Consider the following 132,919-nt stretch of genomic DNA (forward strand, 5'->3'; position numbering starts at 1 on the left):
ATACGGTTATGAAAATCTGTGTGCGTCAGGGGCAAGGGAGTGGGTGAATTCATGAATAAGTAAGGGAATGCTCATGGCTCCTTACAGCAAACCCGTCACAGGTATTATTACCACAGTGTTTTCAAGTGAGGAAACTGAGGCTCAGAGAGGTGAGCAAATGAATATGTGAATGAATGAGTGTGTAAGTGGGTGAGAGAATAAGAGGGTAGGTGGTGGGTGGGTGTGTTTCCCCCGGTGGGTTTCCAGCGTGACCAGCACTCACACTGCCCTGGGTTCTTGGAGATGGGGTTCCCTCTGGGGCACCCAGCCCCTGCCCACCCCCATCAAGGAGCATGGGGCCAGGCCACCAAAGCTGCTGAATATTTATTTGGCCCCAGGAGCAGGGCAGGGATCAGGCTGTGTGGGGACAGTGGCTTTGGAAGTGAAGGGGATAGTAAACTGGGAACACTGATTGTCAGAGCAGAGGACAGGACCCTGGGGCAGCGGGAACCAGACTGCTTCCCCTCCCCCAACCAGGGGTCCCTGGGGCTTCTGGGTATGTGCATGGGAGGTGTTGTTAGAAAGTTGTCAAGATTGGCACAATAGGGGGTGAGAAGGCAGGAAAGGATCAGATGGTTGGGGACTGGGGAGGGGCTAGCGGGCAGAGAAGCCTTCAGGGTAGCACTGGGCTTGGCTTTGGCCGGTGTCAGGAGTCTGGGGTCAGCAGCCGGCGTCCGGGCTTGGCCAGGAGCGTGGGGTGAGGATCAGGGCGCAGGCAGCAGCCTCACTCGGTCAGGGGGCCGCAGCGAGTGCCACTGGGCAATGGGCCGCCGGGGGTTGGCCAGCATGTCTGCCCAGTGCCGCAGGCCAGCCCCGCCAGCTGCTGCCCCTACGGCCACTCTCCCGATGGCCTCGTTCTTGCCCAGCTTGTCGTAGTCCAGCACGGTCAACTCCACCTGGACTTTCTGGAGTGGCGAGAAAGGTAGAGGACACAGGACGGTGAGGAAATAAGGCTCCGGGAGGGGGTCAAGTGTCAGCTGTCATTGCTAAGGACATCCTCTCTCTGCAGCCTGAGCGCCAAGGGCCTTGCTAGAGGAGCTGGGGACCAGGGTGGGGGATGGGGATGGAAGGGACAGGGCCTGGGTGAGAAGGGTGCTCTGGGACCTTTCTTCCTTCGCAAGCAGCTTTCCAAGGAAATGAGCCTTCAGGACCTGTTTGCTAAGGGCTTGTTAGGAGCCTCCTTAGGGAACAGGCCCCTAAGAGGGGGCTTCATAACCCTGACATGGGTTGGGGGCCAAGCCAGAGGCCTGGCCAGGCCCTGTCCCTAAAGGGGCGTCAGGAGGTTTCTTCTCAGTAACCGTGTTCTGGGGGGCGGGGCACCCCATCTTGCTTAGTGGGCGGGGCATCCCGGTCTTGTTGGGGCAGACAGGATGCCCATGCCCAATTTCAAGGGGACTCCTCCTTGAGCGGGTGGGACTTCCTGGTCCTCATAGGAGGAAACTGAGACTGAGAACATAGTCTCGGCCCCCTCCCTGGTTTCTACGGGGATGTTAAAAAGTCTCCCCTCCCCTCGCAACAGGAGTTTCTAAGGGTCCGGGGTTCTCGGGGCAGGGCTGTTCTGGCAGAGGCGACGGCAGGTCTCACCTGGACTTGGTCACAGGGCACCTCGAAACTGAAAGCCTCGTTGTAATAGGGGTTCAGGGTGTTCTTCTTGATGGTAGTTTTCTTCTTCCGCACCTTTTTGCCGCCCTGCAGCAGGTGGACCTTGACGTACGGATCTGGGGGGAGGGAGGAGGAGCCCTATAGCCCCTGCTGCTGAGTTCTCCGACCAACGTAGGGACAGACAGCGCATACCCCCACCCCCCGTCTCCTCTCTGTGCCCAAATCGGTGCCTCCCATGGCAGCCTGGGTCTCCCTCTCCCTCAGGAGACCCCCAGCGCCCAGAAACTGTCAGAACCGGAGAACCCACCCCCACACACCCATTTCCTGGCTTCCCACACACCCGACAGTCCTCCTACGTCCATCTTCTTCAGGTTTTTAGCCTCAAGGACGATGACGGTGAGCTTCCCAGCCGTGGGGACATAGCGGAGGGAGAAGCAGATGTCTCCTAGTTTCTCTTGCTGAAAGAAGTTGAGAGAGACCCATCACCAGAGTCCGAGCTCCACATCCATCCCCTCTCCGATCTTTCTTTCCTCCCCCACACCTTGGGATGGAGTGGTCCAGAGTTAAGAACCCAGTGGTACAATCCTAGGAGGCGGATGCATCAGTCTATCCCTCTGGAGCAGGGGAAAGACGGTCGCCGGAGGGTCCGGGAGGCCAGTGACTGGCCCAGGGTAGGGGTGGGCGGTGCCTGGCCTGGGGGCGTGGCCGCACGTGCTCACCTCCTCCCTCGGAGCTGCCTGCAGCTGCCGCCAGGCCTGCACCGGCCGCCCCAAGTCCACCGAGCTCATGGGGACCCGCACCTCCCCGATGGCATCATTGCGGGAGAAGCGGTCGAAGTCATACACCGCCATGACCAGCACCCTGCCTCCCAGCTCCACGTAGGGTACCTGAGTGTGTGGGGGACACGGAGAGAACACAGGAGAGTAGGATGTCAGCAAGAGAGGAAGTGGGGTACAGCACATCCAGGCGGTAGACGTTGAGTGGGGCTGCGAGGGGCCAAGGGGACAATTGGGTGAGGGGGTCTACGGAACCCAAATGGGGAGGTCCAGCGAGCCATGGGGGAAAACAAATCACTGGTCAATGGAACCCAAAAGGGACAGCCCAAAGACCAAGGCAACAGCCCAGGGTTCAGTAGTGACCCAAGGGGATAACCCTGGGGCCAGTGGGATAGGCCCCCAGAGCTGGTAGCTGCCACTTGAGCTGTGGCTGCCTCCAGGAAAAGCCGAAGGGGTGAGTTCCCAGGGCTCCAGGGACTAGGGGCAGGCTGTGGAGCATGGGACATTGAAGGCAGGAGCTCACCTTGAAGGCAAAAGTCTCCCCAAAGTGTGGGTTCAGTGTCTGCCGATGCACCTTGGTTTCGTGCCGCCTCCGCTTGTCCGGCAGCAGGTAGACCCGCACATAGGGGTCTGAGGAGCCACCCAGGTCCAAGGCTGCCAATCCCTCTGCTTGCAGGATGCCCACCAGCAGCTGCAGGTACCCAGGCATGGGGTGGGGGGAGGCACCCTAGTCTTAGCCTCCCTTCCAGGGCTTCCTCTTGGAAGGGGCTGGAACCCTCCCTTCCAAAGCATCCCCTTCCTCCACACCCACCTGGCCACTCTGGAAGTCATAATCCAGTGAGTACTGCAGTCGTCCTAGCTCATGCTTGTCTGTCACCTGCTGCCCTGGCCCGGATGGTGCTGGCTCCAGCTCCTCCACTTCTGGCTGCACCTTAGGGAGCCAGGGGCAAGGGCAGGTGAAGTCTTCCCCTGATAGCAGTATCCTTCAGGCTCAGAAGCCAAGGGAGGCTCACAGACCCCTTGAGCTATACCTGAGCCCTGGCAGGCAAGTAGAATCAGTGTTTGATTAGTGATGTCTGCGATGGATGGGGAATAGACATGAGAATGTACATACAGTATGTTTGTCATGCCTAGACTAAGACCACAAGTGCTGATAGTGTCTCATTGCCCACAGGAATGATGCAGATTTTATTTCACATGCTAATGGATGTATTGGGGTGGTAGTCCAAATGGCCATGTTGATTGGTGATCTTGTCACAGCAAAACGTGAAGGAGAAATGGAATATTTACTGTGCACTTGTAATTATAAAGTAGAACAACAAAAGCAGAAAGTATCTCCCTAACCCAGGCTGGCAATTCTCAAAATTCAGTGTGAGTCAGAATTCCCCTGAGGGAATGGCAAAATGCCTGAAGTCACCTCTTTAGGGACTCTGATAGTGTAGCTCAGGTGCTAGATCCATGATTTGCATTTCAACAAGGACTTGAGGTGATTTTCATACAGATGGTCTTTGAACAACAGTGGCCTAAGGGATACAGATGGGGGCTGGGTACCAGGACCCTAAATGACATCCCTAATGGATAGTAATTATAACAACTATTTATTGAAAAGGAAGGAGGGAAATACTAAGTTAGTGACCATGACCTTGAAGCTCAGAGAAGGACAGTGAATTTCCCAAGGTCACACAGCTGGGAAATGGTCTCTCTGGGTTGGAAACCTAGGGCTGCCTGGCTCCCGGGCAAGCATTCCCCTCTGCACTTAGAGGCTTAATGTTCAGTTCCTGCAGCAGCCTTTTATTTTTCACTCCAATGGCCTCTTCCAAGGCATATGTCTCTCATCCTCTCTGTCCTCCACGCAGGCTCCCGAGGATTCATCCTAACGCCCATTTGACCCTGTCCCTCTCCAGCTCAGAACGTATCTGTAGCTCTCAATCACCCTCCGTACATGTTGAGTTCTCCAGACACTTTGCTCCAGAGCACAGTATACCTGTACTCTATGCCCCAGCTATGGTGAAAAATGACTCTCTGTTCTCCAAGTATGCCTCAGAATCTGGATGTCGGGCCTCATCACACACTCTTCCTTTGACTAGAATATCCTCTCTGCTCTCGGTTAACTGTCCCTTGGGTCTCAGCACAGAAGTCACCTCCACCAGGAAGCTTCTGTCTGACTCTCTGCTCTGGGCTGCCCAGTGCTTTCTCTGCACTCCTATATGACCCTGTTCTGCCCTGAATATGACACATATCAGCCTGTATTGTAAGTGTTTGTGTCAGTGTCTGACTCCTTCACCAGACTGAGAAGTTTTTGTCAACAGCGACTAGATATGACCCATTTCCAGGCCCCCAGAGTCCGGTTGAGGGCTAGACACACATCTTATTAGTAGATGAGCCAATAAGGGGGGTTTAGGAGAGAAGGGAGCAGGGACTGAGGCCAGCTGGACCCTTGAGAGGTGCAGGGTGCAGGAAGGGGTAGACTTGAGGGGCTGGGCCGGGCCACACCTTGTCTATGTAACTCTGGCCCAACTCCTTCACTTCCTGAAAGTGGACCTGGGCTTGGGCCTGGCTCTTCTTGCCCATCCGCCTCCGACAGCGCTTTCGGTAGAGACAGAAACAGCAACTGAAGACGAGGAGGCCTGAGACCAGCACGATGGTGGCCAGAGCCCAGGGGGGCACTGCAAGCGGGTGGAGACAACACACATTGAGGCCCTGGGAAGCAGGCTGGCTGACTCAGTCCCCACTACAAATGGAAGCTGGAATCCCGGCCTCGTTTTCCCTCCAGCCATTTCCATTCCATTTTCCCCGTTTTTCCCTCCCACTGATTTTGCCTATAAAGAGATATGAGGCCCTAACCCAGGCTGACACCATCCAGATTTGCTTGCTTATTGTTCCGCCTTTCCTCCCCCCGCCCCCCAATTTCTGCTCACGCCCTGATGCTTTTAGGAGAAGCCCTGCTCCTCCCTGGCATCAGTTTCCTTATCTGTAAAAGAAGGGTGAGGTGGACCTTCCAATTCTAAGATCCCTTCCACGCCACACCCCTCGATCCGGTTCTGGTTTTTCTTGCAAACCTGTTCGTTCTCCCCGCCCCCATCTCATTCACGTTCCCGTCCAGGTCGCCACCCTAGAATGCCAGCCGGATTTTCCATTCCACTAGCCCGAGTTCGCCCGTCCGAGTCCCGCCCCTGCAGATCCAGGCCGGGCTTTCCGTCCGCTCTGCGCCCGGGTCCCGCTCACCTGGGCCGTGGCTGATGCGGCTGGAGTCCGGCGGCGCGTCGGACGCTGGAGGCCCGGGGGTCGGAGGCTCCGGGAACATGGCAGCGAGATCCGACGGTCCTTTCTGCGGAGGCACTCAAACGCCCTAGCTCCCCAATCCCACCCCACACGTCCATTGACTGCTTACACAGCAGAGAACTCCAACTCCCATCGGCCCCCGCGCGGCCGCCATGCCCGGACCGGCCAGAGCCGTGAAGCATGCTGGGAGCGGTAGCTTTAGCCTCCCCGCGACAGAGGCGGGTGCTTGGGGGGGCGGGGAGGGTCCAGGACCTGGACCGGAAGTGGGCGAAGGCCGGCGTGGGAAATAGCGGACCGCGTTGCCCAGAGCGACTGCCCGGCTGTGCTTGGGCGGGGTGGGAGCAAAGCTGGTTGCCCGGGAAACGGCCTGTTGCCAGGACAACGGGCGGGGCTGACGCACAGACCCTGAGTCCCCGCGGGGCAGGCTCCCTCGCCGCGAGGTCGGCGCCTGGGACCCCCTGGCCCGGATCCAGGGGTCCAGCGAGGGCGTGGAGGGGGCAGCCTGTGGTCCGCACGACCACAGCCGGCTCCTCCCTCCGCATCCGGCCCCTGGAGCGGAGGCGCAGGTTCCCTCTTCCCTCTCCCCATCCTTGCTGGGGGGTGGGTGGGGGTGCCTCTGCTGGGCCCCCGCATCCTTCCCGGCCTGTGGGTCTCTGCCGCGCGTCCCGAGCTCTATCTTCACACCTGTTCTCTTGTCCGCCTGTCTCCTCCTGTCGCCCAACCCGAAATAGGCGTCTCCCCTATTTCTGTCTCCCCAGGGGGACTGTCTGGCCTCTGTCTCCCAGGGTCTCTCCCCGTCCTCTCCGCCTGCGCGCCCTCCCTCCCCTCTTTGTCTTCTCTTTGTCTTCCCCACACCTAGCTCGAGTCTCCCCCAGGCTCCACGTTTCAGGCTCCAGCCCTCCCACTGCCTCTGCTGGTCTCTCCCGGGGTCCCCCCCACACCCACACTCACACCCACACCCACACCCCGTCCTTCTAGGGATCAGAATGAGGATGGGGCTTAGGGAGGGGGTCCCCGCAGCTCCTACCTGCTCCCCGGCTGAACAGGACCTCCCGAGACACCTCGGCGCCCGCCCCGCCCGCACGTGGGCGGTGGCGCTGTCCCGGGTGCTGATCGCGGAGCTCGGCGTGGCGGGGGCGCGGCCGAGCGGAGCGGGTCCTAGCCTGGGGTGTGTGTGTGTGTGTGAGAGAGAGAGAGAGAGAGAGAGAGAGACAGAGAGACAGAGAGAGAGTGTGCGCCCCTGTTCGGTCCTGGGTAGGCGGAAAGCCCCGCCCTACCCCTCGTCCCGCCCCCACCCCCGAACCATGGTGGCGCCCACGGATGTTTATCCTGATGCCTCAGAATTTTCTGCCTTCTGATCCAGCCGTCGGCCATCCACACCGCTCCCCGTGCCCCAACACACACACAAAACACACACCCCGTGCAGCTCAAAAACTGGGTGCCATGATAGCTAGTCCTGGGACCCAGGAGACCCATCTGGAGACCCAAGTATTCAGATGATATTCAGCATAACAGTCCCCAGACATCACCCTCCCGGTTCCCCTAACGCCAAGCCCAGGAGGCAGCCCCCACGCCTCCAGCTCCAGCGAACCCCACCCATACTGTCCAGACCCTGGATACGGACATCTGGACCCCGCCATCTCTGAGAGACGTAACCATCCAAACCTATATTAACGTGCAAAATCGTGGGTCCCTCTAGTCCCCTACCTGGGACGTTTGCCTCTGTACCTAGACGTCAGAAACTCATCCCCACTCCCACCCCAGTATCATTTCCAGACCCATAAATCCACAGGAGCAACTGTTTCTGAGAACAATGATTTAATAAATTATGGGATAGATGGGAAAATATATGCAGATGGGAGGTGAAGGGAGACCTCAGGCAGAGGAACTCCCTCCAACCCCAGGTCATAGAAGACTGATTCCTTTTCTTTTCTTTTTTTTTCAGTAGAGACGGGGTCTCGCTCTTGCTCAGGCTGGTCTCGAACTCCTGAGCTCAAATGATCCGCCCACCTTGGCCTTCCAGAGTGCTAGGATTACAGGCGGGAGCCACACAGCACTTGGCCTTGATTTCTTTTCTTTTCTTTCTTTCTTCTTCTTTTCTTTCTTTCTTTTTTTTCTTTTCTTTTCTTTTTTTTTTTTTGAGACAGAATCTCACTGTATTGCCCAGGCTAGAGTGCCATGGCGTCAGCTTGATTTGTTTTCTGATGTAAAAGCGGGGCAGGATCCTGCCTGCTTTTGCTCTTTGGGTAGCCAGAATTCCAGACCCCAACTTCTTCCTCCCTCAGAATCCAGATTCCAGCCTGGGTTCTTGCTGCATCCCTCTCCCCCAGCTTCCTTCTCCCTCCCTTCTCAAAGAACAGGAAAATCCAAGCTACCACCTTCTCCTACAAGCAGCCAGGTGTCCAGGCCCCCAGCTCCCACAGGATTCATGAGTGGAAGCAGACCCCTCTCCCCTGGAGAAACCACAGTTCAGGCTCCCAGCCCCCTCCTCCCATAGGGCCCAGGAGTCTGGGACCCCAGTCCTCCACTCCTCCAGGAATCTGGGCTCCAGTGGGGACCCAGAGCTTGAGTGCAGCTGGGCTGCCTGCTCAGCCCTCTCATAGCTTATGCCTCCACCTCCTGGACCTGGGTGGCGGCCATGTTCTCGTAGATGAGGTTTGCCGTGTTCTCATACATCACCTCCTCTGGGGCTGAGTCTGACTGTTGGAGGAACCGCAGGATGCACTGGTGCAGGAATATGTACTGGGCCTGGAGAGGAGGCATGGAGAATGAGCGGCACCCTCCCCAAGCCTGGGCTGCTCTGAGCCGCAGGGTCCCACATCCTGCCCCCCACCTTCACCCTGTGTCCCTCAGGGGCTCCATCACCTCCGTCTGCACCATCAACGGCCGACTTTCTCTCATCTTCTTCACAAAGCTGAAGGGCCCTACGAGGCCATCACACTCCAGCTGCCGAAGCAGGACATCCAGGGCAATGAGGGTGCCAGTGCGGCCCACGCCAGCACTAGTGGGACAAGGAGAGAGGGTCAGACCATGGGGGAGGGCGGAGTCTGGAGCCCTGGCTGATTAGAGGGTCTGCTTTTGGAGGAATGACAACAACTATGCCTAGAGTTCTTTGTGTCCATCAGACCCTGTTCTAAGTGTCTTATGTGCCCTTTTCTCTCCTCTCAAGTCTAAGAAGTAAGATCTATTAATATCAGCACACCCATTTTACAGATGGGGAAATGAAGGCTGAGTAAAGTGAAGTGTCACATCACAGGTTACTTGGCTGATAAGTGACAGAGTTGGGATTCAAACACAGGAAGATGAACCCCTGAGGTAACAATTTTTAAATTCCTTTAAACATAAAATTAACCATTTTATTTATTTTTTAGAGACAGGGTCTCACTCTGTCACCCGTGCTGGAGTGCAGTGGTGCAGTCATAGCTCACTGCGGTCTCAAACTCCTGGACTCAAGAGATCCTTGCACCTGAGCCTCCAAAATAGGTATGACTACAGGCATGGGACACTGCTCCTGGATGATTTTTTTTTTTTTTGAGACAGAGTCTCCCTCTGCCACCCCTCTAGAGTGCAGTGGCATCATCTTAGCCCACTTCAACCTCAAACTCCTGGCCTCAAGCAATCCTCCCCCCTCAGCCTCCCAAAGTGCTAGGATTACAGGTGTGAGCCACCGTGCTTGGCCCAATTCTTAAAAAGTTTTTTGTAGAGACAGGGTGTGGCTATGTTGCCCAGACTGGTCACGAACTTTTGACCTGAAGCAATACTCCAGCCTCGGCCTCTCAAAGTGCTGGGATTACAGGCATGAGCCACTACACCTGGCCAAAAATTAACCATTTTAATATGAACAATCCAGTGGCATTTAGCACTCACAATGTTGTGCAACCACTGCCTCTATCTACTTGCAGAACACTCTCATCACCTCAAAATGAGGCCCCATGCCCATTAAGCAGTCACTCCCCATTTCCCCCTCTCCCTTCAGCCCCTGGAAACCACTAATCTGTTTCTGTCTCGGTTCATTTACCTCTTCTGGATAGTTCATATTAATGGAATCATGGAATGATATCAGCTCAGCTCTAAAATGGGGAGGGGTGGTGGCTCCCGCCTGTCATCCCAGCCCCTTGGGAGGTCAAGGCGGGAAGCTTGCTTGAGGCCACGAGTTTGAGACCAGCCTGGGCAACATGGTGGGACCCTGTCTCTACCCAAAGACAAATAAATAAGTAAAATGGGGAGGAAACTCTTTTGTCATGCGGGTTGTCCTGAGGATGAGAGAGATGGTGGCTGTTCAATGTTCCACGATGTCAACTGTCACTGAAACCAGAGCCCTAGTTTCAGAGGCAGTCACCCTGGGCAGAGCAAGCTTCCCTCCTCGTGCCCCTAGTGTTTGCATTTAGGTGAAACCTGACCTAAGGGGCTTCAGCCTATCAGGAGAGCAGTTGATGGGTGCAGCCCAGCAATTGAGCACCAGGGGGCGTATTTCAACTGTTTCTCAAACTCTCTGGCTGCGTCCTGCTCCTGCTCCCCCTCCTCTTCCTCATTCATACCTTCTCTTCCTTTCCCCTTTCATCTTTCGTTCCCGTCTTTTCATCCTTACCTTCCTTCTCTCCCACCCCCTCTACAAGCCCCCCGGGACCACCTAACAACACACCACTGTCTGATCCCGAGGTTCTCCCCGGGCAAGGGGGTTCCGGTCCCCACCTGCAATGCACAATAGGCGGGCCTCCCTCCACCGCCTGGTCCAGCCACCACCGGAGCACCTTCCAGAAGGCCAGCAAGGGGTCTGGGGAGTGGGGGACACCGTGATCCGGCCAGGCCAGGTAGTGGAACTGACGCACAGATAGGGTCTTCTGCTCCTCCAGCTGGATGGGGCGAGGGAGAGCGTGTTGGTTCCGGAGACGGGAGACGTGCGTGGGGAGGGCTGTGGGGGTGGTGCGGGATTTACCTGCAAGACCTGTAGATCCCGCACCGCCCAGGTCTCTGTCACCTCCTCACCCACCAGGGTCACCTGCAGGTGCCCATAGGTGCAGGGCTGATCGTCCAGGGGCCAATAATGCTCACACTTCACCTGGGGGAGGATGGGGGTCAGAAAACAGGAGGCGCTTCTGCCTCGTGGCTCTTCTCCCTGGCAGGACCCAGGGGCCACTGGTGCAGATCCGGCCAGGAGGACCCCTCCACCCCAAGGTTAGCGGGATCCCCTTCAGGCCTCATGTGTGGAGCAGCCGATGGCCTCGGGGCGGGAGGGGCCACATTGAAGATGGTTGCAGTCACACTGGAGCAACCAGTGCGGTCTCCACCGGGTCTCCATTGGACCAGCGTCCGGGGCAGGGCCGTGGCTTGGAGCTCAGAGGTCAGCACCCAGGACTGTCCTCTCACCCGGCCAGACTCCATGCAGTTGGTCAGCATGACCAGGGTATGGCTCTGCTGTTCCCACACCAGGCGCCAGAAGTCGCCCACAGTGTGCGGCAGGGGGCCCTGGGCTGCAATGAACTCCAGCGGGCTGTGGAGACCCTGGGTGAGGAAAGCAGGCATGTCAAGGGGGGCTGTGGATGGCCCCTCTGGCCCTTACAGCTCCAGCCTCGCCGAGCACCCTCCGCTCCCAACCACAACCTTACAGGCATGAAGCTGGCGTTGATGTAGTCAGAGCCTGGTTCCCCACGGAAGGGCTTCAGGGACACCCGGGACCAGTCATCTAGAAAGGGGCAGCGTGAGCGATGCAGAGAGACCAGTGAGAGACAGAGAGGCAGAGACAAGTCAGGGACCCAGGGACAGAGGTGGTGCCGAGATGCAGACACTGGGAGCCATGCAGGGACTGAGAGGGGCTGAGGGACCTCGGCTGGGGGAGGCAGGAAGACTCTGAAGGGACTCACGGGGGACGAGTCTCCCACAGGGGGTAAGGGAAGGGGACCGGGTTGGGGTGTGGACCAGGTCGGGGCTGAGGAAGAACGCAGCCGGAGCCTGAGACTCACATGGCAGCACGTTTCTGTAGCGGTTCTTGGCATGGTTCTCTGGAGCTGAGGCCACCATCTGAGAGTGGCCGTGGTCCTCCAGGGCCAATTGCTGGGGGTGGAGGCAGAGGGGGGTTCATGGTGATGGGTTTTCTCTACCTCTCCTGGAGGAGACCCCCAGAACCGCCCTTGCCTTCTCTAGCATCACCCCTTGTTTATTCCTTGCACCCTGGGATTCTATAGCACCCACAAAAACAGAACATAGGTGTGCCACCCACCCTGGGGGCATCTGGGAGGATTTAGGGAGCCATGGGGACTTCTTCACATAGGTGAGAGAGCAGGTGTGGGGAAAACAGACCCTCACCAGGGTTGAAGGGAGTTACTTTAGCATTGACTCATCATTATTTTAAGATTTCAAGGAGTTGAAAGATAACCACACCCGAGAATTTCTGCACCATGGAACAAGACATGCGTTGCTGCCTTTGCTTAAACCCAAAGGGTGCGGGAAGGTCTAGGGTGGGTCTGGGCCACGCGCAGCTGAGCTCAGCCCCTGCATCCCCACCCACCTGGTACTCCTCTGCAAAGCCCCAGTTGCCGTCCTTCTCATTCCTCCTGACGTAGTCAGCGAAATCCTTGGCCAGGATGTCCCCTGGGAAGCTGTGGGTTGAGGGGGAGAGGAGAAAAGATTTTAACCTTTAATCCTGTGCTCTTGGGATAAAAGAAAAGGTGTTTTTGATCTATCTGTGCCACTCCTGGGTATATGCCCAGAAGAAATGAGAGCGAGGACTGGAAGAATTTGCACACCCATATTCACAGCGACATTATTCATAATGGCCTAAAGGTGGAGCAACCTAAGCATCCACAATGGATGAAAGGAAAACAAAACGTGGTCTCCACGTACAATGGAATATCACTCAGCCTTAAAAAGGAAGGAAATTCTGACACCTGCTACAACACAGATGAACCTTGAGGACATTATGCTAAGTGAAATAAGCCAGGCACAAAAAGATGAATACTGCATGACTCCACTCACGTGAGGTCCCTGGAGTAGTCAGATTCAGAGAGACAGAGAGTAGAACGGTGGGTGCCGGGGCTGGGGGCAGAGGAACGAGGGGTTGTTGTTTAATGGGTGCAGAGTTTCAGTTCTGCAACATGAAAAGAGTTCTGGAGGTGGATGGTGGTGATGGTTGCACAATACTCAATACTGAAGAGCTGTATGCTTAAAAATGGTTAAAATGGTAAATTTTTTTTTTTTTTTTGGACAGAGTCTCGCTCTGTCACCTGGGCTACAGTGCCATGGCATCAGCCTAGCTCACTGCAACCTCAAACTACTGGGCTTAAGCGATCCTCCTGCCTCAGCCTCCCGAGTAGCTGAGACTACAGGCACGTGCCACCATGCCCGGCTAATTTTTTCTGTTTTTGGTAGAGACAGGGTCTTGCTCTTGTTCAGGCTGGTCAACCTCAAACTCCTGGGCTCAAGCAGTCCTCCTGCCTCGGCCTTCCAGAGTGCTAGGATTACAGGCATGAGCCACCACACCTGGCCAGTAAATTTTATATTATGTGTATTTTATCACAATTAAATTTTTTTTTAAGTTTTACAAAGTTTTTAAAAGGAAAAGGTGTTTCTTCTCCCATTTGGGGCCACTCCCTTCTGGGCTCTGAGTCCACATCCCTCCCACCTTCTCAGGGGCTTCCAGTGGCCTTTCTTCCCTCCGTTCTATATCGATACCGTCTCCTTTTTCCCTTTAGCTTGTAAATGTGCTGATCTCTCTTCTGTATTTAAAAAAAAAAAAAAGTCCTTTGACCTCATATAGCTGCAGCTCTTTCTCACTTTCCCCCTGATAATGTAGTTTTATAAATGCTGTCCCAACCCAGTTTCGAGGCTGACCAACGGCTGGTCAGTTCCCCTTCTTGAGTGGCCGGTTGAATCCACACCCCAACCCCCACCCCCAATGGGCTCTCACACTGGGGGCTACTGTCCACCTGCCAGCCTCACACCAGGACCACATGCCTGGCAACCCGGCATCGCCCTGTGCCCCAGAGCCCGTGAAATTATTCACACCAGCCGACCCTAAGCCCATTGCCCCTGCCTCACCCGTTCCCTCCCAAGGAAACCACACTAGGGGCTCCCACCCGCAGTTCTCCCTCTCTCCCTCTGCCTCCTGGCCAGCCCTGGTGCTTCCCAGGCAACCCCTCGTGGTGGGACCTGTGAGTATAAAAAGCCCTTTTCGGTGGCAGTCATCTCTCCATCTGTCAGCCTTGCCATACCTAAACGATAAGAAAACCTGTGAAGCCTGTAATCCTAGCACTCTGGGAGGCCGAGGAGGGTGGATCGTTGGAGCTCAGAAGTTTGAGATCAGCCTGAGCAAGAGTGAGACCCCCGTCTCTACTAAAAAATATAGAAAGAAATTAGCTGGACAACTAAATATAAATATAAATATAAATACATATATTTATATATCATATATATGAAAAAAAAAAATATATATATATATAAATTAGCCAGGCATGGTGGCACATGCCTGTAGTCCCAGCTACTCGGTAGGCTGAGGCAGGAGGATCGCTTGAGCCAGGAAGCTGAGGTTGCTGTGAGCGAGGCTGATGCCACAGCACTCCAGCCCGGGCAACAGAATGAGACTTTATTTCAAAAAAAAAAAAAAAGAAAACCTATGAGGACATCCCTTTATGTTCAAACTTCTCATGTGGACCAGTTTTCTCCCCTTCCTTTCACTATGTCACCACGGTCTGGAGTCTATCCCCACTCCTCAGGGAACATCTTTTCCCAGAGTCATCACTGGCCTCCCCATCTTGACGGTCACATCTCAGCCCACACCCCCTTGACGGCCCAGCAGTCCCGGCTGTGCCTTCCGGGTCTTCCCGGCTCTGCCCTCTCCCTGAACACCCTCTCCTGGTTTGGCCCCCACCTCGCCGGCTGCTGCCTGTCCAAAGCCTGGGAGGGCTTCTCTTCCTCTGTCCATCCTGAAAGGGAAGTGTTCCCCAGAGTCCAACCCCAAGCCTGGTTTCTCGCCGGACACACACTTCTTACAGGGTTTTGTCCACTCCTGTGGTTTCACTTTCCATGTATACGTATTGTGATCTCCGAATCTCTCCCTCCAATTCCTCCTTGTGGCTCTCCTGAGCTTCATAGCTATTTCCCACCTAACTCCTGGACGTGTCCACCTGGATGGCCCAGAGGGCTCTCACGCCAGGACACCCAGGAATACGAATTGGGGGTTGCTGGTCGCAAAGTGCCCAACATGTAGACAGGGCCAGACTTCGAATAGAATCAATGCAGCAACACTAGTCAGGCATTGTGGCGCGTGCCTGCAGTCCCAGCTATTTGGGAGGCTGAGGCAGGACGATCTCTTGAGCCCAGAAGTTCGAGGCCACGGTGAGCTATGATGAGGCCACTGCACTCTACCCTGGGTGACAGAGCAAGATTCTATTTCTAAATAAAATAAATAAGCAAAATACATCTAGATTCTGACCACCTGTTACCATCTTCTGGTCTAAGATATAATCATTATATTATATATATTATATATATAATATATATATATAATTATATATATTATATATATTATATTATATTATATTATATTATATTATATTTAATGAGTCATTAAAAATCTCTTCCTGGTTCCCCCACTTCTGCCTTTGCTTCTTAAACATGTTAGATTGTGTCAATCATTGGTCTATCCAAAAGCTCCCATCTCAAAATAAACCAAAGTCCTTACCTTCATCTACAAGGTTCTGTCTGATCTGGTCCCACCTGATACCTCTCTGACCTCATTTCTGACCACCCTCCCCCACATTCATGCTGCTCAGTCTCAGACATGTGCAATGCCCTCCAAATCTCCAGGTGTGCTACTGCCTCCGGGCCTTTGCACTTGCTGGTCCCTCTGCCTGGAATGCCTTTCTCCAGGCATGGGCATGGCCCTTTCTCCCCCTTCCTTTAGGTCTGTACTCAATGACTTCCTGTTAGTCATCTTCTTAGCAAGGTTTTTCCTGGACACCCTATCTAAAATCTCCTCTAATTTTAACACCCAAGCTAAAATACTTCTCTGCTTTTCCTATCCCCCACTCTTGCTTTGCCTCTAAGTGTGTGTCATATTCTTTATTTTCTTATTTGTTAATGTCTTCTTGTGCTAGAATATAAACTCCATGAGGGCAAGAATCATGGTTTAATTTACTGTTTCTTTGGTACCTAGAGCAGTGCCTGATACATAGTAGGTGCTCAGTTAGCATTTGTTGAATGATTGAATGAATGAATGTCCTGGAGCTGAGACAGAATTGAATTCAAAGTCCCTGGCCCAGGCTGCCCAGGGAGCAAGTCGCAATTAAAGGCGCGTGGTCCCTGCTGCTGAGGGCATTAGTCCCTCCTGAGACCTATGTGGGTAGATTCACTGATCCTGCCCTCTGACCCCTCCAGCAAACACCAGCAAACACTCTGACTTGACCAGACAGCGATTCTGCCAGTTGCTCCCCCAAACCGTCTGCTCACCTGAGTACCAGATCCTCGGGGGGTGCTTTCTCTTGGCTCCTCCTATTCCTGGGGAAAGGACATGGGGATGAAAGGCTCAGGGAGCGAGGCTGGAACCAGAGATCCTCCTCCTCCTGCCCCCGCCTCCACCTCCAGGAAGTCAGTCCTGTGCTGAGTCTCACCTCCTCTTCAGGAAGAACACTAGCAGGCCCACCAGGATGAGAAACAGGAGGACGCCCACGATGGCTCCAGCAATGACCCCTGCGGGGAGGAGGCATTGGGAGCCTCAGCCCAGGTCTTGTCTACCGATCTCCCACCTCTGTCCTCGCCTGGCACTGGGGTCAGAGCCTACAGGGTAGATGCTGAGGCTCGGGAGGGGGAAGGGCGAACCCTCTGGCTAAAGCTTCAGCCTCCACTCAGCCTTCCCTCTTCCTCCCTCACTTCCCAGGAGCCTGGTCCAAATACACTTGACCCCTGAACAACACGGGCTTAAACTACACAGGTCCGCTTATACATGGACTGCTTCCTCCTCTGCCACACCTGAGATAGCAAGACTGAGCCTTCCTCTTCCTCCTCCCCCTCAGCCTACTCAACATGAAGATGATGAGGATGAAGGCCTTTATGGTGATCCACTTCCCCTTAATGAATGGTAGATATATTTTCTCTTCCTTATGATCTTCTTAATAACACTTTCTTTTCTCTAGCTTAATTTATTGTAAGAATACAGTATATATCATACTACATATACATACAAAATGTGTGTTATTTCACTGTTTATGTTATTGGTAAAGCTTCTAGTCAACAGTAGGTTATTAGCAGTTAACTTTTTGGGTTTTCTTAATTTATTTTGTTTTATTTTTTTGAGATAGAGTGTTGCTCTGTCACCCTGGGTAGAGTGCAGTGGCATCACCTTAGCTCACTGCAACCTCAGACTCCTGCGCTCAGCCATCCTTCTGCCTCAGCCTCCAGAATAGCTGGGACAACAGGCATGCGCCACCGTGCCCCGCTAAGTTTTCTATTTTTAGTAGAGACAGGGGTCTCGCCCTTGCTCAGGCTGGTCTCGAACTCCTGAGCTCAAGCGATCCTCCTGCCTGGGCCTCCCAGAGTGCTAGGATTACAGGCGTGAGCCACCGTGCCTGGCCAGCAGTTAAGTTTTTGGAGAGTCAAGAGTTATATGCAGATTTTTGACTATGTATAGGGGACTGTTGTTCAAGGGTCAACTGTACATCATATGCTCAGGTGAACTCTCCCCTTCCTTGGCCTAGACCAGTGGTTCTCAACAAGGGTGATTTTGTCCCCAAGGGGACACTGGACAATGTCTGGAGACATTTTTAGTTACTACAACTTGTGGATGGGGGAGCTACTGGCATCCACTGGGTGGAGGTCAGGGATGCTGCTCGATACCTTTCTGTGTACAGTACAGCCCCCCATGACAAAGAAGGACATATCCCCAAATGTCTATATTGAGGAACCACATTGCTGGTTAAGAAACCACTGCCTGAGCAGGGCGTGGTGGCTCACGCTTCTAATCCTATCACTCTGGAGGCCGAGGCGGGAGGATTGCTCGAGGTCAGGAGTTTGAGACCAGCCTGAGCAAGAGCGAGATCCCATCTCCACTAAAAAACTAGCCGGGCATGGTGGTGTGTGCCTGTAATCCCAACTACTCGGGAGGCTGAGGCAGGAGGATTGCTTGAGCCCAGGAGTTTGAGGTTGGCAGTGAGCTAGGTTGATGCCACGGCACTCTAGCCCAGGTGACAGAGCAAGACTCTGTCTCAAAAAAAAAAAAAGGAAGGAAGGAAGGAAGGAAAGAAAGAAAAGAAAGGAAGGAAGGAAGGAAGGAAGGAAGGGGAGAAGAGAGAGAGAGAGAGAGAGACAGAAAGAAAGAAAGAAAGAAAGAAAGATAGAAAGAAAGAAAAGAAAGAAGAAGAAAGAAAGAAAGAAAGAAAGAAAGAAAGAAAGAAAGAAAGAAAGAAAGAAAGAAAGGAAGAGAGAGAGAGAGAGATAGAGAGAGAGAGAGAGAAAGAAGAAAGAAAGAAAGAAAGAAAGAAAGAGAGAGAGAGAGAGAGAAAGAGAGAAAGAAAGAAAGAAAGAAAGAAAAGAAAGAGAGAGAGAGAGAGAGAGAGAGAGAGAGAAAGAAAGAAAGAAAGGAAGGAAGGAAGGAAGGAAGGAAGGAAGGAAGGAAGGAAGGAAGGAAGGAAGGAAGGAAGGAAGGAAGGAAGGAAGGAAGGAAGAAAGAAAGAAAGAAAGAAAGAAAGAAAGAAAGAAAGAAAGAAAGAAAGAAAGAAAGAAAGAAAAGAAAGAAAGAAAGAAAGAAAGAAAGAAAGAAAGAAAGAAAGAAAGAAAGAAAGAAAGAAAGAAAGAAAGAAAGAAAGAAGAAAGAAAGAAAGAAAGGGAAATCAGTCCCTGGCACTGACAGCTTCCATTCTCCCCAGAATCCTTCCAGAGGTCCTGTTTGCTGAGGAAATCTTCCCAGAGGTTCTGTTTGCTGAGGAAAGGACTCCCCAGCAATAGGGCCTCCTGAGGTCTGGGGTTGCCTGAGGGGTGCCTGAGGTCTTGGTTGGTCCCAGGCTCTGATGGGCACAGTTTTCCCAGGATCCGTCCTGGATAGACTCAGGCCCACGGCCCATCTCCACCAGCCTTGGGGGCCCCCCAGGCTGCTGCTCCTCCATATTCCTGGTCACTAGGACAGCCTGCTTGTCAACAGGCTCAGGTAGGGTCTCACAGCCTACAGAGGAGACTCATTTCCCTTAGGGACTTGGTCCCACAGAATTGGACCAGAGTATCTGTCCTCCCAGGGACCATTGTTGAGGAAAAGACACTCCCAGACAATGGGATCCAGTGAAGTCTGGTTTGAAGTAGTATCCGTTCATCACAGCACCAACCTCCCATTTCTGTCCAGATTGGAAGGAGACCAGTCTCATAGGAGCCCCTGTTCCTGGGATGGGGCAAAGGGAGGCTTATAGCCTTAGGCTTGGTACATAATCAGAACTTTCCAAAGTGTAAGCTTCAAACTTCTTCAAGTACCCCATTGATAACTGTAAAATCATGCGGCCACACTGGCAAACAGATCTGGCCTTTGAACACAGAGTTAGCGTGGTGTCCCGTCGATCCCACCCTGGGTACATGCCCAAGAGAAATCAAAACCTACGTCCACACAAAACATGTACACGAATGTTCATAGTAGTGGTACTTATCATAGGCAGACACTGGAAACAGCTCGACGGAGCCCTCAGCTGAAGACGGATAATATTATTACACGTTACCACCTGGATGAACCTTTAAAACATTATGCTCAGTGAAAGTGGCCATTCACAAAGGACCACATAATGTGTGATTACACCCTTATGAAATACCCAAGAGAGGCAAATCTTTATAAGTGGAAAGTAGATTAGAGATTTCTCAGAGTTAGGGGCCAAGAAATGGGGGAATCAAAGGGCTGATGGCTAAGGGGAGTGAATTTTCTCTTCGGAGTATTGAAAATATCCTAAAATTGATAGTGGCGATGGTTGTGCAACACTGTGAATATACTAAAAGTCGTGGAGTTGTAACTTGCAGTGGGTGAATTGTATGTTATGAGAACTGTACCTCAATAAAGCTGTTTTAAAGGAAACAGGAACAACAGACTCCCATGGATTCCCTTGTCAGGGCCTGATGGCCCCTGCGGGCTGCTCACCTGCACTCTCCGTGTGGCAGGTCACCGGGGCAGACTGGGCCCTCATTCCGTCCCACACGGTGGTGATGGTGGCTGTGTAGGACCGAGCCGGCCCGAGACCCGACACAGGCACGCCCTGTCCACATGCAGACCTGTCCTGGGAGACCTGCTGCTTGCCCACTGCCAACTCGAAGGCCTCGTAGCCCCCCGAGGGGCAGGACCAGGTCAGGATGACCCCATAGCCCCCGGAGGTGCTGGCGCAGGATGTGATGGTGACCGAGTCTGGGGCTGGGTGAAGGGAAGTAGAAGAGTCAGTAGGAGCCGTCCAAGAGGGCTTCCCACCACCTTCCACCCACCACCAGCACTTGGCATGCCAGTCCCCTGGGACAAGCCAGCCCTTCCTCCCCCAGACCCAAATACCTCACCTTGCCCCACTTTCCATTCTCCTCAAATTAACACAAATAGGTCCCTGAAAACTATGACTCCCATGAGCCCTTAGGCTCTCCATAGTGCCGCAGCATATGAGTTCCCAGCCCCATGGCCTGATGGGATTTTTAGTCCATTCATCTCCCTTGGCCCTCCAGGTCTGACCTACGCCCAGGCCACCAGGTAAAGGAAGGGGGGGGCATCTCACCTGTGGATGCCTGGAGGCTTTGTATGGAACTGGCTACATCATTCCTCACTGCCCACACGCTGAAGTTGTACAGAGTCCCAGGTTCAAGGTCCTCCACCTCGTACCAAGTCTCATTGGTGCTGGAGGTCTGGTTGGCCCAATCTCCTTGGGGGCTTTGCTCCCTCTGGGTGTGTCCCTCGCTGGCCCACTGGACCCAGTATATGTAAAGCCCAAAGTGGCGGTCTGTGGGGGCCTTCCACCACAGGGTGACTGAGTTGTTGGTCTGAGTTCTTTTCTGCAGATCTGTGACCTCATTGGGAGCTGAGAAGTGAGGGTAGAGGCCTGAAGGCAGATATCCTCAAAGACCCTCCTACCTGAGCCTGCTCACCTGCCCCTCCCAGCAAAGCTGAGATGCCCATTATCCATGGCTCTAGAAGAGCGAACCACAGAAAAGAGCTTAGAAACCCAAGCACTGTAGGGACCAGGATCGCCCTGGGTCCTGCCTGTCACCTTTTGGTTCCCAGCAGACATGAGTCCCTGAAACTACAACTCCCATGAGGCCTTGGAATCTCCGTCAATGAAACTGTAACTCCCAAAAAGTCCATTTCCCAAAGGCAGAAAAGACAGACCCCATAGTTTGGAAAACCCTGGTTGCAGAGGGACGATGCTCCCAGAAGCAGGACCTACAAGTTCAAGCTCCAGTGAGGTTGGATAGGGTCAACGGGCACCCCTCATCCCCCAAGAAGCTCCCAAAGGCCCTTCATCTTTTTCCTTGCCCCATCCCAATAGGTCCAGAACCAGACTGTATCTCACCGGTTGCTACAGTAAGGGTCCTGGTATAGCCTCTGACTTCATTCCTCTCTGCCCAGATGGTGAGGTTGTACAGGCTCCCAGGGTTCAGTTCCTTTAGGGTGATTCCAGTGTCTGAGGTGTTTTGGGTCCTAGAGTCAGTCACGTCCTCCTCGAGGACCCATGAGACCCAGTAGGTGTAGACAAAATCACCTGGGCCCTCGGGAGGTGTCCAGTTCAAGGTGATGGAGCTGTTGGTCTGGTTTTGCACACTGAGACTTGTCACTGTGTTGGGGACTGGTGGAAGGAGAAGAGAGTCAGGATTTCCATGTTCCCCAGTCCCCAAGAGTCCAGAATACAGTGAAATGCCCTGTCCATGTGCAGCCCAGCGTGTTAAGAAACACTTCCCAGCGATGGGACCGCGAATGGCCTGGGCTCTTGCAGCCCCACGCCTAGTGGCAGGAGAAATCTGAAGAGGCTCTCCGCTTCTGCAGGGCAAAGCCAGTCCCAGGTGCGGCTACATCTCTCCTGTGGACTCGGGTAAGGGATTGTCCTGGCTCAGTGAAGCTGGGGAGACTATGGATTAAAGGGTCAAAGCATCTTTGCCAGTTCTTAATCTCTCACCAGAACAGAGTGTAGGCATTGAGGCCTCTCACCTGTGGAGATGCTAAGACTCTGCCCGGAGTCAAGCACTCCATTCTTCTCCACCCACACCCAGAATTCATATGAGGATCCGGGTTCAAGTCCGTCCACTGTGACCCTGGTGTCTGTTATGTTTCGGGTCTCATTTCTGCCACCTTCTCCAGTGCACTGGACCCGGTACGTGTAGTTCTGCGTGTCGGGGCCCTCGGGGACCTCCCAGCTCAGGGAGATGGAGCTATTGGTCTGAGCCTCCTCTGTCAGGTTCCTCACTGAGTTGGGAGCTGAGAAATTAGGAAGAAGATCCAAATTGAACAGGGGTACAGAAAAGAGAGGGGACATGCAGTGGGCATATTTGGTCATCACAGTTCCCAGTTTTCCCTCAAGTGCTGGTCCCAGTGGATGTAGGGAGTGTGGCCTAGACCGGTGCTTCTCAAACTCGAATGTGCATACATGTCACTAGGAATCTTGTTAAAATGCAGGTTCTGAGTCCGTAGGTCTGGGATGAGACTGGGATTCTGTGCTTCCAATCAGCTCTAGAGGGCCACCGATGCTGCCCACACATGGACCATACTTTCAGTAGCAAGGGGTCTGGGCCAGCGCTTGCCAACTGAACTTCTGCCATGATGGAAATGCTCTCCCACCTTCCAACATGGTAGGTACAACACCAGTAGAGGATGGAGGGGGGACTGGGAGGCCGTCATTAAGGTACATGAGATATGCAACAGAATTTGCAATATTATGCAATTTGGGTGGACTTAAATTTAAGTAGCCACATGTGGCTAGTGGCTACCATATTGGACAACAAAGGTGTAGAACAGGAGAGTTACCCAAGTCAGGGTGAGGGAACTGATGGTCTGAGCTTCCATCCTGAAGACAATGGAATACTTTGGAATTAGGAAAAGAGTCATAGGGTCAGAGTGTCCACATTCCATAGCACATAATCCCTTAGAGCTCAGGCAGCATGCCTTGGTCCCTATACATCCCTGGTCACTAAGAAAAACACACCCTAGTACTATGGTCTAGAAAGCAGCCCCCAGACCCTAACTCAGAGGCAGGAGGGCCTGTGGACACTGTTTTCTTATCTCCTGAACCAAGATATCCCTGGGATATGGCCAGTCTCTCCTGCAGATCGCTGCAGGTCTGGCCCAGTGAGTCAGTCCTAAGGACATTTCTCCCACTGTGCCCAGAGCAGAGGCCAGAGGAAGTGACACCTTCTCTCATAGGTTCTCAGCCATGCCCTACCACCTTCTTCATGAAGAACAAAAGGGGACAGAACAAGGAGTGGATGTGGGTGCTTCTCACCTGTGGCCGCCACGAAGGTCAGCCTGGAGCCAGGTACTTCATCCTTCTCCGCCCACACAGAAAATTCATACAAGGACGCCGGTGTAAGTCCACCCACTGTGTCACTGGTACTTGTTGTGTTTTGGGTCTCATTTTTGCCACCATCTCCAGTGCACTGGACCCAGTAGGTGTAGTTCTGCATGTCTGGGCCCTCGGGGACCTCCCAGCTCAGGGAGATAGAGCTGTTGGTCTGAGCCTCCACTATCAGGTTTCTGACTGCGTTGGGAGCTGAAAATTGGGACAGGAAGAGAAATCGGCTGTAGTTTTTGGTCCTGAAAATTTCCAGCCTTTCCTTAACCAATAGGCCCAGCAGGGGCAGCCAGGATGGCCCAGACCTGTGCCCTCCATGTGGCAGCCACAAATTCCACGTGACCCTTGAGCTCTCATGATGTGGGTCATGGGAACTGAAATTGTGCTATAAGTGCACGATGCACACCGAGTTTTGCAGAATTAGTATGAAATTAAGAATGTCAACTATGCTGTTGATCCTTTTGTATATTAATTACATGTCCAAATGATAATAAATTGGATCTACTGGGCTACTGAAAATATCTCATGATAATTAATTTCACCCGTTTCTTTTTGCTACCTTGATATGACTGATTGATAGAATATTGAAATTTGCATGTGAGGTTTTCATTATATTTCACTGGATGAGCTGCCAAGTTCTCCTGTCAGTTGTCACCCACCCCCTTCCACCTCCCCATCCTTATTTTTTCAGAGACAGGGTCTCACCTTGTCACCCAGGCTGGAGTGCAGTGCCATCATCATAGCTCACTGCAGCCTTGAAGTTGGATGCTCAAGCGATCCCCCTGTATCTGCCTCCCAACGCGCTGGGATTGCAGGAGTGCGCCGCTACGTCCAGCCCCACCTCCCTTTAAGAACGTTTAAAGCTGCTTCTCACCCGTGGAGGTATTGAGATGCTCCGCGGAGCTAGTGACTCCATCCATTTCCACCCATACAGAAAATGCATACGAAGACCCAGGTTCAAGTCCCTCCACTGTGATCCTGGTGTCTGTTGTGTTTTGGGTCTCATTTTTGCCACCATCTCCAGTGCACTGGACCCAGTAGGTGTAGTTCTGCGTGTCGGAGCCCTCGAGGACCTCCCAGCTCAGGGAGATGGAGCTGTTGGTCCGAGCCTCCACTGTCAGGTTCCTCACTGGGTTGGGAGCTGAGAATTGGGAAGGAGGGTCCGGTGTAAACAAGGGGGCAGATCAGAACTGTCCCTCACACTGCCCTGAGCTCTTGCCCCAAATCTAGAAACAACAGCTCTCATAGACCCTGACACAACCACCAGATCCCCAGAGGGATCCCCCCCTACAGAGGCTCACGGGCGCTGAGGTCCCACCTGAGTGGGCAATGGATTGGGGCACGGGTCACTCACCAGCTGCCTTGGCCCCTGTCCAGCTGCACAGGCCCTGGTAAGACCCAGAAAAGAAGGAATCAGCCTCTGAGCCTCACCTCCCTTGACCAGAGTGACACTGGGGCTGGGTGGGGCAGTCACTCTCACAGCTTCTGTCCCGCCCCCCTGAGTCAGCCCTGCAGGAGGAGAGGAGGGAGACAGTGGCGCTGGGCTGTGACAAAGGTCACCCCAGTGTCCCTGGTTCCTGGGGGAGGAGGACAGGGAGAGGTCAGGGGTGGAGCTCCAGGGACCCAGCAGTTGGGTTTGGCTCTAACCGATAAGGCCCAGAGATAAACTTAATGGTTTCGTTTCCCAAAAATACAGCCTTGGAAAAACTGGGGGCTGGGAGCAAGCAGCAGACTGGGGAGAGAGAAAAAGACTGAGGCTGGGGACCCCTGGGTGTAAGGGAGGAGGGGCTGGGGGGACCCCTGGGTGTGAGGGAGGAGGGGCTGGGGGGACCCCTGGGTGTGAGGGAGGAGGGGCTCGGGTCCTGGGTGTGAGGGAGGTGGGGTTGGGGGACCCCTGGGTGTGAGGGAGGAGGGGCTGGGGGACCCCTGGGTGTGAGGGAGGAGGGGCTGGGGGGACCCCTGGGTGTGAGGGAGGAGGGGTTGGGGGATCCCTGGGTGTGAGGGAGGAGGGGCTGGGGGGACCCCTGGGTGTGAGGGAGGTGGGGCTGGGGGGACCCCTGGGTGTGAGGGAGGAGGGGCTGGGGGGACCCCTGGGTGTGAGGGAGGAGGGGTTGGGGGATCCCTGGGTGTGAGGGAGGAGGGGCTGGGGGGTCCCCTGGGTGTGAGGGAGGTGGAGCTGGGGGGACCCCTGGGTGTGAGGGAGGAGGGGCTGGGGGGACCCCTGGGTGTGAGGGAGGAGGGGTCGGGGGATCCCTGGGTGTGAGGGAGGAGGGGCTGGGGGGACCCCTGGGTGTGAGGGAGGAGGGGCTCGGGGGACCCCTGGGTGTGAGGGAGGAGGGGCTGGGGGACCCCTGGGTGTGAGGGAGGAGGGGTTGGGGGATCCCTGGGTGTGAGGGAGGAGGGGCTGGGGGGACCCCTGGGTGTGAGGGAGGAGGGGTTGGGGGATCCCTGGGTGTGAGGGAGGAGGGGCTGGGGGGACCCCTGGGTGTGAGGGAGGAGGGGCTGGGGGACCCCTGGGTGTGAGGGAGGAGGGCTCGGGTCCTGGGTGTTCCAAAGCAGAGCTTGTCTTGCCTGAAGTCAGAGCAGACACGTAGTTTCCTAAGAGCACAGGTGGAGGTGTAAGACTGCCCCACAGCCTCTGCCAAACCAGAAGCCTCCTGCTTCTCGGGGAATCACCAGCCCTACGGCCTCAGGACCCCGGCTCCCTCACCCTCAGACTGAGGCATCCTGCTCCAAGTCCATGCCTCCCTTAGGACCCGACTCCGGCCCTGCGCGGGCACTTACCAGCAGCACCAGGCTCCCCCAGGCCCCGAGGCCCCCGCCAGCCCTGGCCATGTCTCCAGACACTGCCGAGGGACCCAGGAGTCCCAGGCCTGGTCCTTCCACCTGCTGGACTTTGAACCCAAGAATTTCCCCTTTCCCAGCCCACTGGTGAGGCCAGAGGGCAGGGCGGGAAGGGGAGGAGGAGGAAGTGGAGGCTTCAAGTGTGAGAGCCCAGCTCCCAGCCCTGCCCCTGCCCTCACCTTCCTTCCTCACCTCTGCTTCTTGCCCTGACACTGGAGACTCCTCTGATCTCGTTCCAGCCCTGCTTGACTCCTCGGCCCCCAGCCCACCCCACTTTGTCCCACGAGAGCTCCCTCTGCCTCACCCAGTAGGTCCCCACCTCCCGGCCTTTGCAGACGCTGTCTCCTGCCAGGTGCCCATGCCTGCCTTCTCCCAGAGCCTCCTGCTCCTCCTCCAATAGGATTCCTCCCAGATGTCCCCCCTGGCTGCGTCAGAGGCCTTCTTAGCCCCGTCAGGCCCCTGTGCTGTGTCTGTCCCTGTGGCAGACAGCAGACTTTATTTGCATATCCACCTTGCCACGTTCTACCTGGGACCTTGACCAAGTGACTTAAATTCAGTGACTCAGATCCCTCATCTGTAAAGAATGGGCACAGCTCCTTGTAAACGTGCTGCAAGGAGTGGGTGAGTCGGTATGTAAAACGTCAGAGGACGATGCCCGGCCTGTTTTAAACACTCAATAAATCTTAGTCATGTTTTTTGGTTCATCCCTGGACTTTCAGCAGGGGCCTGGCGCTAGGACTTTTCAGGCCTCCAGGCTGCCTTAACTTCACAGATACTATGGAAGTTAAGAATATAGATCCCAGTTGGGCACAGTGGCTCACTCCTGTAATCTCAGCACTCTGGGAGGCTGAGACAGGAGGATCGCTTGAGGCCAGGAGTTCGAGACCAGCCTGAGCAAGAAAGAGCAAGACCCTATCTCTACAAAAAATAGAAAAATTAGCTGGGCATCATGGTGGGTGCCTGTAGTCCCAGCTATTAGGGAGGCTGAGGCAGGAGGATCGCTTGAGCCCAGGAGTTCGAGGTTGCTGTGAGCTAGGCTGACACCACGGCACTCTAGCCTGGGCGACAGAGCGAAACTGTGTCTCAAAAAAGAATACAGCAGCTTTGTTTTGGTTCTTACTTATGTGATCTTGAGCGATTCATTCAACCTCTCTATATCTCTGTCTCTTTGTTTTTAAAATGGACTTCAAATACTATCTACCTTGGATACAAAGCAGCTACCTCCTTCTGGCCAGTTCTGGAAACATAGATATATCCGGGTCCCCAACTGGAAAAAAACGTTGCCCATTGGTCAGGTCAGTGGAGTCTGATAGAAGGAGGTAGGGGTCGACAGCCATACCACCCTGAACACACCCGATCTCGTCTGATCTCAGAAGCTAAGCAGGGCCTGGTTAGTCCTTGGAAAGGAGAAGGAGGTCGGGGCCTCTCTGGGGTTAATTGTTACTATGTATCAAAGGGTTTGGAGAATAGTGATTGACATGGGAAGCACCTTCCTGGTTTGTGAAAAAAATAGCTCAGTTATGCTCACCTACCACTGCCAGAAGGCTCTGTAGTGAATTACACAGAATGCACTATATTGTGTATTTGTGCTTAATAAAAACAAAATGAAAGAGACAAATATGCTCTCTACCTGAAAATGTTATGGTGAGTTACGCTGAGGCCATATGTTTATTGCTGTGTAATAAACAAGACTCAGTGGCTTAGACAGTAATGAACATTTATTATCACTCAGGATCCTTGTGCAAGGAATTCAGCAGTGGCCCAGCTGGGTGGTTGTGGCTCAGTTTCTCATGAGGTTGCTGTCAAGACATTGGCTGGGGCTGCTCCATTTGAAGCTGGACGGGAGATGGAGGGTCCACCTCCACGACGGTTCACTCACGTGGCTATTGGCACGAGGCCTCGGTTCTTCACCTCGTGGACTTTACCACGGTGCATCTTGAGCATCCTCACAACATGGCTACTGGCTTCTCCCAGAGTGGGTGACCCAAGAGAGACAGTAGGCAGAATGCCTTTTACAGCACCGCCTTAGAAGGCACACACCATCACTTCTGGTGCATCTTATTTATTACACTGGCCACCCTATTCAGTGTGGGAGGGGACAACACAAAGCTGTGAAAACCAGGAAGTGAGGGTCATTGGGGCCATCGTGGATGCAGTTAGCTACCAAGACATATTTGCACATAGTAGTCATTCAATAAATGTTTGCCATGTTTACTATTTTCTGAAATATGCACCCCATTTGTCCAGCACATGTTATAAACGGGAAGGAAAGAGAAGGAAGTAATACTTATTGCACTGCCCTGGGAGCACCTCAGCTCTTTGACACTGTTCCCACTGCAGAGGAGGAAGCTGGGGCCCAGAGGGAACCAGGCAGGAAAATTCAACTTTTGTCTCCAGGGCTAGACTTTGCTTCCCCCATTCTCTGTCCTCTTACACACATCCCCTGAGATGTGTGGATTCATTTATCTGCACACATTACCTCAAGGCATTCCTGAATATCCTACAATTGGAATTGTAGGAATTTTTATTTTTTCCTTATGTTTTTCTCTGATTTAAAATTTTCATTAGATAAGCACATTTTAGCTGGGCATGGTGGTTCACGCCTGTAATCCCAGCACTTTGAGAGGCTGAGGTGGGAGGATCACTTGAAGCTAGGACTTTGAGACCAGTCTGGGCAACATAGCGAGATTCTATCTCTAAAAAAATAAAATAAAATTAGCCGGGCATGGTGGCACATGCCTGTAGTCCCAGCTACTCAGAAGGCTGAGGCAGGAGGATCGCTTGAGCCCAGGAGTTGGAGGTTGCTGTGAGCGAGGCTGACACCACGGCACTCTAGCCCGGGCAACAGAGTGAGACACTGTCTCAAAAAAAAAAACGAAGGAAAGAAAGAAAGAAGGAAGGAAATCTATTACATATAAAGAAGCCAACTCCTGCCCAAGTCCTGACTCTCCTACAACAGCAATCGGCCATATCATTTCCATTTCTGAGACTTGGAATACATCCTGCCCTCACTCAGGTTTCAGCCAGTCTGGTCACAGCCAGTTTGAGTGGGACATTCAGGGGCTAAATCCTGCGGCACAATCAACTGGACCAATCAAAGGAGGTTCTGTACCTGGGTAATAATAGCGGTGAATTCATTTTATTACAGAAGAATTTCACTGCTTTGTGTTCCTCACATAATTTATAAACAGGACAAATTATTTCTTTCTTTCTTTTTTTTTCTTTTTTTGAGACAGAGTCTTACTCTGTTGCCCTGGCTAGAGTGCTGTGGTGTCAGCCTAGCTCACAGCAATCTCAAACTCCTGGGCTTAAGTGATCCTCCTGCCTCAGCCTCCTGAGTAGCTGGGACTACAGGCATGCGCCACCATGCCCAGCTAATTTTTTCTATATATATTTTTAGCTGTCCAACTGTAGACTCCCATCCTCACCTCCACTCCTGGCCCCCTCCCCAGACTCCCCACCTTCCGCACCTACCCCTCCCACCTGCAGGAACTCCACTCTTCTCTTTGCTGTATTTAAATTCACATCCTTAAATCCACATCCAAGGCCGGGCACGGTGGCTCACGCCTGTAATCCTAGCACTCTGGGAGGCCGAGGCGGGCGGATTGTTTGAGCTCAGGAGTTCGAGACCAGCCTGAACAAGAGCAAGAACCCATCTCTACTAAAAATAGAAAGAAATTATATGGACAGCTAGAAAAAATATATATAGAAACATTAGCCAGGCATGGTGGAGCATGCCTGTAGTCCCAGCTACTTGGGAGGCTGAGGCAGGAGGATCGCTTGAGCCCAGGAGTTTGAGGTTGCTGTGAGCTAGGCTGATGCCACGGCACTCTAGCCTGGGCAACAGAGTGAGACTCTGTCTCAAAAAAATAAATAAATAAATAAATAAATGCACATCCGAACTGTAGCAGTCTCCTTTCTGCTGTAAGAGTCCCTAAAGACAGCTCATGGGTGCAGAAGTGGAGTAGGGTCTCAGCAGCTCAGACCTGTCATGTCCTCAGAGGCAGAACCTGAGGCCCCAAGAGCAGCAGCTTGAAAAGGTCACACAGCCAGAGGACCACAGCTGGGTTTGAACTTCCTTACCACTAAATTTCCACCCCTTGTTACCTATCCCCTCGTCTGAGGTCCCTTCACCCGTGGTCCCCTCCCCCCCTCCTCCCATATCACATGTGACTGGGAGTCGGTTGAGCCGTGTCCTCTAAAAAGATGTGTCCAATTCCTAACCCATGGTACCTATGAATGTGATGCTATTTAGAAATAGGGTCTCTGCAGATGTAATTAAGGATCTTGAAAGGGAGCCATCCTGACTTGGAGTGGGCTCCAAACCGCAACAGGTGCCGAGAGGAGCAGAGGGCAGAGACGTGGGGGAGAACCAGGCAGATGGAGGTGAAGACGAGTGACGCAGCTACGACCAAGGAACGCCACGGCTGCCGCGACCACCAGAAGCCGTGGGTGGGCAAGGATCCCCCCGGAGCCCGAGCAGGGAGCGTGGCCCTGAACACACCTCGACTTTGGGCTGCCCGAACTATATGAGAGTAAGTTCATCTTAGCTCACGGGACCTGGTTTGTGGTACTTTGTGACAGTAGCCCTGAGAAACCTCTCCAGTGACCAGTCTTGTCTTGGTCTCAGTTCTGTACAATCCTCACCTGAAACAGGGGCCCTGGGGAGGACCTGATCCGGCACCAGGCCTAGTTCCCAGGGAGGTACCGAGAAACGCTTGCCGTTATTAACCGTGGTCATGACAACAAGGAAGATCCTTCCCTGACCCCTCTCCCAAAATAATGGCAACATAGGCATTTCCACATCCCCTTTACTCAGGCAACGAAAAACAGACTGACAGCAGTGGGGAGGGGGCTGGCCGACCACGGGGCCGACGGGGAACACAGAAGCAGGCAGGAGCTGGGGAGGGCCCAGGGTGGGCCTGGCTGTGGAGCCTGGAATCTGGGGGATTCCAGAACTGAGGGAGCGTGGCCAGAACCTGGCAGCAGACTTTGAATTCCACAAACGGTCCCCAAATGTCTTGAGATGGCCCAGCGCCTGCACACAGAGGTCAGGAAGCTTCTCAGCTGAGGGCACTACTCAGGCAGGGTCAGCGTGGGAGTCCTGCAGGAGGGGAGGGCGTGGACGCCAGGCTGGCTGGCTCCCGGGTCAGTCGGTCTTGGGCCCCTGGCTTCCAAGGGCTGACAGCGTGATGAGGAGTTGGGCGGCATAGTAGGTGCTCATGGTCACCAGGTGGCCGTGGGGCAGGGGCTGGGCAAAGTTATCCCAGGACAGCACAGCGTCAGAGACAGCGAAGAGCAGGGCACCCCAGCCGGCACTCCCGCCCCGGGCCAGGCCCCGCCACAGCGTGACGCTCAGGACCAGCTCGTAGGCTGCCACGGGCAGGACCATGCCAGGCTTGAGGTGTGGCTGCAGGAGGCTGTGGCACAGGACAGCGGCCAGGAAGACGAGCAGCAGCAGGCCTGGCCGCAGAGGAGAGAAGCCAAAGGCCCAGGAGTAGTGGACATGGGCCATGGCGAAGGCAGTCATGCCTGGTGGTAGAGAGGGGACAGCGAGGGCTTTGCTGCTTCTCCGGCTGTCTCAGCCACCACTCAGGACCTGAGGGAGGGACTATCCCCAAGCACCAGCCCCCGCCCTGGCAGAGCCTCCCAGAGCTGCCCTCAGCTTCCCAAGTGGCTTAGAGCAGCAGGTGTGACCTCTGAATGCAGTGTCTGTCCTTGCTCTGTGCAGGACCCCCACATCCTGTCCTTACTTGGCCTCCACAGCCCCATGCCCTCCGCCTGCTGGCCACTCTGCTCCGGCCACCCTGGCCTGTTGGACACGCCACCTGGTACACCCTACCCCGGGACCTCTACGCCTGCCACAAACGCCCTTCCCCAACGTGCACACGCACCTCCTTCCAGACTGCCCGAACCTTACTTGCTCAGCGAGGCCTTCCTTGCCCACCCTACTTACCACACCCTCCTCTTAATCTCCACACCACCCTCCACCTTCTGACCTAATGCCACTGACCCCACCCCCTCGCTGGACTGTGAGCTGCCTCAGTCCCCGCTGTGTCCCCAGGGCCCTGAGCTCCAGCAGAAGCTTCCCTGCACCCCAGGCTCCTCCATGTGGACAGCTGGGATGCTTCACAACAGGGTCCCCGCTTACCAGGGAGGAAGGCCCCGGGCCAGATTAGGCAGGCGTCCCCCATGGCTGAGCACACAAGGGCTGCCTGGAGGAGCCGGGTGTAGTCCCCCCCCGGGGGCACAGCCCACAGGAACACGGCCAGGCAGAGGTTGGGCAGGCACTTGACCAGGGTGCTGACCCAGGACGGCTGGTCCTCGGGAATCCAGAGTAGGAAGTAGATGGAGCAGGTGAGGAAGAAGGGGCTCAGCCACCTGCAGATGTTCGGGGGCTTTGGGGGGAAGGGGGGGGTGCTGCTGAGTCACTGAGCTCAGTCCCCCCCAGTTTTTGAGGGTCAGGCCCCGCCAGACTGCAACTCAAATCTCCTGGCTTCTGTCCCACCCCCACCCAGGACCCAAGCTGCCCAGGCTGGGCCTATCCAGGGACCAGGCTCTTCCGTCTCCTCAGCGACCCAGTCACCCAGCCTTCTGGGGGCGCCAACCAACTCTCCAAAGACAGAAGCCCCAGGCTGCCCGGGTGCCCAGGCCCCAGCCGCCCCCCACCCGCTGAAGCTCTCACTTGGACTAAGCAGTGAATCCTCAGGGGCAGCCCCTCCTTGCCAGCGTCCATGTTGGCCTGTGACAGCCCCAGAGCGGCCTGTGTCTGGGAGCTGCTGGCTTCCGGGGGCGGAGGGGAGGGTTTGTGGTTACATGGTAAACCGTTAACCCGAGGAGCGTGCTGCGGACTCCTTGACTGGTAACAGGGCCCAGGGAGATGTCCCGCCCACCCAGGGATGGCCTCGCCTGGCACCCAGCTGATAAGGCACCTGTCACGACCCAGGGGTCGCTGTGTCCCAGCACACTGGGATGTGGCTTCCTCCTGTCTGCCTGGGGGATGAGGCCCACAAATGCCCTCCCACTGTCCTGTGCCCAATCAGAAGGGACAGGGTGCAGAATTCCAATGGCTGCCCCTTCTGGGGAGGCCGGGGAGGGAGCTGGCCAGCAGGACCACGCTGGAGGGATGGGAAGGGGGTCTCCCTCCCTGCTTCAGCCTTCCCTCGAGCCCCTCAAGAAGCCCTCTGGGCTGTCAGTGACTTCCACCACAAACACTGACTCAGTGGACAAGGACGGACGTGTGAGTGCTGAGAAAGAGCTGTAGCTGTTCCTGCCAGCTGAGCCCCACGCAACCTGCAGTGGCTCCCAAACCAACTGTGACCCACGGTGATGTCTGTCATTGTGCCCCAGGGTAACCAAGACAAAGGTTTCCCAGAACACTACTTACCTGCAACACTCACCTGCACTGCACACCTGGGCTTTACTTCGACCCTCCTGCCTAAAGATGCAGTCCTACTGGGTGTAGGTGCCCAGCCTCACCCTCAGGCCTGGCTGCTGGGGCAGGAAGTGGGCCGCTGGGTGCCCACGTCACCCACGAGGCAGCTCCCTGCTTCCCACTGGGGGACTGGCTCAGGGAGCTGCAAAGCCATCCTCCCCCAGCGGTCCTGCCAGCAGGTGAGAGGCAGGCCTGGCAGGCACCCTCTGCAGCCAGCACCTGGCCCAGCCTGGGGCCTCTGCTGCCACAAGACTTCCTCTGGCAGGACATGGCACCCAGTGACCTCCTGGACAGTCCTCAGCCTACAGAGGGGACAGACTGGCTAGGAGGACCCCTCCAACCTGGACGTGTAGCCCAGGCACACCTGGGGCTTGAACAGGGGCTAGAGGTGCCTGGAGTGACAGCTCACCTGGACCAGGTCCCTTCCTCCAGAAGTCCCTGCCTGGTTTGAACACAAGTTACACCCTCCCTCTTTCACCTCCCCAAGGCCAGGCCTGGGGCAGCCATCAAGATTTAGGAGCAGAGTCCTACAGAGGGGCCAGTGAAGGTCACCAGCCGCAGAGAGGGAGCTGCTCTCCCCAGGTGACCTGCGGCAGGCATGGGAGGCCCTGGGGCTGGGGCACAGGGACAGCACAGGCTCACCCCAACCTATCCCAGAACTCAAGGTCTGACCAGCAGGAATCGTAAACTGTCTTCCTTTATTTATATTTGCAATATGAAATAAAAGCTCGGCACGAACGCACACACACTCACGCCAGCCTGGGAGGAGGGAGCTGGGACAAGGCCACTTGGCAATGGGGCTGGGACCCCAGGCCCTTGGGGCACAGGGGGACCCAGCCAAACCCCGATTCAGGGCCCCTGGGGATGTTGTCGTGAGGCCCCTGCTCCCCAGAGCTGGCCGGCCTGGGTGAAAGTGCAGGGTCTGGGCAAAGGCACAGCCCCTACTCGGGCCCTGCTGATGCCCCCATGCTCGCTGGGCCATCCCCCCAAGCTGGACCTGAGCTGAAGGGCCAGATGTGGGTGTGGGCGTCTGCACCAGAGCATGGGGCAACCGGTGTGTGACGCCAACACCAACCCCCACTGGGACAGGACAGGAGGGTTGTGCTTCAGGGCCCCAGCCCAGCACAGCATCCTCGCTCCTCTCTGAGCTCCTCCTTCTCTCTATATAACATATAATATACGTCTCTCTCTGCTTTCTATCGGACTCTCTATATCTTTATTCTAGGAGGCAAAGCTCCCAAACTTCTCTTCTCAGTGCAAATGGGGGTGGGGGGCCATCTCCCTGGCACCAGCCTCCTGGGAGTCCAGAGGAGAGAACGTGGGGATCGGGGTGATGAGGGCGACGGGGGCCGTGGGGGACCCGCCTTGCCCCCACCCAGGAGGTCCATGAGGAGGACGGAGGATCTGGCCGCCGCGGCCAGGCAGCTACCTGGGAACAGAGGGAGAGGTTGAGTGAGGGTCCAGCAGACCATCCCCCTGCCCGGCCCCTGGCCGCGGCCACACTCACTGGGGGCCCAGGGACGCAGGCCCTCCTGAGACGGAGCCGCTGGGCATCGGAGGAGGCTGCAGGGCACTGCCAAGGAGAAAAGGCACACCTCCGAGTCACCTCCTGTCCCACCAGCCCCACCCTGCCCGCCTGCTGCCCAGCTGCTCACCTCTGGCTTTGGGGAGGCCCCACGGGCTCTGGGCTCTTCTCCCCCTCTGTGGTCTGGGGGGCTCCAGGGGCTGGGACAGAGGTAGAGGGGTCTCTGGTTGCACTGTGGGCAAGAGGGGGTGAGGCTGTCAGCCCCACTGCCCCCCCCATCCCTTGGCTGAGGCCTCACACCCTGTCACCACCTGAGTCGTCTCACTCGCGGTGTGCACCTGCCACCTGCCCCACTGGAAGGGGTCTACTAGTGGGGCTGGCACTGAGTAGACCCTCAGCGACCACACAGGTGCCTACCAGGATACACAACAGATGGGAGAGCATGAGGGGACTGCATGGCCCTAGGTGGGGGGACAAACAACACCCCCATCATGACTCACATCCGGCCGCCCTGGTTACCCCCCCAGGAGCTGGTCCCCATGTAGGAGGCACTTGAAGCCGGCCAGACACAGCCGCACAGGGGTGTTTTGCACACTCCTCACCCTCCCAGGGGCCATTCCCAACACCTAGGGCTGCAAGGGGCCCTCTGAGTCCAGGCTACTCAAAGAAACAGCCTATAGGGTGCAGGGGCCCAACAGAGGCTAGGCCTGGGGGGGTCTAGTAAGGATGACCTGGAGCAGCTCAGGGACAGGATGAACCCAGAGTCCACCTCACCAAAGAGGAAAAAGGCTTCTCCTGGCACCAGGTCTCCCTTCAGAAGCTCCCCCACCCCCATCACCTGTCCAAGGAGCTGGGGGCGGAGCAAATCCCATGGAGGGTGGCCTGGAGGTCCCCGACGCTGACCAAGGCCTGGCAGGGGGCTGTGGAGGAGAGACCATGACTCAGCCCCTGCTTCCCAGCAGGCTCAGAGCTGGCCAGGCCACACTCTGCCTGGGCCACTAGTAGGCAGGGTACAAGCAGAGGCTCACCTGAGGGCTCCGCTACTTTGCTGCCATCTGTGGCTTCCTGAGGTGCTATGGGGAGAATGGGGTCCTGAGACCTGCCAGGTGAGAGGGGCAGCCCAAGGGGGGCAGCTGCAGTCAGCAATTGAGCCTAAGAGAGGACTGGGACCTGGCAACAGCTTCCTGGCCGCAGCCACCCGCCAGGTCCCTTGCTCACCTGAGCTGTGGGGCATCGTGGACTGGAGGGCTGGCCAGGCTCTGGGCAGGGAGGCCCTGGGGCATGTCGGGGGGGCCCTGTGGGGCTGGGAGCCCAGAGCACAGCTCCTCCTCCCCAGAGATGCGGGGGCCAGCCGGGGCATCCGTAGGCACTGGGTCCAAGGTGGCTGTCCAGCTGGGGCCTAGGATGGAGCAGGCAGGACAGAGTGAGCTTGGTGGCAAGCAGGCAACCCCGCACCTGGCCACAGCTGCCCCCTGACTCACCTGAGGGCTGAGGGCTAGGGCTGGGGCTGGGGCAGGAGGGGCGGGTGGTCCCTTCATGGGCTGCCCGGCCGTCGCCCTCCTCGTCCGCCTCATCCTCGTCCTCTTCTTCATCCTCACTGTCTGTGCTGCCTCCACTCCTGCCCAGAAACCACCCGGTCAGCCGGCTGTGTGAGACGGGCCAGCTGACACCCACCCTCCACTTCTGCGGCCCAGGGCCAGGCCCAGGAGACATGTGCTGAGGGCCATGGCATGGTGAGGGGGCCGGGGAACCCAGGAGTGTGAAGACACAGGGAGGGGCTGGGAGAGGCCAGCAGGTGAGGGAGTTCTGGGCCACATTTGAGAACACATGTGGACGAGGGCTGCGGCACAGAAAGGACGCAGTCAAGCCCACTCGTCCATGCAGGATGGGCCCTCGGAAGTGCAGGCCAGACTGCAACCTCACCAGCTCTCAGGTCACCTCCCAGCCATCACCAGAGCCATCTACCTCACAGGCCTTCCCACCACCTGCACCATCCATTGCACGGAAGGGCTTACTTTAACCCTCTTCCTCCAGCTAGGAACTCCAGGAAGGCAAAGACGCTTGGCTTTTGCCACTGCCATATCTTCAGCCCTGAAAACAATGTCTGGTGCCTATAGCTGCCCCAAAACTACTGGCTGAATGCTAACACACAACTTGCAGCCGTGAAGAAAACCCAAAACAACCTATGTATCCATCAACTGGGAAAGGGTTAAGCAAACTCCAGTCATGTGTCACTTAACGATGGGGATCTGTACTGAGAAATGCACTGCCAGGCAATTTCACCACTGTGTGACCATCACAGAGAGCACCCACACAGCCCTAGAGGGCGCAGCCTGCTGCACACCCAGGCGGTGTGTACACAGCCTACCCTTCCAGGCTACAGACCAGTACAGCATGTTACTGCACTAACACTGTAGGCAACTGTAACACAACGGTAAGTATTTATGCATCCAAACACAGAAAAGATACAGTAACAATATACTGTTATAATCTTATGGAACCACCATTATATATATGGTGTCATTGACCTAAACATTATGTGTGCACGACGGCACAGGATTTCCAAAATGCTGAACACGTGTTGTCTTAACAGTGTTACTGACTACTTTAACTGGAAAATATATCTGTGATTTAAACACCCAACAATCAAGGAATATAAGGGAACTCCCTTGACCTGATAAAAGGCATCTATAAAAACCCACAACTAACAGTATACTTCAATGGTGAAAGCCTGAATGCTTCCCCCTAAGCTAAGGAACAAAACAAGGATGCCCGTTCTCACCACTTCTGTCCGACGTGGTACTGGATGCTGGCCAGGGCACTCAGGCAAGAAAAGGAAATAAAAGCCATCCAGATTGGAAGGGAAGAAGGAAAACTATCTCCATTCATAGATGACGTGATTTTGTATATTGAAAATCCTCAGGAATCTACTAAAATTATTAGAACTCATAAATCAGTTCAGCAAGGTCACAGGATACAAGATCAATATACAAAAATCTACTGTATTTTCATATACTTGCAATAAACATTATGAAAGTGATTTCAAGAAAATTCTATTTACAATGGTATCAAAAAGAATAAAATACTTAGGAATAAATTTAACAAAAGAAGTCTTATGCTGTAAAATCTAGAAAACATCACTGAAAAATGTAAAAAGACATAAATAAATAGAAAGACATCTCACATTCATGGATAGGAAGACGTACTACTGTTAAAATGGTAACAGTCCCCAAACTGACCTACAATTCACTGTAATCCCCACCAGCACCCCACATGGCTTTGCTGAAACTGACAAGCTGAGCCTGAGAGTCATATAGAATCTCAAGGGATCCCGAATACTCAAAATAATCTGGAAGAACAAGGTTGGGAAACTCACACTTCCCATTTTCAAAACTTACTATAAAGCAACAGCAGTCAGGACGGTGTGGCACTGGCATCAAGAGACACACACAGAGCAGAGGGCAGAAATAAGCCCGCACACACATGGTCAAGTGATTTTCTACAAGGGTGCCAAGACCATTCAGTGGAGAAAAGACAGTGTCTTCAAAATTAGGTTCTAGGAAAACTGATTATCCATATGTAAGAGGATAAAGTTGGACCCCTATCTCACACCATATACAAAAATTAGCTCACAATGGATCAAAAATCATACAACTAGCACCATAAAACTCTTAGAAGAAAACCAAGGGGGGTTGGGCGCGGTGGCTCACGCCTGTAATCCTAGCACTCTGGGAGGCCGAAGCAGGAGGATCACTTGAGGTCAGGTGTTTGAGACCAGCCTAAGCAAGAGCGACACCCCATCTCTACTAAAAATAGAAAGAAATTATCTGGACAGCTAAAAATATATAGAAAAAAAATTAGCCGGGCATGGTAGCGCATGCCTGTAGTCCCAGCTACTTGGGAGGCTGAAGCAGTAGGATTGCTTGAGCCCAGGAGTTTGAGGTTGCTGTGAGCTAGGCTGACACCACGGCACTCTAGCCCAGGCAACAGAGCGAGACTCTGTCTTAAAAAAAAAAAAAAAAAAGAAAACCAAGGGGTAAGTTACATTATTGGATTTGGCAATGACACACACTTGTGCACAAGTGACACAAGCGAGGGTATTGGCGGCAACCCTGCACACACTGAGGACAATAGGTACTGGGGTGGTTGTGTTCCTGACCTGGGTGCCCATTTGGCCATATCCTTAGGATGTATTCTTGTCTGTACGCACATTACATCAACAAAAAATTTAAAACAAAACACTCTAATTTCCAAATTGAAAGTTATGAGGTGAGGGCTCATAGATGCAGACCGTGCACTGGTGTTCATGCTGGCAAATCTAGACGCGTCAACCCACGTCATCACACTGGTTCTGGCGCCAGCCAGTATTAGAGAAAAATCAATGTCACATCTGTGTAAAAAACTAATCACAGCCTAACTGGGGAGGGACAGCATCTCTCATTTTACTGGAATTAGAGGAGAGAAGTTACTTGGGACTATTCCACCCCCCTTTTGGGAAATGTGCATTAGAGCTAACACAGGGAAAGCAGCGCAGTGGAGGGACGGGGGGAGCAAGCGGGGAAGGAGATATTCTAGATGCACCTATACCTGGCCATACCTGAAGGACCTGCCCATGTTTCCAGCCACAGATAATGCTTGTCCTTTTCTTTTTGTAGCTTAACTCATTTCAATTAGATTTCCGTCACTCAAAATTGAAAGCACCTTCAACTAATACACACACCCCAATACATCTTCCTTGTTTTTCTCATTCACTTCAGCCTCGGTCAGCCCTGCTGTGTAGTGGATGCTTGGAGTGGGGCTGAGGGAACTCACTGGACACCAGGGGGCTGGCCCAGGCGGGCCGCCCTTGCCAGCTGGCTGCTCTGCCAGGTGCCGTCCTCTCCATCAGATTCCCCTGAGCCCTGGCCCTCCTCCTCGTCCTCCTCCTCCTCATCGTCATCAAACTGCTGGATGCGGTCCTTGTAGCATATCTCGAGCAGGTTGGCGTTGGGCTGCAGAGAGGAGGAGGGAGGGTGGGCTGCACTGCCCGCAGCCCCCAAGCCTCCACCCACAAAACCACAGGATGGGGCAGCACTCACGTTCTCGTCATCCGCGTTGAGAGAGAAGGTGATGTTGGCTGTCTTGTCAAAAGGTGCGCTAGAGAGAAGGCGGAGGGGCGGTGAGGGACGGGGCACTTCTGTTCTTTGCTCACTCAACACACCTGACCTTCACTATTCATGGACTGCGTATCCGCAAATTCACCTACTCCCTAAAATATATGTTACCCCCAAACCAACACTTGCAGTGTCTAGGGTCACTTGTGGACATCTGCAGAGCTGCCAGGTGCAGGTTCCCACAAAAGCCACACTGTGCCCCCCGATCTCAGCCTTCTGAAGAACCTGGAGGGTCTGCATCCCACTCTGGCACCCATGCTGGGGCAGCCTTGGGAGAGTCACTAACATTTCCAAACCAAGGAAACAATCTACCTCAATCGTTTTAAGGATTTAAGATAATCATCTGTGTGAGATGTTTACATATATGCACACATTGCCCCTAGGAGCAATGGTTCAGGTTCTGTCAATCCAGTTCTCACAGCCACTTCATACATCGGTCACTGCAAAACACAATTCCAGACAACACCAGCCAACACCAGCCAGTGCCTCTTCTGCCCCCATACTGTGCTAGGCCTCCAATTACACTAGCAGCCATGTGCAACTCGAGCAGAAATCAAAGAAAAATGCAAGTGAGTCCTTTTTACTTGCCCAAGTCAGGGTGTGTTGATGTCGTGGCTGTTGCCACGTTTTCAGTGACAGCGTGTAGTGCTGGTGACGGTGAGGGAGGCTGTCCGGGCACTACCCTTCTGGAGCACAGCTGACTAACCTAGCTGAGTGCTAACACAGTTCGCTGAGTCAACGGAAACTCACACAAGCCAGTGACGACCAGGGCATGGGGCTACAGCATGACAAATCACCTTCCCTAACCACAAGACACCTACGTCTGTGGCTGAAATTCTAAATTACAAGCAAGAGAATCATCTTGAGAATGTAAACGAAATGCCACCACTCCTGGCACGAGGCAGGGCCCACACGAGGTCCTCAGCACTGAGCTGGCAGCTTGTCCCAGGGGCACTGCACCAACACGCTCCATCAATCCTTGCTTCCAGCCTCCCAGCGTCACAAACACGCTGACTTGGGTGGCCCTGCACATGCACCTTTGCTCAATTCTTTCAGATAGCCTCACAGAAATGCCAATTCCCGGATTAAGAAATTAAATCCACACATTTAACTATCCACACACTTAGCCAAAAAAGGACTCATCAACTCTGACTCCCACCAGCACAGCCGGCGGCTTCGCCACCATCTCCTGCTTGTTTTGTTCTTAGCCTTTGCTCGCTTTTTCTACCGGGGTGTTGGTCTTTCTCCTGTCATGGGCTGAGGGCACTTTATGTCTACATGGGGGACCACGCTCTGGCTCATGTGTTAGGGATACTTCCCAAGGGATCACTCGTCTCAAATTCACGAAACATTCCGCCACAAAGATCAATGGATAATGGACGGCTCGCAATTCCTGACTGCTGACTCTAAGCACGTGACAGGTGAGCCCCACAGGGCAGCATCTGCAGCCCCGAGATTATAAAAATATCCATTCATTTCCCACACTAGAACTCCTCCTTGGTTTAGTTTTATTTCACTTAAAGTTTTTAACCCACTGGATTTTATCTCGGTGGAGGAGGTGATAACATTTTCATCCCAAAAGGGCAGCTGGTCATGCCGATGCCCTCCGCCACAGTCCGCCCGTCCCCGCCAGCATGCGGTGGGGTTTCCTGTGAGCCTCTTCTCCAGGGGTCTCAGTACTCGTCTCTGATCAACAACGACCAGCGCTGCCCAAGGCCCCCATGCTGGGCACAGAAGCAGCAAACCTGGGATCTCATGTCTGCACCTACAGGGCGCCTCTGCCCCAGCTGTGGACACAGAGAGGCCACAGCTGACTGCAGCTGGTCACAGTGCCCTTGCACTGTGCTGCACAGGGACCACGGTGCACGCGTGAGCAGGCCTCAGTCTCCCGGGCTATAAATGGGTGTAGGATCCCTGCAGCCAAGGGCAATTCCGGGCATACAATGGGATGGCACCTGAGAGGCGCCCAGAGCAGACGCAGGCAGCACCCAGTGCTCCCTGCCTCTGGCCTCCCTCAACCGGCCGCCCACGCCAGCACCTCCGCAGGGCCCCAGCACAGGCAGCCTCTGTGCCCTACCCTCTGGCAGCGGTGTTCTTTCACTTTTCCCAGTGACACTGTGGACTTATTCTCCACAAGTCACTGCCCTCACCGAGATGGCACCCCCTACGCCGCTCACCCAGCACCTCCCTCTGGAGCCTCCCGGCAGGGGCCTGCTATGCCCAGCCTCACAGTGGAAGCCCCAGAACCTCACCCCCAGGGCAGACGCTGGCCACACCGATGACCTGCCCCTGGTCAGGGGTGGTTAGCGGCAGAGGCTGAGGAGCCGCACCCATGGCCCGGATGAGCCCTGCCTTCTATAAGGTGCCCACTAGGCCCTAGCCCTGCCATAGCCCTGCCGCCCTCCAACCTCCCACCCAGACTCCAGGCTGTCTCCCCTTCACTGATGCTCTGCTGTCACAAGGTGGCCTGTGCCAATTAATTTACAAAGTGTTAGTAAATTTTAATTTTTTTTATCTAACTGTAAAAGCAAGAGATGCTTATAGCAAGAAACTCAGAAAACAAAATTTCACAGTCATAACTCCCAGACCTGAATGGTGTTATGTTGTTTGCCCAACAAATAAAAACAGAATTGGTGGCTGAAAAAAAATCTTTTGTCACCTCAAGGCCTCCAGAGGAGAAGAGAGGTAGCGCCCTGTGCTGGGCACATCCGCCCACCCAGAGGGCACATACAGAGGCCAGCTCTGAACCACAGTCCCGTGCCAGAACCCCCAGGTCTGCTTTCCCCTCACTGTCCCATGCACCTCCCCACCCGGGGGCCCCAAGGCTGAGACTGGGGCTCCGGAGCTGCTCTGAGTCCCCAGCACTGGGGACATTTGTGCCTTCACTACAGAGAAGAGAGACTCCACAGCCAGGACTCATCTAACAGGAGGCTGTGGCCCTGACACCCCCACCCCCCCAGGTGACTGGGACTGGGCTGCACTGGGCACACAGGTGCATGTACCGACATAGGCAGGAGAGAGCCCTGGCCTGGGGGACACTCACTTCACACTCTCCTCCTGCTCCCCAAACTCCTCGTCATTGAAGCCGAAGTGGTCAATGAAGGATGAGGTCATGCGCTGCATCTGGAAGTCCATGAAGGCCTGTGGGGCGCAGAAGTCAGGGGCTGGAGGGAGCTAGGCAGGCCGAGTCCCACCCCCTCCCAGCACAGCCCCAGGCCCACCTGCTGCAGCACGGCCTCCTCGGGGAAGTTGAACTCCTTGAGCCGGTCATCCTCGTCATCACTGGAGGAGTGCAGGTGGTGGGTGTTCACCTGGGGTAGGGAGGGTGTCAGGGCCTGCCGGAGCCCCCAGACAAGGGCGGGGTAGGCAGCTCTGAGGAGGGGGAGGCTAAGACCAGGCCAAGAGAGAGAGAGTAGCAAGAGGGACGCAGGAGGAGGAGCCAGGACTCACCAGGTCCACCATGTTCTTCTTGTTGGTCTCTGCCAAGGGCCCTGACACGAACGCCTCCCACCGCTCCTGCTGCTCACTGGGCAGCTCTGCTCAGATAGGGAGGGGCGAGGATGTGGGGTGCCCTTCAGCCTCCAGCCTCCCCCCACCCCAGCCCCAGGCCAGCCCCAGGCCCTCACCCTTTAGCAGCTGCCCCAGCTGCTCTGCGTTGGGCCCCTTCTCCGCATTCTGCACCAAGGCATTGGCCACTCTTGTCAAGTGGCCCATGTAGCCTTTCCGTGGGCCCCCCCCAGACCTGAGAGAGAGTGGAGGCCACAGCTGGACACCAGGGCCGCCCAAGCCCCTGGCCCATCCCCCACTGCCCCATTCCCAATGCGGCACAAAGGCCAGCAGGGACTCACTGCACACGCTCGTTCTCCTCCCAGGACGTCAGGATCCGCTCTACCAGGCAGCACCGCTGCAGCAGCTGTGGGAGAGCAGGATGTCATGCCTTGGGGGGCTGCACATGGGGGATCTCAGCCTGCAGCAGGGGCCCCTCCCAGCAGGTGCCTCACCAGGCCCATCCGCACATGGTGGGGAGGGAGGGAGGGAGGCTGGACCGCCACCTCCTAAGCCTGCCTTAATCTCTGCTGTTTCTACAAGGAGCTTGTAGCACACGCACACACATGCCCTCACAGCCCCTCAGCTGCTCACACACCCACCCCTGCCTCGCCCTCTAGCTCAAGTCGGGCCCTCACGCCCCTGCTGCTCCCCAGCCCCTGCACACACGTGTTGAAGGGGCGAGGGGTAGGCCTCAGGGGAGGGTGGCCCACAGGGATGAGCCCCAGCTCACGTGTTTCACAACAGGGTTTTCGATGGGTGTCTCAGGGCTGCTGTCAGGAGGCGGCCCCAAGCTCAGCATGGTGCTCACACATCCCTCCACTTGGGCGTGCAGGAAGTTGTTGAAAACGTAGTGGAAGAAGAGGTCCTATGGGAGACACAGGCTGGCACCAGAGAGCCTCAGCCCCAGGCACAGTCCCAGCCCCTCCCAATCTCACTCCACCCCATACCAGCATGGTGTTGGGCACGTCCAGTGCCAGGAGCTCCTGTGTCAGGGCCCTGTCATTGGCGCTCAGGGCACTGGCTAGAAGCTTGACCACATGCAGCCGCGTGTTGCCCAGTGGTGGGTCCAGGCTGCCCCATGTCATCCGCAGCGGCTCCAGCTGTAGGTGCAGGGAGGTTTGGTTCCTAAGGGCCACCCTCCCTGCCACCCACACCTCCCCGAGGACTGTGACCCCCTGGTCCTGACCTTGGGTGGTTCGAGCAAGAGCTGGTGGAAGCAGCCAAGCCGCGGGCGCAGGGCGTGCAGGGCGCCCACACTGGATGCGGTGCTGTCCAGGGCCCCCTGGGCCAAGAGCTCCAGCTGCCCTTCACTGCTGAAGAAGTTGTTCATGGTCACAGACTCAGACCTGCGGCAGGGCAGGGTTGAGGGCAGAGTGAGTCCCAGGCAGCCTACACGGGAGTGAGTGTGAGGAGCATATCTGGAGAGACAAGGGCACGCCCTCGGGTGCTGCTCTGGTCTGGAGCCCTTTGGAGAGGCCAGGCCAGTGGGCAGCGAAGAGCAGGGCTGGCTAAGTGGGGCAGGGACCTGGCCCGGTGGCAACATCCGCAGTCCCCTGTTGGGGGAACAAGTGAGGGGTGTGGAGCTGGACAGAGCCTGATGGCTGAGTGCCCTACACAGTAAGGGCTGGCACAGCACCCTCTCTATGCACACCTGGGGTCGCAGCCCCACCCCAGCAATGGGCAGTGGACTCAGCCTCAGTGTCCTCACTTGTCAACAGGACAGAAAGACTCTTCTCTCACCCAGTGCTGACCACTGTGAGAGGGAACACACCAGCCACCACGTGGTGAGGCGGCTGGGCACTCTGCACGGCAGACACCATGACCTGCCCTGCCTGATGCTCTGAGGGTCTCAGAGCCTCACCCCAACCCCTGCCCACCCCCACACAGGGCCAGGTGGCCCCTCACCTTGGCCTCCTGGGCTCCAGCAGGGTCAGCAGCACCTGGATCCCGCTGACGAGGACAGAGGGGCTCTGCTCCCCCTCAAACATGTTGCTCAGGAGCTGCTCGATTGTCTCCTGCCTGGGGGATAGGTGTGGTCAGGGTGAGGGACCAGGGACCCAAGGGTCCCCCAGGATGCTCCCCCTCCTCAGGCCCCGGCACCCACTTCTCCAGAGTGGCCAATAGCTGGTCTGGCTCCGGGCTGTCCTGAACTTGGATCATCTGCTCCCGGCTCAGGCGGATGATGTCGCACAGGGACTGGGACGCATTGGAATGTTGCTGGGAGGAAAGACAGGTGAGGACCCTGGTCGGGCCACTAGGCCCTCCACGAGCTTGGCGTTGGGACCCGCAACGCACTGACCCTCCAGCCCCAGCCCCTTAGGGAAAGGGAAGGATGGTCACATGTGAGTCATGGAGCACAGCACAGAGGCACCAAACACCAGAACAAACAGTTGCTGGAGACAGTAGGGAAGGACTCCCAGAGAGGAGACATCCACACAAGACCCACCACCCATGCACACAGCAGACTGTCCACAACAGTCCCGACATCTGTCGACTGGTGAATGGATAAACCAAACCTGGTGTAGCCACACTGGAATATTACTCAGCCATGAAAAACAATGCTGCACTGACACAGGCAACCACATGAATAAGCCTCAAAAACCTCACGCGGAGCCAGACACAGAAGATCACATAGTACGTGATCGCACTGATGCGAATGCCCAGAACAGGCAGCTCCATGGAGACAGAGCAGTCTGGGGGTTGCCAGGGGATAAAGGCGGTGGGATGTTGGGAGGGACTGCTAATGGGTAAAGAGGTTTTGTTGTTTGTTTGTTTTTGAGACAGGGTCTCGCTGTGTGGCCTGGGCTGGAGTGCAGTGGTGTTGCCACAGTACACTGCAACCTCGAACTCCTGGGCTCAAGCGATCCTCCTGCCTCAGCCTCCCGAGCAGCTAGGACTGCAGGTGCATGCCACCACACCCCATTAATTTTTAAATTTTTTTTGTAGGGACCAGGTCTCCAGAGGTGGGTGGGGAAGTTAAAAAAAAAAAAAAAAGAGAGAGAGAGACTGGATCTCACTATTGCCAGGCTGGTCTCAAGCTCCTGGGCTCAAATGACCTTCCTGCCTCAGCCTCCCAAAGTGCTGGGATTATAGGCGTGAGCTACCACACCTGGCTGCAGGCCTTGTTTTTTGGAGTGATGAAAAATATTCTAAATTCAACACAGTGATAGTTACATAATGCTGTGAATATACTAAAAGCCACTGAATTATACATTTAAGTGGGTGTTGTATGCTATATAACTTCTCTCTCAGTAAAGCTGATTCAAAAGGAAACGAGAGAGGAGTGCAAGCAGAGCTGAGTCTAACCCAACGATCAGCTGCCAGGGCTTGGCCTCCTGGCCCCCAGACTCCAGGGCCCCTCACAGGCGCCTGCCACATGGCTCGCAACCCCCTCCTTGCTGCAAAGGCCTGAAAAGACATTACCCTCCCAGGGATGGGCCCACCTCGGGGAGCCCCAAGCCCTGTCTCCACTCTACAAGTCCATGAGCCTCTTGGAGGCCACGACCATCACTAGGACACACTGCTCCCGGTGGCCTCAGAGCCTGAGAAGACCCAAGGCCAGGGGAACACACAGACTCAGGGCCCCTCGAGCTACTGGGGAACAACTGCTCTCGAGAGCAGGGCTGCTGGGTGAGCTGACAGGCAGGAGGTTAACTGGGCAGGGGAGATGGGGAAAGAGCCACCAGGCCAGCACAGCCAAAGTGGGGAGGGCAGGAAGTAAGGCCCAGGGCCAGAGACCCCTTCCCTCAAGAGATTATGTACCAAGTTCCTGGTTCATGGAAGAAACCTTCCACATACACAGAATCCTTTTCTCAGAGTGTGGACACACCTGGTTCTCAAAGCTCCTTTTTCTCACCAATTCCTCTTTTAAAAGGGGCTAGAGTAGGCATGGGGAATGGACTTGTAGGGGAGGCTGCAGGGGCGCCAGTGACACTCACGTTGTCATCCTTTGAGGGGTGGATCTGCTCAATCAGCCGCTGGACAATCTTCTCCTCATTGAGCCACTGAGGGTGAGAAGGCAGGGGCTCCATTACTGTCCATCTCCCCTCGCCCCACCCCCATGAAGAGGGGCCGCCCCACTCACGTTGACGACGTCCTGCCGCAGCTGGGGCTGCTCCACACAGGTGAGCAGGCGCAGCAGGAGGTCCATGATGGCTGAGGTGCCAATGTGCTGCAGCAGCAGGTCCACGAAGTCGTCCTTCTTCCGCAGGAAGGACACGAGCTGGGGACACATGGGTGGTGTCATGCACAGAGGCCTGGCCTGCACCCCCCACTGTGGGCCACGGGCCGGGAGAGCCAGAGCACCTCGTCCGTCTTGCGGTTGATGAGGATGCCCATGACCTTGCTGAAGAAGCTGGCCAGCAGCGGGTTGAGGCTGCCGCTGCTCTGCAGGAAGCCGTAGAGCCGGTTCAGGAGCGACTCATCGGCACCCAGGGCATCGTTGATCTGGGGCACGTCAGAGGTCAGGATCTCACAGGCCACACTGGGGTACCTGGGGGGCGAGTGTGGGGTGGGCGGGAGGCTCCACCCTCTCCCCTGCACCGGGCACTGGGGAGACCCATGTCCAGGAAGGAGATACAGCACAGCAGGGGTGGAGGGTGGGAAATGAGGCCCCTGGGCAGGCCTCCTCTATCCCTCCACACCTAGCCACCCCTCCCTGGGCTCCTCACCACCCCAAGACTTGACCCGGGGCCTGAAGCTCCAGTGTTTTCTGACCCCCCCACTAGCAACACCCATCCCTTCTGCCTCCTTGACATCTTCCCAGGTAGCCCCACACACTGCCCCAGCTGAGGCTGCCTCTCCTGGGCCACCTGAGCTTCTCCTCCCCCGCCCCAGCTCCACCCTGGGAGACCTTTCTCAACTTCCACCCTCATCTCCTGCCTGAACAATCACACGGTGCCCGACGGCCACCACGACAACAGTTGCCCTGTCCAGCATGCCACCAAAGGTCCCATGGGACCACAACCTGCTCTAGGCCTGACTGTAGGGGACCCCACAGTGCCCCCTACCCTGGAAAGTTGGCTCCTTAGGGCAGGGCACGGACCCCAGGGGCCAGCAGGGCACAGATATCAAAATGGAGGCTCCCTGAGTGTCCTCCTGCTATCTGGTGCACGAGAGCACAGTCCATGGCCCACTGGATGCTGGTTGAGTGAGGGTGGGTGAGCAGGACAGAGGCTCTGGGCAGAGAGAGGTCAGAGCAGAGAAGGGAGAGAAGACACCCGGGATGGGTGGTGTCTGTCAGACGGACACAGGGAGCACTAGAGACACTGCTGGCCCTGCTGGAGGTGCTGTCAGCAGCAGCAGGGGACCTGCTAGGCCCTGTGCTCTGGGGTAGCAGCCACCTCCTGGAGTCCCCACTTTGTAAGAGAAAAAGTAGGGAGCAGCCCTTGCCCTGCCCTGTCCTCCATGCGAGGAGCAGCAGCAGGCACACCCTGCAGAGCGGGAGCCCAGCACCAGCAAACCAAGAGGCCAACAGGTTCTCACAGGGGCCCAGGAAGGGCCACAGAGACCAAGGAAGACAAGCCCCAAATCCCTAACAGGGCCCTGCCTGCCTGGTCCCACCTCCCCTGAGGCCAGCACCTGGAGCACACCTGCCCTGACCATGCAGGGAGCAGCAGGCAGGAGGGGGTGGCCAGGTGCACAGAGCTGCCCCCACGCCAGGGGCTGGCCAGGCACCAGGGAGCACGGGTGGGCAGACACAAAGGAGACATTTACAGAGAACCACAAGTGAAGAAGATGCTGCCTGGAACGAGGGGATGTGCTTTAAACCGCACTGGGAGCCCCACAGGCCGTCCCACGGTACAAGGGTGAGTGCTCAGAGCTGAGGACACAGTGAGCTGAGGCTGATCTTGGTGGGACCTAGCTACTTAGTCTCAATGAAAGGAAAAAAAAAACGATCTTTTCATGCAACAGCCTGGATCAATCAGCAGAGAATTATGCTGACAAAAAAAAAATCCTAAAAGATTACCTATTACATGATTCATTTTAAAACATTTTCAAACAAAATTGTATAAATGGAGAACAAATCAGTGGTTGCCAAGAGTCAAGGCTGGGGTGGGAGGGAGGCGAGTGTGGGTCCTTGTGGTCATGGAAGTGCTCAGGATGGCACTGGGGTGGCCGATAGGCAAACCCATGAAGGTGATAAACTTAACGTGTGTACGCACACACAGAGAGTACAAGTAAAACTGGAAAACCTTTCAACAGGCAGACAGTCTCAATATCACCACCCTGGCTGTGATGCCCCAGCAGTTTTGCAAAGGTACTTGGGATCTCTGTTACTTCCCACAGCTGCCATAAAGATTTCAATTGGAAAAAAAAAACACCAAGGAAAAAAGATGGGGGGAAAATTAGCAGATGTAACAAGACTGGCAAAACACTGCTCCTTGTTAAGGCTGGGTGAAGGGTCCATGGACTTCACTCTAATTCCTCTGTTAGTACTTTGGGAAAATTCCATAACAAGCTTTTAAAAAATGGCATCCTGAAGTGGTCTGGAGCCCAGGCCTGGTCTACACCCAGGTGCTCATCCCCAAATGGGAGGTCCTGGTATCAGCTGTCTCTGTGAGGCGTTCCTGGTGAGTGTGTGAGATGCCGAGATAGCACAGGCCAGCCTGGAGCCAGAGTTTGGGGTGCAGGGTACGGACTCACTTGTAGCGCAGCCGCTCCTCGCCGCTGGCAGGCGGCTCCTGAGTGACCCAAGCCACCATGGCCTGCAGGTGGGGCGGCTGGAGCAGGAAGTCCAGTAGCTTGCGGTTGACGACCTTGCACTCCTGCAGCACGTCCTCCTCATCCAGCAGCTCAGGCAGGCTCAGGTCCTCCCGCTCCAGCAGCGTGTCCAGGTGCGAGCTTGTGTGCAAGTCAAACTTCCAAAACATGGCGCCCTGCGGGCCCGGGGCACAACCACGTCAGACACGTTCATAGGAGCCCCCACTGGACATGGCACTAGCCACCTGCCTCGGGAGCCCCCACTGGACATGGCACTGGCCACCTGCCTCGGGAACAGCCTCTCCCCGAGACCCGGTCCTCACCCTCAGGTCAAGCCCGGCCCCACCCCGGGGCTCAGCACCTCTGTCGCACACGCACACCAGGCCTTGCCGGCTTCCCCCCAGCCCACCCACCGCCTCTATCTCCAGCCTCCATGCTGCCTCCCCTGCGGTCCAGAGAGTCACTTCACACCCGAGGCCGACTGTCCCGGGCACTCCTCGGCCTCAGGCCTGGTAAAGTCCCCTGGTATGGACTGCACAGGGCCTGCAAGAAGAGGCCGGACACTATGCATAGAGTGATCTCGGGCCCTGTCCCCCAGGAGGGCCTTTGTCCACTGTCCCCACATCAGGGCAGGGACATCCCAGGGGCAGAGCCTGAACCTCTGGCTTCACTTCAGTCTGTATTTGCTGCACGAATTCAAATGCCCCATGACCTCCAGTGCACGGCTGCTGCCCAGCCCAGCAAATCACCCGGGGCTGTGTGGGAGGCTCAGGGTGGGGGCGGGGGAAGAGAGGAAGTCTGTGCTGTCTCCAGGCTGTGGCTGTTGCCTGGACACCACTTACACACAAACACACCCCAACAACCTCTCACCACCCAGCACCAGGGCCTGGGACAAGGAAGAGGAAAAGTTGCGGAGGGTGGGGGGGGGCGGGGTGGGAGATGCTCCCAGAATAGCCACTGACCAGGGCCCAAAGGAACCCAGGATGGGATAAGCAGTCTCTGCCTGGGAAGAACAAAGTGGGCTACCAACACCTGGCTCTGACCCTGTCCCCCTCCCCCGGAGGACAGCATCTAGCCCTCACCTTAGCCAAAGCCCCGACCCCGCGCCCACACAGATACCTAGCGGGCAATATGAGTAGCACACACGGAGCATTAACCACACGCCAGGCAACGCTGTTCTGAGCCCCAGACCTGTGCTCTCAGCTGCTGTGCTCCGAGGCTCCGATGCTCCCGGCCCTGCACGTGCACTGTGCACATGACGTCCAAGCTCACAACCGCCCCCAAGAAAACCGTCATCATCCCACCACACAGGATGAGGGGCAACCAAAGCCCAGGCAAGTCAGGTGGCTTCCCAGTTCTTCACAGGCCATCTGGTCCCCAAGGACAGCATTTGTGGGGCACTCACTACAGGCAAGGGGCTGACCAGAGCTATCTCGTTACCTGCCTCCTGATAACTGCACAGTAACTGCCTGAGGCAGAGGCCTCTGCCATCCCCAAGTCACCACGGAGGACACTGAGGACAGAGCAGGTACAGGAGGTTGGGGTGCCTCTTCCACAGCCCCCACCCCTGTCACTTCCCAGGCACGCAGATGCTAGTCCGTCTCCTACAACACACTTCTGCGCCTTCTCTGCCCGGCCCCTCTTCCTGGGGCCAGCCATGCCCTCTTTGCAGGCCTCCCTGAGTCCCTGACCTGCCACCTTAACACCCACCAGCCACCCCAGGACCTGGGCCCCAGGGAACAGACAACCACAGATGGAGCACCAGGCCCAGGGAAGAGACATCAGAGCTCAGAGAAGCAGCCTAGGCTGACAACAGGGCATCCTGAGCCTCCATTCCTCTAAGATGCCACCAGCACCCAGCTCTCCTTCCTGCCCTACCTGAAGCTGGGATTGACATAGAAGCCTCCCTTGTCTCCTTGCTCAGCCACCCTTGCCTGCCAAGGTGATCACCCCAAGACTTGGCTCGGCTCAGGTCAGCACTGCCGAGACCTTGCTCCCAGGCTGCCGTCCGCCTCTAAATCAATAATCCTGGTGGGAGGCACTGTAGGTCCCAAAACCCTGGCCAAGGACAACCGAAGGTAGAGTGGAGGGAAGACTTCTGCAACCAGCAATAGCCATGAGGGCAAGCGCAGCAGGAGACAGTGGCAGACTCCAGGCCTGAGACCGGGGGGTGGGGGGCATTTGAGAGACCCCACTCCTCTGGGGTCTCCTGGCTCCTAGTCCACGGCAAGCAGTGACTCATGCAGTACCCCCACCTGCCTGCTGTTCTCAGTGATCACCCTTGAGCACAAACTTGAGCACCTCGTGTCCATTCCAGCCAAGAGCCCTGCAGCAGCTCCCCTGGTCCCCGCATTCAGGGCCCCGAGGCCCAGTCCCTGCCCACACACAGCCTCCCCGCTGGCTCAGCCATGCCCATTGCCACCTCCCCCAGAGCAGCCTCCGGTTTCCCTGTGCTCCTGGGGCTCCCCAAGGCACAGGGCTGAATAAATGGGGGCATTGCCTGGACACATCAGATGATGCCGCTGTCGGCTGCCCTGCACCTCTACTGTGCCGACCACTCCTCCAAGGACCTCACAGCCATTACCTCCACTACCTCTCATGACCCCGGGAAAGAACCGCTACCCCATTTTACTGAGAAGAAACTAAGGCACAGAGAAGTGACTGCCCAAGCCCAGATCTGGGGGTGGTGAGCACTGGAACTGGCACTCTGTCCCCAGAGTGAGGAGCGCTGTCCCCAGCACAGGGCCTGTGCAGAGGACGCCGAGACACTCGTGGGATGAGCAAGCTCCAGCCCAGCTGGCCCCAGCACGTGCCCTGCCTGAGCGAGCAGTTCTGGCCGTGGCCCACCCTGACCTGACTCTCACCCCAAGGAGGAGCTTTTCCCTTCCTGGTCCTTGGACTTGGCTGGATGCTAGGCCCCTGGTCCCCCATGTCCCTGGCACCTAGCACCTACTCAACAGTCCCTGTGGACAGGGGGTCAGCTGCAGTCCTCAGGCCCCTCAAGACCCAGCTATGACAGCACAGCCCACACCTACCTGTCGTCACTGTGAGGACTGAGCTCTCCCCTCAAGCCGACACCACCAGAAATCTAGGGGCTTCCTCAGGGCCTCCCTGCCCCCCACCCCCGTTGCACTCCAGGCACTGCCAACGGCCCCCAGACAACCAGAACCACCCTCCTCTACCCACACGCTCAGCACCCCAGCAGGCCCTGCCCTCTGTCCACAGGCAGCACACAGAGCCCCCCAGTCTGTGCCCAGGATCCTCCGCAGCCTCTGGCTGCTCTCAAACACCACCTCAAAAGCTGGCCTGGCTCCTCCAGCCTCCCTCATGCCTGCTCTGCACTCACCCCGGCCAAGCTGGCCTCCTATTTCCAGAACACTCTAAGCTTGGGTCCACCTCAGCGATGCTGTCCTAACAACTGATTTCTTCTCATCCTCTGGGTCTCTTGCCAAGTGTTCACCTTGCAGAGGAGCCTTCCTTGACCAGCCTGGCCGAAGCAGCCCCCAGCCCCGCCTCCGTCCACCACTCTCTCATGTCTCCCTGGGACATGCCTTCCGACCTGCACAGAGCTCAACACTGTCTGGCGGCATCTCTAGGACATAGTAACAACATGCTTGAGATACACGTGCTGAACGGATAGCTCTACAGCCTTTCCTCTAAACCTTCCTCATCAGGTTACCTCGAGCACCTGGGGGCAGCACCTAGCACAGAACCTGGCACTGTGGCCATAAATACTCAAAAATGTTACCTGAAAGACAAACTGTGTTTTCACAAGGCCTCTGCCCAGGCAGGAGGCTGACGAACCTGTCAGAGCATCAGTCAAGTGAAATCACTCCCACCCTGCCCCCAGCCACTCTTACGGGCTCCCTACATCATGAGGCGGAGGGAGGTGCAAGATCACCATGGCAGGCAGGGGAGGGGTGGGCTGGCCTTCGGGCCGACCGAGGTACTGGGTGTGTGTTTTCCACGTGTGGTAGTGAGGACGAAAGCACCACTGCTTCACAAGGATATACGACCTTGTCCCCTCCTTGCTCCGGGAACCTCCTCCAGCACAGTGGTAACTCCCCGCTTGTGCCCAAATGCTAGACCTCCTCAGGGGACCCTTCCCAACTTCCTGTCTCACTTGAGAAATGTGACAGGCTGAGAGAGTGCCCGTGTCACACATGAAAAAACTAAGACTCAGCAAAGGTGACTCACCATGCACAGTCGGTGGGAAGCAGGAGGCACTGGGGCAGGGCGGGGGGGGGCGGATTTCCTGATCTGATCTGCCTGTACCTGGGACCAGAACCATCTCGAGGGGCAACCACCAATCACTCATGACTCTGCCGAGTTCCGGCCACCGGCTGTGCTGAGTGAAACATGCGGACATGGGGAGCAGGCAACCTCTTTCTACACGGGGGACCGTCACCAGGCACAAGGAGCCACACACTACGTTTCCACTTACGTGAAACATCCAGAATAGGCAAATGCATAGAGGCAGAAAGTAGATTAGAGGTTTTTAGGGGCTGGGGGGATTAAGGGCAGTGTTTCAAAAGGAAAGAGTTTCCTTTAGAGGTGATTTTAAACAGTTCTAATATCAATTGAGGCAATGATTCCACAACATTGAGACTATACTAAGAACCACAGAGTTGTACACTTTTTTTTATTTCTGAAACAGGGTCTCACTCTGTCACTCTAGCTGGAGGTGCAGTGATGCAATCATAGCTCACTGCAGCCTCCAGCTCCTGGCCTCAAGCTATCCTTTCATCTCAGCCTCCCAAGTAGCTGGGACTACAGGCACATGCCACCAAACCCAGCTAATTTTTTAATGTTTTATAGAGACAGGGACTCGCTATGTTGCCCAGGCTGATCTCGAACTCCTGGCCTCAAGTGATCCTCCCACCTCCACCTCCCAAACTGCTGGGATTACAGGCGTGAGCCACCCACCATGCCCAGCTGAATGGTGCACTTTAAATGGATACAGCGTGTGGCATATGAATTATATCTCCATAAAAAACTGCTGCCAAAAAAAGAAAAAAGCTGCCCAAGGCCATCATGGCAGGGCCAGGCTTAGGCCTTGTGCTATGTCCAGCTACCCTAGAGCTGAGGAGACACCAGCTGGTCTGGCAGAACGAGGCCACTGAAGCTCCACCCTGGGCAGCTCCCCCAGGTACCCCTTCCCCACTCCTCACTCCCAACATCTCTGAGCTAAGTGAGCCCCCTCCCCAGTGGGGGCAACGCAGGGACGGCCAAGCCAACATCTGTAAAGAACCCTCCCTCCACCTGCACTTTCAGGCACTTTGTCTCATCTCCCCACCACGACAACAAAGTGAAGAATTCTTACTATTGCCCTTTGATAACAAAGTCCCATTTGGAAAAGGGGTCCAGAGGGGCAGAGCCAGGACCCTGCCCATTCCAGACAATGTGCCCTGGTTTCTAGACAGGAGGCAGAAGCTTTCACAGCTAAGGCTTGCCCACTCACTTCTAAGACACCTTGGTTAAAGGGTGCCGGCCATGACCCCCACCCCCAAAACCCCCTGCACTTGCTACCACCTCACCAACTTCCCTCCCACAGCCAGCTTCCCAGAGAACCAGGGCGGGGGCTGCCAGACCAAGAAAGGAGGATGCTGGCTAGTGTGTGGCATCCAGGAGCCTCCACTTGAGCCTTGGCCCCAAGAACCCAGGCAGCTCCTTGAACTCTCAACCTCAGGAGGCTCCTCTGAAACTCACAAGACGAAAGGATCAAATGTAATTGGTGTTCAACACCCTATAAACCTCAGTTCTCAGAGTAAAAACAGAATTAAGATGTAAATCCAGGAGAAAGGAAAAAATAAAAAAAGCGAAAAATACTTTCCCCCACCATAAACTCTCAATCCACTCCAGCTTCAAGCCCTGATTCTCAGCCCCCATCGTACAACTTTATGAAACTTGCTGGAAACCCCGGGAATAAGGAGAGGTGGCTTTCGTTCTCTCTAACCGGGTGAACCTGGGCTAGGCACTTGGCTTCTCTAAGCTTCATTTCCTCATCTGTGAAATGGGGACACAGCCCATCAGGTCAGGTTCCTGTCAAAGTGAGCTGAGTGGTCCCGATACAACAGCTTCTCAGCAGGTGTAAGCCCCTTCCAGTCTGAACTAAGACCACATCGCAACACTTTTGAGCAGGACAAGTAGGAAACAGTCACTATCCTGAGGGTGATGGCACTAAAAACAGAAGAGCAGGAGACAGACTCTACCCGATTGCCTGAGTGACTCAAGTACTTTTCCTCAGATCATTCAAACACTCTGGCAGGCGCCACACACCCCGCCACCCCCATTCTTTGCAACTTTCAGCAACTTCAAGAAAGCGGAAGTGACTACCACTGGTTTTTAGCGACCGTTTGAAAACCATGACTCTGGCTGCAAACGGAAGAAGGGGAAATTGTAAATGAGAAAGGAAGCCATTAAAAACGAAAACTACCTCTGCTCCCTCCGCCAGCTCTGTACCATCGTCTCTGGTTTCTTGTTTTGCTGTGTTGTTCTAAGGCCTTCAACACCATCAGCCCCTTCCCCAGCTCAGAGAGGGCCTAATACAGCTCCCACAGAGCTGTCCCCACGGTTGCTGCTGCCACAGTCTGTCGGACCATCCTAGGAGAGGAGTGAGCGGCTACCAGCAGCAGGGTGGCCAGCACCCAGCTCCTTAAACAGCCCAAGGTTCAGAGGATGGCAAGACCACCTCCCTTTAACTTCCCCCAACCCACAGTCAGCTCTCAGCCACATCTGAAAGGAGGTTGGGAAGACTCGATTCCAAGGATGGGGTGATGGTAATGGCAACCCCACTATCTTGAGCAGGACCTATGGTGTGTGCTGGTTGCAGAACCCAACACCACCCCAGCAAGGTAGGCACTGCAGACACCCACATGGGAGAAGGGGCCACTGGGGCCAAAGAAATGGGACCTGGCCAAGGCCAAATAGCTTTGGTCCCATTCTCATGATGAGCTGGGACTCTCCCATGGCTTGGGAAAGCCTGAGGGAGGGTCCCCAATTAGAGGGCACTCCAGGCACCTCCCCCTCGGACCCCAGAACCACACCCTCCCAGGGGAAGTGGAAGCTCTGGTCCAACCCTAGGGGAGGGAGTTAATTAGGAAATAAGAAAGTCTAGGGACACTTGGCCAAGGACCGGGGAGGTGGCTTGAGCACTCATACTCAGAACTTGTCTCGTGAATTAGTCGCAGATTTAAAAGAAAAGACCAATGCACAGATTTTGTAGCCCTTGGATAGACGCAGAGGAGAAGAATGAATGTTATCACGTGATCCAAAGTCAAAGGCCTGGATTCGAATATTAACCTCTCCAAACCGAAACCTCTGTGTGGCCTAGACCAAGGACCTAACCCCAGAGTACCCCAGTTTCCTCATCTGGGAAATATCTCACAGATGAAGTTAATGTAAACCAAGTAAATGTAAAGCAGCACTTCCTGGAAAAAGATCCACAAAACCTGTGTGCAAAGGGAAAACCACGGTTTGGCATGGAAAGGAGGGTGTGTCCCCAGCAAGCCAGGAGCTGACAATCAGGGAAGGCCTCTCTCACCTCATCTCTTGCTACAACCCTCACCGGCGCCACACCTGACTGCTCTCAGCCCCGGCAGGGCCGCTCCTCCGCCTTCCATGAGCTCTCCGAGCCTGACTAGCTCCTCCTGGGTCCTTCAGGCCTCCACACCGCCACCACTTCCTCCAAGAAGCCTCCCCGACTGTGTTAGGGGCCTGCTCCACACCACTTCCACAGCATCTGGGCCTCAGCTCTGTGACAGGATTTGCCTATTCAGTCATCTACCTCCCCCTGGAAGATGCCAATCCCCCAGGATCTAGCATAAGGCCAAGCTCACAGTTAAAGATACTTGTTGAATTAATGAAAACTGAAGCCAGAGGAGGAACGTGATCTGCTAAGGTCACTTGGCCACAGATCCTAAAAAAAAAAAAAAAAAAATACTGGGGGGAGGGGAGGACCAGAAGAGCAAGTTTTCCTCTAATGGAAAGAAATAGATGACCCAACAAAAGCCAACCATCAAAAAGACGATAGTACATCACAATACACACCTCACACAACACAGCTACTCAGGAGTGCAACAGAGCACATGAGCCAAAACTATACAAAATACCCAAGCATTAGAGCAGGGTTTCTCTTCAGCACTACTGACATTTGGGCTGGATAGTTCCTTGTGGTGGTGGGACTTTCCTGTGCACTGAACAGCATCCCTGGCCTCCACCTACTACACTCTGGTAGCATTCCCCCCAGTTATGACAACCAAAAACATCTCCAGCTATTGCCAAAAGGCCCCCGGAGGGACACAATCACCCATGATTGAGAACCACTGCAATAGATAATCTCGAACCAAATAATAATCCTAAAAGCCACTGATTCTGGAGCACTTACTGCGCCTTGCCTTCTGCCACAGGCGCCTAGAAACATTGCACTTAATCCCCAGAACCGCCCTGTGAGAGCACTCCTGTTGTTCCCATTTACAGCGAGGAAAAGGAGGCAAAGCACACCCGAATAATCTGTCCAAGGTCTCACCACTTGGAGAGGCAGAGCGAGGACTGGAACCCAGGTCCCTGGGACAAAAGGCCTTGCCCTAAACAATTAGCCTGTACTGCCGTCTTCTGATCCCAAGCTCAGGGCTAGAGTCACATGGTCTCATTTAATTTAAGCAAAATGATACATGATAGGCCAAAGTTTTTTTTAAGAAAACAGAGCACAACATTTTAAGCAGCACAAGCAACCACCACTCCACCACCAGTAAGTGCACACAGCAGGGTGTGGCGAGCATTTCCATGTGTTTTGTGCAGGTCACTGCACAGGCTCCACACATGATAATTCATAATGTGTTCTTCAGGCAATCTTCAGTTCATGCTCCATCTGCCATGGGCACTGATGGTTAGAATCTTGCCCTCAGGTTGGACACAACCCCACTGCAGTTTCCCTACAACTGTGAACCCAGCACCACACCTGACAGACGACGCAGCTTCCTTTCCAGAAACATCTTGCCTTTCAGGTGGGTGTTAATGGTAACGTCTGCGTCCTCAGCACAGACGCGTCTTTCTGTGTGTAAAAGAGTGATCAAGAAAGACCCTAACCAGAGATCACTTTGTAAGGCCCTGGACAAGCACCCCAGCCAAGCTATTTTGTCCCCTCCCAACACAACTGTACTCATGACTCCCTGAATGTTCCCACCTTGACATATTTGCACGTGCTGTTCTTTCCCACCGGAAGGCCCTTCTTCCCACTCTCCATCTGTCAACTCCTACTCCTTCTTCCTAGACAGAAAAAGCCACCCATCCAGCCAGTCTCACCAGTCCCTCCCGCTCTGTGGCCTCCTGCAGCGCCCTGAGTTACCTCGATCACCACACACAGTAATTGTGACTGGACCACTCTGCCTTTGTCTCCCCAGGGACCGGCCTCTCCTCCAGGGCAGGCCTGGGGCTGATTCCCCCTCCTCTGTGCCCAGCCTGGGTCCCTTCCCTGTCCTCAGCAGGCCTCATCTCACTAAAAAACAGGATCGATTGGTGGCTGCTCCAGAGAACGCTGGCACCCGAAGTCCCTCCTCACAACAAGCCAGAGACAACTAGGGGCAGGAGAGCCACAGTCAAGGTGAAGGGAAAGCCCCACTACTCCAGTCGGCCTGTCCCTGGGGTGAGGCAGCGGAGCCTAAGAAGGCCAGTGAGAGTGAACGGGTGATGGGGGCGAGAGTGTAGGGTCTGTGGAGGAAAAGAAGAGGGTAACCAAAGAGCAAGATGACCCTTGGGGGGACGGGGGCAGTGGGCCAGAGGAGTAAGAGAGAGGAGCTGAGTCTGAAGGTGTAAGAAGGGGCCCGTGGTAGAAGAAACTGGGGAGGGGAGGCTGGAGGGAGAATGGGGTTGGCAAAAGACCGAGAGGGAAAAGACTCAGAGACTTGGGGAGACTGAGAGGAACAGACTATGAGACTTGGAGGGGAGTGAGAAGAAGAGTCCGAGAGACTAGGGAAGACTAAGGGGGAAGAGACGGGGCAGGGCGGGGAGAGGGGAACCCCAAGGGAGGAGGGAAAGGATCCGAAGGAGAAAAGACTGAACAGACTCGAAAGGAGCGGGGGAAGGAGAAAGAGGGGCCTGGACTTCTAGGCAGAGTCCCTCGATGCGGGCCGCTCACCTGCGAGGGGGGGCGGCGGCTCCTCGCACTCGGGGCTCATCGGGGCACCCCCCCCCGCCCCGCCGCAGCGGCTCTGGCCCCCACTCCGGGACCCGGTATGTGGGGGCGGGGGGTGGCGTCGGGGTCTCGCGCAGGCGCCGGGGCTAGCGGGGCCCGCGCACGCGCCCACGGGTCGGGGAGGCCTCGCGCGCCGAGTCTCGCAGAGTTGCTTGCGGGTGCGATGGGGACGTCACGAGACCCGCACAGGCGCCTCCGCGGTCCACGCCGAGGCGGCTGAGCTAGGTCGCCAGGCCCGCGCAGGCGCCTCAACGGGGAAGGACGGGGGAAGTCGCCCCGGTTTCCCCGGCTCAGCCCGGCGCCGCGCGGGAGGGGAAAGCGTCCTCCTCCGCAGTGCGAGCAGGCCGCAGAGCTGATCAGCGCCCGACGTAAGCGGAGGCCTCCTGCTTCAACCGCCCGCTTCCCCAAACCGAGCAGGTCTCCGGGCTCTGCGGTCCGCCTCAGGGCCTCCGACGCCCGGCTCCCTCCGCCACTATCCCACAATCCCCTGAGCGCAGGAGGAGACGGGAGGCCCCGCCCTCCCTCGGCCGTCTCGGTGCGCAGGTGCGAGAGGGGCCGTGTCCATGGGCCCTGCAGTGCGCGTGCGCGCTGGGCCCGGGCGCGCCCACCCCGGAACACCTCCGCCGTAGATGCGCTTGCGCCCGTTTGTGCCAACAGTCTCGCCCGGAATAAACCCAGACGACTCGGTGCGCAGGCGCCGCTGCACGGCCGGCGGCCAGTTTCTCTCCGACTCCATTCCGCTATCCAGTGAGCATCTTGCTCCGGAATTTCTCTTTCCCATTCACTTCGTTTGGAAAGCCTTTCGCTATTCTGTCTCCTCCAATCACATTCCTGCCTTGGTGCCAGGATCGAGCTCCTGTGGAATCCATCCCTGGCTTTCCTGCCAACCAGTGCTGGCGCTTTTGTCCCGCTGCCGGTTCCTCTCTCCAATCTTTTTCTGAGCTTCAGAGGGACCTCAGTCCCACCTCCAGGCCGTTGACCTGGCTATCGCTATTGTTGCCGGTTTGCACAGTGTCCACTAACAACATCAACTGGAAGGGTCCTCCTAGACCTTAACATCAATATTCATTAAGGTCCCATCTGGCTCTGAGCCTCAGTTTCCCCAGCTTTCATAGCTCTCCTCCCTGCCCATGTTAGAGGCCTACTGTAAGGATCAAATGAGTAATTGCGTGTGAGGACCTTCATTCTAGGGACATTTTCTTGAATTATATATTTTAGTATATTTTCGTGTTCTAGTTTTCTGTTCTTTCAAGGATGCCAATCATGCATTGCCCTTCACATCTGTTAGCTTCTCTTTCATTGCTTTAATCTCTGTCATCACCAGCATTAACCGATTAACGCTTGTCAATGATTTGACTTTTTCGCCATGTTTCTTTTAGTCTATTTGTTGCACGTGGTGTGGTTTGGTTCCTGTATCGGTTAGCTATTCTGCATGACAGACAACCTTGGTGGCATGTATCATGTCACAGTTTGGAGTCGCAGGTGTTAAGATTGGTTAGACTGGTTCCTGCTCCCCATATCGCTCATGCACCATTGGACTACCCAGGGCACCATCTCATAATGAAAGGCAAGCACATCAGCCCAACTGTGTTAGCACATTTCAAGTCTCTGGTCGTTTCACATCTGCTGCTGTCCATTGGTCAAAGCAAGTCACATGGTCAAGCCTGAAGTCAACCGGCAGGTGCATACACTCCACCCACCATGGGGTGGGAAAGTATATTTCTCTCATGAAGGTGGAATGGGAGGAAGGGAATATCTGCTGCACAATCTAGTTTACCATAGTCCTCAATGTGTTTCCTTAGGTTTGCTAGTCTCTTTTCATCTTTGAGATCTTGTTTTAAAGTGGACCCAGGTTCCTAGTGTTACATAGTTTGAAGCAGCAGTGAGTGTATTAGGCAGCGTTCTCCAGAGAAATAAAATCAATAGGATATATGCAGGTATATAAAAAGAAATTTATTTTGAGGGATTAGCTCTTGCGGTCATGGAGGCTGAGAGTGCCACGATCTGCTGTCTGCAAGATGGAGGCTCAGGAAAGCTGGTGGCTAGGAAACCAAGACACAAGGAAGAGGTGCACACTTTGGAATTAGCCCAGGTTTGAATCCTAGCTGTGTGAACTTAGCCAGGGATTAACCACCCTGAGCACAGCTTTCTGTCTTGAAAAACGGCATCAGGATTCTTGGCTGCAAATGACGAAATTCCCTTTAGCTAAACAGAAAAGGAATTTATTCACGGAGATGAGGAAGACTCCCCCAAATCTTTGAGAAAACTGCTGAGTCGTTTTGGTGCATTGCAGTCAGGAATGAAGCCCACGCCCAACCACAGGCCTGATCTGGAACACAGAGCTCCTCCATCACCAGCACTGGGCTCCGACACTACCGCCAGAATCTCTGCTACCCTCTCCAGAAGCCACGCGCATCTGCTCCCACCCTGGGCATAACGGATCCCTGGGCCGAGGGCTCTTGTATGGCTAGCTCCCGTAGCCCGACCACTGGTGGGTTCTGATTGGTGGAGCTTAAGTCACATGACCACTGCAAGGGAAGCTGGGAGAGAAAATGGCTTCTCCCTTAGAGAGACTCGACTCTAAGGGAATTCATGATGCCAGGTGGCCAAAAAAGACAGATGTTTCCCACCCCACCCCCCATACTCCCTCTCAGGAAAGGCCAGGAAGATTAAAGGAGACAACGGCTCTGTGGATGATAAAGAGCAACACTTTTTTATTCCTCTAGTGACTCCCCAAGTCCCTTAAGCTCGTGTCCCTCCCACCCTCCCCCATGCACCCTCCAGAGGAGGGGACAAAGGCGGCAGTGAAGGAGGAGGAAGAGAAACACCTTTATTGGAAGAGTAGTGCGGACATCAGAAGGGATAAGAGTGAGAGAGCAGAGGCTGTGGGGGTCCAAAGAGCTGGTGCCTTTCTCAGTGCCCCCTCCAGGGGGCTGTGCAGAGATGAGCTGACACATCCTGGGCCAAGTCACCAATGAAGCCCTGTGATCCCTTGGGAGAGGACCTCCTGGGTGGAGAGGGAGGCAGGAGGCCTGGGGTTCCCACGGAGGGGGGAACCAAGAAGCCACCTGGTTTCATCGATCCATGCTATCATCCGTTGGGCTGGAGAAACATGTCTGTAGCAGCTTTTCACAGAACTCTAGCTCTTCCTAGATTGGGGGAAGGCAGAGTGGGAGCCCTGAGTGCAGAGGCCAGACCCTACCTCCAGTACTCTTGGCACCCAGAGGTGGCTCCTCTTCCCTCCTGGTGCCTAACCTTCTCTAACCACTGCTCAGATCCATGATTCACTGTTTCTCTTCTCACTGGTGTCTGAACTACTGAACTAGAAGCTGCCCATGTCACGCCATTGGTCTGTGCTCACATTAGCCCCCTTGGGCTCTTTTTAACTCCTAGATAGAGACCCCTGTCACTCCCTGCTCAAAACCCCTTTCATGGGTACAAACCCTGGAAGCCAAGAAAGAAAGCAGGTATTGCCCAATTTAAAAAAAAGAAAGAAAGAGATACTGATAGGTTGAAACACAAATATAAATGATAACTTCATAGCAAAAAAAAAAAAAAAAAAAAAGGAAACACAAATGAAAGAAAAACAAGTTGAGGGTAAAATATTTGTGATACATATCATAAATGGCTAATGTACTTAACACTAATAGAGCTTTTTAAAAAATCAATTGCACACCCAGTAGATAAATGTACAAAGGATATGAAGTAGCCTTCAAGGGTGGGGGCCCCCATAACTTGGCCCAGGGTCTGGCACACCAGAGGCTTAAGGGATGTCTAGGGGATGAAGGCAGAACCCACATGCTCCCCACCTGAAACCACAGAATGACGTACACTCTCCCCAGCTGGAACCCCAGGCCAGAATGGTCCCAAGCTATCCCTGCCCCACAGCTTACAGACACTTATCTTCATGGTTCCTGTGATAAGGTCTGGGTGAACAGCTGGGGTTGGGTATCTTGCCTCTCCTGGTCATCCCTACATCCAGTGCCCCTCTGGAAACACTTGACAATGTCCACAGAGAAATGGACACAATAAAATGGACATCCCAGGAAGATGGGCACGTTTCCTGCAGCATCAACATCTGGGCAGTAGGTACTTCAATGAATGAATCAATTACTTAACAACTGGTTAACTGAGCTATTCAATTACTTATGATTTATCATTTATTTGTTACTTATCTATTTAGTTATCTAATGAGTTATCACTGGTCTCGTTATCTATTTAATTAAATATCTCATGACTTGTTATGTATCACTTGATATTTATTATCTAAATAATTGGTTGTTATTTACCTTTTGTTATTTCTTGTCAATTTAATGAAATATTTAATCATTAAGATAGTTGAGTGATATGATGTGAATAATTATATTAGGTAATTTGGCTAATCATTCAATGACCCCGTTGCTTTGCTGTCCCCACCCCCATCACACTGACAGAGCACTGGGCAAGTGGGAGGCATGAAATGTTTGCTGAATGGACCATAAGTAAATGCATAAAGGCCTGAACCAACAGACCCTAGGGCCCCCAGTGGCGAGGACAGGCTGGCTCCTCCCACCTCCCACCACACCTGGTCCTCCTTGCCCCCCACCCCCTCCCCCAACCGCCGCACCTGGTACTCCTCGTGCTGTTGCAGCAGCTGGCAGCGGTGGCGGAGGAGCTCCTCCAGGCCCAGCTCAGGCTCCCGGCACTCACGCACGCCCTGTGGGAAGTCTGTCACCAGGCTGCAGGGAAATGAGAGCAACCCCTTAGAATGTCCCTCTATAGGTCTCATTGCCAACACGCCCACTGAACACTGCTGCCCCACATTGGCCCAGGGATGATGATGATTATTGGCATGGTGCCTGCGATACAGTCGACTCTCAGAACCTGCTCGCTCGGTAGCTCCATTCTGTCACTTGTTAGGCAATAATCCACTTGTACTGTGGGGGTTGAGGGCATGTAAGAAAGACTCTCCCCCTCCCCCCAAGCCACTGTGTCAGCCCACGCTACAGGTGAGGAAACTGAGGCTCTGTGATTCCTACTCCTCTCTGGCCCTACATCCTCGTGCCCACAGGGAAGGTCCCAACTCCTGGGTCCCTGGGGAAGAGGAGACTGGTGGGCTGGTTCCTGAGCCACTCCCACCATGGAGAACCCACCCCAGGCCCCATCCTCTCAGGGCCCTAGCGCACCTGCACAGGGCTCCAAGCACATGCTCGTGGAAAGGGCTGTGTTCTGTCCGCACAAGGGCCACCAGCTGCTGGACCATCCCCATGGAGCACAGGGTCCCTGGGGGAAGGGCTGGGGGGGTCAGAGCAGCAGCCCCACTGGTCTCCTACACCTACACCCTCCCTGGGATGTCTTTTCCCCCCCACTTCCCCATGCCTACACCCTCCCCAGGGCATTTGCTCCCCCCACTCCTGCCCTCCCTTGGTGGCTGCCCCACCTTTGTGTTCAGGGTGGCCCACAAGCAGGTTCTGCAACAGGAATGCCGACTTGACCTTGAGCTTCTGCACCTGCTGCTGCATGGCCCGCATCAACACGGAGAAGCCGTCCAGGCGGAGGAACTGCAGCAGCCCAGCCTCCTGCTCCCGGACAAGGCCTGGGGTGGGGCAGGGCCTTGAGCTCACTGTCACCACCATGACCACCACCATCATCATCACTATCACCATCGTTATCACCAGCAACATCATCGCCATCACCATCACCACCATCATCATCAATTTCCATGGACTTGTGCTATACAAGCAGGTCCTCAAACTCCTGGGCTCATGTAATCCTCCTGCCTCAGTCTCCCTAGTAGCTGGGACTACAGGCATGCGCCACGACACTCTGCTAATTATGCTATCTTTACTAGAGATGGGGACTCACTCTTGCTCAGGCTGGTCTTGAACTCCTGGCCTCAAGCGATCCTCCTGCCTTAGCCTCCCAGAGTGCTAGGATTACAGGCGTGAGTCACCCTGCCCAGCCTGCATTATCTTTTTTTTTAAGTATGTTTTTGAGATATAATGCACAATCCATAGTGTTCACCCTTTTAAGTGTACAATTTAGTGATTCACAACGTTGTGCAACCATCACCATTAACAACTCCAGAACATTTTCATGACCCCTAAGAGAAACTCCATACCCATTAGCAGTTACTCCCAACTTCCACTCCCCCACAACCCCTGCAACTACAGATCTACTTTCTATCTATTTGGACTTGCCTACCTGGACATTTCATATAAACAGATTCACAAATATGTGATCTTTTGTGTCTGGCTTCCCTCACTCAACATGTTTACAATGTCCATTCACATTGTAAATTTTTTTTATAATTATTTCTTTTATTTTTCTTTTTCTGACATAAAAAGAGCTTAGACATTCACACTGTAAATTGTACCAGTACTTCATTCCTTTTCATGGCTGCATAATATTCCGTCATGTAGATACAACACATTTTTTTAATCCATTCCTCTGCTGATGGGAGCATTATCTCTTTTTAATCCTCACAACTATCCTAGGGTGGGTGTTCTCAGAATCCCATTTTATAGATGAGGAAACTGAGGGCCAGAGAGCCAGACTATAGAGCACATGTGACCTTTATCCTGAGGACAATGAGAACTCCAGAAGGCCTCGGAGCTGGCCAAGAGCCAGCCTGTGGGTGGCATCTCCAGTAAGGCACCAGCTCTTGGATAAGCTCTAGGCCTGTGCTGTCCAGGATGGACAGAAGCTACCAGGAGCTTGTGGCTACTAGTACCTGACATATGGCCAGTGTGACTGAAGAACTAAGTTGTTCATTTCATTTAAGTTCAATACATTTAAGCTCAAAGTAGAAAATTGAAGCAGTGTAAAGTATTTTCCATTAAACACAAGTTTGTTGCCTTGGTACAACTATACTCCATGCCCACCGCTGAAAATTCATCGTCTGAATTGAGATGTGCTTTATTTGTAAAATGCACAGTAGGTTTTGAAGACATAGGACAAAAAGATATAAAGTACATCATTAATATTCCATACTAATTACATGTTGAAATTATAATAATAGTTTGGATATACTGGGTTAAATAAAATCTTATGCCTAGCACTCTGGGAAGCCGAGGTGGGCGGATCGTTTGAGCTCAGGAGTTCCAAACCAGCCTGAGCAAGAGCGAGACCCCCGTCTCTACTAAAAACTAGAAAGAAACTAGCTGGACAACTAAAAATATAGAGAAAAAATTAGCTGGGCATGGTGGCACATGCCTGTAGTCCCAGCTACTTGGGAGGCTGAGGCAGAAGGATTGCTTGAGCCCAGGAGTTTGAGGTTGCTGTGAGCTAGGCTGACGCCACGGCACTCTAGCCAGGGTGACAGAGTGGGACTCTGCGTCAAAAAAAAAAAAAAAAAATCTTATGAAATTTAAATAAAGAAACAGGCCTGTGAAGAAGGGAAGACATGAAGACCCCACACACACTATCAGCAAGCACAGCCTGTTGGCTCTACCTGCAAAATGCACCAGGAGTGGCCACTCCCCTTTACTCCGGTGGTTCCTCCTCCCAGGCATGGCTGACGGGGGGTGGGGTGGGAAAGGTCATTCTGTGCTGGGGGCTGTCTTGTGCACTGCAGGATATTGAGCAGCATCCCTGGCCTCTACCTACTAGATGCCAGTAGCCCCTCCCTCCCAGTTGTGACAACCAAAAATGTCTCTAAACATTGACCAAGTGTCCCCTGGAGGACACAATTGCCCACATTTGGGAGCCACTGCTTTACTTCCCACCTCAACCTGTATCTCTTGCCTACATTATTACCAAAACCTCCTAACTCACCTCCCACCTCCCATGCACCCCTGCTGTGCTCACCCCCTTTTCTGTTCAGGAGTTGCAGTATGGCTGCCATGGCTTTCAGAGTGAAAACCAAAGTCATCATGGTGGCGGCCCACACATCTCCCTTAAAAAAGTTATGCTTATGCAGCGCTAAAAAGAAATGAGCTATCAAGCCAAAAAGAGACACGGAGAAAGCTTAAATGCATATTATGAAGTCAAAGAAGCCAATCTAAAAAGGCTACATTCTGCATGGTTCCAACTATGTGACATTCTGGAAAAGGCACAACTATGGAGACAGTAAAAAGATCAGGGAGGGATGAACGGGTGCAGCACAGAAGATGTGCAGGGCAGTGAAACTCTGCCTGATACTGTAGTGGTGGACAGATGTCATCACACGTTTGTCCAAACCCACAGGATGTACCACACCAAGAGAGAAGTAAACTATGGACCGTGGGTGATAAAGATGTGTCCATGTAGGTTCATCCATTATAACAAATGCGCCACTCTGGTGGAAACGTCAACTATGGGGGAGTCTGTGCGCTTGGCGGAGTAGCTGTATGGGAACTTTCCATACCTTCCACTCAATTCTGCTGTGAACCTAAAACTGCTTTCAAAAACAAGGTCTTGATCTCGCCTCTGGCCCTCTCCCAGACCCACCACTCTCTCTCTCTCTCTCTCTCTCTCTCACACACACACACACACACACACACACACACACACACACAGCCATCGGACCCCTCCCTATCATCTTTGTGAAAGCCTTTCCCTGTGCAAACAAAGAGCCACTTCTAAGTGGCCTCCAGGGATGGGCAGGGAGCACAGCTACATCACCGCCTCAGGCAGCAGGAGCCGATGGGATGTGCCCTGCAAAGGCTCCTAGCACAGAACTTACCAAATGGTAGCTGGACAGCCACATGATGGCACTGAATGGTAGGTACACTTTAAAATGGTCGTGTGCATTTTACCTCCAAAAGAATGAGAAGGCACTGGAGCTCCCATAGCTCCTGCCTGCATCTTGGACAGCTTTGCTGTGGGGAAGCCAGCCACCCTGCTGTAAGGACACTCAGGCAGCCCGGGGCTTCTTGCCAACAGCCAGCAAAAACTAGCTAGCCACAGGAGGTGCCACCTTGGAAGTTCCCATACCTTAGAGGGGGTTTGTGAGGGTCAAATGAGGTGCTACCTGCACAGGCTTAGTGAGGTCAAACCTTCAGGGACTGGAGCTCCTGCTGACAGCTGACCAACCTCATAAAAGACACAAAGCCAGAAATATTCAGGTGGGCCACTCCCTCATTCCTGACCCACAACGGACAGAGGCAGGTCAAGGCACAGAACAGTCAGGATGGTCTGCTACTGGTTAGGTACAAAGGTACAAAGGAAAAAGTGGAAGGCACACACCACACATTTGTACACACCAGGCATCTCACATACATATGTCACACACACACCCTCACCCCCCCACACCCATACAACCCCCTACACACATACACACACATACACACCACACATGCCACCTACACACATATACACCACACATACCCTCACCCCACATATATGTATACACACTGCACATCCCACAGGTATATACCATGCACCCTACATACACACACATTACACCCCATACACACCACTCCACACACACACCCACAACTCACATACACAAACACTATACACTCACACACCATACACACACCCTCTACATGCACACAATATGCTTATAGATATGTTAAAATCTCTGGTAGTAGAAACTGGTGTGAGAGTGGTTTTCTCTGGGAAGGGGATCGAGTAGGTCGGGGACAGGGGCTTTTCACTGCGTGCTCTTTTCACCTGTTGAATTGTCAGTGATGTGACTATCCACAGATTTTTAAAAAACATTTACTGACTTCTTTTTTAATATGAGTTATTAAAAGAAACTGTAATGCCAGGCACAGTGGCTCATGCCTGTAATCCTAGCACTCTAGAGGGCCGAGGTGGGCAGATCGTTTGAGCTCAGGAGTTCAAGACCAGCCTGAGCAAGAGTAAGACCCCATCTCTGCTAAAAAAGAAATACAAAGAAGTTAGCTGAACAACTAAAAATATATAGAGAAAAAATTAGCCAGGCACGGTGGCCTGTAATCCCAGCTACTCGGGAGGCTGAGGCAGGAGGATCGCTTGAGCCCAGGAGTTTGAGGTTGCTGTGAGCTAGGCTGACGCCACAGCATTCTAGCCCGGGCAACAGAGTGAGACTCTGTCTCAAAACAAAAAACAAAAAAACTGTGTCCCCCCAACTCCCTCGCTGTGGCTCTTGGGTCCTCAGACACCAAGTCCTCCTCCCTGCTCTTCGTGGCTAAGCCACCCCTTCTTTGTCTGTCCATCTGTTTCTCCCTAGTTTTGGCTGTAACTTTCCAAATGCTGCCTCCTCCAAGCGTCCTTCCCTCACCTCCCCAGAAAGCTTCCTCCCTCCAGGAATGTGCACCTACCCAAACCCTTCCAATTCTCCCAGCCTCTGCACCCTGGGGGCCGCCATCTGCCCGTCTGGTGGGGTAAGGATACTGAGAGACCAGGGCCCAGGATGCACAGGGGCAGGGGAGAGAAAGAGGGAGTTGGGACCCCTCTCCCACCCCCCACTTCAATGCCCACATAGGCTGCTGCAGTTAAGAAACAGCCAACCTCAAACAGATAAGCACAGCGTTGCCATGTGACCCAGCAACTCCACTCCTAGGTATGTACCCAAGAGAAACGGAAACAATGTCCACACAAAGACCTGTGCACTCTTGTGTTCACAGCAGCACAGGAGCCCAGAGACAGAAGCAACCCAGATGTACAACACCAGATGGCTGGATGAACAGGGTAACACATCCATACGGTGAGACATTACTCAGACATGAAAAGGAACGAAGCACCAATACAGGCTGCAACGCGGATGAACCTTATGTTGGGTAAAAGCCAGACACAAAAGGCCACACAGTGTGTGATTCCATTTGCATGAAACGTCCTGGACAGTTGAATCCTTCCAGACAGTGGATGCAAGCTTACAGGGGAGAGGGTGCGGGGAGGGAGCGGCGCGGCTGCTGATGGGTACACGGTTTCTGTTTTGGGGGAGGATGAAAATGTTCTGAAATTAGATAGTGGTGATGGCTGCATAACCTTGTGAATATACAAGAAGTACTAAATTTATACTTTAAACAGATGAATTGTATGCCCTGTGAATTATACCTCCATAAAATTGTTTTAAAAAAACAAACACACACAATTAAATAGGAGTCCTAGCGTAGCACAGGCACAGACCAGCAACCAACACACAGGAAGAAACCGCCTGGGCTTGGACCCAGCTGTGTGTCCTCACTGGGCCTCTCCAGCCTGACCCCTCCTCTGTGTGGAGGGACTCGGTCATCACTAGCTCAGAGGCATGCATGAGGAGAGAGGAAGTTAACACCTGGCACACAGTGTGCCCCACGGGCCGGTCCCTGACCTGGCACCTGTCTCCCAGGAGGCAGCGTGGTGGAAGCACAGGCCCGCTCTGCCCCGTGGAGCTGCACAACCCTGTCCATGCCTCAGTTTCCTCCTCTGTCAAGTGAGGACGAGAAGGGTCCCTACTTCACAGGGCTGTTAGGATACAAAGGACTCACGTACGGCCGTGGAGCTCAAGCGAGGGGCTCTCTGCGATGCCTAGAGGCATGTTTGGCGGTCATAGCTGGGGGTGCTAGTGTATTCCTAGTGGGTGAAGACAATGTCCTACAGGACAACTTCCAAGGCAAGAATAAACTGGCCCCAAATGCCAACAGTGCCAGGCTGCAAACCTGTGCCGTGTGCAAAGCACTCACGCTGGGCCAGGACGGCGTCGCCTACCCAAGGCTCCTGTGTCAGTCCATGTGCTCTCTGGCTAGCAGGGGTTTTGGGCGAGCTCACCACTCCATTCCCAGCACCCAGCACAAAGTCACACAAGTACAGGAATAAATGAATAAAGGAAGTGCCTTTCCCTCCGCCCCCAGCAGATCCCTGCAGGACCCACCTCCGTAGGCGGCTCTGGCTGGCCCCTCTCCCAAGAGCCCAGCCCCCCCACCCCACCACTGCCACCCCCACCCCCTCAACACTCACAGGAGATAGCGAAGAGGGCCTTGACGCGCACCGTGTCACAGGCATCGCGGTCGAGCAGCCGCAGCAACTTCCGCAGGGCGCCGAGGCCTAGCACCTGCTCCTGGATGGCCGCCACGTTCTGACTGCACGTGCCGATGAGCTGCGCCGCCCGCCACCTCAGCCCTGCAGCCCCTGCCTCCAGGTATCGGCCCACCAGCAGGTGCATGCCAGACAGCTGGCAGAAGTCTGTGCAGCAGAGAGGGGAAGAGAGAAAGGCTGGGACTGAATGTGTCTCCCTCTCCAAAAAATTTCACAGGGTGACATCCTAAGCCCCAGTATCTCAGGATGTGACTGTAGTTGGAGAAGAAGCATTTATTTATTCATTCATTCATGTATTTGAGACAGGGTCTCATTCTGATGGGGCATGTATGTATGTATTTATATTTATTTATTTGAGACAGGGTCTTGCTCTGTTGCCCAAGGTAGAGTACGGTAACGTCATCACAGCTCACTGCAACCTCAAACTCCTGCGCTCAAGGGATCCTCCTACCTCAGCCTCCCGAATAGCTGAGACTACAGGTGTGCACCACCACACACAGCTAATTTTTTTCTGTTTTCTGTAGAGATGGGGTCTCACTACATTGCCCAGGCTGATCTTGAACTCCTGACCTCAAGTGATCCTCCCACTTCAGCCTCCAAAGTCTGGAGATGGAGTCTTTAGAGAGGTGACTAAGTTAAAATGAAGTTGCTAGTGTGGGCTCTAATCCAGTCTGACTGGTGTCCTCATAAGAAGAGGAGATTAAGACATGGAAACACACAGAAGAACCACCATGTGAGGACACAGGGAGAAGGCAGCCATCTGCAGGCCAAGGAGAGAGGGCTCAGAAGACCCAACCCTGCCAACACCTTGTTCCTAGACTTCCAGCCTTCAGATCTGGGGGAAAATAAATTTGTTGTTTAAGCCAGAAAGCCTGTAGTACTCGGTTATGGAAGCCCTAGCAAACTAATACACCAGGTAGGCCGGGAGGGGCAGGCCAGCTCCCACAGGGACCTGCCTCCAAGCCCTGGCTGTCTCCAAGCACCCGACCAGGGGTCCTCCAAGGCTGGCACAACTCAACTCCATCAGCATTTGGGGCATTAGGGTCCCAGGACCATTCAATGCCAGCACTGACCCCCTGCATCTTTGTGACAATCAGAATGCCCCCTGAAGGAGAGCCATACACTAGACCAGGGGTCAGCAAGCTGTGGCCCACCACCTGTCTTTGTAAATAAAGTGGTCCTGGAGAGCGTGGTGGTTCCTCAAAAAGTGAAACACAGAGTTCCCATGATCCAGTAATTCCGCTCCTAGGCATAGACCCAAAGGAACTGAAAGCAGGACTTGGATACTTGAACAGCATGTGCACAGCAGCACCATTCACGAATGACCAAATGTCTATCAGTGGATGAAGGGATAAATAAAACCTGGTCTTTCCATACAACAGCCACAGAGAGAATGAAGCTGACACGTGCCACAACATGAATGAACCTTGGAGACATGAAGCTCAGTGAATGAAGCCAGACACAAAAAACCACGTTATAGGATTCCATTGACATGAAATGTCCAGAACAGGCACATCCACAGAGACAGAAAGCTGAGCAGTGGTTGTCAGCCTGGGGAGAGGGGAGAATGGAGAGTGACTGCTTTATGGGTATAGAGGTCTCCTTTGGGGGTGATGGAAAAGTTCTGGAAATAGAGGCTGTACAACATTGTGAATATACTAAATACCATGGAAGTGTAGTACACTTTAAAATAGTTAATTTTATGTTATGTGACTTTTACCTCAATATATAATAATAGCTCAGTGCGATGACTCACACCTATAATCCCAGCATTTTGGGAGGCCAAGGCAGGAGGATCACTTAAGGCCAGGAGTTCAAGACCAGCCTGACCAATGTCTTGACACCCCATCTCTACAAAATATAAAAAATTAGCCAGGTGTCGTGGTGGACACCTGTAGTCCCAGCTACTCAGGAGGCTGAGGCAGGAGAATCACTTGCTTGAGCCCAGAAGTTTGAAGTTGCACTGAGCTTTGATGATGCCACTGCACTAGCCAGGGTGACAGAATGAGACCCTGTCTCAAAAAATCATCATCATCATCATAATAATAATAAATGGGACAAACAGTCATGTGGGAGAATGTTCCCCTCAGCCCATCTTCATCAGCATCGTGCATCTTTTTTAAGAAAAAAAATACACACACACACACACACACACACACACACACACAGGGAGGAAGAGAGAGACAGAGAAAGAGACATCAGGGAGGAAATGGTGTCTTTGGCTTTAATTCTCATTTGGTTACTAATAAGGTGTAAAAATCGCTGCTGCTGGGATTGGAGACTCAGCACAGTGTTTAGCACAGTGCAGCTGCTCAATAGATATTTCCTGAACAAGCGAAAAATGAATGAAAGAGCAAAGTCGTTATAAGCCATCCTGTGGATTGGAGGGGAAGTTCCCTGCCGGGATAAGTCTGGGAAACACTGGGTAAAAGCAAGCTGGAGGGGGCTTTGCTGTAGGTCTTCTCAGAGCATCCAATGAGCTCCCTCATCACGGGTAGGAGGCCGTCCCAAACTCTCAACAGCCCCCATCCAAAATGAGAACACCCGACTCCCACGCACTATAGGCTACGTTTACTCTGCGCCTGGTGCGCAGTGCCAGGTGGTTCTCTCATCCCAGCCTCACCAGCCTGCGGACAGAGGAGGTAACCAGGGGTTCAAAGAGCTTCAGGGACATGTGCAAACTCACATGCACAGCCCAAACTATGTACCAAGGAAGTGATGCCCCAAATCCACATCCTTAACGACCACACCATTCCGCCCCACTAAATCCAAGTGGGGTCTCGCTCGGCACCCGCCTGCTCAAACCTTCTGTTGGCTCTGCTGTATTTAGAATAAACCCACGGCACCTCCCTCGGTCTGTGAGGCCCTGCACTTCCCAATGTTTCTCCTACCCCTGGCTCCTCACATGATCTGATCTGCCTCAAGGGACTTGCCGCCACCCCTGAACACATCAGGAAGCGTTTCCACCTCGGGCCTTTGCACTGGCTGTGCCCCTGCCTGGAATGCCTTTCCCAGAGATCACCCCACAACTCACACCCTCACTTCGGGTCTCTGACCAAACATGACCCCTCGGGGAGGTCTTCCCTGCCCACTCTGCCTCAAATCACCTTTTCTCTCATACTCTATGGAGTGGCAATAGACACTCAGAGGACTAGGAGAGAAATGGCTGGTCTCAGAGTGTATCCAGGAAGTGGTGGACCGAACCTGCCACTGGGCTGGCTGCGTGGGGTGAAGAAGGGCATCCTCGAGGCAGTGTAGGGGTAGAGGCTGGGAAGAGGCTGGGAGGCCAGGAAGGAGGCTGGTGGTGTGGTCCCCTAGAGAAGGGACAGGGCTGAGGTGCAGGGGGATGTGGGGGCAGAGGGGGCAGGACACCCTGGTGTGGTTGGGGTACCTGCAGCATTGTCCATGTTCTCACACAGGTCGGCCAGCAGCTCCAGGGCCCCCTCTCGCTCCTGCTGGTCAGCGGCCAGCTCGGCCTCACCGGTCACAGGGGGCATGGGCTGGGACAGCACTCGGAGGCAGCTCTTCATCTGCTCCACCTCCTCCCGCTGGCCCCGGAAGGCAGCCGACATGGCCTCCTGCAGCCACTGACGCCTCTGGGGGATGAGGGTGGGGAAAAGAAGCAAACATCTATCAGTAATTAATTAGGGAACAACGGCCATTAATAATGACAGCCAACATCTGAAGGCTGACTGTTCCTCCAATCAACAAATATCTACTGAGCATCTTTTATTTTATACAGACAGAGGGTCTCACTCTGTCACTCAGGCTGGAGTGCAGCAGCACAGTCGTAGCTCACTGCAGCCTGGGTTCAAGTGATCCTCTCGTCTCAGCCTCCCTAGCAGCTGGGACCACAGGCATGCGCCACCAAGCCCGGTTAACTTTTTTTTTTTTTTTTTTGAGACAGAGTCTCGCTTTGTCGCCCGGGCTAGAGTGAGTGCCATGGCATCAGCCTAGCTCACAGCAACCTCACACTCCTGGGCTTAAGCGATCCTACTGCCTCAGCCTCCCAAGTACCTGGGACTACAGCCATGCGCCACCATGCCCGGCTAATTTTTTCTATATAGATTTTTAGCTGTCCAAATCATTTCTTTCTATTTTTGGTAGAGATGGGGTCTCACTCTTGCTCAGGCTGGTCTCGAACTCCTGACCTCGAGCGATCCATCCGCCTCGGCCTCCCAGGGTGCTAGGATTACAGGCGTGAGCCACCGTGCCCAGCCTGGTTAACTTTTTAATTTTTTTTTTTTTTTTGTAGATACAGGGTCTCGCTTTGTTGCCTAGGCTGGTCTTGAACTCCTGGCCTTGAACTCCTGGCCTCAAGTGATCCTCCTGCCTCAGCCTCTCAAAGTGTTGGGGTTACAGGCGTGAGCCACTATGCCCAGCCTGAGTATTTTTTTACTCAGACTCTTTCTAAATACTGCAGACACAGCCCTAAGCCAAGACAGGCAAAAGCCCCTGCTGTGTGCTCACCATTCTGGTGGGGGAGCAGATAAAGAAAATAAGCAAAACATGTAGCACGTGATATGGTGATATGACAAGCGCCACACGGTCAAGCGGACAGTGGGCTGGGGATGGGGAGTCCCGAGGTGGGGCTCCAGAACTAAATGGAATGGTCAGTGAGGGTCTCAGGGAGGTGATGTTCGAGGGTAAAGCAGTAGGTAAGGGAGCAGCCCAGGCAGACACCTGGGAGAGAATATTCCAGGCAGAGGAAACAGCCAGGAGGCCAATGTGGCAGAAGCAGAGTGAAAGGGGGAAGGGACAGGCGAAGGGAGATTACTGGGGTTCTTGTGGACTGTTGTAATGACCTGGGAGGCCCCTCCGAATGAGGTGGGGGAGCTGCCAGAGGCTCCCAGCAGAGGATTGGTGACACTTCCATTACTGTTCAGAACAGACTGAGGGGAGGCAAGGGTCAGTGTAAGGAGACTCTGGAGAGGCTGGGTCTTGTTGAGCAGGCAGGAGAGAGGGAGTGGGGAGGAATGGTCAGGTCCTGGACTTTGTGTAAAAGAGCCAATACGACATTCTGAGATAACAAGGTGTGAGGCAGTGAGGAGTCAAGGATGACTCCAAGGCTTTTGTCCTGAGCAACCAGGAGGACATGGGGAAAATGGTGGGAAAAGCAGGTTTGGAACAGGAGTAGAGATTAGAGATCATTCCTGAGCATGTTAAGTTTGAGGGATCTATTATAGGTCCAAGGTAAATAATAAATAGCCAACCTAAAATTCAGGCCAGAGGTCCAGCCTGGACCAGGATTTCTCAGCCTTAGCCCTATTGACACTTTGAGCTGGATAGTTCTTTGTTGTAGGGGCATCCTGTGCACTGTAGGATGTGGAGCAGCATCCCTGGCCTTCACCCACTGGATGCCAGTATCACCCTCCCTCTGAGTTGTGACAGCTAAGAATGTCTCCACACATTGCCAATTGTCCCCTGGGGAATAAAATCATTCCCATGAAGAGCCACTGGCCTAGAGATCTAAATTTGAGACTTGTTAGGGTAAAGCCCCAACACATGAGATCACAAAGGAAGTGAGCAAAAGTAGGTAAGAGGCCAGGTGAGGTGGCTCATTCCTGTAATCCTAGCACTTTGAGAGGCCGAGGTGGGAGGATGGCTTGAGGCCAGGAGTTTGAGACCAGCCTGAGCAAGAGCAAGACTCCATCTCTACAAAAAACATAAAAATTAGCCAGGCATGGTAGCGTGTGCCTGTAGTCTCAGCTACTCAGGAGGCTGAGGCAGAAGGATTGCTTGAGCATAGGAGTTTGAGGTTGCAATGAGCTATGATGATGCCACTGCACTCTAGGCCAGGTGACAGAGCGAGACCCTGTCTCAAAAAACAAAAAAAAGAAAGTAGATAAGAGAAGAGACCCAAGGACTGAGTCCCGGTGCACTCCATTATTAAGAGGCTGGGGAACGAGGAAGAACAAACAGAAGACAGAGGAGAACCAGAGAGTAAGGATGAAACCAGGAAACTATGTTGTCCCAGAAGCCAAATGAAGAGATTCAAGGAGAAGGGAGTAATCAAATGCTGCTATTAGCTCAAACGAGATGAGAGCTGAGAACTAACCACTGGAATTTGGTTTTTCTCAGCCAGGCCAGGTTAAGTACTCATAAGAGGGCTCCTTAGTTATAGACTGAAGATCAGATCTCAAGAGTGTCTGAGAGGACAGTCCTAAATAAATTTGGACAAGCTGTTTAATGTTTTTCTACCCATTTGCTTTCATGAAGGTTCAGACATCATGCATGTAAATGGATTAGCACGATGTTTTGTGTACAGTAATTGCCAAATAAAACAATATAAAAATTGCTATGCATCTTCAAAACAACTCCATAAGGTAAGTATCATTATTATCCCCACTTTACAGAAGAGAAAATTGAGGTACAGAAGAGTTGTGACTTACCCAAGCTCACACAGCAATCGGCAAAGCATGAAGTCAAACTCAAGCAGTCTGTCCACACAGCCTGTGCTTCTTTCATGAAAATAAGCTGCAGCCTTCCCAAGAGCTGCCTAAATGCCAGGCACCGTGTGCAGCCCTACTAAAACTGAAACCTCAGAACTACCCTGTGAAGTACTGTTATAATTACTATTATCATCAATTTGCAAATGAAGAACCTAAGGCTCAGAAAGATTAAGTAATACACCCAAGGTCACACAGGTGGACAATGCTGAATCCAGGTCTGTGGCTCTGGAGATCTGTCCCCTCAGACACTCTTGAGATCTGACCTTCAGTCTACAATGACCCCATCTAGCACAAATACAGGCTATTATGTCTTCACACCTGTTCTGCCGCCTCCCACCCAAGATGACCTCAACTTATAACTCTCCAAGCCACACTTCCCAAGACACTTCTGTCCCCAGGCCCCTCATCTTCTTGGGTCCCCATCATTTACCTCCTCGCTCATGGGTTCTGGAGGGGGGTCTGGCTCCTCAGAGCCCGCCGTGATGGCCATCTGCAGCAGGCCTTGGAGGTTACGTGGGGGCCGGGGATTGCCGGAGCCCCCCGCTGAGGAGCCGCCGCCACCCCCTGACGAGCAACCCTGAGAGGCCGGGGGCAGCGCCAGCGGGAGGCGGCTGCCGCTGGAGCCTTCGTCCGCCATAGGCCGTTTGTGAAGAAGGGAAGAATGTGTTAGAGGGAGAAGGTGGTCACCGCTGAGGCAGCTCTGACGTCCTGACCGGTCAACTCCTGAAGGTCTGCTGAGAAGGTGGCATTTTAGGGGAGCTCGGCGCCCCACCATGGCCCCAAACCACTCTGCCCGCACACCCCTTAACCACAGCCCCCTTTCCTTCCTTCATACCAACAGGACCCTTCCCCAAACGCATAAGACCCTCCTTCCTCCCTAGCAACAGGCCCCACCCACACTCCCTGGCAACAACCCCCCCTCCTCCATCTCCACTACGTTTCCATCTCTTAGCAACCCCACCGCCCCGCCTCTACAGCAACAAGCCCTCCTTTTGGTCTCCTTAGCAACAAGTCTTCTCCTTCCTCTCAGAAGACGGACGCCGGAGCGGGGCGGATCTCACCTACCCGGGTCCTCGAGCCTCCGCCGCTCCTAAATACAAAGTCGCCTGCACCTGACGCTACTGGGCGCCGCCATCTTGACCGGAAATACGCAGGTCTTACGCGGAAGTTCCCGGCACACCCACCCAACTTCGGGTTATGGAAGTGGCTAAGGCTGCTTGCCAGGCTCTTACGCCCTTCCCACCTGGCTGGATACTGCACTCGGCCCCGCCCCTCCCAGTCAGGCCCCGCCCCCCAGGTTCAGGCTACACGTCTAAGCCCCGCCCCCGGCCCAGTTCTCGCACTTTAGAGTCTTCGCCTCCTGAGGTTTTTTGCAAGTTCCATCCGTGTCCTGACGTAGAGGCCCCGCCCCCAGGTCCGGTTCCACCTCTAACCCCGCCCACACCCATGTTTCCCGCCCTTGTTCTAGGCCTTTCAGCCTCTCCCAAGTAAGCCCCTCCTCTTCCTAAGCCCCGCCCACAAGCCCGTCAGGGCCCCGCCCACCCCGTTGCAGTGGTACCTAACCCTTAGGCAGGTTTGAGCCTTGCCTCCCAACTCAGATTTTCCCCTCCGCCAGGGCCACCATCCCATCTTCTTTCTACTGGAGCCCTGACGTTTCCCTTCCACTATCTGACTTACGCAGCCTTAGGTCCACCACCACCCCAGCCTCAGTTTCCCCATTCGTCAGGTGGGTCTCCCGTGTGGACCGTTCTTATCACCCAGCCTTTCCCTCATGGACTCTTCCCTATGTCCTGCCAGGTGGAGAGGAGGGAATTCTCCAGGCCTGGAGCCAGGAAGCAAAATGCCCCAGAGCTAGTGTCAAGATTCAGAGCGCCAAAGGAAGGGGGTTGCTGGGGAGGCCTTGATGCATGGATGCACCGAATTTGGGACTTAGGTCTGGGAATGTCCTGGGACGGGCCTGGGCTGTGGAGGTGTATCCCTTGAGCTGGGCTTAAAGAAACCTTTGTTTTGGTCCTGGTTAGAAGGCTTTTTCCCTCCCAGAAAAGGTTGGGCTCAACTTCAGGTGGGCCTACAGTCACAAATGTATTGAGCACCTGCTGGGCCTTGATTGTGCCAGGGCATGTTTTGGGCAAAAATGGGAAGACCAAACAGATAAGTTGTGAGTGTGAGTGCAAGTGGGTGCACACCCACGTGCATGTGTGTGTGTGTATGTGTGGTGTTTGTAGAATTGTGATATCAGGTGGTTCTGTGTACGTGGAAGCCCTATTATGTTAGTTTTCTATTGCTGCTGTTAGCAAATTACCAAATACTTGTTGGCTTAAAACAGCACACATTTATTTATTTATTCATTTATTTATTTTGAGACAGAGTCTCACTCTGTTGCCCGGGGTAGAGTGCTGTGGCGTCAGTCTAGCTCACAGCAACCTCAAACTCCTGGGTTCAAGCAATCCTTCTGCCTGAGGCTCCCAAGTAGCTGCGACTACAGGCATGTGCCACCATGCCCAGCTTATTTTTTCTGTATATAATCTTTCTATAATACATATGCACATATATATTATTATATATATTATTATATATAATGCCACATATATGACATGTATACGTGTAACATGTAATTGTCTATAATATGTCATATATGTGAATATATGAATAATATGCTAGCAGCCTAGATGAAAGTTCTCACATACTCTATAAAAGCCATAGGCTTTACAATGACCTATAGGGAGGATGATCATATATTATAATTTTTCATCTGTAGCAGACAATGGGAGCAAAAAGGGGCTCATTAATAGTTACAGAGCTCACATCTGTAATCCTAGCACTCTGGGAGGCCAAGGTGGGCAGATCATTTGAGCTCAGGAGTTTGAGACCAGCCTGAGCAGGAGCAAGACCGTCTCTACAAAAAATAGAAAGAAATTAGCTGGACAACTAAAAATATGTAGAAAAAATTAGCCAGGCATGGTGGTGCATGCCTGTAGTCCCAGCTACTTGGGAGGCTGAGGCAGAAGGATTGCTTGAGCCCAGGAATTTGAGGTTGCTGTGAGCTAGGCTGATGCCACGGCACTGTAGCCCAGGCAACAAAGTGAGACTCTGTCTCAAAAAAAAAAAAAAATACTTACAGAGTACCAGACATAACCCAAGACATATGGTTATGCTGCTTCTGAGACCTTATATGTCCCACTTCCTCACCTCATTCCCTCCTGCACTCCCTTGCTCACTCTCCAGCCACAATGGCCCCTCCAATGTTCCTGCGACACACCAGACACACTGCTGCCACAGGACCTTTGCTCTTGCTGTTTCCTCTACCTGGAATGCTCCTTGCCCTATATCCGCATGGCTCAAACCCTAATTCCTGGACACCTTATCTAAAATTACACCCCCCTCAACAAACACTTCCTAACCCTCTTTACTGCTTTAGTCACTTCCTTAGCTGGGACCATGACTATCTAACATACCACATATTTTGCTTGTTGGTCTTGTTGATTATCTGCCTCCTCCACTAGCATGGAAGCCCCACAGGGCAGGGATTTTTGCTGATTTACTTCACTGCCATATCTTACCAACTGGAACAGTGCCTGGCTCAGATTTGGCACTCAGTAAAGACTTGTGGACTGAAGGTTGTTGAATAGGGGACTTGGGAATCTCACAGGAGCCAAAAGGCTCCTGGATACACTTTATAGGGCACTTCAGAATTAAGTAGGTGCCTAACACCTTCAGGTACCTGACATAGAAGAGTCTATGGATTACGTGGAAAGCAAATGGGGGCTTGTGGATTACTCAGGGGCTGAGCACAGATCTGCAGGTGTGCTACAGTGGGGAGGTATGGATTATACTGGGGCCCACGTAAAGATCTAGGGGACCCTCTGGCAAGCACAGAGAATACACAGGAATCTGAAAAAATATACAGGGGGTTCTGGAAGTTTCTCTGTAGGAGCAAGAAGTGTCCTAAATCACCCCGGGCTTTGGGTAGATATGGAGCCCTGACACTGGTGGGGACACAGACCTTGCCCAAGGAGACCTGGGTTGGCAGGCTTGGGGGGGCTGGGAAAACAGAGCTGAGACTTGGGTCAGCAACTCCCCAAATGCTTTCCCTTCTCTGTCTCTGTCTCCTTCATTCTCTACTTTAGTCTGTCCTACCTGTCCTCAGCATCTGTCCCTCCACCTGTGTGCACCTCCTCATCCCCTTGCAGTCCCCCCCCCTCTCTCTGTAGGTCTCTTTCTACATCTCTCTCCCATCCCTCTGTCTCCCCACATCTTTCACTCTCTCTGTCCCTGACTCTGCTTCTACAGCTTTCTCACCATCTCCCTGTCCCTGTTTTCCCTGCTTGCCATTCCTTCCTTTTCTTCTGTCCGTGCCCATCTCTGCTCTGTCTCCGAGTCCCACCCCCTGCTCTTCCCCCACCGCTTGCCGCAGTCTTGTCTCTAGTGGTCTCCATCTCTCTCGCTGTCTCTGTCTCTGCGTCTCTGTGTCAATCTGCATCTCTCTTTGTGGACCTCCGTCTCTGCCCCTATCTGTTGGGTCCCCATGTCGCTCTCTCCATCCTTCCCTCCATCCTCTCTTCTTCCGCATCCCTCCGCCCCTCCCTGCGTCTTCCCACCTCCTCTCCATCCCTCCGGCTCCGAGGCCCGCCCCCTGCCCCCCCCCGCGCTCCCCCTCCCCCTCCGAAAGGGTTAACTTTGGGGAAGGGCCCGGAGTCCCCGGATGGTGATGTCAGCGTGCCGGAGAGAAAGGACGAGGTGGCGGGGGGAGGCGGAGAGGAGGAGGAGGCGGAGGAGAGAGGGCGCGTGGGGGGGCGGGGGGGACCTCGGCCTGCAGCATCCGCCGGCCCGCACCTCAGACCCCCCCGGCGGGGGGAGGCGCAGGAAGGGGGGGGCCGGCCAGGAACGGGCTGGGGAGGGGGGGCCGCGCAGCCCCCCCGGGCCATGCTGACTCCTGGGGCCTGACCCCCCCGGACCAGCCCCCCCTCCCCCAGCTCCGCGGCCCGCCGACTGGGGGGGGCCAGCCCAGCCCCCTGGGGACCCCCGGAGAGGTGGGGGGCAGCCGGGGGGGCCGGGACGGAACGGCCGCCGGCCCCCACCGGAGGGACGGGGCAACCGGCCGCAGGGGGGGCGGCCGGGGGGCCGGTCGCGCCGGGACCAAGGGCACCATGTCGTCCGGAGCCAAGGAGGGGGGCGGGGGCTCTCCCGCCTACCACCTCCCCCACCCCCACCCCCACCCACCCCAGCACGCCCAATATGTGGGCCCCTATCGGCTGGAGAAGACGCTGGGCAAAGGACAGACAGGTAAGCCTAGCGGGAGGGGACACCTGGGGAGGGGGCAAGGTGGATGTTGGGGCAGACGGCGGGATTCATAGGTATTTAAAGGGCAGGGGCTGGCTGCCCAGACTCCTGGGTCCCTCACAGAGACGGGACTTGGGATCCAGACTCCTGGGTCCCCAGGGTGGAGGAAGGTGGGGACTTAGACTCTGGGGTCCTGGAGGAGAAGGGACTGAGGGCTCAGATTCTGGGGTCTGAGGGAGGAGGAGCTGGGGCCTGGACCCCTGGGTCTGAGGGAGTAGGGGCTGGGGACCTGAACCTCTGGGTCTGAGAGAGGAGGGGCTGGGGACCTGGACCCCTGGATCTCAGGGAAGGGGGAGTGTGGAGTGTGGATTGGGGCCCAAATGCTCCAACCCCATAGGGGCAGAGGTTGGAGGGGCTCCAGGGCCATGGTGGAAAGGAGGCCGGCCTGCAGCAGTGGGGACCGGGCCGGGAAGGGCCTTGCTGCAGTACGGCTGCAGGCTGGCGTGGAGGTGCGACCATCCTGGGAAGCCCTCCTTCCCCACTGGCCTCGGGCCTGGGAGGGCCACCCGCTGTCCAGACTGCAAATCGGGCTGACAGGGGCATTGAGGCAGGGGCCATGGGACTTAGAACATTCGCCCCCTTCTCTGGCATGCCAGCTCAGTGTGGGAGCAGGAGAGAGAGGTGGAAAGATGGGCTATAACAGGCTCATCTCCCAGGAGTGGCTGTGGAAAGGGGGTTCGTCCTTTGCTGTTGCTAAACACTGTCCACTGGCCACAGCTTCTCTCCTGCCGGGTGGATGGTGGGTGGAGATGAGATGGGAGCTGAACACCAGTGTCCCAGGCAGTGGATCGAGGAATGGGCCTGGGGTCCCCAAAAAACTGAGGGCCAGGGTCTGCAGGAGTGGGGACCAGGCCAAGGCTGGAAGCTCAGGCACTTAGGAAAGGGAGAGGGTCAGACCCCCAGATCCCCATGGCAAGAGTGTGAAGGTGTTGCTGACCTGAATTCTGAGTTATAGGGGACAAGGGGTCAGAGGCCTGGAGGAGGTCTGAGGGAGGAAGGGCTGGGGCCTGGACCTCTGGGTCTAAGGGAGGAGGGCTGGGTCTGCGGCTTTGGGGAAGGGTCTCCTGGGGTTAAGGGTCCTGAGGAGAGGGGTGGGCTAGGGGCCTGGACATACCCTTGGGGTTTGTGTGTGTTTAGCCACAGCTGCTATTGAAAGAAGATTAGAGAAGGGGATGGAGGGCTCAGGGTCAGGGAGGAGGTGAGAAGGTGGTTTGGGGAGGGGTCAAATGTGAGACTATATCTGTTGGGAGACAGGGAGTTTTGAAAAGATTGAAAGGCAGAGAATTCAAGTGATGGGGTGAGAGAAGGAGAGAAAAAGAGGTTTGAAGGAGGCAGTTTGGGGGAGACACAAACTGCAGAGGCACAGTGAGGAAAGAATGTGTGGCAGGGAACAAGGGCACACTAGGACAGAGGACAGAGAATCCCAGGCTGGGGATGGGCAGATGGGCAGATGGTCAACCCGAAGGAATGGAGCTGGGCAACGGGGAGCCGAAAGGGATTGTGTACTGTGGAAAGTGGCCCCAGGAGTTCAGGTCAGGGTGATTCGGGCCATGGTTGAACAGCCAGCAGGGGAAGGAGGAGACAGGATGGTACATGAGGACTTAGGAACTAGGGAGGAAGGGGCTCCAGGAGAACACCACACATTTTTTTTATTATTATTTGTGTTTTTTTCTTTTGCTCATGATTTTGGAATGTTAAATCACACATTTTCAACCTGCTCCCCCAGGGCTGGTTAAACTCGGGGTACACTGCATCACGGGTCAGAAGGTCGCCATCAAGATCGTGAACCGGGAGAAGTTGTCCGAGTCGGTGCTGATGAAGGTGTGTGTGTGCGGTGGGAATCCTTTTGGGTGGAGGGGCAAGGTGCAAGTAGAGAGGCCCTGCTGACCTCTAATCCTGTGTCCCACCTTCCTCCCTTGCCCCTCAGGTGGAGCGGGAGATCGCCATCCTGAAGCTCATTGAACACCCACACGTCCTCAAGCTCCACGACGTCTACGAGAACAAGAAATATTTGTAGGTATTTATAGACACCCAGCCCTCCTCCCCATCCTCCCTTTCCAAGGTACTAGGGTGGGACTTTTCCAGACACAGAGCCTAGGTGGGCCTGGGGAAACTTGAGCTCTCCAGGCCAGACCACTGAAGGCCTAATTCCCTCCCTGTTGCACAGGGATCCCTGTGGCTCCCACGCTGACTTGGGCCTGATGCTAAGGGTCAGTGCACCTTGACAACAGGACAGCCATGCCTGAGTCATCCTGAGTGGGACACAGGCTGATCCTCCCACTGCTTCCCCAGTTCCTCACCCTGCTGCAATGCAGGGAATACTCTACTAGACAATCTGGATGCTCTCAGCCAGACCCAGTTTACTAAGGGCAGATACCCCTATTTCTAAGGCAATGGGCCTACCAAAGCTGGAAGGATCTTCCAAAACCCCCACTGTGGAGCACTGGAGGATCCCTCTCCTCCCCTAGTAAAACTTCGGGTGCCATGGCTGGGCACCCAAACAATGGGTCTCCTTAGGAGTTCTGAGTCAGTATCTCAAAGTCAATTACCCCCCAGGAAGGATGGGGGTGGGAGGGAGTCCAGCTGTCCAGGCTCCACAGAATGGGCCTCTTTGTCCAGACTCCAGTGACCCAAAGGACAGCTGGACTGGGCAGAGGGAGAGGGGACAGCCCTCCTGCCCCCACCATCCAGTCCCCTGGATGAACTGACATCAACATCCATCAGATGCTGGAGCAGGTTTCCCCGGGCAGGTCCCAGGTGCTCATGGGAATTGTAGTTCTCCAGCTTTCCCCAGTGTGGCAGCAGAGACCTGTAGAGTTGTCACTCCCACCCTGGGGTCAGTGGAGGGAGGGAGAGCCCATGTGAGTTTATGCTTCATGTAGGAATCCCACTTGTCCAAGAGCTCATAGAAATTGAGCTTTTGTTTCCCAGGAGCTGATGGGAATTAGAGTTTTAACCTCCCAGAGCCTGATGGGATTTGGAGTCTTTAGAATCCAAGTGGTTGATAGGAATTGGGACTCTCTGTGTCCCAAAGGCTTATAGAAGTTGGGAATTTTTACCCTGTCCTGGGCTGATGGGGACTGTAGTCTTTTGCCTCACAGAATTTGCCTTGGATTGTTGCACACTGCAATCCTTATTGCCCAAGAATGAATGAGAATTCGAGTTTCTTCATCCTAGAGGCTTACGGGAGTTAGAGGCTTGGCTTTCTGGGGCTAATAGGAATAGGGAGCCTTTATTTCCCAGGCTGTATAAGAATTAGGGTCCCTACCCTCCAGGTGCTAACGAAGTTGACTTATCTCCTGAAACACCTAGGATTCGAAGTATTGATCCCAATTCCTCACCCCACTGCACTGCAGGGAATACTCTACTAGACAATCTGGATGAAGTTGACATGGGATGCTCCACTGCCCAGGGCTAATAGGAATTGAGTTTTGGTTTCCTAGAGACTAATGGGAATTGGAGTCTCTTCCTCCCAGGGATTGATGGGAATTGGAGTTTCTTCTTGCCAGGGACTGATGGGAATTGGAGTCTCATCCTCCCAGGGATTCATGGGAATTGGAGTCCCATCATTCCAGGGACTCGTGGGAATTGGAGTCTCACCCTCCCAGGGGTTCATGAGAATTGGAATCTCTTCTCCTTTCAGGAATTGATGGGAATTAGAGTCTTTTCCTCCCAGGAGACTCATGGAAATTAGAGTTTCTTCTTCCCAGAGACTCTTGGGAATTGGAGTCTCTTCCTCCCAGGGGGGTCATGGTATTGGGGGGGTGTCCCCCTCCAGGTACCAATGGGAGAGGGAGGTCAGGCCCTTTGGTTTCCCACATGCCCCTTGCAGCCCTCTGCCCCCTCTGTGTCCCACAGGTACCTGGTTCTGGAGCATGTCTCTGGGGGTGAGCTGTTTGACTACCTGGTAAAGAAGGGGAGATTGACACCCAAGGAGGCCCGGAAGTTCTTCCGCCAGATTGTGTCGGCACTGGACTTCTGCCATAGCTACTCCATCTGGTGAGGGGGCGGCTGAGGGGCAGGCCAGGCTGAGGGCTGCCTTGGAGGGCACATGGAAGGCTGAGTAGAAGCCAGTGTGGTCAGCCCCAAAACAAATCTTTTATCTGTTTTTAAATTATTGAGATACAACTCACGTACCATAAAATTCCCCCTTTTAAAATGTGTAATTCTGTGGGGTTTTATTATATATATTCACAGTGTTATACGTCACTACTATGTAATTTTAGAACATTTTCATTACCCTGTCCCCATTAGCAGTCACTCCCTATACTCCGGCTACCCACATACCACTAATCTACTTTCTGTCCGTATGGCTTTACCTATTCTGGATTTCATATGCATGGAATCATACAGTATGGGGCCCTTTGTGACTGGCTTCTTTCACTTAGCAAAATATCTTCAGGGTTCATCTATGTTGTAGCTTGTATCAATGCTTCCTTCCTTTTCATGGCTGAATAATATTTTATTGTATGGATATAACACATTCGCTGATCCATTCAGCCATTGCTGGAAATTTTGGTTGTTTCCCCTTTTTAGCTATTATGAATAATATGGACATGTGAACACTCATGTACAAGTTTTTGTGTGTACCTATTTTCGATTCTCTTGGGTATGTACCTAGAAGTGGAATTGCTCGGTCATATGATAACTCTGTGTTTAGTCTTTTTTTTTTTTTTTTTTTTGAGACACAGTCTCACTGTGTCACCACAGCTAGAGTGCAGTGGCGTCATTATAGCTCACAGCAACCTCAAACTCCTGGGCTCAAGCAATCCTCCTGCCTCAGCCTCCTGAGTAGCTGGAACTACAGCTACTACCACACCCAGCTATTTTTTTCTATTTTTAGTAGAGATGGGGTCTCACTCTTGCTCAGGCTGGTCTTGAACTCCTGACCTCAAGCAATCCTCCCACTTCGGCCTCCCAGAGTGCTAGGATTACAGGCATGAGCCACTGCGCCCAGCCTATGTTTAGCCTTTTGAGGGACTGCCAGATTGTTTACCAAAGTGGCTTCACCATTTTGCATTCCTGTTAACCATGTATGAGGGTTCCAATCTCTGCACATCCTCGCCAACACCTGCTATTATCTGCCTTTTTGATTATAGCCATCCTAGTGGATGTGAAGTGGTATCAAATTGTGGTTTTGCTTTGCATTTCCCTAATGATTTTTTATTTGAAACATGTTATTATGTTTTTATTGGCCATTCACATGTCTTCTTTGGAGAAATGTCCATTCAGATTCTTTGCCCATTTTTAAACGAGTTATTTTTTTAAATTTAGTTTTGTTTATTACTGAATTGTAACAATTCTTTATTCTAGGAATAAAGAAGATAAGAGATACCTCTAGTAATAACACCTAATAAATACTTATCCTAGGAACAAATCTTTCATCAATGTATGTTTTTAAACTATTTTCTCCTGTCTGTGACATGTTTTTACATTGTTATAACAATGTTCTGTGAAAAGTAAAAGGTTTTAATTTTTATAAGCTCCAGTTTATTGATTTTTTCTCTTTTTTTTCCCTTTCTTCCTTTCTTTTTTTTAATTCTTAAAGACAGGGTCTTACTCTGTCACCCAGGCTGGAATGTACTGACACCATAATAGCTCACTGTAGCCTCAAACTCCTGGGCTCAAGCCATCCTCCTGCCTTAGCCTCGCAAGTAGCTAGGACTATAGGTGGCTGCCAACACAGTCAGCTGATTTATTCTTTTATAATTCATGGTTTTTCTGTCTTATTTAAGAAATCTTTGCCCAACTCAAGGTCACTAAGAGTTTCTTGTGTGTTTTCTTCTAGAAGTTATGTAGTTTGAGCTCTTGCAATTAGATCTGGGATCTATTTCAGGTTAATTTTAGTATATGGTGTGAAGCAAAGGCTGATGAGTTTTTTTTTGTCTGTTTGTATATGAGCATCCATTTAAAAAGATTATCTTTTCCTCATCAAATTGCCTTCAGCCCCTAAAACAAGATATTAAATATGCAACATTTTCAGGATTAATTAAGGTGCAAAATGGATGCCTTCATCTTTTAGCCTCCTTTATTTGCACATCTCCCCCTCTGGGATGTGTTTTGGAGCTGAGGTGGGGATAACGGGTGGAGGGGCTCAGACTTGGGATGCTCAGACTTGGGATAAAACTTGGCGATAAAAAAGCAGCCTATTTAAATTTTCAGTACCTCCCTATTGACAAAAGTGTCAAAACCCTGACATTGAGAGCCCTGACCTCTAGGGGGCGATATTGAACATACTTAGCAACAAACATGACCCAGTTACTGACCACTCCAAATAGGGCGCGCTCCCTCTCCCCAGACATCAACCCTTTAAGCCTTGTGGCGTTTGGTCCATGGGTGGGAGGGTCCGGAGGGAGGAACCAGTGACTGGCTAGGGCTGGCAGTATTTTTTTACTATTCAGTATGAAAATATTTTTATATTTTAAGAACCAGTTCAATATTAGCTCTACTTACCTCAAAATATCTCACTTTATACATATTCAAATATTGTAGATAAAATGATGCCATGTCTGAGATCTCCTACAGAATAATGCAGGGTGGGAGGCTATGCAGGGACAGAGATAAGGTTGGCCCTGGGTTGATAATGGATGGGGGGGTTGTGTAAGGGGTTTCCTTACACTCTTCTCTCCACTTCTTATTTTTATTTTTAAATTTTGTTCTGAAATCTAGAACCTGTGATCTTCTCTCCACTTTTGGGCATGTTTGTGATTGTCCATCCTAAAAAGTTTCCAAAGCCAGGCAAGGTGACACAAGCCTGTAGTCCCAGCTACTCAGGAGGCTGAAGCAGGAGGATCACCAGAGCCCAGGAGTTTGAGGCTGTAGCATGTCTGTGAATAGCCACTGCGCTCCTGCCTGGGCAACACAGCAAGACCTTGAGATCTCATCTTTAAAAAAAAAAAAAAAAATAGACCAGACAGTCTGAGCAAGAGTGAGACCCTGTCTCTACAAAAAATAGGAAAATATTAGCCAGGTGTGGTGGTATGTGCCTGTAGTCCCAGCTACTCGGGAGGCTGAGGCAGGAAGATCACTTGAGCCCAGGAGTTTGAGGTTGCTGTGAGCTATGATGATGCTACTGCACTCTAGCACGGGCAACAGAGCAAGACCCTATCTCAAATACACACACACACACACACACACACACACACACACGCACCAATGGGTTAATTTACAAATAAGAGGAAAAATATATTTAAAAATAGACCAAAATAAATGAATGATAATAAATGCTCTCTCAGTACCCTTTAAAAAAAACCCCAAAAAGTTTCTAGAGGTATTGTGACTTGAGAGATAGTGAGTGGGGCCTGGGCCTCCTGGGAGGAAGGCAGGGGCCTGAGCTCCACGTGCCTGTCTCAGCCACAGAGACCTAAAGCCTGAGAACCTGCTTTTGGATGAGAAAAACAACATCCGCATTGCAGACTTCGGCATGGCGTCCCTGCAGGTGGGGGACAGCCTCCTGGAGACGAGCTGCGGGTGAGTGGGGGGCCCGGCCTCCCAAGTGCCTGGGGAGGGGGTTAGAAGCTGGCTGGAGGCTCACACCACCTCTCTCTCTCTCAGGTCCCCCCATTATGCATGTCCAGAGGTGATTAAGGTGAGTAAGGGGTGGGGAGGCGGGGGAGAGGGGGGCGGGGACCAGGGGGTGAATGCAGTGGTGGGGAGTGATGGAGTCACAACTGTCCTCCCTTCCAGGGGGAAAAGTACGATGGCCGCCGCGCAGACATGTGGAGCTGTGGGGTGATCCTCTTCGCCCTGCTCGTGGTAAGTCGCTCTCCTGCCCGCTCCTGCCTCATTTCTGGAACAATCCCACCCGGTGGGTGCACAGAGCAATACTTCCCATTCTCACCTCAGGGGTCATCTCCCCAGCATTTAACTAGTATTGGGAAATGTATTGCATTCAGAAACAGACCAGGATCCGGGAGCACGCTCTCTGTGCCAGGGCTAAACGTGCCCTCACAGAACTGTGGGATGGGTGAGCCCTCGGAAAGGGACGGGGTACCCAGGAGTACTTGGAGGGCTTGGGACTGTGGTTGTTTACCAGCTGATTTTAGGGTGTGGTGATATTGTAATAACCAGCACAACCAGATGAGGGTATCAGCTGGGCTCCAACCACAGGCCCTTTGCACCTGCTCTTGTGCCTAGAACACTATCCCATCCTTACTAGCCCTGTTACTCTCAGCTCAATTGTAACTTCTCCAGGAAGCTTCCCCTGGGCCCTGTCCTCCCCCGACCCCATGAAGTCAGATGCCCCTGTGATAGGCTCTCTTCTGGCAACTATCAGAGTTGTCATTGTGCATCTTGTTGCACAGTCCCTTGAGTGATATCTCCCTTCCTTTCTATGTCATAAGCTCCTCGAGGTCAGGGATTTTGTCTTTGTTTTATTTCTTTTTGTCAGCTCACCTTGGCAAGCCCAGGACTGACACATCGTAAGCCCCCGGTACACATGCATAGCATGAATAAATAAGCAGTTTACTCTAGGATGGGCACTTGTTCCGAACATGTTATCTCAGGTGATTCTCTCAGCAGTCCCAGAGAGGGGAAGTGACTGGCCCATGGGTACACAGCTGTTAAGAGGCAGGAGTGGGATTGGTCCTTGTTTTCATAACCACTAGGCCCTGTGACGGACACTAGGGGGAACGAGGCTGGCCTGGCACTGCCCTCCTGGAGCTCACAGCCCCATGGGGAGAGCAGCCGAGGTGCCTGGGAGGCCAGCTAAGAACATTCCAGCCTCAGCTCTTCTTCACACGATGGTTAAAAGCCCAGTTCTGGAGCCCATCCATCTGAGCTCAACTTCTTGCTCCCTCACCTTGAGCAAGCAAGTCACTTTCCCTCAGTTTCCTCATCTGCACAATGGGAATAATTATAGTACCTGCAATTGTGAGGGCTTAAATTAAATGTTGCATCTGAAGCCCTTGGAGCAGTGCTCAATAATTATTAGTAGTAGTTTATTATTATTATATTCAGTCGTCGTTATTTGCAGATTCCATATTTGTGAATTCACCTACTCAATGACTTTTTTTTGTTTGTTTTTTTTTTTGAGACAGAGTCTCACTCTGTTGCCCAGGCTAGAAGTGAGTGCCATGGCGTCAGCCTAGCTCACAGCAACCTCAAACTCCTAGGCTTAAGTGATCCTACTGCCTCAGCCTCCCCAGTAGCTGGGAGTATAGGCATGCGCCACCATGCCTGGCTAAGTTTTTCTATATATATTTTTAGTTGGCCAGATAATTTCTTTCTATTTTTAGTAGAGACAGGGTCTCACTCTTGCTCAGGCTGGTCTCAAACTCCTGACCTCGAGCGATCCACCTGCCTCGGCCTCCCAGAGTGCTAGGATTACAGGCCACCTCGCCCAGCCTCAATGACATTTATTTGTAGCCCAGAATCAATACCTGGGTGCGTTCACGGTCATTGGCAGACCTGCACAGAGCAGTGACGATTCAAGTCTCCAGCCTGAGGTGTTGGTTCCCAGCTGAGGTCAGAGAGACCCCTGCCTTTTTCCTTCAGTTTTCATCCTGTAAACAAGCATCCTTTTCACATTTTTGTGGGTTTTATTTTTTGCTGTGATTTCGCTGTTTGAAATGGTCCCCAAGCGTAGCACTTCTGAAGTGCCTTCTAGTGTTCCTCAGCACAAGGAGGCTGGTATGCGCTTTGTGGAGAAAATCCATGTGTTAGATGAGCTTCGTTCAGGAATGAGGACAGCGCTGTTGGGATTGAGTTCAATGCCAATGAAATAGTATAGATTAAAGGTGTCTTTAAACCGAAACACATAAAAACAAGGTTAAGTCAGGATTGATAAAAATGTTGTGACGAGAGGGGCAAAGGAACCTAACTGTATTTCCTCTGGGAGCAATGCTTCATTATTCACTAATTCACAGCTCGCGGTGACTTCTGAGAGCAGAACTACCAAGAATAACTAGAATCGGTTCTATTGATATTGTTGTGTTGTTGTTATAATTTTTTAATCCACGCCATAGTCCTTCCTGGCATGATCACTATGTCCAGTTCACAGAGGAGAGGAAACCGAGGTGTAGTGCTAGAGTGCCAGGCAACCAGAAGTCAAAGCCAGGTGTCCTGACCCCAAGACTAGCATTTGGGGGTGCTCTCTCCCTTTCTCCCCTGACACACACTGCATTCTCTGTCCACAGACCTCAAATACTGGGGCAACAGGGCACTTCTGACACCTGGAAAAGCTCTCAGAGACTCACAACTGTCACCCCCTCGGGTTTTTGTCCAATGTTAACCCCTCCAAGGTCACCTTGGCCTCCTGTCCCTCTAACCCCTTGCCCCATTCGTCAGCGGCATTCCCACCTGCCCCATGGGAGATGTCCATCTGTTTGTGGTCTCTCTTCCCCTCTAGAAGACAGTTCCACCACTGTTGTATTTACTGAGCGTCTGGTGTGTACCCAGCACTGTCCTAGGCAAAGCTCCATGAGGGGAGGGACGTGACTGTGTTCCCTGCTCAATCTCTGGTGGCTACACCAGAATGTGGGCTGTAGCAGGGGCACGATCAGTTATTGAACGCGTCACAACAGCTAACGCATGTACAGTCCCAACCGTGGGCCCAGCATTGTATTAAGTCAGCTGCTTCTGCCCATGGCTGTTATCAGAGCAGTTACTTGCCCGAGGTCACGCGGCCATAAGCGGCAGAGCAAGGATTCAAAGCAAAGCAGGTGCCTTCTATCCTACTCCTGACCACTGTGCTTACCGCCCCTCCGCGAGGCAGGAGCCTGACATGACCAGCTGCTACATAATCCTCGGGCACCCTCGCCACCACTCTCCCCTCTCCTTGGTCCCCTCCGACACCCTGGGGCCCCTGCACAGGCTGTCATTGATCCCTTGGATGCACACTCTTCCATCCTCTACCGGTGTTCTAGGGCTGATGTCACAAATTACCACAAACTGGATGGCTTGACTTCAAACGACAGAAATGTATTCTCTCACAGTTCTGCGTCAGAAGTCAAAAATCAAGGTGTCAGCAGGGCCATGCCCCTTCTGAAGGCTCTAGGGAAGCATCCTTCTGCCTCTTCCTAGCTTCCGGTGTCTCCGTGTCCTTGGTGGCGTTCCTTCAGCTGTAGCTGCATTGCTCCAGTCTCTGCCTCCACCGTCACATGACTTTCTCCTCCCTGTCTCTGTACTGCTTTCATCTTCTTATAAGGACGCCAGTCTTTGGATTCAGGGCTAAGGTTCATTCAGGTCTCTGCTCCAGTTGTACCTGCCGGGAGAAGCCTCACTCAGTCACTCTGTTACATAGCTATTTGTTTGCTTGCTCACCTGCTGTCTGCAGTATGCGGCGTGAGCTGTACCAGGGCAGTAGCTTATTTTGTTCACTGCGGAATCCCTGACCCGTAACAGATGCTCAGATTTTGTTGAATGAATGATTACCCCTCCGGAAACTGGTCTGGAGAGAAACCTGTTTTTAAGAAACGGCCTCCAATGCGGGCCCAGCCTCTTGAGCGCAGGTGCCAGGCTACTCCTTGCCAAATCCTTGCTCTGCCACTTAGGAGCTAGGTGGCCTTGGGCAAATTGCTGAGCCTCTCTGTGCCTCAGTTTCCCCACTCGTAAAATGGAGACAATAATAGTTCTCTACCTCCCGTGCTTGTGATGAAGGTTAAATGTGTTAATGCCTGCGAAGTGCTTAGAATCTGTAAGCCGTGTGTAAGGGGTCCTGGTTCTCTCTTGCCCAGGGGGCTCTGCCCTTTGATGATGACAACCTCCGCCAGCTGCTGGAGAAGGTGAAGCGAGGCGTCTTCCACATGCCCCACTTCATTCCTCCAGACTGCCAGAGCCTCCTGAGGGGCATGATCGAAGTGGAGCCCGAAAAAAGGCTCAGTGTGAGTTGGGGGAACCGACGGAGGGGGAGGAGTGGGTGATGAGCACAGAATCCCTAAGGGAGTCATGGGGACTGGGGGGACTGGGGTCGCTGGCTTAGCCGTAGCCCAAGGTCCGGCAAAGCCTCCTGCTCTCAACCCGGGTGGAGACCACGCAACAGTGGACTCGAGTCCCAGGCAGTGAGGGGGCGCGTGCGCGGACCGGCCCTTCTGAAAAGCCGCGGAGAGTGGGCAGGGTGACACTGCGCATGCGGAAAACTAGAGCCGCCGGGCCGAGTAGTCGGAGACACGCGCTGCGCTCCATCACCACTAGGGGGAGACATTTTGCGTCATCCTGCCCCTAGTTGGGGGGGTGTGCATGGTTAGGGACCCCCAAATCCACCCTAGTCAACTTTCATTGCGCGCATACATGTGCATACTACCTTACTTCTGCTTCTCTACGACCCACCCCCTCACAGCTGGAGCAAATTCAGAAACATCCTTGGTACCTGTGAGTATGGGGTAACTGGGCACTTGGGTCCCCGGGGGAGGTAGGCGTAGGGGCCAAAGCAGGACAGGAGGCTGGGGGTGGGATGCCAGGGCTCCTGAATGACGAGGGGCTGGGGACTTGGACTTCTGGGTCCTGGGGGAGGAGAACACAGCTGGAGAAGGGGTCTGGGGGTCAGAGTAGGGAGAGGGCTAGGCTGGGAGTCCAGGACTCCTGTGTCCGAGGAGGAGGAGCCGGGGGAACCCCTAGGTCTGAGGGAGGAGGGGCTGGGGGCCAGGACTCCTGGGTTTCTAAGAGTGAAGGCTGGGGGCCCAGGACCCTTGAGTCTCAGCAGCCAGTTCCCAGTGATGTTTCTCCTCCTCTCCAGAGGCGGGAAACACGAGCCGGACCCGTGCCTAGAGCCAGCCCCTGGCCGCCGGGTAGCCATGCGGAGCCTGCCATCCAACGGAGAGCTGGACCCCGACGTCCTAGAAAGCATGGCGTCGCTGGGTTGCTTCAGGGACCGTGAGCGGCTGCACCGTGAGCTGCGCAGTGAGGAGTAAGACCCCCAGACCCCTGCACACACGCACCCACGTAGGACGAGCTGCCAGGGCAGGACCTCGCGCACGCGCATACCATGCAGGGCGCAGCACCCTGGCGCCTGGTGGGGCGTGACTTAAAAGCTCCCTCCTCGGGGCTGCGGGACCAGCGGGGGAAAAGGCAGGGGAATATGCTGAGAAAGTATTAATAGACGCTGAGACAGACTTAGACAGTACCTTAGGTAGTGCTTACAAATAATAAGTACCCGAATGTTAGGTATTATGTATTATTACTGTCATTGAATGAAACAAGGCTGAGAGGTACCTTGAGCCAAAGGAAACCAATCATTTTGATACCTAGAAAAATGGAAGCATAGACAGAAATGCTGGATGAGACTGAGCCCCAGAGAGCCACAGCCACTGGGAGCTGATGAGACCTCCTCTGGGCACTGATTTCTGACCTCAGTCTTCTCCTACCCCCTTCCACCACCACTGCCCCCTGTCTTAGGGAGAACCAAGAAAAGATGATATATTATCTGCTTTTGGATCGGAAGGAGAGGTATCCCAGCTGTGAGGACCAGGATCTGCCTCCCCGGAATGATGTTGGTGAGAAGACAGGGCTCAGGGGCCAGACACCTGGGTCCTGAGAAGGGAAGAGGCTGGGAACCCAGACCCCAGGGTTCTCGAAGGAAGAAGGGACTGCAGGCTGTGAGCTTCTGGGTTCAGACTGCTTGACTTTCTCCATGACATTTATCAAAACCCCTCTCCACTCTGGGCCTCAGTATCCCCATCTGTGCAGTTTATAAGGAAGTTATGTAAGTGTCGTGTCCATCTGGGCAAATCCACAGATTGGGTTGAAACTCTCATCCCTCAGACCCACCCCGGAAGCGTGTGGATTCCCCCATGCTGAGCCGTCACGGGAAGCGGCGGCCAGAGCGGAAGTCCATGGAAGTCCTGAGCATCACCGATGCCGGGGGTGGTGGCTCCCCCGTACCCACCCGACGGGCCTTGGAGATGGCCCAGCACAGCCAGAGGTGGGAGCCCCTGTCCTTTCCAGAAGGATCCAAAGTCCGGGGTAGAGAGGGAGTTCAGGATTCCAGCCCCACCCAGCTCAACCTCAAGTGTGCTATGTGCTTGGGAAAGTCACCTGCCTTCTCTGGGCCTCATTTCCTCATCTGGAAGGACCATGGCAGTGAAAGGACATCTGAGCCTTTTGAAACTTTGCCACCTGATTTGATTTTTTTTTTTTTAATCTATCTTGGAAACAGATCCCGTAGCGTCAGTGGAGCTTCCACCGGTCTGTCCTCCAGCCCTCTAAGCAGCCCAAGGGTAAGGCCAGGTCCCCAGTGGAATTAAGAAGGGATAAAGGGGTGGAGACACTGTGGAGCAAAGATTGAGCAGCAGAAGCTGCAATTCACATGCAGCCTTGAGACGTTGCCTCCCCTCTGGAGGCCAAAACTCAAGGCCTTATTAGTATCTTGGACCACTGGACATTTTTACCTCCCTATGACTCGGTTTTCAGTGAGCGTGCAGGGTTCGTTTATTCGTTTAACAAAAGTTGATTGAGCGCCTACTTTGTACTAGCCTCTGTGTTCGGGCTGGAGTTAGAACACTGACTTCTATAGGGGATGGGCAGTAATTGGACTACAAGTCCCAGCATGCATCGGGACAGCCACTGTAAGGGTGTGTGTGTGTGTGTGTGTGTGTGTGTGTGTGTGTGTGTGCGTGCGCGCGCGCGCGCGCGCGTGCATGTGCCGAGTGGGGCCCCTACAGCCTTGGCTGTCCGCCTTCTCACCAGTCTCCACTCCTCCGCAGAGTCCGGTCTTTTCCTTCTCACCGGAGCCCGGGGCTAGAGATGAGGCCCGAGGCGGGGGCTCCCCGACTTCCAAAACGCAGACGCTGCCTTCCCGGGGCCCCAGAGGTGGGGGCACCGGGGAGCAGCCCCCGCCCCCCAGTGCCCGCTCCACACCCCTGCCCGGCCCTCCAGGCTCCCCGCGCTCCTCCGGCGGGACCCCCTTGCACTCGCCCCTGCACACACCCCGGGCTAGCCCCACTGGGACCCCGGGGACAACACCACCCCCCAGCCCAGGTGGTGGCGTCGGGGGAGCTGCCTGGAGGAGTCGCCTCAACTCCATCCGCAACAGCTTCCTGGGCTCCCCTCGCTTCCACCGGCGCAAGATGCAGGGTACGGGACTGCAGAGGCTGGGTCCTAACGTGGGGAGGGGGCCGGTGGCTGAAAATCTGATCCCCGGAGAGATCCTCCTGGGGTCTCCAGGGAGGAAGGGAATGGAGGCCTGGATTCCCACGTTCTAAGAGAAGAGGGGCTTTCCTGGAGAGACGCAGGTGTGGGGAGACAGGACGTGGAGCCTCTGTCTCGGGAGGGGAGCCCATTTGAGGGACACGCCCCTTTTTGCTCTGGATCACCTCCCCATTGGCCCATGGCTCTGTGAGCCCCGCCTCAAGGGCGTGGCCTAACCTGGCAGCGTCTCTGGGGTCTAGAGCCCCCAGTGGAGGCGACTACGGGGCTGTGTGCTGCCTCTAGGACAAGCGCTGACCACGTTCTCTCCCCCCCTGCACCTAGTACCCACTGCCGAGGAGATGTCCAGTTTGACGCCAGAGTCCTCTCCGGAGTGAGTCTACCAGGGAACGGAAAAATGAGGAGGGAGGGGAATTCATTCCTTGGCCCCCTCCTAACCTTCCTCCAACCATCCCCTCCACTCAGGCTGGCAAAACGCTCCTGGTTCGGGAATTTCATCTCCTTGGACAAAGAAGAACAAATATTCCTCGTGCTAAAGGACAAACCTCTCAGCAGCATCAAAGCAGACATAGTCCATGCCTTCCTGTCGGTGAGGGGCCTGGGTCCCCAGTGCGCCTGGCCACCCCAGAACGACAAACCCCGGCAACCCCTGGGGTTCGCCACCTTGGCGCTGGCCTGCCTTCCTCCTGGGCTCTGGGATTGGTAGTTTTCCAGCCAGAGTTGGGTTCGGTCAGTGTAGGGCAGGGAGGAAAGGATCGTTGTGCCCAGAGGCCTGGAGGTGGTGAAATAGAATCCTGAATTGCAGTTTCCCAGATTCTAGTGCCTCTGAGGTTGGTAAGTTACCATTCCCCTACTACCAGGTTCGAGATCAGCAGAAGAAACTACTTTTCCCAGCAGGCTTTAGGGCTGCCCACTGCCGGTCGTGGGGTTCTTTGCTTCAGGAGCTGAAGGGACTTACAGTTTCGGAGGCAGATGGAGCGTACGGGCAGTATTTGTGAAGGGAGGGAGAAGTGTGTTTCATGTGGTCTTAGAGCTTGGGGCTGTCCCTATATGTGACAGTCCTTGTGAATTTGGGATTCAGTCCTTCAACCGTTCCTCTGATACGCTGTTTATAGAACAGAGGAAACTACAAGTCCCAACAGGCAATGGGACCTTCCATACCTTTTCTATTATTCTTTCCCCCAGTGGCTGATGGGATTTGTAGTTCCTTGGCCAGAGCTGTTGTGGAGTTGTTTATTCATTCCCTCAACTCACCCCATCCTTGTGTTCCCCACCTCTCTCAGATCCCCAGCCTGAGTCACAGTGTGCTGTCACAGACCAGCTTCAGGGCCGAGTACAAGGCCAGTGGTGGCCCCTCCGTCTTCCAGAAGCCTGTCCGCTTCCAGGTGGACATCAGCTCCTCTGAGGGCCCAGAGCCCTCCCCTCGACGGGACGGCAGTGGGGGTGGTGGCATCTACTCCGTCACTTTTACTCTCATCTCCGGTGAGTTCTTGACTAGACTGCCCCACACCCAGGGTTTGGGATGTTCACGACAGCTGCACCAGGACAAGGCCAGAAGTGCAGCAATAGGCAGGAGGACGTGGTGCTCAGCTTGTGCCCACTCTGTGAGCCTCCTGCTCACACAGACCCCCACAGCCTTCCCCGTTCTCTCATTGACATCTAGCAGGTGTTTACAGTGTAAATAATGAATGCATTATTTCATTGACGCTTCCAAGCAGCCTCTGAGGTGTTAGTAATCACCAGTTTTACACAGGAGAAAACTCAGTCCTTGAGAGATAAATGGACTTGACTAAAGTGACACAATAAACTGTGGCAGAGCTGGGGCTCAACCCAGGCCTCCTGACCTCACGGGAGAGAGCAGAGCTCTTCCTGCTGCTTTAAGATCATAGATCTAAAGGGTGAAGACACAGTGTGCTGATGTCTAATATCAGTCCAGCCCGGGAAGACATCACCAACCGATCACAGCACGTCTTCCTGCCAAGCCTGTCTGCAGCCAGGACCAATCCAAAGTTGGCACAAGAGATAAAAACCACAGCAATACCTCACTTCCAATTCTGCTTGCATCCTGAGTCCTAATAGGAAGAGTTTAGACAATGAGGGATACCTCTGCTCTCCTTGTCATGAATTTTAGTGTGTCACTGCCAGGAGATGAATTTGCTCCAAAGATTTCTAAACCAGGATGCTATGCAACACTGCAATGGATGTTCCATCACCAAAACCTATTATAGTGCTGCTATTTTTCTTTCCCCCTTGAAGACTAATTTGCAGACCTTTCTTAACTTTAAGACCTTTTTCTTGCATTTATTGTCTTACATTTCTGGCCCTACGTGGCCTCAACTAGAAACTAACAAGCAGTGGCATCAATTTAAATAGCAACTGATGCCTGTTGTTATTTTAAGTTGAAGATATCTGAGTCTGACAGTGGTCCTTAACTAGCAAAACAGAGACCCATTTACAAGCTATGAATTTATGCCGGCCCCAGCAGAGGAGGAGAGGAGAGTCATTTGCTTGGTGAAGAGAGTGGGTTCTGCAGGCTGGGAGGGCCTTCCCTGGCCCCACCCCTAGTCATCCTGTTTCCCTGCCTGCCGGTCGCTCCAGGTCCCAGCCGTCGTTTCAAGCGAGTGGTGGAGACCATCCAGGCACAGCTGCTGAGCACTCATGACCAGCCCTCCGTGCAGGCTCTGGCAGGTGGGTGGTGGGGGCTGGAGGTGGGAGACGTCCGGTGTGACCCGGTGCTCCGGGGTTTGGTTTGCAGAGGAGGCCAGTCTTGCTGAGGACTTCCCTGCAGTGTTGCCAGCAGGTTCTCGAAGGCTGGAGCCTGGGAAGGAACTTGCTAGCTACCTGGAGATGGGCCTCCAGAGGTCCCTAAGAGGACAACAGGCTCTGTGTCGGGGATAGAGGAACATCCTGCCAACAGAAGTTCTGGACTTCTCTGTTCAGGAAGAGGGTGACCAACCATCTCGGTTTGCCTGGAACCAAGGGGGTTTCTGGGATGCAGGACTTTGAGTCTAAAACCAGGACAAGTTGGTCACCCTCTTTGCAGGACTCAGGCCCCATCTCACCCTGTTGCTAGGGCTAACAGTCCCTAGCAACTAGGGTTGTAAGCTGAGTTCACAGGGAGTGTGTAGGATCTGTGCTCCATGGGGGTCGGGCCTCCCTGGGCTCACCAGCTCCGCTCATCAGTGAGTGGGATTCCCCAGCAACCAGGGACAGTGCAGGGGCCAGGCCTCTGCAGGGTTTGTTACTAAGGTGTCTTAGTCCCTTGAGGCTGCTATAAGAAAAATACCATAGACTGGGTGGCTTATAAACAACAGAAATTTATTTCTCACAGTTCTGGAGTCTGGGAAGTCCAAGACCAAGGCACTGGCATATTCGATATCTGGTGAGGGCTGATTCCTGGTTCATAGATGGCATCTTCTGTGTCCTCACATGGTGGAAGGGGCAAGGCAGATCTCTGGGGCCTCCTTTATAAAGGCACAAATCCCACTCCTGAGGGCTCCACCCTCATGACCCAATCACCTCCCAAAGGCCTGACCTCCTCACACCATCACCTTGGGGTTAGGATCTCAACACAGGAATTTGGCAGGGACACAACATCCAACCAGTGGTAACCAGAATGCCTGAGGGAGGAGAGCTCCTGCCCAGCAAAACAGCCCTCATTTCTGAGACATGGTGACCCCTCCCCAAGGAATGGGGTCTCATAGGACAGTGAGTGAGGGTGCTGGCCCCGCTGCAGGGTGGGTAGGCATGCCATAGCCACCAGGAAACAGTTGGGTGCTCTGGGGGAGTCGGGCAGCATCAGCCTTGCAGGGTTCACTGCTCCTTCCCAGACCCCTTGACCACCTTCCCCATGGAAGGAAGAGGGCAGGACCCAGCAATGAGGGCAGGAGCCAGGGTAGCCTTGTCACCAGAACACTCTGGTGGGCATTTGGATGTGGACATCTTTGGGAGGGGGTGCGTTATTCATCCTACCACGGCCCCCAGGGGATATTTGGCCATGTCTGGAGGCAATTTTGGTTGTCTCAACTGGGGAGGGCAGGGGTATGCCACTGGCATCTTGTGGGTAGCCCAGAGATGCCACAATTCACAGGACTGCTCCCCACGGCAAAGGGCTGTCTGGGCCACAAATGCCAATGGTGCCAAGGTAGAGAAACCCCATTGTCCGTTATGGTCACTAGGGACAACCACAGAGCAAAATAGGCTCACCAGACCCCATTGCCAAGGAAAACCGCCCTTCATGGCCAGGGATCCTGAAAAGGGGCACAGCCTCAAAGATGTAGGACCGACAGGCCTCCCCACCCCCTGGGGCCTCGGCCACCTGTCTTGTATAGGAGAAGGGAGTTGGGGGCCAGCCTCGGAGCCTGCCCTGGAAGAAGACAGCCTTGTTGGTTGCCATGGCAATGAACCCCACAGTCTCTGCCAGGGGACCTCAGACAGTGTCTCAGGCCCCATGGAAATTGCTAGGTGGCCACCCAGCAACCAGTGTTTCCACAGCATTCCCCGAGAGGAAGTGGCCTCTGTCTGGGGAAGTCAGGCCCCACAAAAGGGGAACCCAAGTCAGGCATGCCCAGCTGGGAGGGCCTGAGACCCCCCAGTAGGCTCCCATTGGCCCCGTCTCCATGGAATATTTCTCCCTAACAACCGGGGTAGAAGAGAGTAGGGGATGGCCATGAACATGTTGGCGTGTCTTGGCCTATAGCAGCCAGAATGTCGGAGACTCCCCCAAAGTCGGGCCAGCCCAGGCCTTACTTGGCCTAACTGGGCCCCTTTTCCAAAGCCAAGAGGGTTGCAGGGGGCCTAGGGTGTGGCCCCCATTCTGGGAACACCAGGCCTTGTTGCTAGGTCATGTGTCCCCCTAGCAACAGCTTCTGGAGGCTTCCGTCCCTGGTGTTGGGGGATTTAACTGGGCCTCACCAGGGATGTAGCTGGGGGTCACTGAAACCAACCGATAAGGAGACTCCACTCCATCTCCTGATGGCAGGAACCTCAACCCTGGGCTGCAGAGCCCACATAAAACCTCTCCTTCCCTCACAGATGAGAAGAATGGGGCCCAGACCCGGCCCGCTGGTACCCCACCCCGGAGCCTGCAGCCCCCGCCTGGCCGCCCTGACCCAGAGCTGAGCGGCTCTCCCCGCCGAGGCCCCCCCAAGGACAAGAAGCTCTTGGCCACCAATGGGACCCCTTTGCCCTGACCCCAGGGGGCCAGGGAAGGAGGGGAGCCCCCTCCACCCCCCTTCCCTGCCCCCCAACTGTGAATCTGTAAATAAGGCCCAAGGAACATGTCGGGAGGGGGGAGGACACAAAAACCGGCCTTGCCCTGCAGGGATGGGGCTCCAAGGGCCGTGCCCAACGGGGGTGGTTCTAAGGGGGATGGGGCGGGGGAGCTGTTTCTATTTTATTTATTGATTAATTTATTATTTTATTTATTGATCACTCTCTCTGCGGGGTGGGGTGGGGGAGGGACGGGAGCGGTTGGGGTGGCTTAGCAGATCCGGACAGGGCCCTCTGTCCCTGTGTCGTCCCCAACCCCCCTTCCCGGGCCCCTCCTCCCCTGTCCTTCCCTCTCCCCCACGACCTTCTGTACGGATTTGCTCTCCGGAAGGAATTCTGGTTTCGCGTGATCCTGCCTGCGTCCGTGTCTCTGATTCTGCCGGCGGCAAAAAAAAAAAAAAAAAAAAACAATAATAATAATAATAAATAGCCTTGATCAGGGACGCTGGTTGACCTTGGCCTCTTGCTTCCTGGCTGCTCCCGTCACACGGTCAGGGCCGGATGGCGGGGACAGGCAGGCGCAGAGGTGCAGCCTGCGACCAGCTGTGCTGAGGCCCTCCACGCCCGCACACACGTCCCCTAGGCTCCAGAATGGGGACGGTCAGCGTCTCCTGCTCCCGGCCAGTCAGAGATCCCCAGTAGTTCATCCTGGGGATGTTGGGGGAACAAGCATTGGCCCCATCTTCTTCTTCCACTGGTGACATGAGACCCGGCTCAGGACTCCTGCGACAGCTGGACAGGCAGGGAGACGGGGGAGGCCAGCGGCGGCTGAAGACACAGCGTGCAGCCACCCAGGCCAGAGAAGTCAACGGACAGGAGTCCAAAGAGCCCGAATAGCAGCATGGCCGTGGCCCACTCACAGATGGCAGAGGCGGAACGCAGCTGCTGGGAGTGGAGGACGATCACTTCACGCCTGCGTCAAGGACCACACGGCTACCAAGAAGGACCCAGGAGCCCGGCTGGGTTGCTGTGTGGCCTCGGGCTGGGCTGAGGCCGTCTCTGGGTGTCCTCTCCTGCCCCGCTGGCTGGCCACCATCCTCAGCTCTCATCTTCCCACAAACGTCCTCTCAAACGGAGTCTAGCCTTTGTCCCCGGTGCTCCCCAAGCCCTATCTGTATCTCAAGCTGTTCCCAAGCACTGTCCTCTGCGTGGCGTTCCTGATGTCCGCCTATCTTCCCTGACCTGGGGAAGGCAGTGAAGGCTCAGGGCATCTCCCTGCTGGTCTGGGGCAACAGCCAGCTCTGGTCTTGTATCTTTCTCCTGGTCTGCCTCGTCCCTTCTCTGGCTGTCCCATCCCAGCTCCTTAAAACCTTTTTCTATACACCAGTTCACACAGACTCCTGCACAGCAGAGACATCTCTTGTTTCCTGGAACCTCTCTCACTGGACTTCCCCTTCCTCCCCACCCCTCCTGGATCAGCTTAGACATTATTTCATTCGCTCAAGGATCTCTAAGGTCCTTAGGTGCCAAGCAGTGGCGTATAGATGGCATATAATGCCGGCACCAACCCTGGCCCCGTGCGTCTTACAGCGCAAATCGCTTACTCCCAGGACGAACCCTGTTCCTCCCCTGCTCACAAGCTTTCTGTGGCTGTCTCTTGCCTGCAGGCAGAAGCCCAAGCCACTCACCCTCGTCTTAGAGATCCCCAGCTCTGGCCCTGCCAGCAGCCGCATTCCTCCCCTGAGCTGGTCTTTCTACTCTCTGCACACACCTGCAGAGGCCCCCAGCCTTCCAACCCCGACCCAAAGCAGCTCTGCCAAGACCCAGCTCAGAATCCCACCAGGTCTCAGACCCACCTTTGCAGACTCTAGGTCTTGTCACACCCAGCTGGCTGTCTTTATAGCCCCTCCCCCTCCCCCTAGCCCAGGGACAACTGAGCCCCAGAGAATGAGGACCCTGCAGCCAAACTGATTATCAGTCCTACTTTAAAGGTTTGGAAGGGGTGGGACTGGGTCTTATCACAAATAGGGCCCCTGTGGAGGAGACAGCATGGTTCTTCCCAGCTAGGGCTGCTGAAGGCTGAGCTGAGGGCTCACCTTTGCCACTTGTGCTGTGGAGCTCCAGTTTGTTGCTTTGGGAAGTGGGATGGCTTAGCTGGTTTCCCTAAGGCCTCGGCTTCCCCTTCCATCCTCCCCATAAATAAGAAAGGCCCCAAGGCTGAGTTTGCAGCCCCTCCTCTGAGAGCACTCCACACTCTCCCTATCAGAATTCATCATTTTGATAAAAGCAGCTCCGTTTCATGGATACGGAAACGGGCTCAGAGAGGGACTTGACCTGCCTCGTGGTGTGCTGTGCTGGTGGAAAGCATTTGGCTTCTGGGGTGACCCAGAAGTGAGCTGGGATTGAGTCTCCACCCAGTGGTGTGCTGGTAAAAGTTTAACAACCGGCTCTGGTTGGTAGCGTCTGCCAAGCACCGTGGTGTAAATACTCACATCATGCTCATAATGTGATGTCATTGAACATGGAGTTAGGAAGAGCCACACAAACTGCTCTTGTAAGTCTGCACGAGCCACCTGCAGCCTACCACCAATTCCACCACAGAACTTCTTGACAAATCCTGGCCCACAGACTCTCCCTGTCGGAACCTGATTTCTGGCATGGAGCCAAACAGACTGTTATTATTCTGATATCATTCTCGTAATACTTAAGGGTCACTCACTGTGTGCCAGGCACAGATCTAAGCGCCTCATGTGTATTATCCTATTTATTCCTTGCAGCCCTGCGGTCGGCCCTATTATTATCCAAATTTGATAAATGAGGAAACTGAGGCACCAACCGAGAAGTAAAGGAACCAGTGGAAGTTTCCCCTAGCTAGTCTGTGGCAGTGATGGGATTCCAACCTGGGCAATGTGACCCCAAAGTCAGCACTCTCAACCACGAAGCTATGATCCTGTGCAAAGACTGAGGCCCAGAGAAAGGACGAGACACCCCCAATGGCACACAGCCAGGGCATGGGAGACTGACCCCAAAGAAGAACCGCCCCCAACCTCTGCCCCAGCCCCAGTAAGGATACTGGCCATGATGAGAACGGTGCAGAGACAGCAGAGGCCCAGGCGGAGTGGGCCCATCCAGGGGCCCCCAGGCCGGGGCAGGCTCTTCATCCACCACTGGAGAAGGAGCTGCAGCCAGAAGTAGAGGTTGCCCAGGATGAAGGCAAGGAAGGCTCCTGCCAGGTGTGTGGGCTTCTGGTTCTTTTCCTGGGAGGAGAAGGGAAGAGTTGGGAGGAAAACTATGGGACGGTGAGGGCATGAGGTGGGGGGGCCATAACCAGCCCAATTGACTGGAATGGAAAACTTGCCATCCCCAGTGATCGGCTTGTTGATTAGGTACATTGGCTATTGTCAGCCTGTGAGGGCAGGCATTTAAATCTGTTCTTCACAGCTATAGCCTTAATTCCTACAACAGAGCTTGGCACATAGTAGATGCCCAGTAAACATGAGTAGACTAAATCCTACATTCTCAAAGAGGGAGGGGGCCAGATATTGCCCCCAAGGGTGTAAAAATTGATCTTTCAGGGGTGAAAATTCTTAGGCATTACAATGGTTTGTGGCTTATAAATATATAGTATATATTTTGTTAAAAATTTTAAATACTTAAAATGTCATGAGGGAAGGGATAATTAGGGGAAAATATCTAAAAAGACTCCTTAGGGAGGTGATATACTAAAAATACATTAAGGAACACAGAAATAAAGGAATGAATGAATGGCTACGCGAATAAAATAGGAAATCTTTACAAGCAAGTCAGAGTTAGCCTCTTGTCTGAACACCTTGTGGTTCCCCCCCAGGGTCCACTATTTCAGCAAGAGAGGTTGGACATTAGTGATATCATGGTAAAATAAAATATCATAAAATTGACCGGGCACGGTGTCTCACGTCTGTAATCCTAGCACTCTGGGAGGCCGAGGCGGGAAGATTGCTTGAGCTCAGGAGTTTGAGACCAGCCTGAGCAAGAGCGAGACCCCATCTCTACTCCCAGCTACTCAGGAGGCTGAGGCAGGAGGATCACTTAAGCCCAGGAGTTTGAGGCTGCTGTGAGCTAGGCTGACACCACAGCACTCACCGGGCAACAGAGTGGGAGACTCTGTCTCAAAAAAAAGAAAAAAAAATCATAAAATAAACCACAAAGATTTCTCTTATCATGTGTGGATCCATTTATCCTACGAATATTTACAGAGCTTCGTGGTTAAGAATTTGGGTTCCAGAGTCTGTGAAGCTCTTCATTTCTGATCGCCACTGACATGTGGAGAAAAATAACTGAGATATGCTCAAGAAGGACCTATGTAGAATCCTGGAGGAGATGGAAAGAATTCATGTACAAAGTGCACAGCCTCGTGCACGCTAAGAATGAGTAAATCTCAGATCTCAGGAATTTCATCATTAAATGCGTTGGGGAGAGGGTTTGGCAGAAAATTATCCCAACCTCCTCCCGGTGCAATCCCCTCCTCCTCCACAAAAGACTTTGGCCCCTCTACGGCCCACCGTCCCCAAGAGAAATGCCGGTCCTGAGGGCGGCGGGACGAAGGGGACTGGGGAAGAGGCGCGGGGCGGGGAGGGGAGGGGAGGAGGGAGGGGGTGGGCCTGCGGCCGCGGGGCATGCCGGGAGGTGTAGTCCCCGACTCGCGGAGCCAACTGCGTTTTACCTGGAAATTGCCCACCACGGAGGTGCCCAGGGCAGCGAGGAGACCCGTCCACAGGATCAGCTGGTTAGGCCACCTGCCGACCCCCCAGTCCCGGAACTGGTGGTAACGGAGAATGCAGATCCAGGCGGCTGGGAGGACAGGGGAGAGGGAAGTGGGCGGGAGACACCCCGGGCACTCCAGGGGAGAGGGGACCAAACTCCTGGAATCTGGGCAGAGGAGGCCTGGGGGCCTGGACCCCTGGGGCTGGGAGAGGAGGGGCTGGGGGCCTGGACCCCTGTGTCAGAGGGAGGAGGGTGTTGGGGCCTTGGGCCCCTGGGTCTGAGGAAGGAGGGGCCGGAGGGACCCCTGGGGCTGGGGGAGGAGGGGCTGGGAGCTGGCTGGGATGAGAAGCCCTGTGTCGGAGGAGCTGGAGAATGCTTACCCATGGCAGCTCCCACGTTGAGCAACTGGCCGAAGATGCAGCTCTGAGGGGGGTAAGATCCACAGAGACTGGGGAGATAAAGGGGTCATCCTGTGGCTCCTCCAAGCCAAGGCCCTCTGCTCTCCTCCATCAGGACCCCATAACACCACAACTACCTGATGTAGGGAAAGCCTTCGCTGAGGTTCACAGTCCTGTTGGCCACTGCAATGGCAAAACTGAGGTAGGGGGGGACAGAGCAGAGTAAGTGGGGGACTTTGAACTCTTCCCTTGGTTAACCAAACATTCCTGGAATCTAGTTACCTCCTCCCCCAGCCCCAGGGGTTCACCGAAGTTCCTCCTCCCTCATACCCAGGGGTCCCCGCCAGCCCCTCTCCCTCAGACCCAGGGGTCCCCCCAGCCCCTCCTCCCTCAGACCCAGGGGTCCCCCCTAGCCCCTCCTCCCTCAGACCCAGGGGTCCTGTCCCTAACCCCTTCTCCCCCAGCCCCAGGGGTCCATCCTGCCTCTGACACTTACACAATCCAGATCCCAGTGGTAGCCCAGACGGCCAGGAAGGCAGGCAGCAGGGTCAGGTAGCCCCACATGGTGGGCTTTGCAGGGGAAGGAGAGGAGCTGGGAATCCCTCCCTCTTTGTCCCACTCTGTTTCTCTCTCTCCCTCTCTCTACTCTCTTCTTCTCTCTCTCCCTCACAGCTGAAGCCCCAGGCCTAAGGTGATTGTGGCCCCCACCTCTAGGCCCCCATTGGCTGGCAGGCAGACGCAGGTGGGGTGGGGGTCTGAGCTAGTCCCTGGAGGCACTGTCCATCTCTTTCCCAATTTTCAGTCCTAATCTCAGTTTTCCCTGGTAGTTTCTCCCTGTCATCCCAGACCCTCCCTCCAGCCCAGCCTCAGGGCAAGACACTCACCTCTCCCAGCTCCCTGGGCTGTGGTCCTGGGTGTTCCAGGGAAGGCCTGGGATGCAGGGTGGGGCTCAGGCAGCCCAGAGGCAAAGTCCAGGCTGGAGCGCTGGAACCACACAGGACCTTGGGTCTGACCGCCACTCTCCCCCGGCCCTCAAACTACGAGGTCCTGTCTTCTTAGAACCTAGCAGACAGCACCTTAGCTTTGGGGGCCCCTAACTTCCTTCCTCCAGTTTTGTGGGTGCAATGTCCAAACTCTCAGCCTTCCTCCCCAGGACCCAGAAATCAGAGCTGCCAGCTCTCTCCACTCCTCCTCCCTTGGGGACCCAGGAGCCAGGGCCCAGTCCTTTCTAGAATACATGTCTTCATTTCTAGCCCCTGGGGTGCAGCCTCCCAGCTCTTACCTATGCAGGGACCCAAGAATCCAGCCCACAGGTCCCCCTGCTGTCTGGGGGCAGTTTGTGCCGCAGGAGTCCTGGTGACCCTGCCTCCTCCCCTCCACGGCCTTCCCTTCTCCCTCGTCTCCACCACGCTGGAGTTCCCCTGGCAGGAAGGCCCTGGACGGGAAGGAGGTCTTGGTGATGACATCTCCACCAAAAGCCTCCCCCCAGACAGCGACGACTTCCTCTGCTCTGACCATTTTCCTTCTCTCTCCCACATGGCAACCCTCCACCTTTCACCTCCTTCCCTTCTTCTTGGTACTCAGGGGTTTGAGTCATGGCCTCTTTCTTCTTCCCAGGACCCAGGGGTCCCCCGGCCCCTCCTCCCTCAGACCCAGGGTCCATCCTGCCACTGACACTCAGGAGATCCAGACCCCCAGAAAGCCCAGAGGGTGAGGAAGGCAGGCAGCAGAGACAGGTGGCCCCGCATGCTGGCCTCTGCTGGGAAGCAGAGGGGCTGGGCACCCCTGCTCCCGTCTCTCCACCCCTCCTCTCTTCCTCACAGCTGAAGACCCAGGTATGGGGAGTGTGACCCCTCTTCTAGGCCCCACTGGCTCCCAGGCAGGAGCACTGGGCAATGGGGGTGCAGCTCTCCACTCCAGGCGCTTTGCCTGTCTTTCCCACAGCTTTCAAAGGTAATCTGGTCTTCTGGTCTGGCAGTTTCTCCCTGTCCTCCCAGGCCCTCCCTCCAGCCCAGCCTCCTGTTCGCCTCTCCCAGCTCCCCGAGCCCTTGGCCTGGGCAGTGCAGGGGAGGCCTGGGGTGTGGGGTGGGGCTCAGGCAGTGCAGAGGCAAAGTCCTGCTGCAGCGTTGGAACCTCACACGGCCTTGGGTGTGACGCCACTCTCTGGGCCCTCACCCCCGAACCAACAGGTCCTGTCTCCTCAGAACCTAGCAGGCAGCACCTTAGCTTTGGGGCCCCCCTAACTTCCTTCCTCCAGCTTTGTGGGTTCAATGTCCATACTCCCAGCCCCATCCTCCCCCGGGACCCAGAAATCTGAGCCTCCATCTCTGTCCACCCTTCCTCCCTTGCAGACCCAGGAGCCCAGACCCAGCCTCCTCCTCCTCCTTCCCCAGGGAGTCCTTGGGGTGTCCTGGCCCCCAAACCTCTTCCCTTAGACACAAACCTCCCAGCTGCCTCCTCCCTCAGTATCCCACCTTTTTTTTATTAATTGAGGTAAAATTTCTCTAACGTGACATTAACCACCCTAAAGTGTACAATTCCCTGACATTTAGTACATTCCCAATGTGGTGCAACCATCACCTCTGTCTACTGCGAGAACTTTTTCATCACCCCAAAAGGAGACCCCCATACCCGTGAAGCAGTCAGTCCCCACTCACCCCTTCCTCCCAGCCCCTGGCAACCACTAAACTGCTTTTTATCTCTCTGGATTGACCTGTTCTGGGTATTTCAAAGATGAGGGATCAGGTTATATGGTCTTTTGTGTCTGACTTCTTTTGCTTTAGTGTCATGTTTTTTGAGGTTCATCCACGTGTGGCGTGTATCAATGTTTCATTTCTCTTTATGGCTGAATAATATTCCACTGACCCCATTTCCTTTGGGACTGAAGAACCTAAGTTCCCATGTGCTGCGGGGTTTCCAGCAACTAGGACTTTAGGCTCCTGCCTTACTTGAGAGTAAAGATGAGAAAACCAGGGAAACAGAGACAGACACTGCAAACATTTCTTGTTTTGTTTTTTTGTTTTTTTTTTTGAGACAGAGCCTCGCTCTGTTGATCAGTCTAGAGTGCCGTGGCATCAGCCTAGCTCACAGCAACCTCAAACTGCTGGGCTCAAGTGATCCTCCTGCCTCAGCCTCCCAAGTAGCTGGGACTACAGTCGTGCACCACCACGCCTGGCTAATTTTTCTATTTTTAGTAGAGACAGGGATCTCGGTCTTGCTCGGCTTCCCAGAGTGCTAGGATTACAGGCATGAGCCACCTCACTTGCCTTACGAACATTTCTTGAGGCCAGAAACCCAGCAGTCATCAAGAATTCCATCGCACAGTGCCCTCCTCTGGTCCCTAGGCTGGAGGGCAAATAATTAGCATACAAGGTGCTAAAATGGAGGAAGTTCGGGGCATGGTGGCCCCAGAAGGGGAAGTGGCTAACTAGCAATGGCCAGTTTGTGTTTGGATGGGGGATGAGAAGGGTGGGGAAGACCACAAGAAGCCTGGTGAGCCACACTCAGGAGGATGGGTGAGTGTGCAAGCTGCAGGAAGGCATTCTCAGTAAACTTGGAGTGGTCCCCAAAACCTAGCCCTTGCAAGTTAAGTGCCTTTGTCTGCTGATGGGCAGAATGTGGGACCCACTAGGAGAAATGAGTCAGGATCCAAAGCTCTTGAATGCCATAAAGGACTTGATGGTATCCTGAGGGTACTGGGGAGCTATGGAAGGTTCTTGAGCAGGGAAGACTGAGAGGAGCTGACCCTGATGATGTGTAGTCAGGAAAGAGATGTGATGATAGTAACCATTAACACAGCTGTTGTGCCAGGTACTGTTCTAAGTGCTCCACATGGCTTAACTCACTCATTCTCATGAGAACCCTGAGGGGTCACTGGCCATCTTTCCAGAAGGGTTTCCCTATTCCTGCTGGAAATAGAATTCTTGGTTTCTTGGCTCACCTCGCTATGCCTCATGCTCACACACACACAGCCCAGCAACCCCGAGGAAAAAACATCTGGAATAATTCTAAACTGTCACACATCCGAGAGACTGTGGCCCAGGAGACCCGGAGCTTCTGGCTCAGGGAGACTTGAGTTTGAATCCTGTCTCTGCCACTGAACAGCTGGGCGTCTGTATTTGTTTCCTGTCACTGTTGCAACAAAGCACCACAAATGGAGCGGCTTGAGACAACATCCATGTATTAGCTTACAGTTCTGGGGGTCAGAAATCCAAAATGGCTCTTAATGGGCTAAAACAAAAAGTGTCGGCAGGGCTGTGTTCCTTCTGGAAGCTCTGGGGGAAATGTTTCAGAGCCTTTCCCAGCTTCCAGAGGCCACCCGCATCCCTTGGCACGGGGCCCTCCCCCCAACTTCCAAGTGCACCGCTTGGCCTCTGACCTCTGGTTCCCTCACCTCACCTCCTTCTCTGGCTCTGACCCTCATGCCTCCCTCTCACTTACAAGGACCCTTGTGATGACATCAGGCCCACTCAGACAGTCCAGGATCATCTCCCCGTTGCAAAAGCCTTAACCTAATCACCCCTTCAAAGTCCCTGTTGCCATGTGGGGTACCGTATTCACGGATCCCAGAGACAAAGACGTAGATGCTGGGGCGGGGGTCATTCTTCCTTCTGCCTTCCGAGCACCCTGGCTACGGGGCTTCAATTTCTTCAATCCATAAAATCGGGCGCATAACATCACCTCCCGGGGGCCCAGGTCTGGAGACGGAATGGCCAGCTTTGTATCATCGTCCACCTCTGCCTCTTGCTGGTGGTGGCGTGTGACCTGGGGCGAGTGGCTTCCTCTCTCTGCACCTGTTTCCTCATCTGTGAAGTGGGGATGAAAAGATTAACTACCTCAGAGGGCTATGGTGTGGAATAGATGAGTGAATCCCCCAGCCCAGAACGATCCCTGACAAATAGTGTTACCGCTTGTCCCCGAGGCCTCCTCAGGAGGAAGACAAGTGGTTTGCCAGCAAATGAGGAGGCTGGAGACTCTCATCTTGAAGTGCCAAAGTGCCGTGGTCTTATTTCTAAGCAGAAACACAGAGCTTGTAAAGGGGGTTCTCAGGCGATTGCTGTTTAACTATGGTTTATGGTCCCGGTGGACCCCATCTCAGAGAAGACAATCTTGTGACCTCTGTGGGGACAATTGCCTTGAGCCATCTCCTGATGTACAGAATAATAAAGAACCCTCTCCTCCCCTTCAGATTACTGGCCTCAGACAGGGATGTAGGTTTTAATTCCCAAAAAGGGCGAGGGGGTTTTAAAGTGACAACATGTAAAACATTTCACCCTTTCTAAGGTGCTCCCTCTGTTACAATAGCATGTGCTCCGCGCAAGTTCGCTGTTTTCACTATTGTCTTTATCTGGGGCTCGGTAAGAATCAAGTGGTTGGGGGGGGGGAGCATGTCACGTACCTGGCCCACTGTGATTGCTCAATATAGGACCGTTTCCTTCCAGGGGGTGTAGTTTAGACGCTGGCGGCAAGAGGGGTAACAGAGCTCCTGGTGTTTTGCCATTTAGCAAATGTGGAGGTTACTGTGTGCAGGGCCCTGTTCTGGACGCTGGAGATACAGCAGTGAACAAATCCTGCCCCAGAGAAGCCAGCGAGGAAACCTCTCTGAGTCCCCCTCATCCCTCCATCCCACCCCTGCCCACCCCCCCTTCTCAGTTTCAGGGCCACGTCTGAGTTGTCACCTTCCTCCTTCATTCACTCATTAAGCATTTCCCCAAGGTCTCAGGCTGCCAGGATGTGAATCCAAGCCATTCCCTGCCCTCGAGGGGGTCCCGGCCTGTGGGCAGCACTGAAAATCACTGTAGCAGGTGACAAGTGCCCTGGTGGAGTCACTTAGGGGGCTTGAGGGAGCCCAGGGGACAGAGGGGCTGATGCTACCTGTTGCTCAGTCTGCCATTAACAGTGTCCCCTGTCTTTACTGCCTGGCCAATTCCCACTCTTCTTTCAAAAGGAAATAAAGACGCTGACCCCTGGGTGATCCTAGGTGAGACTTTCCCCCCACTCTGGGCCTGTATACCCACCTTCCTTCATGTACTGCCACAAGGACGGGCTTGGCTTACTGGTGACCCTTGATGCTGGTATGACATGCTTAGGACATCCCTGAGAGGACTGGGGGACAGCTGTCCCCTGGCGGGGGGTGGGGAGCACTCTGGCCTGGTGGGCTACTTTCGATTTGGAGATTAGCCTCCATAGCTTGCCAGCTGGGGGCCCAGACACTTCTGGGTCCTTCTAGAAACTGGGGCTGCTGGCCTGGCTACGGCAAGGAGGCTGTGTTCTTCCTCTGGGCACGATGATATTGCACTTTCACATTTAGGAAACCACTTCCGGTAGTTGGTGAGAACTGGTTTTTTGTTTTCATTTTTTTTTTTTTTTTTTTTTCCCAGAGAGGGGAAACTTACCCAGGCAAGCGATGTAGGCACCTAGGGATACAGAGATCTCAGACCTCTGTTTTCTCATCTACAAAATGAGGATCAATAATGGTGCCTCTCTCATGTGGTTGTGAGGGTTGGTTGGGTTTATTCACGTGAGCAATTAAAACAGTGCCTGGCATGTGGGAATGCTGTAGAAAGCCAGTTGCTAATATTATTGGGCTGTCCAGTGTACCTACAGTATTTCCATGCAGCTTTCTGCTGCTCGAGAGGGTTGGCCTGCTTTGTGGAGTCAGTAACTGGTGCTCAGAAAAGGAATCTCACTGTTTTAATTGGGTCCTCCGTGAAGCAGATGCTGAGATGGGGTTAGAAACGCAAGAAACTTATTGCAAGATAAGGAGGAGAAACAGCAGGACTGGCAGGGAAAGTTCTGCAACGTGGGTGGGTCTGACACCCGAGAAGGGAGGGAGGCAGGAAGGGCTGGGTGGGAAGAACTTCAGACCATGGTGCAGCTCTGAGAACACTTGGCCAGCCCGGCTGGGAGATTGTGCAAAGATTCCCACAGACAAGCCCACAGAGACAGAAAGCAGGTTAGTGGTTGCAAGGAGGTGGAAGGAGGGGAGGATGGGGTGCGATTGCTTAATATGTATGGAGTTTCCTTTTGGGGTGGTGACAATGTTTTGGAACTAGATAGAGGTGGTGGTTGTACAACATTGTGAATAGGCTAAATGACCTTGAATTGCACACTTTAAAATGGTTAAAGGGGTGAATCTTTTGTGAATTTTACCTCAATTTAAAAAAAGAAAACAGAAAACATTGCTCTTAGAGGTGTCCCATGTCCCACATTGGGCAGAAATAACCAGGCCCTAGTCCCTGCCCCACACTTATTCATTGGCTGGGGCCGCCTGAAAAGAATGTGGTCATGACCCAAACATACGAGTGCTGAAGGTCCTGCAGCTGGAGGCTGGAGACCAAGTGGACTCCCAGCTGGTCAAGTTCTTTCACGCAGGGAGTTGCACCATGGCTACCATACCTCTATGTCACCCGGCTATGGAGAGGAGAGGCCGGGGTCTGTCTAACTCAAAAATTTGGTTCTTTCCAATGTGCCATGCTACATCCTTGAATATCCATCCCTGTATCCTCCCATCCAACCTCCTACCCAACCCTCTATGCGTATGTTCTTGCTTTTATGCATTCCTCCCACTAGTTATTTATCCACCCTTCTACCCACCTGCCTATGTAGCCGACCATCATTGGCTCATATATTCTTCTAACTCTCTCTAAAGCTCCATCCATCCATTCAACTATCCATTCACCCACCCATGTGTTCCATCATTCCGTAATCCATTATATTCATTTCTTTTTCCCATGTATCCTGCAGTCTATCCATTGATTCATCTGCTTTCCCATTAATCCAATCCACTTAGTCAACCACCTGTATTAGCCATCTCTCCTCTTCCATCCATCCATCCAAGCTCTGGAAGCTAACAATTCACAGTTCAGCCCTCAAGAGGTCTTGATCTCTGGAGGAAGCAAACGTGTAAGGAGATCATTCCAATAGCCAGCATGGTTGAGACTGATTCCATTGGGCAGATAAGAGTATATTGAGCTGGCCATCTCCATCACCTGCTACGTCTGTGTCCCTCCATATTGGGAACAAAAGGAAAGGAAAAGGAAGATGGGAAAACAATGGTCCAAACATTTTCCATTTTTTAAAAATCTTAAGTAAATATCCATTCCACCATCTCTCTCTTCCCATTCCCAGTTTATGAACATGGTATATATCTCCCCATTTATTTAAATCTTCTTTAAAGTTTTCCCATAAGATCTTATAGTTTTTTCTTGAAGAGATCTTGCACATTTTTGTTAGGTTGATTCCTTGGTGCTGGGTATTTATACATGATATTGTAAGCCATATATATTTTTTAATTTTTATTTTATAACTTTTTTGGTGGGTTGTACAGAAATCAGTTATCATAGCAAACCTGAGTCAACTCTCCTCCTTGCAGCCTTTAGTCGGTGTCTGGGAACTTGGCTGTTGGAGTGTTCTGAGTCATCAGTTAACTGATAAGGGTAGTTCACTGTGCCTGGATTGTGCAAACCATGTGGTTTCCGGTGAACACCCACTGTCCTTCTGGGAGTCTGGAATTTTGGTATGAGCTAGGCAGAGGGTGCCTGCATGATAAACCCCAATAAAAACCTTGAGCATTGAGTGAATCTCTAATGGGCTTCCCTGGACAGAAACATCACACACATCTTGCTGAAATTTTGTTCCTAAAGGAAGAGTGAGCTCTGTGTGACCCCTCATAGGAGGGAGGGAGCATGAGAGAACCTGCACATGGATTCCTCTAGTCTCTTTTTCCTGTATGATCCTGCATTACTAGAATAAATCCTAGCCATGAGTACAACTATATGCTGCATCCTGTGAGGAGGCTATTGTATTTCTGAACATGAGATGGTGTAGAAGACCCCTGATACACAGGTTAAAAGAAATACATTGATGTTTGTATATTGATGTTGTATCGAGCAACCTTGCTAAACTCTAGTATTCTAGTATTTTGTCATCCTAAACCAAAACTCCATACCCATTAAATACTGACTCCTCACACCCTCCTCTACCCAGTCCCTGGAAACCACCATTCTACCATTTGCCTCCATGAGTTTGACAACATTAGGTTCTTCATATAACTAGAATCATACAATATTTGTCCTTTTGTGTCTGGCTTATTTTCCTTAGCAGGATTTCAAAGTTCATCAGTGTTGTAGCATGTGTCAGAATTTTTTTCCTTTTAATGGCCAAATAATATTCTGTTGCATGGATATATCATATTTTTAAAATTCATTTATCAGTTGATGGACAGCTGAGTTAGTTCTACTATTAGGTTATTATGAATAATGTTGCTACGAACATTTGTGTATGACTTTTCGTGTGGACATATGTATTCATTTCTCTTGGGTGGATACCTAGAAGTAGAATTGCTGGGTCATATGGTAACATTTTCAGGAACTGCTAAACTATTTTCCACATTTTTTTTTTTTTTTGAGACAGAGTCTCACTCTGTTGCCCGGGCTAGAGTGAGTGCCATAGCGTCAGCCTAGCTCACAGCAACCTCAAACTCCTGGGCACAAGCAATCCTTCTGCCTCAGCCTCCCGAGTAGCTGGGATTACAGGCGTGTGCCACCATGCCCAGCTAATTTTTCTATAAATATTTTTAGTTGTCCAGATAATTTCTTTCTATTTTTAGTAGAGACGGGGTCTCGCTCTTGCTCAGGCTGGTCTTGAACTCCTGACGTTGAGGGATCCTCTCGCCTCGGCCTCCCAGAGTGCTAGGATTACAGGCGTGAGCCACTGTGCCCAGCCCACATTTTTTTAAGACAGAGTCTTGCTCTGTCGCCCTGGCTAGAGTGCAGTGACGTCATCATAGCTCACTGCAACTTTAAACTCCTAGGCTTAAGTGATCCTCCTGCCTCAGCCTCCCAAGTAGCTGGGACTATAGGCACACGCCACCATGCCCAGCTAATTTTTCTATTTTTAATAGAGACGGGGTCTCACTCTTGCTCAGGCTGTTCTCGAACTCCGGAGCTCAAGCAATCCTCCTGCCTCAGCCTCGAGTGTAGGATTACGAGTGCGAGCCACTACACCCAGTCTATTTTCCATATTGACTGCGCCATTTTACATCCCTGCCAACAATACATGAGGGTTCCAATTTCTTCCCATCCTCCAGTGCTTGGTTTAATCTGTTTTTTTTATGATAATCATCCTAGTAGGTGTGAAGTGGTACCTCCTTGTGGATCTAATTTGCATTTCCCTAGTGACTAATGATGTTGAACATCTTTCTATGTGCTTATTGGCCATTTGCATATCTTTTTGGAGAAATGTCTATTCAGATCTTTGCCTATTTTTAAAATTGGGTTGTCTGTCTATTTTATTATTGAGTTGTAAGAATTCTTTATATACTTTGGATTGCAAGGCTGTTATCAGATATATGATTTGCAAACATGTTCTCTCATTCAATAGATAACAGCACTCTTTTGACCTAATATTTTCTGTCCCCTTCTTTTGCGTTGTCGTTATTCATTTAATTATTCAGCAGATCTTTCTCAAATGCCAGTGATATACCAGGCACTGTCCTTGACATGGGAGACTCAACTGTGAACAAGACAAGAGTCCCCGCCCTCCTGGAGCTTATGTTCCAGCTGGGGAGAAGGATAGTAAACAAATAAATAAAGAGATATCTTATGTCAGGCACAGGGAGATGCTATGCAGCACCAGCTTTGGGGACTTGCAACCTGGGTAGCTGGCAGGGGGTGACCTGTACTCCAAAGGGACACACACTGGTTTAATGTTCTACTACTGTTACCTTGAAATTCCTTTTTTTTTTTTTGAGACAGAGTCTCACTCTGTTGCCCAGGCTACAGTGTCGTGGCATCAGCCTAGCTCACAGCAACCTCAAACTCCTGGGCTAGAGCGATCCTCCTGCCTCAGCCTCCTGAGTACCTAGGACTACAGGCTAATTTTTCTACTTTTAGTAGAGACGAGGTCTCGTTCTTGCTCAGGCTGGTCTCCAACTCCTGAGCTCAAGCAGTCCTCCCGTCTCAGCCTCCCAGAGTGCTAGGATTACAGGTGTGAGCCACTGCTCCACTCCCGGCCAAAATTCTTAACAGTTATTGAGCAAAGCACGCTGCTTGGGCTGTGGTTGAGTGGGCTCTTCAAGCTGGGCATGTCAGGAAAGACATCCCCAGGGAGGTGACATTTTAGCAGAGACCTAAAGAAAGTGAGGGAGTGAGCCCTGCAGACATCTTTGGGCTGAGCTTTCTATGCAGAGAGAACAAGGAAAGTGCAGCTTTCAGCAAAGAGGCTGATGGGACTGACAGGCTGAGCTACAGAGAGAATAGTTGAAGATAAGGTTAGGGAGGTAGTGAGGGGACAGCTAGTCCAGGATCAGAAGGCCACAGTAAGAAAGTTAGATTTTAATCTGGGTGTGTACTAATTAACTATAGCAGCTTCAGAAAACAATAAAGATTTATCTCACGTGGTTTTTATGGGCCACTAATTCAGGAACGGCTTAGCTGGGTAATTCTGGCTTTGGGTCGCTAGTGAGGTTGCTGTCAAGATGTGGGGCAGGACTGCAGAGCCACCTGAAGGCTTGGTGGACACTAGGGGAGCATTCCCAGGGTGGCCCGCTCACTCTCTACTGGCCACTGTTGGCGGGGGGCTCCGGAGTCTCTCTGGCTATTGTCAGGAGGTCTCAGTTCTCCCCACAGGGACCTCTTGACATGAAGATCCCAGAGAACAAAATGAAAGCCGTAGAGTTTTTCCTGATTCAGCCTTGGACATGCCGTCAGTTTTGCAATATCATATTGGGTACACAGCTCTGCCCTTTTCGATGTGGAAGGAGCTACACGAGGGCATGAATCCCAGAAGCGGAGGAGGGGGCGATTAGGGGACCATCTTGTTGGCTGGCTACCACAAAATAACAATTCATTGCGAAATTTTCAGCAGGGGAGTGATGAGACATGTGTGTATATGTGTGAGTATGCAAATGTCTATGCACATAGATATAGCTATATAAATATATGTGTAGGTATAAAATTAATATGCACTAAATGTATTTTATTATATACATTTTGTTATTATAAAGTAATACATGAAAACAGAGAGACAGCCCCCCTCCAGCTACTTAGTTTACATATACATATAAATGGATATCCCTTTCCTCCAAAAATATGACCATTCTGAGTTTGCTGTTTTATAGCAAGCCTTTCCTCTTAATAATAAGCCATGCCTCCTGCGGTCCAGTGCCCGTAGTCCCAGCTACTTGGGAGGCTGAGGCAGGAGCCTCGCTTGAGCCCAGGAGTTTGAGTCCAGCCTGGGCAACATGTGGAGACCTCATCTCTAAGTAAATAAATAAATACATATGGCTGGGCATGGTGGCTCACGCCTGTAATCCTAGCACTCTGGGAGGCCGAGGCGAGTGGATCGTTGGAGCTCAGGAGTTCGAGACCAGCCTGGGTAAGAGCCAGACCCCGTCTCTACTAAAATAGAAAGAAAGTATCTGGACAACTAAAAATATATACAGAAAAAATTAGCCGGGCATGGTGGCGCATGCCTGTAGTCCCAGTTACTCGGGAGGCTGAGGCAGGAGGATCGCTTGAGCCCAGGAGTTTGAGGTTGCTGTGAGCTAAACTGATGCCACGGCGCTCTAACCTGGGCAACAGAGTGAGATTCTGTCTCAAAAAAACAAAAACAAAAAAAACACAACCCTTCATGTAAAGGGCATTGTAGATTTCTATAGCTGGCAACATCGTGCTCTAGGGTTGTCCAGGGTGATACATGGAGTGCTGTTTCATCTACTTTCACTGACCTATGATATTACTCTGTGTGAATATATCATGTTTGTCCATTCTTCATGTGATGAACACTGAGGCCATTTCCAGTTTCTCCCTGTTAGAAGCATTACTATGGTGAACATTCTTGTGCTTATCTTTTTGTTCCATGTGGGAGAGTTTCTCTAGGGTGTACACACCCACCCATTAGTAGAGGGACTGTACTTTTAAGATTCATACATACCAATAGGACTTTTCCTGACAGCTGAGCTTTTTATGGAATCCTTTATGCTTGCTGTCTCCGCTTCTCTCCTCTGGAGCCGTTATCTGTTTCTGTCCAGCTGATGACCAGTGAGTTACAGCAGGGCTCACCCTGCCCTGGAGTGGCCACCTCTTTGACTCTGTCTCCTCACTAGACTGAGGGCTGCTCTAGGGCAAGTCCCCAGGCTTGATTCCTCTCTGCCTGCAAGCACCTGGCCAAATTGTTGGTCCTTAGAAAGGTGTGTTCCCTTTAGCTGGAGTGATGCCTGGGCTGGGGGAGGCGGTTATTTCAAAGCTCAGGAGAGATTAGGGAGGTGAAACAGGGGCCTGGGGGCTAGTCCTAGTTGGAGAAGGAATTGCATGAACAATGGGAAGCTGGAAGCCAAACCAATGTGTGGTCTTTGTTTTGTAGATGCAACCTGAAGCCCAGAGATGGCAAGCCAGTTCCCCAAAGTCACAGAGCAATGCAGAAACCATCAGCCTCATCCTCATTGGTTGGGCAGTCATACACTCATTCAACACATACTAACGAAGTGCCTACTCTGTGCCATGCATTGTTTTAGGCACACAAGATATATGGCTATATAGTCATATGCTACAAAACGACGTTTCAGTCAACAATGACCGTACGAGGACCGTGGTGCCATGGTCCCATAAGATTATGATAACGTATTTTTACTATGCCTTTTCTATACCATTGTTACAGCTGCCCACAGTATTCAGTAAAGTAACATGCCGTGCAGGTTTACAGCCTAGGAGCAATGGGCTGTAGCATGTAGCCTAGGTGCGTAGTAGGCTGTACCATCTGGGTTTGTGTAAGTGCACTCTATGATGTCTGCACAATGACGAAATCGCCTAAGGACGCACTTCTCAGACCGTACCAAGCAATGCATGGCTGTAGTGATGCAAACTAGCAAACAAAGATCTCCTGTTCTGACCATGGAGCTTATTATTCTGGGCATAATTATGATGAATTGCTAATTATGTTTGCCTCTAGGATTGAAGCAGGGGGGAATCCCAATTAGAGGGAGGGTGCCCCAGGGGAGCGCCCCACGAGTTACAGCTTGACTCCAAAGCCCCCAATTCTCAGTCTCCCCTCTTTCCAGCATATCGCAGGAAAGCCCAAGAGTTCTTGCGGGTACTCCCAAAACGAAACGGGCTAATTGGGGCGGGGGGGGGGGAGGGTGGTCTGGGAGAAAGACTGAAGAGCTCTTTGTAGCCAGGCAGGGCTGTCAATAAAGTTTTGTCGCCTTGGCAACCACAGGCCTCTGAGGGCGGGGGCCGTGGAGGTGCGCATGCATTCACCTCCTCCCGCCGGGCCGCCCGGGGTTCTTCCCTCCTGCGGCCGAACGTTTCAACAGAGAGAACGGGGAGGACGCGACTGCAAGGTGACGGGCGGAGGCCTTAGCCAATGGAAGGATGGGCTGTTCCAAGGCCAGCCAATGATATAGGAGTTCTGAAGCTGACGGAGCCCGCCCTCTTCCCTCTCGGACCTGAATAACCCGACCCAACCCGAGTTTCGCCCGGAGCGACGGCGCTCTCGGCCAATGAGGGCGTCGACTTCGGGCCGCAGCCGACGAGGAGGCAGGACACGTCTCTATGGCAGCAGCTGAAGGACAGCGGTGTGAGCCACTGGCAGCAGTTGGCGGTGCTTGACGGCAGGGAGGGCGTGGCGGGGTTTTGTCGGGGCACGGACTGGGGCCAGGAGGGGAGGGAAAGCGTGGGGCTCGGCCAATGGGAGCGGCCTGGACCCCATAGCAACGAAGGAGTGGCGGTGGCTTTGGCCAATAGGAACCTAAAATGGCCGCGGCGGGGCGGGCCCGTCGGGCAGACTGGAGGCGCGGCGACTGTGTCTGACGAGAGCTGAAGGAGGCAGTGGGAGGTGGTGGCGGCGGCGGCGCGGGCGCCTGAGGAGGAGGAGGAGGAGAAGCGGGTGAGGGGCGGCGCGGGGCCCGACCTCTGAGCCCCCTCACGACCCCCGCCCCGCGCCGCCTTGGCTCCTAGTCGTCCCCCGCCCCGACTGCCCCCCACCCCGCCCGGCCTCTCCTCATGTCCTGGCGCCCACGTCTCCCGGTCCCTCGGCGGGCCTCGGGCTCGTCTGCAGTGCAGCCCCTTCCCTGTGGTTCCTCACCCAGGCCTCTCCTTGCACCAGGGCCTCTCCCTGACCCCTCTGTCACCCCACCCCCAGGTCACTCCCTGTACCCCTAGGGCCTCTCTCATCCCCCAGCCTTCTCCTTGACTCCTCTCTCACCCCCACGCCTCTCCATGCAACCCCCAAAAGGCCTCCCTCTGTGCCCCTAGGCTTCTCCGTGCAACCCCAGGCCTCTCCTTGCACCCCTCAGTCCTCACTGCACCCACAGCCAGGCTTCTCCCTGTACTCCCAGGCCTCTGTATCCCTAGGCTTCTCCCTGCACCCCCTAGTCTCTCCCTGCACCCCCAGGCCTCCCTCAGTACCCTCCAGGACTCTCTCTGCACCCCCGGGCCTCTTCCTGCCTTTCCTTGACCTCTCACTTTCCTGGCCCCTCAGGCCTTCTCCAGGCTTTTCTCTGCCTTCCCTGGCCCTTCCCTAGGTTCTCTCCTCACAGGATCCCCCAGGACCTCCCTCCCCAGGCCCATCTGGTTCCCCAGGACCCTCACTGGACGCTCAGGCCCTTCATTGCTGTCCCTGGACCCCAGATCTCCCCTCTGACTTTTCTAGGCTCTTTCCTGGGTCCCCAGGCTTTCTCCCAGCCCTCACTGTCCTCCCTGGCACCTCCTGCCTCCCCAAGCCAGCCTTTCTGCAAATCCCTCAGAGCGCCCCAGTCCCTGGTCTGTAACTGATGTCCTTCCACAGTCGCCTTCTGTGCCCATCTCTATGTGTTTTTGTCTTCACTCACAGGCCCCTCTCCAGCTTCCGCTCCCTCCCTAGCGCCCCCACTTTATTTACCTCCAGCTTTCCAGACCCCTCTCCCAACCGCTTTAGCTTTTCCTGATGTCTCTGCAGCTCCCTGCTCCCTGCCAGTCCCCATCTCCTCTCCCAGGGTGCAGATGGGCCTGAAGCGCCATGGTGTGGGTACACGGCAGGCCCTCTGTCAGTGGTACGGGTTTGTTTATTTTTTCTTAATCTCTTTGTTTTCTCTCTTCTTGCTCCTCTTTTTAAAATTTTAAACAATTTTTTTACGTGTTCTGCCTCTGCATACTATTCTTTTTCTCTCCCCTTACTCCTGCTTTTGTCCTATGAGCACCCCCCCCCAACTGGAATCCTTGGAGAGGGAGCAGGTGCCAGGACCCCTCCTCCTCCTCTACTCTCCCTCCCCTCAGCCCCTCCAGGCTGCCTGGGGCTTCACCCAGAGCCTCCTGACCACTCCTGAGGCCTGCTGAGGCCTGCCGGGGAGGGAGGGCAGGCAGGAAGCTTTGACTTTTCCTAGAGGTGGAGTTGCTCCCCACAGTGCTAAGCCTTTAGGGTTATCCCTGACTGCCAATTAGTCAGCCTTCCCTGGGCCCACGGGGACTTGTCTCTGCGCGTGTGCACGTGGGGGTGTGTGTGTGAGAATCTGCGTGTGCGCACAGGTGGGCGTGTCTTCTGTGTCAGGCAGTCAGTGAGCAAGTGTGTGGGGGTGGCTGGCTGCCCGTGCATGCATGTGCACGCGTGTGCACATAGGGGTTGTGTGTGTTTGGCGCAATCTGTGTCTGTGCTGCAGAGTGTGTGGGGAGGAGATACTAATGGTGATGGCTGTCATTTCTTGTGGGGTTCCCCACTGTCAGAAGTACTTGTTACATTTCATCTCTGCTGAACACCCTGTGAAGTCAGTAATGCTTTTCTCCCCGTTTTACAGATGAGACTGCAGGGCTCGCCAGAGGCACACACATTTCCTAAGTGGCACAGGGGCAAGCATAAGGCCTGGCTCCCTGGCCCTGCCCCTGCTTTGTCCTCAGGAGCTCCCTGCTCTCTGCCAGAGGCAGTATGGTCCGCACGGCATCATGGGGCCTGACAGAGTGACAGCCCGAGAACTGTGCGAGAACGACGACCTGGCCACCAGCCTTGTCCTGGACCCCTACCTCGGCTTCCGCACCCATAAAATGAACATCAGGTGAGGGGGTCTGGGGGTGAGGGTGGGCCCCGAGGGGGTTAGGGACCCCTCTCCTTGCACTGCCACCGCTCTCAGCCTGGTCTTCCCCTCAGCTCCAAGTGGGGGTTGGGGGCAGGGCCCAGGAAGGCCCTGGGACCCAGGCATGCCCTCTCCCCCAGCCCCGTGCCCCCCCTGCGGCGACAGCACCACCTGCGCTCAGCGCTGGAAGCTTTCCTGAGGCAGCGGGACCTGGAGGCTGCATACCGGGCCCTGACACTGGGAGGCTGGATGGCCCACTACTTCCAGAGCCGGGGCCCGCGGCAGGAGGCTGCACTCAAGACCCACGTGAGGGAGCCCTCCCTTCCCCCACCGTTGCCGCGTGTCCTCCCTGTTCACCTCGGCCTGGCAGACACCCTAGAGCCCCTCAGTGCATCCCTTGGGGCCCCCTGACTTCCTAGCCCTTGGGACCATCTGAGGCAAGGCTCAGAGAATCCTAGGAGAGGAGAGTTGGGGGGGCCCTCTAAGATGGAGTGCAACCTCTTCATTTGACAGATGAGGAAACTGAGGCCCTAAGAGGGGACGTGAGGCCCTGAGAGCACACAGTGAGTCAGTGGCAGAGCAGGCCTAGAGTCCCAGAGAGAGGGGCCCAAAGATGTCCCTGCTCTAACTCCTCACCGCTCACCCCGGACTGTCACCAGGTCTATCGCTACCCTCCGTGTCTTCCTGCCAGAAAGTGGCTTTACCATCCTGCCCTGCACCCGCTATTCCATGGAGACCAATGGGGCCAAGATCGTGTCCACCCGTGCTTGGTAAGAGAGCAGGACTCCCTCAGGGGCAGCTAGAGAGGAGACCCTGTGCTATTGGAGGAGACAGGACCCAGAGGGGATGGGAGAGAGATGCTCGTGTTCATGGGCTGGCTGACCCGGGAAGAGAGAGGGCCTGGTCCAGGCACTGCCAGAAGGCCCTTGCTGCCCACCATAGTGCCACTGGAGGATAAGACTCAAGATGCAATCCCAGGGTTCCTGGGGCTGCCAGGAAAGAACTAGGCTATGCTCAGGACTGCCATCCTATCTATAATACATCCTGACCTGAGCTCCTCCCATGTACCAAGCACCGCTGGGTGCAGTGAGGGAGACCCATGCCTACCCCTGCCCCTGTGAGCACAGTCCTGGCGAGAGGTGGGTGGCAGCCAAGTCAACGTGCGGTTACTGATCACAGCTGTTGGTGGGGGGCGGGGGGCGGAGCTGGCCAGGTAGTGCCCAGAGAGCTCACAGGGACAAACTGGAGAGTGTGGCAAGGTGCATGGGAGGAGTCCCAGCAGGAGGCAATGAATGAGAGCAGGGGAGAGAATGGGGGGCCCAGGACTAGCCCAGCTATGTGTGCTGTCCTGGAGGCTTTCAACAGAAGGGTTCTGGGCAGCGGTGAGAGAGAATCTGGGAGGTGGAGCCCAATGGCCGCACCGCCCCTGGGTTCTGCTCCCCTGACGCCTATGGGAATTGGTGCTCACAGCCCCGCACGACCTGGCGTCTTGGCAGGAAGAAGAACGAGAAGCTGGAGCTGCTGGTGGGCTGCATCGCAGAGCTGCGGGAGGCAGATGAGGGGCTGCTGAGGGCCGGAGAGAACGACTTCAGCATCATGTACTCCACCCGCAAGCGGAGTGCCCAGCTGTGGCTCGGCCCTGCAGCTTTCATCAACCACGGTGAGGGCCAGGCCCTCGGAGGGGCAGGGTGGGGCGGGAGGAGGGGCGGGGCCGCAGGAGCAGGGGCGGGGCCGGAAGGGGTTCTGATCACTCAGATCATCCTCCTCTTCTCTCCCCCGCCCCGCTCCCGACCTGCTGCAGACTGCAAACCCAACTGCAAGGTGAGACCCGGGACACCCAGAGGAGTGGGCACATGGGAAGTAAGAATCCCTGGGCCTGGGGAAGGGATTTTTGGTCAATAAAGAGCCAGAAGCTGTCACACGTCTCCATGGCTTCCCACTTACCAAAGCAGTTTCCCACCAGCAGCCCCTTGGAATGGGCAGAGTAGGTGGTGTTCTTGAGGCCATCAGGAAAGGAGGAAGAGGCTTTAGCTTGGCCAGTGTCGCCCGGCCGTTTGCACAGTCACACTGAGACCCAGGTTGCCAGCTGCTGGTGGTGATCTTTCTTGTCTGAAACGCAGCTGGGAACTGTGCCAATATGAGCAAGGAGTGTGGTGATGAGGAGACAGAAAGTGGCGGCCAGGTCCCCATGCCCCAGAGGCCCCGGCCTCACGGGGAGACGGCACAAACAGCCATGGCAGAGCTGGGGAGGGGCTGGTTCATGCTACCTGGAGTGAGCCCAGAGAGCCCCGAGGGCCAGGACTTAGGACACTGTCCGGTCAGAGGGCAGAGCAGGGGGAGCAGCTGGCTGAGGAGGCGCCATGGTGGTCCTGTGTGGTGGAGCAGAGGGGTTGAGGGGAGCCTGCTCCGGGAAGGCCTTGAGTGTGCACCCTGGGAGTACGGATCTCATCCGGCCTTCAGTGGGTGTGACTAGGAGGGTGCAGGGCTTCAGCTCCAGAGTCAGAACTGGGTTTGAGTCCTGGCTGTGCTGCCCTAGCCTTGGGTTTCTCGTCTCAGACAGGTTTGGTGAGAATCCTCACCTCCTGGGATGATGGTGAGGGACAGGTGGTACCACCTGAGACTGCAGACTGATTTTGGGACAAATAACGTGTACCCTTGTCTGGCCCCACACACAGACGCTGGGTGGAACAGAAAGCAAAAGGCAACATTCCTGAGGCACTGGGAGGCAGCCACTTCGGGCACAGGAGAGGGCGGCCACACTCCAGTGAGCCAGAACTGTCGGGCTTCACAGAAGTGATGGCTTGCTGGGTGTCAGAGGAAATCGGTGCAGGAGGGCATCCCAGGCAGGACATGGCATGCCAGAGGGCTGGGGTGCCCAAGATGGCTCGGGGTGGGTGCCAGGGCCTCATGGGGCAGGCCAGGGAGCCATGGGAGTTCCCACCGAGGTGCATGAGGGGAGGCTTGGTGTTTTAGATCACTCTGGAGGCTGGGCAGGAAGTGGAGAGGTAATGAGAGACTGACTCCAGGTAGGGTCCTGGGGACCCGAGGAGGACAGGATGCAGAAGATGACATGCTCAGGAGGTTCCTGCCAGTTGGTCTGGGGCCATCAGGCAGGTAGGCTGTGAGGGCCACTCCCAGATGAGCGTTAGGCTCAAGTAGATGGCTGGACAGACAAATGGATAGACGGTGGTCATGCCCCCTCCTGGATGGAGAGCAGGGGGGCAGGTGCAGGCATGAGGGGAAGATGAGGAGAGTGAGGGGTTTGTGGGGCAGGCGCCAGGCAAGTGATGCCAAAGGCAGGGCTGGAGCGTGGGGTGGAGGCAGACCCCAGGAGGGGAAGCAGCCTGAGGCAGGCAGAGCTCGACCTCAGCTGCCAAGGCACAGGCTGGCAGAGTGGGCAGCTCGGGAGGGGATGGGCTCCGGGTGTGTTGGAGAAGGTGGAGCTTGGCATGTGGCTGTAGAAGCCGGAGAAAGAGCACAGGAGGGAGTGGTCACTGCTGCTGGCACTGCACGCTGCCAGGAGGTGAGGTTAGATCATCGTCCTGTGGGGAGGGGTGGAAACCAGCAAAGGGGCAGATCGTCCAGGCACTGCAGGCAGAGGACAGGCCCTCGGCAGGGCAGCCCCTCCGAATGGTGCTGCTTGGGGGCTCAGCTGTCGCCCTGACCCAGGAGAGGACCCTTGGGGCCAGGGTGCCCAGCCAGGTGGGAGAGCAGGGTAGCCCCTGCCCTGTGCCCTTGGCTAAGGTGCTGAGCGGGCATGGCCCCAGTTTGTGCCCGCAGATGGGAACGCAGCCTGTGTGAAAGTGCTCCGGGACATCGAGCCAGGGGATGAGGTGACATGCTTCTATGGCGAGGGCTTCTTCGGCGAAAAGAACGAGCACTGTGAATGCTACACCTGTGAGAGGTGGGGACGGGGTGAGGGGCAGGCAGGGCAGGCCTGGTCAGGACAGACCAGCTGCCCCAGGGGCCTGGGGTCCCTGAGCCTGAAAATGCATCCTCTTCGGGGCCCATCCCTGAGCGCATCCACCCCTCGGCCTCTCCCCTGCTCCTGGCCCTGCAGGAGAGGTGAAGGAGCTTTCCGGCTGCAGCCCAGGGATCCTATGCTGCCACCACGGCCCCAGGACAAGTACCAGCTACGGGAGACCAAGCGGCGGCTGCAGCAAGGCCTGGATGGCAGTGGCCGGCAGGGTCTGCTGGGCCCGTGGGCCTGTGTTCACCCATCCCCTCTGCGCCGGGACCTGTTTTGCAGTGAGCACCCCTCCCTGCCATGCTGGCAGCCTGTTCCCGAGCCCCTTCTCTTACCTCCCTATATGGTCTTCTGTCCCCTTTCTCCTGAGCCCTCTGCCCAGCCCGGACCCTTTCCTCCCACTCTCAGTTCCCCGACGGGGCCTTGCTGTTAAGCGTATCTCATTGCATCTTCCGCCTCTGAGGAGCACAGCACAGAACTATCTCCTTGTCCAGAGGAGGGCCTGCCAGGCCCTGCTGATGTGGCCTCTCCTTTGTCTCCTCTTCTCCCCGCCCCCACAGCTGCCTGCCAGCCCCTGCACCTGCCACCTTGCAGCGCCCGCCCAGACAGCTTGCCCCTGTGGCTCCAGTGGCTGCCTCAGCCTCAGCCCCGAGTGCACCCCCGGAAACGCCGACGCCCCCGGCCCCGGCGGGCCTCAGTACCCCCCATCCCCCATGCTGCTCGCATCTCCCTGCACCGATGGGGAGGCTGTGGCCCCCACTGTCGCCTGCAGGCAGAGGCCTTGGTGGCCCTGGGCCAGCCTCCCCGTGCCCGCTGGGCCCCCCAGCAGGACTGGCACTGGGCCCGGCGCTATGGACTGCCTTATGTGGTGCGTGTGGACCTCAGCCGCCTGACCCCGGCCCCACCAGCCACCCCTGCCCCCGCTGGGACTCCAGGCCCCATCCTGGTCCCCAAGCAGGCCCTTGCCTTCACTCCCTTCTGCCCGCCCAAGCGCCTGCGGCTGGTGGTCAGCCACGGCTCCATCGACCTGGATGTCAATGAAGAAGGGCTGTGATGGGCTGGACTGGGACAGGGGGACCCTGGGCAGGAGGGAGAGGGCTCTCTCCTAGCTCCCCCCCCCCACCTCCAGAAAAAGCCCTTGGACCTCTGGGAGGGAACTGAGCTTTGACCTCAGCATTGCTCTGACCCTGAGCGGGGGTTGGTTTGGACACCCCCAGGGATCTGATCCCCTACCCTTTGTGACTGCTGACCCCTGAGCCACCCCCACCCCGCAGGGAGCCCTGGCCATTTGCTGCCCTCCCCACCCCTGCCCAGCCTCAAGACTGCAGGAGCCATCCCCTCCCTCAGCCCCTTCCTCCCCAGGGAGCAAAGCCATAAGGGGGTGGGGACCACCCCATGGCATCTCCCCAGAAGCCCAGGCCTCAGGAGGAGGTAGAACTGACTTGAGGGTGGCACTCCCTAAATCTGCCCCCATGGAGGGGAGTGGGTTTGCTCTCAGCTCTGCAACTGTCTAAGGTGGGGGTAAGGTGGGGGGGTGTCTGGGGGGCATGTCCTTCTCGCTGCCCCCGAAGGGTCTCAGGGAGGCCGGGTGCGACCTCGTCTTTCTCATGGTGCTATCCCTGGTGCTACTGGGGTGGGGGCGTCCTCCTCTCCCCCACACCAGAAAGGGGTATGTTGGGGGTTGGAAGCACTTGAACTTTCTATTTTATTTTATTAAAACCTTGTTATAAGGAGCGCCTTGGGAATTTCTTTGTTTTGGCATATGTCTTACGTGGCTGTCAGGAGGGTGAGGCCCTTGGCCGTAGTGGGGAGATGGGGCGGCAGCACAGGCCTTGGGCCCGAGAGCTGTCGGGAGAGGGCTCGGGGCAGGTGACTGCCGTGGGTTCTAGGGACTGGAGTGCTGAGGCAGGAGCTGTATCACTGCTCAAACTGCTTAGGCTGGTGCAAAAGTAAATGCAGTTTTAGCATGGTTGAAACTTGCCATTTGGTATTGGAATACATTCTGAAATAAATGTGGTTAATGTTATACATCACTTTAATGTGCATCTCTCGCTTTATGTTTTTTTGCTAATGACTTATCACTTGCTGTTTATTTGATATTTATTTTTAGACTATGGAAATGATGTTAAACAAAAAGCAAATGTGAGTGATTTTCTTATTCGGGTTCACGGGTTGTAAAGCAGCGGAGACAACT

General features: G+C 54.2%; 8 protein-coding genes across 16 annotated transcripts; 2 read left to right on the forward strand and 6 right to left on the reverse strand.

The window, feature by feature from the left end:
- Window positions 1-351: 351 nt before the first annotated feature.
- On the reverse strand, window positions 352-6,885 carry SYT5 (synaptotagmin 5). 2 transcript variants are annotated; one of them, XM_045532776.1, is made up of 9 exons: window positions 6,727-6,885; window positions 5,643-5,766; window positions 4,911-5,083; window positions 3,229-3,348; window positions 2,941-3,108; window positions 2,361-2,528; window positions 1,982-2,099; window positions 1,624-1,757; window positions 352-944 (listed from the first exon to the last, which is right to left on the reverse strand). In XM_045532776.1, the coding sequence occupies exons 2-9, from the start codon at window positions 5,719-5,721 to the stop codon at window positions 744-746; spliced, it is 1,161 nt and encodes a 386-aa protein (XP_045388732.1). In that variant the 5' UTR covers window positions 5,722-5,766; window positions 6,727-6,885; the 3' UTR covers window positions 352-743. The 2 variants fall into 2 exon arrangements, with proteins under 2 accessions (XP_045388732.1, XP_045388733.1); XM_045532777.1 differs by lacking the exon at window positions 6,727-6,885 and having other exon boundaries at window positions 5,643-5,884.
- A 957-nt stretch (window positions 6,886-7,842) lies between these two features.
- PTPRH (protein tyrosine phosphatase receptor type H) lies at window positions 7,843-27,976 on the reverse strand. Its single transcript, XM_045531825.1, has 18 exons — window positions 27,912-27,976; window positions 24,620-24,765; window positions 24,063-24,329; window positions 23,120-23,386; window positions 21,832-22,098; window positions 21,200-21,472; window positions 20,408-20,707; window positions 19,795-20,061; window positions 16,304-16,382; window positions 16,143-16,190; window positions 12,205-12,295; window positions 11,660-11,750; window positions 11,306-11,382; window positions 11,067-11,201; window positions 10,636-10,758; window positions 10,392-10,552; window positions 8,565-8,700; window positions 7,843-8,447 (listed from the first exon to the last, which is right to left on the reverse strand). The coding sequence occupies exons 1-18, from the start codon at window positions 27,974-27,976 to the stop codon at window positions 8,304-8,306; spliced, it is 2,937 nt and encodes a 978-aa protein (XP_045387781.1). The 3' UTR covers window positions 7,843-8,303.
- A 2,849-nt stretch (window positions 27,977-30,825) lies between these two features.
- TMEM86B (transmembrane protein 86B) lies at window positions 30,826-34,051 on the reverse strand. Its single transcript, XM_045532782.1, has 3 exons — window positions 32,718-34,051; window positions 32,184-32,430; window positions 30,826-31,564 (listed from the first exon to the last, which is right to left on the reverse strand). The coding sequence occupies exons 1-3, from the start codon at window positions 32,766-32,768 to the stop codon at window positions 31,182-31,184; spliced, it is 681 nt and encodes a 226-aa protein (XP_045388738.1). The 5' UTR covers window positions 32,769-34,051; the 3' UTR covers window positions 30,826-31,181.
- A 95-nt stretch (window positions 34,052-34,146) lies between these two features.
- PPP6R1 (protein phosphatase 6 regulatory subunit 1) lies at window positions 34,147-61,075 on the reverse strand. Of its 3 annotated transcripts, XM_045532780.1 has the most exons (24): window positions 60,532-61,075; window positions 50,340-50,572; window positions 48,000-48,186; window positions 47,779-47,916; window positions 47,633-47,698; window positions 45,799-45,911; window positions 45,600-45,713; window positions 44,881-45,040; window positions 44,642-44,794; window positions 44,425-44,559; window positions 43,994-44,058; window positions 43,772-43,887; window positions 43,596-43,681; window positions 43,367-43,456; window positions 43,189-43,286; window positions 40,071-40,128; window positions 39,805-39,983; window positions 36,474-36,610; window positions 36,211-36,391; window positions 36,021-36,091; window positions 35,831-35,912; window positions 35,123-35,224; window positions 34,975-35,040; window positions 34,147-34,896 (listed from the first exon to the last, which is right to left on the reverse strand). In XM_045532780.1, the coding sequence occupies exons 2-24, from the start codon at window positions 50,564-50,566 to the stop codon at window positions 34,893-34,895; spliced, it is 2,628 nt and encodes an 875-aa protein (XP_045388736.1). In that variant the 5' UTR covers window positions 50,567-50,572; window positions 60,532-61,075; the 3' UTR covers window positions 34,147-34,892. The 3 variants fall into 3 exon arrangements, with proteins under 3 accessions (XP_045388736.1, XP_045388734.1, XP_045388735.1); XM_045532778.1 differs by having other exon boundaries at window positions 34,147-35,040; XM_045532779.1 differs by lacking the exon at window positions 60,532-61,075 and adding an exon at window positions 57,940-58,028 and having other exon boundaries at window positions 34,147-35,040.
- A 2,323-nt stretch (window positions 61,076-63,398) lies between these two features.
- HSPBP1 (HSPA (Hsp70) binding protein 1) lies at window positions 63,399-80,350 on the reverse strand. 6 transcript variants are annotated; one of them, XM_045532788.1, is made up of 8 exons: window positions 80,288-80,350; window positions 79,375-79,675; window positions 75,884-76,088; window positions 72,415-72,639; window positions 66,008-66,163; window positions 65,754-65,850; window positions 65,195-65,306; window positions 63,399-63,737 (listed from the first exon to the last, which is right to left on the reverse strand). In XM_045532788.1, the coding sequence occupies exons 2-8, from the start codon at window positions 79,579-79,581 to the stop codon at window positions 63,663-63,665; spliced, it is 1,077 nt and encodes a 358-aa protein (XP_045388744.1). In that variant the 5' UTR covers window positions 79,582-79,675; window positions 80,288-80,350; the 3' UTR covers window positions 63,399-63,662. The 6 variants fall into 6 exon arrangements, with proteins under 6 accessions (XP_045388744.1, XP_045388742.1, XP_045388740.1 ...); XM_045532786.1 differs by lacking the exon at window positions 80,288-80,350 and adding an exon at window positions 80,006-80,241; XM_045532784.1 differs by lacking the exon at window positions 80,288-80,350 and adding an exon at window positions 80,006-80,156 and having other exon boundaries at window positions 79,375-79,678.
- Window positions 80,351-83,644: 3,294 nt separating this feature from the next.
- BRSK1 (BR serine/threonine kinase 1) lies at window positions 83,645-105,079 on the forward strand. The gene is made up of 19 exons (XM_045532789.1): window positions 83,645-84,227; window positions 86,011-86,105; window positions 86,212-86,297; window positions 88,143-88,283; window positions 91,638-91,754; window positions 91,839-91,872; window positions 91,971-92,039; window positions 95,960-96,106; window positions 96,562-96,593; window positions 96,958-97,128; window positions 97,617-97,714; window positions 97,983-98,142; window positions 98,377-98,437; window positions 98,924-99,293; window positions 99,690-99,738; window positions 99,831-99,954; window positions 100,649-100,847; window positions 101,964-102,053; window positions 104,400-105,079. The coding sequence occupies exons 1-19, from the start codon at window positions 84,092-84,094 to the stop codon at window positions 104,555-104,557; spliced, it is 2,337 nt and encodes a 778-aa protein (XP_045388745.1). The 5' UTR covers window positions 83,645-84,091; the 3' UTR covers window positions 104,558-105,079.
- TMEM150B (transmembrane protein 150B) lies at window positions 105,053-111,085 on the reverse strand. The gene is made up of 8 exons (XM_045532790.1): window positions 111,000-111,085; window positions 110,602-110,701; window positions 110,214-110,289; window positions 109,855-109,914; window positions 109,700-109,767; window positions 109,279-109,406; window positions 107,650-107,833; window positions 105,053-105,541 (listed from the first exon to the last, which is right to left on the reverse strand). Exons 3-8 carry the CDS (start codon window positions 110,279-110,281, stop codon window positions 105,351-105,353), a joined length of 699 nt encoding a protein of 232 aa, XP_045388746.1. The 5' UTR covers window positions 110,282-110,289; window positions 110,602-110,701; window positions 111,000-111,085; the 3' UTR covers window positions 105,053-105,350.
- A 13,310-nt stretch (window positions 111,086-124,395) lies between these two features.
- On the forward strand, window positions 124,396-132,459 carry KMT5C (lysine methyltransferase 5C). The gene is given in 10 exon segments (XM_045532792.1): window positions 124,396-124,603; window positions 126,486-126,740; window positions 126,899-127,064; window positions 127,418-127,429; window positions 127,431-127,528; window positions 128,255-128,418; window positions 128,560-128,579; window positions 130,526-130,662; window positions 130,819-131,006; window positions 131,286-132,459. Coding segments are annotated over 9 exon segments (1,389 nt in total). The 5' UTR covers window positions 124,396-124,603; window positions 126,486-126,630; the 3' UTR covers window positions 131,780-132,459.
- The last annotated feature ends 460 nt before the right edge of the window (window positions 132,460-132,919 follow it).

This window comes from Lemur catta, chromosome 19, assembly GCF_020740605.2.
Source record: "Lemur catta isolate mLemCat1 chromosome 19, mLemCat1.pri, whole genome shotgun sequence".
NCBI lineage: Eukaryota > Metazoa > Chordata > Mammalia > Primates > Lemuridae > Lemur > Lemur catta.

Coding starts and splice junctions, on each gene's coding strand:
- SYT5 (XM_045532776.1), bottom strand. CDS start 5,721: ATGTTCCCGGAGCCTCCGACCCCCGGGCCTCCAGCGTCCGACGCGCCG. Junction 1,758..1,981: donor GGACGTAGGAGGACTGTCGG/GTGTGTGGGAAG, acceptor CCCTCCCCCCAG/ATCCGTACGTCAAGGTCCAC. Junction 945..1,623: donor TGCCCTGTGACCAAGTCCAG/GTGAGACCTGCC, acceptor TCGCCACTCCAG/AAAGTCCAGGTGGAGTTGAC.
- PTPRH (XM_045531825.1), bottom strand. CDS start 27,976: ATGCTCAAGATGCACCGTGGTAAAGTCCACGAGGTGAAGAACCGAGGC. Junction 12,296..16,142: donor CCCGAGGATCTGGTACTCAG/GTGAGCAGACGG, acceptor CTCAACCCACAG/CTTCCCAGGGGACATCCTGG. Junction 10,759..11,066: donor ACTGCATGGAGTCTGGCCGG/GTGAGAGGACAG, acceptor ATCCTCCCCCAG/GTGAAGTGTGAGCATTATTG.
- TMEM86B (XM_045532782.1), bottom strand. CDS start 32,768: ATGGACGCTGGCAAGGAGGGGCTGCCCCTGAGGATTCACTGCTTAGTC. Junction 32,431..32,717: donor GGATTCACTGCTTAGTCCAA/GTGAGAGCTTCA, acceptor TTCCCCCCAAAG/CCCCCGAACATCTGCAGGTG. Junction 31,565..32,183: donor GCCCGGGGCCTTCCTCCCTG/GTAAGCGGGGAC, acceptor CTCTACCACCAG/GCATGACTGCCTTCGCCATG.
- PPP6R1 (XM_045532780.1), bottom strand. CDS start 50,566: ATGTTTTGGAAGTTTGACTTGCACACAAGCTCGCACCTGGACACGCTG. Junction 45,714..45,798: donor CTATTGGCCACTCTGGAGAA/GTGGGTGCCGGG, acceptor CCTATCCCCCAG/GCAGGAGACAATCGAGCAGC. Junction 43,287..43,366: donor AGGAGGCCGTGCTGCAGCAG/GTGGGCCTGGGG, acceptor TGCGCCCCACAG/GCCTTCATGGACTTCCAGAT.
- HSPBP1 (XM_045532783.1), bottom strand. CDS start 79,719: ATGGTGGGGCGCCGAGCTCCCCTAAAATGCCACCTTCTCAGCAGACCT. Junction 72,640..75,883: donor GAACATGGACAATGCTGCAG/GTACCCCAACCA, acceptor TCTGCTGCACAG/ACTTCTGCCAGCTGTCTGGC. Junction 65,307..65,753: donor GTGCTTGGAGCCCTGTGCAG/GTGCGCTAGGGC, acceptor ATTTCCCTGCAG/CCTGGTGACAGACTTCCCAC.
- BRSK1 (XM_045532789.1), top strand. CDS start 84,092: ATGTCGTCCGGAGCCAAGGAGGGGGGCGGGGGCTCTCCCGCCTACCAC. Junction 86,298..88,142: donor TACGAGAACAAGAAATATTT/GTAGGTATTTAT, acceptor TGTGTCCCACAG/GTACCTGGTTCTGGAGCATG. Junction 97,129..97,616: donor CGTGAGCTGCGCAGTGAGGA/GTAAGACCCCCA, acceptor CCCCTGTCTTAG/GGAGAACCAAGAAAAGATGA.
- TMEM150B (XM_045532790.1), bottom strand. CDS start 110,281: ATGTGGGGCTACCTGACCCTGCTGCCTGCCTTCCTGGCCGTCTGGGCT. Junction 109,915..110,213: donor ACCACTGGGATCTGGATTGT/GTAAGTGTCAGA, acceptor CCCCTACCTCAG/TTTTGCCATTGCAGTGGCCA. Junction 109,768..109,854: donor GAAGGCTTTCCCTACATCAG/GTAGTTGTGGTG, acceptor TTATCTCCCCAG/TCTCTGTGGATCTTACCCCC.